The sequence below is a fragment of the Gossypium arboreum genome, chromosome 13 (genome assembly GCF_025698485.1).
Source record: "Gossypium arboreum isolate Shixiya-1 chromosome 13, ASM2569848v2, whole genome shotgun sequence".
Lineage (NCBI taxonomy): Eukaryota > Viridiplantae > Streptophyta > Magnoliopsida > Malvales > Malvaceae > Gossypium > Gossypium arboreum.
This window is the reverse complement of record NC_069082.1, coordinates 1,493,446-1,614,634: the sequence shown is the minus strand read 5'-3', so window position 1 is coordinate 1,614,634 and position 121,189 is coordinate 1,493,446. Positions and strand designations below refer to the sequence as shown.

The 121,189-nt window shown below is 30.7% G+C and overlaps 13 protein-coding genes, 1 long non-coding RNA gene, 1 other non-coding gene and 1 pseudogene across 18 annotated transcripts; 12 read left to right on the top strand and 4 right to left on the bottom strand.

Annotated features, from left to right (window-relative positions):
- Nucleotides 1–6,389: 6,389 nt before the first annotated feature.
- On the bottom strand, nucleotides 6,390–9,141 carry LOC108463039 (putative serine/threonine-protein kinase-like protein CCR3). The gene has a single exon (XM_017762978.2). It carries the CDS (start codon nucleotides 8,937–8,939, stop codon nucleotides 6,525–6,527), a length of 2,415 nt encoding a protein of 804 aa, XP_017618467.1. The 5' UTR covers nucleotides 8,940–9,141; the 3' UTR covers nucleotides 6,390–6,524.
- A 7,056-nt stretch (nucleotides 9,142–16,197) lies between these two features.
- LOC108461749 (uncharacterized) lies at nucleotides 16,198–19,380 on the bottom strand. The gene is made up of 6 exons (XM_017761679.2): nucleotides 18,853–19,380; nucleotides 18,047–18,175; nucleotides 17,851–17,971; nucleotides 17,666–17,747; nucleotides 16,788–16,941; nucleotides 16,198–16,680 (listed from the first exon to the last, which is right to left on the bottom strand). Exons 1-6 carry the CDS (start codon nucleotides 19,138–19,140, stop codon nucleotides 16,546–16,548), a joined length of 909 nt encoding a protein of 302 aa, XP_017617168.1. The 5' UTR covers nucleotides 19,141–19,380; the 3' UTR covers nucleotides 16,198–16,545.
- A 5,294-nt stretch (nucleotides 19,381–24,674) lies between these two features.
- On the top strand, nucleotides 24,675–29,241 carry LOC108461235 (PHD finger protein ALFIN-LIKE 2). Its single transcript, XM_017760995.2, has 5 exons — nucleotides 24,675–25,012; nucleotides 25,111–25,143; nucleotides 25,766–25,988; nucleotides 28,437–28,557; nucleotides 28,686–29,241. Exons 1-5 carry the CDS (start codon nucleotides 24,925–24,927, stop codon nucleotides 28,929–28,931), a joined length of 711 nt encoding a protein of 236 aa, XP_017616484.1. The 5' UTR covers nucleotides 24,675–24,924; the 3' UTR covers nucleotides 28,932–29,241.
- Nucleotides 29,242–32,745: 3,504 nt separating this feature from the next.
- On the top strand, nucleotides 32,746–35,735 carry LOC108464512 (zinc finger CCCH domain-containing protein 29). Of its 4 annotated transcripts, none has more exons than XM_053024161.1 (3): nucleotides 32,901–33,143; nucleotides 33,439–33,502; nucleotides 33,581–35,735. In XM_053024161.1, exons 2-3 carry the CDS (start codon nucleotides 33,451–33,453, stop codon nucleotides 35,473–35,475), a joined length of 1,947 nt encoding a protein of 648 aa, XP_052880121.1. In that variant the 5' UTR covers nucleotides 32,901–33,143; nucleotides 33,439–33,450; the 3' UTR covers nucleotides 35,476–35,735. The 4 variants fall into 4 exon arrangements, with proteins under 4 accessions (XP_017620344.1, XP_052880121.1, XP_052880122.1 ...); XM_053024162.1 differs by having other exon boundaries at nucleotides 32,902–33,143; nucleotides 33,602–35,735; XM_017764856.2 differs by having other exon boundaries at nucleotides 32,902–33,143; nucleotides 33,599–35,735.
- A 6,719-nt stretch (nucleotides 35,736–42,454) lies between these two features.
- On the top strand, nucleotides 42,455–44,284 carry LOC108461807 (uncharacterized). The gene is made up of 2 exons (XM_017761747.2): nucleotides 42,455–43,355; nucleotides 43,789–44,284. Exons 1-2 carry the CDS (start codon nucleotides 42,528–42,530, stop codon nucleotides 44,098–44,100), a joined length of 1,140 nt encoding a protein of 379 aa, XP_017617236.2. The 5' UTR covers nucleotides 42,455–42,527; the 3' UTR covers nucleotides 44,101–44,284.
- Nucleotides 44,285–48,627: 4,343 nt separating this feature from the next.
- LOC108463130 (xylan O-acetyltransferase 1-like) lies at nucleotides 48,628–50,833 on the top strand. Its single transcript, XM_017763078.2, has 5 exons — nucleotides 48,628–49,341; nucleotides 49,424–49,595; nucleotides 49,687–49,886; nucleotides 49,976–50,134; nucleotides 50,216–50,833. The coding sequence occupies exons 1-5, from the start codon at nucleotides 48,827–48,829 to the stop codon at nucleotides 50,562–50,564; spliced, it is 1,395 nt and encodes a 464-aa protein (XP_017618567.1). The 5' UTR covers nucleotides 48,628–48,826; the 3' UTR covers nucleotides 50,565–50,833.
- Nucleotides 50,834–52,048: 1,215 nt separating this feature from the next.
- TRNAA-AGC (transfer RNA alanine (anticodon AGC)) lies at nucleotides 52,049–52,121 on the top strand. Its single transcript has one exon. It is a non-coding gene; the product is annotated as a tRNA-Ala (tRNA).
- Nucleotides 52,122–58,531: 6,410 nt separating this feature from the next.
- Nucleotides 58,532–70,623, top strand: LOC108463836 (clathrin heavy chain 1). Its single transcript, XM_017763779.2, has 30 exons — nucleotides 58,532–58,872; nucleotides 59,093–59,297; nucleotides 60,194–60,282; nucleotides 60,430–60,508; nucleotides 60,649–60,776; nucleotides 61,265–61,363; nucleotides 61,463–61,571; nucleotides 61,981–62,060; nucleotides 62,151–62,378; nucleotides 62,470–62,535; nucleotides 63,065–63,181; nucleotides 63,270–63,467; nucleotides 63,595–63,711; nucleotides 63,794–63,853; nucleotides 64,143–64,229; nucleotides 64,325–64,408; nucleotides 64,508–64,642; nucleotides 64,738–64,800; nucleotides 64,887–64,991; nucleotides 65,063–65,175; nucleotides 65,276–65,528; nucleotides 65,622–65,758; nucleotides 65,841–66,119; nucleotides 66,199–67,201; nucleotides 67,338–67,823; nucleotides 67,916–68,086; nucleotides 68,161–68,346; nucleotides 69,231–69,353; nucleotides 69,471–69,581; nucleotides 70,118–70,623. Exons 1-30 carry the CDS (start codon nucleotides 58,828–58,830, stop codon nucleotides 70,265–70,267), a joined length of 5,106 nt encoding a protein of 1,701 aa, XP_017619268.1. The 5' UTR covers nucleotides 58,532–58,827; the 3' UTR covers nucleotides 70,268–70,623.
- A 980-nt stretch (nucleotides 70,624–71,603) lies between these two features.
- On the top strand, nucleotides 71,604–74,936 carry LOC108461572 (GDP-Man:Man(3)GlcNAc(2)-PP-Dol alpha-1,2-mannosyltransferase). The gene is made up of 7 exons (XM_017761446.2): nucleotides 71,604–72,072; nucleotides 72,159–72,445; nucleotides 73,445–73,631; nucleotides 73,727–73,795; nucleotides 73,909–74,102; nucleotides 74,259–74,368; nucleotides 74,464–74,936. Exons 1-7 carry the CDS (start codon nucleotides 71,773–71,775, stop codon nucleotides 74,703–74,705), a joined length of 1,389 nt encoding a protein of 462 aa, XP_017616935.1. The 5' UTR covers nucleotides 71,604–71,772; the 3' UTR covers nucleotides 74,706–74,936.
- Nucleotides 74,937–75,064: 128 nt separating this feature from the next.
- On the top strand, nucleotides 75,065–75,983 carry LOC108462410 (benzyl alcohol O-benzoyltransferase-like). Its single transcript, XM_017762359.1, has 2 exons — nucleotides 75,065–75,076; nucleotides 75,498–75,983. The coding sequence occupies exons 1-2, from the start codon at nucleotides 75,065–75,067 to the stop codon at nucleotides 75,981–75,983; spliced, it is 498 nt and encodes a 165-aa protein (XP_017617848.1).
- A 10,336-nt stretch (nucleotides 75,984–86,319) lies between these two features.
- LOC108465711 (benzyl alcohol O-benzoyltransferase-like) lies at nucleotides 86,320–88,194 on the top strand. Its single transcript, XM_017766097.2, has 2 exons — nucleotides 86,320–86,817; nucleotides 87,208–88,194. The coding sequence occupies exons 1-2, from the start codon at nucleotides 86,368–86,370 to the stop codon at nucleotides 88,120–88,122; spliced, it is 1,365 nt and encodes a 454-aa protein (XP_017621586.1). The 5' UTR covers nucleotides 86,320–86,367; the 3' UTR covers nucleotides 88,123–88,194.
- A 2,159-nt stretch (nucleotides 88,195–90,353) lies between these two features.
- On the top strand, nucleotides 90,354–90,858 carry LOC108463035 (uncharacterized). The gene is made up of 2 exons (XR_001867980.2): nucleotides 90,354–90,554; nucleotides 90,655–90,858. It is a non-coding gene; the product is annotated as an uncharacterized LOC108463035 (long non-coding RNA).
- Nucleotides 90,859–91,105: 247 nt separating this feature from the next.
- LOC108465710 (trihelix transcription factor ENAP2-like) lies at nucleotides 91,106–92,797 on the top strand (annotated as a pseudogene).
- Nucleotides 92,798–94,749: 1,952 nt separating this feature from the next.
- On the bottom strand, nucleotides 94,750–95,417 carry LOC108465713 (LOB domain-containing protein 21-like). The gene has a single exon (XM_017766099.2). It carries the CDS (start codon nucleotides 95,287–95,289, stop codon nucleotides 94,771–94,773), a length of 519 nt encoding a protein of 172 aa, XP_017621588.1. The 5' UTR covers nucleotides 95,290–95,417; the 3' UTR covers nucleotides 94,750–94,770.
- Nucleotides 95,418–104,244: 8,827 nt separating this feature from the next.
- On the bottom strand, nucleotides 104,245–105,490 carry LOC108461860 (uncharacterized protein At5g39865-like). Its single transcript, XM_017761828.2, has one exon. It carries the CDS (start codon nucleotides 105,208–105,210, stop codon nucleotides 104,482–104,484), a length of 729 nt encoding a protein of 242 aa, XP_017617317.1. The 5' UTR covers nucleotides 105,211–105,490; the 3' UTR covers nucleotides 104,245–104,481.
- A 7,854-nt stretch (nucleotides 105,491–113,344) lies between these two features.
- On the top strand, nucleotides 113,345–116,719 carry LOC108461525 (protein trichome birefringence-like 33). The gene is made up of 6 exons (XM_017761389.2): nucleotides 113,345–113,684; nucleotides 113,779–113,995; nucleotides 114,909–115,086; nucleotides 115,164–115,363; nucleotides 115,833–115,991; nucleotides 116,167–116,719. The coding sequence occupies exons 1-6, from the start codon at nucleotides 113,504–113,506 to the stop codon at nucleotides 116,504–116,506; spliced, it is 1,275 nt and encodes a 424-aa protein (XP_017616878.1). The 5' UTR covers nucleotides 113,345–113,503; the 3' UTR covers nucleotides 116,507–116,719.
- Nucleotides 116,720–121,189: the final 4,470 nt, after the last annotated feature.

Below are 121,189 nucleotides of genomic sequence, written 5' to 3'. Positions count from 1 at the left end.
ACCATGTGATTAAGGGATAATGTGAGCAACCACCACACCTCATGTTATTTTAAAAATATATCAATTATATATTTATAAAAAAACATATCTAAATATATAAAGCCTATAAATTTTATTCATTTGAAATTATCCATTCACTATTTTTATTAAAATAATATATTTCATAAATTTATAATATATATTTTATAAATTTATATATTATAATTTTTATAATACATACTTTTATAAAATTATACGTTTTATATATTTTTATATATATTTATATATTTATATATTTTATATATTTTTCAAAAATAATAATCTAAAAATTTGATATTTTAGAAAAGAAATTAAATATATATAAATTACAAAAACACATCTAGAATGAACTTGGACAAATAGTTTGTCCAGATTCATTCCAAATGTGAAATATATATTTTTAATTTATGTTTTTTCATTTGGCGTATTGAGAGGCTACTACTTAATACCACCAAATTGGTTAGCAGTGCCACATCATCACAAACTAATAGTGTTAGTGTTAATGTACCAACTTGGTTGACAGGAGACAAGTTTAGGGACTAACTAAGTCCAAATTGACAAGTTCAAGACCGAAATATATTTAACTCTTTTTGATATTAGATATAAATGTTAATCCTTCAAATATGTGAATAAATTTTCAAAAAGAAAAACCTTAAATTACTCATGTTTGATGGAGTTAAGGTTAAAAGTTGTGTTTTGACATGTGCTACCAATGGCAACCACAACAATGTTTTAGTTGGCAAATTTTAACTAAATCATTGTATTAGTTTATCTTATGTATTTAAGAAGGATTTGAAGTTAAAGAGGGCTATTTTGAATAAAAAATATATAATACATGTTTAAAATTAAAGATAAGGATAGCAAGGGAGTTCATCAACATTACTAACTCAATGATTAAGCGAGTAGATAGTGAGGACTACACTTAGATGTGTAAAGGTGAGGTTACAACTTGAGCGTGAAAATGTTGGACTTAAATTATTATTCTTGTATTGTGTTGACCTAGTGGGTTAGTTCTCTAAGCTAAGATTCACAAACTTAGGTTAAGCCCGAATTCTTTAAAAATCTTTGTGTGCAAAGTTTTCTTCTTGTTTCAGATACCATGGTCATAACGCTTAGATTCTGTGTCTAATAAGTTCAAATGGAAACAATGAAGGCCAAAGGATCAACTACTCAACCACCACTCTTATATGGATCAAACTATTCTTTTTGAAAAGCAAAAATGAGAGTATTCATTAAATCTATTAACGAGAAAACTCAAAAAGTTGTTCCAACAAAATGGGAGTATAACCCCGAAATGTTTGATAAAAAGTAATAATAGTATATCAAGAGTAACAAATTCTCAAGAATTGAGGATATTAATCAAATAGTAATCATAGAGATCAATTAAGTACATAAAAATAGGTATGAAAAGAGAATTATCATAAATGACTAAAATAGAACTTTTGTAAAAGTACAAGAACTAAAATTTAATTTGACCATAAAATAAATGGTGGAAAATTAATTAATCATTGTATATAATAATAATGTTGAAAATATATTGATATTTACAAAATAAAAATCAGGGTATAGAATAAATTGTAATTGCCAAGAAATTATAGGGACTTATAGTGTAGTTGTCATTAAGAGAAAATTTATTAAATTGTAATTATACCATGGAAAAATAATATCAACATAAATAATAATTGCATAATGACACATATGTATGTTATATGTCAAATAAATGAGTGAAATGACTATTTAACCTTTTATGTATTAAATATGACAAAAGAAATTTTAAAGGGTAATTTAGTCATTTTGTCATTAAAGGTTTTTTAAATTTTAAATTTGAAAAAAAAGACATTATTGATGGCATTAATATAAGACATTAAATTATATTTTAAAATATTAAATTGTAATAATTTATTTAATAATTAAATAAATGAATAAATGATGAAAAGTGTGGAAAATCTAGGGAAAAAGAAAATTCATTCTTTTGCTATATATAGAGAGAGAGAGGGGAAAATGGAGTAGAAGAGAGAGAGAGAGAAGAGTTTTTACTTGAATTTTTCATGAAAATTTAGTTAGTGTTTTTCTTCATGAATTGAATCAACAAGCTTGGAGACAAAAGAAAAGGCCAGAGAAATAAGGAACATGAGGAATTTGGCAGACATGTGAGTGACTCATTATTAGTCTATTGGGTTAATAAATGAAAAAAATTGAATAAAGTGTTGTTTGATAAATTAAAAAGTTATGTGCCTTAGAAATAAGTGTTGAAAGATTAAGTACTGAAAATTTAAATAGATTAGATAATGGTTGATAAATTGAGATATAATTCATTTTAAAAAATGTACTTTTGAGGTTGCAAAATGAAGTCCATGCTCACATACATGTGCCATATGGCACATTGGTAAAGAGCCAAATGACTACACTACCACATGGAAACTTACTTGAATGCATATCAGTATGCATTGCAGCCTATCAATGGGGTCACATGAGTGGAAGGGAACTGGGATGAAGACTATTATGCCTCCAATGGGGAGAGTTGTGCCTAGAAGGCCCAAGAAAAATAAGAGAAGGGCCAAGGATGAACCACAGAAGTTTAGACCTGGATAGCCGAGTATGAGAGGATTAGTTATGAACTATAGAAATCATGGACTGCTCGGGCATAACAAAAGGAAATGCCCTCGAAAGAAATTATCAACTACTCAGGTATTTTATAGTTTATTTATGCAATTTTAGTCATTCCTTTCCTTACTAGTACTGTTTAAGTTTAAAATTAATTGCAGTTCTTTGCAACAGACTACAACTCATTGTGCAGATACTCCAGCTACTTCAGAGACACCTCAAAACCCTTCTGCAATTGCTGACAAAGTGAAGGGAAAGAAGCCTACAACTGCAGCCAGACCTAACAGAGGAAGAAGACCAAGTAGATTTCAAGGCATTGGTCTCTACACCAATTTGAATACTGGAGAGTAAACATTCCCTGTAAGTGATGACATTTTATTACAATAATTTGTAAGCCACCAATCTTGCGGTCTGACATTTGTCTTCTTTTGTTATAGTCTGGGATCAGCACAAGGAGAGGCATTTATGAACTAAATAATTCATCTGATGCACAGTCCTCGAACAAGAAGAGAAAGGCAACTGGAGATGAGATTGGCACTCAAGAATCTGTTGCACCCAAGAAGTGAATATTGCATTATATCATGCATTATTTTGTTGGATCTTTTTCGTGTTACACTGTTTTGGGGAATATATTTTTTGGTATATAAGCATCTGGTATAGGCACTTCGGGCACCTTTTATAGGCACCTGGAATTTTTTGGGTCTTAGTTTTGGTATAGCTGACAAACTTGGTACAGACAGCTGGTTAATTGGGTATAGAACAAAAAAAAAAAGCATTAGGGCTTAATTGCAAAAAAAATTGAAATGTTAGGGATGAAATTTGCAATTAATTGTTATACATATCCTGCTGTTGTGTTCAAGTGTGAGTTTCTTATTACTTTTGCATTCCCTTCTAGACAATCATCATGGGTCCATCATCCACCTAGTCTTGAAGTTTCGTCTGAAAAGTAAAAAGATTTAGACAAAAATATAAATTCAAAAAATAGATTTAAACAAAAAAATATGGCCCATTTTCTAAACGGGTCAGGTCTTGGGTAAGATTTTTTGGTTTGACCTCACCCCAAATTTTGCTAAAAAAATTTTATTCCGCTATTTGTTGATGTTTTGTTGTGGTTTTACAGCTATTTTACTATTATATTGTTACTATTTTATTATTGATTGGATATTGTATAACTCTTTTTTATTGTTAATTTTGCTACTATTTGATTGATAAGTTACAACTATATTAGTGTAATTTAAGTATAATTAATGTATTTTTAATTTGTTAGGAATATTTAATTTAATTTTTTAATATATTTAATTTATTATATTTTTAAAATTTATATATATAATAATATCGAAATTTATTACAGGTCGGGCTGAGCTCAAGTTTAGCATTTTTTATTTGGATCAAGCTTGAACAAAATTTTAGACCCATTTTTTAAGTCGGACCTAAACCTACTCTTGATCTTTGCATGAAATGCAAATCAGATATAATAGCATCGACCTTACTAAGAAGTGATAGTGAGTATTTTCTTTATACGTGTTTGAATTGAGTTCAAATCTCGAAGTCATCATATTTGAAAGGACTAATATAAATATTATATTTGGATCTCATCTCATACTTAATCAATAATTTCGATTATTCTGTGCTCTGAAATTTTGTATTAAATATTGTAATTTGTGATTATAACAAAATTTTAATAATTTTTATATCGAATTTGTTATATTAAAAAATTGATGTAATAGTAGAGATGGATACAACGGTAACACAATTCAAATCTATACCAAACGGGTGAGTCAAGACCAATAAATTAAAATTTTATTTTTGAAGTTCTTAAATAGTCTAAATATTTTATATTCCTCAAAATATATAACTTATGAAATTAAATAAATAATTGATTACAAGAGTGATGAATCAAATTCTTGACACCAACAAGAAGGCCCATGAAGAAATATTATTATACTAATTATTTCCTATTTTATTATTTAAAATCATTAAATATAAATAAATTTAGAAAAGTAAAAATTTAATAGGAGTCCCTACACTTTTATGTGAAGTTTATTTTAATCCCTTTACTAAAAATTATTCTAATTAGTCTCTATACATTAAAAATTTATTCAAATCATGACATGATTAACAAGTTATTTTAGGTATGCTATATCTTATTTAAATTATCAATAACTTACTAATGATCTGACGCAACTCATAAAAAATCCAACCATCCTAAAAAAGCATATATTTTTAACTCTCGTATGGCTGAAAAATACGTTAAATCTATTCTTTTTAACCAAACGATAATTCAAAAATATATGAATTTTTTAAAATAATCAAGTTTTTTATAGGTCAAATCAAATCATGTGTAAATTTGTTAGGTATAAAAAATAATCCAAAGTAAATTTTAATAGAATAACAAGGTTCTTGATAGACTTTTGACAACAAAGAATCACAAGATTGAAATTTAATTTTAGAGTTTATTAGAATGGTAATAATCAAAAACAAAACTTGCCACAATCAAAATCAAGCAGTTGAAAAACATTTCAACACATTGAAAACCAAAAAAATCCTTATTCACACATTTCCTATAATAAAAAACCTTCCATTGACTAAACATGGATGAGTTGTTTTTATCAATCAATAGAGTTCTCTTTTAATAATCTTATTATAAGTTCTGATCATATCTGTTCTTTTTTATACAATGTATAAAATTATTTATAACCTATCTTCAATCCATAAATAGGAGATAATATGTTTCAACGCAATCAAATCGGCATCTTCCTATATTAACAATAATGTCCATGCTAATCGAGTTAAAGACTCAATCAGTGGGGTGTTCAAATTTCGGTTAAAACCAAATTAACTGACTGAACAGATCTAATTTGGTTAATTGGTCGATTAAGCAATCTAATTTTATTAGAGGTCAATTAATGATTTTTTGAAAGTTCGGTTATCGTTAATTCGATTTGAAATCGGGTAATTAACTGAACTTAATAATTAATAATACAAATCATATGTAGTTTTAATTTAGATAATTTAGTCAAGTGAACATTATCATTTTTAAAATATGTTTATACTTGTTTTAACTAAAAAAAAAAACATATAAATTTCTGTTCGGTTAAATTTTTTGAAAAAAATTTAATTCAACTAATTTATTTAATACTAATTTAATTCGGTTAACCGTTTGAATACCTTATCGATCAGCATCAATAAGCAGAGTTGAAAACATAGTTTCATACATTATTTCCACCACACATTTTTGTTGATTTTGAGAACACTTTCCACATAAAATATGGGGAAAAGGAAGAGGTAGGTCACCGGCATAATTCAATAATTTTTCATAATTGTATTGACCAAACTCCAGTTAAACCATATCCTTTTTTCCTTTCTAAATTCAAAGTCAATTTCCTTTAAAATTAAAACTTCCCTGATATTTTAAAGAACATGTGTCCAATGCATGGACCCAGTTTTCATTGTGTTTGTTGGACCATTTTAGTTAATGGGTTTTGACAAAATTTAAACAACTTCAAAACCTCATGCAAGTCAAGAAGGGGTTACTTTTTAGTCCCTCAACTTAATTCACTTAACAAATTTAGATTAAATCCGAATTCAATGACCAAAATAGACTTAATTGTGAAATTCAAAGACCAAAGTGAACTTAATTATCGAGTTCAAATACTAAAAGTTATATTAACCCATTCAAGAATTTCAAATCGGAGTCTTAATCTTTTTAGCTTTTTAGTGTGAAATGGACCCAAATGATCAAAGTTGAATCCAAAACAATAACAAGATTAAACCATCTAATCTCTTATCCTTTGCTTTCAATGTTCACAAAATCCCTAAAAAAATGAAAAATCTTTACACTACAAAATGATGTGTATCTAGATAAATCATTGATGGAAAAACAAAAAAAGGAGGAAAAAATTTCAATCTGAAACAAATGAAAATGCACCACTAGAGATACTGCCATGGCTACCATCACAGACATTGAATGCCCTTTCCAAATTAGAAACAATGTCACCAATTATAGGTCTTTCTTTACCTTCAGAATTCACACAATGCATTGCAGTATATGCCATTAGTTCCACTGCTTCAGTTTCATTAAGCTCTGGTGGTCCAACCCTTTGGTCCAAAACCTTAACCAATTCACCTGCCATAATTGCAGGCACTGCATAATCCACTAAGCTTATTGGGGTACCACCATTGTCATCATTCTTGAATATAGCTCTCTTTCCTGTAAGTAGTTCTAGCATTACAACTCCAAGTCCATAAACATCGCTCTTTGTTGTTAATACATTTAAGCCATAGTACTCGGGGTCTATGTAACCGACTGTTCCGACGGCCTTCGTCGGCTTGTAATTGTGGTCAGATTCTGGATCCATGAGTGAAAGTCCGAAATCTGAAACTCTTGCTGTCCAATTCATATCAAGTAAGATGTTGGATGACTTTATATCTCTATGGATTATAGGTGGAACTGCATAGTTGTGAAGATATTCGATCCCTCGAGCTGCATCCAAAGCGATTTTGATCCTCATTTTCCAAGAATTGATCAAACTACTAGTTTTCACAACATTGTTCTTATCATGTAAATGATCATGAACAGCACCATTCTTCATGTATTCATAAACCAAAAGCCTTTCATCTTTTTCATCACAATACCCAACAAGCCTAACCAAATGTTTATGATGAAGCCTTGATAAAAATGCCAATTCTGATTCAAATGCAGTCTCTTTCTCTTGGAATTTCTTGGTTTTTTGACCTGTTTCGCCTCGTTTAATGGCTACCTCGCGACCATCCCATAACTTACCTTTGTAAACGATACCGAAACTCCCAGCACCGATCTTGTTTTCGGGTGAGAAATCATTTGTGGCAGCAGCAAGTTCAGATAAGGTGAATTCTTCAGCTCTATCAGCATGTTTGGATGATGTTCCACTTCTTTGACGTTTCATTGCTCTTGAGCTATGGCGTCTAATAGTAAATGACCTGGATAAAGAACTGTTGTTTGATCCTGGACCACCATTAGAACCAACTCTTGTGATTCTTGGTTGAACAGAGTTATGTACTTTCTTTCTACCACAACAAACACCAGTCCATAAACAGTAAATAATACTACAAATCCCCATAAAACCTCCTACTGATCCAACTATGACAAAAGCCAATAACCCTCTCCTCAACGTAGAGGACTGCGTCGTAACCACTGGAAGTGGAGGTGACGCCGGTAATGGCGGTGATGGAGTGGTGAAATTGAAACAGGGTGAAGGTTTACAAATGTTACCATTGCCAAAACAAAGCCTGCTTGATTGAGGATATAATCCACACTCATTACAAGAAGATTGAAGACAAGGCCCTGGTAAAATCTCAGCTCCAAAAGGCAACTCCATTAGAGAAGAATTTGAAGCTGACCCATTGCTTAAAGGCCATCCAGGACCCCAACAAACAATGGAGAAATCCCTAGTGGTTAATCCACAAGTAAAATTTAAACCTGCAACAACGGATTCCATCTCGATACCTTCAATGGCGGATTCATTCATGGAACCCCAACACACAACTGTACCATTTGATCTCCTTATTGCACAACTAAAACCATCACCAAGAGCTAACCCAGAAACAAAAGTTAAACCTTTGTTTAAAGGAACATTTAATTGGCCATTTGAGTTATCTCCTTTACAAAGCAAATCACCAACTGAGTTCACTCCACAAACATGGGAAAACCCAGCTTCGATATTTGAAATTGACATGTTCCCAAATTGTTCTTCAATGGTTTTGCCTATTGAGTTACTTCCCCAACAAGAAACCCTGTTGTTTTCACTCAAAACGATCCCACATGAAAACCCAAACCCGGATGTGATTTTACCCATGGTGTAATTAGCATTGGGTAACTCATCCTTGTTATTTCCATTATTTCCGATGGGTCTCCAGCAAGATACAGATGACGTCGCATTCGTCGACGTTGCGCAAATCTTTCCGTCGCCGATTGCGAGGGATTTTAGCAAAAAGGTATCGTTGTAGTACAAGCGTTTAACTGGAAATGTTGGGTCGTTTGTTTCCCAGCACAGGAGGCTGTTACCATTGGAACGGACGGCGCAAATGATCGTTCGGCCACCAGCGACGGTGGAGTAAGAGATGTTAGGGAGGACGGAAACCGCAAACGAGGAAGCGTTGCCGGCGCGGTAACAGACAATGCGCTGAGATGGTTGGGCTGCTACGATGGCGCATACGGTGGCGGTGGCGTAAGCGACGGCGAACGTTGAACCAGAACCCAGAGCATGGGTTAACGGCGGGAAGGAGATAACGGTGAAGAAACTAACGGCGAAAAGGAAAGGGGAGAATGGTTTCGTCATTTAAAACAATCAAGCTTGACGGCGGAAGAAATGGCGTTTCCGTCCGTCATCAGCTTCATTTGTAAAATAGTTTAAGAGCGTCTTAAGAAGAAAGGGAAAAGAAGGCCGTGTTTGGTATCAGAGAAAATTGAATTAAATGAAATGTAACCGCCATTTTTATTTTTTCTGTTGAGGATTTTATTAATTTTCCTTTTATTCCATATTAACTTATAATTAAAGATTTCTTTCTCTTTTTGTTTTTCTCGCTAAATTATTAATTTACGATTTTAATCACCCAACTTTAAAAATTTACAAAATGATTATTAAATTATTCGAAAATGTTTATTTAATCATTAAACTATTCGAAAGGTTTTATTTAAGTCACTAGATTGTTAAGTAACGATTAAATGATCAATGCGATGGATCAATACCCATTGATGAGTTAAAAGAACTTACATTAAATTAAAGTTGATCAACGATCAGTGGCAAATATCAAAGAAGAAAGTTGAAGTAGCGATTTTAATATCGCAATGACTTAGATGAAAATATATTAGTAATTTAATGATCATTTTGTAATTTTTAAAGTCAAGTGATTAAAATATAAATTTACTAATAATTTTTTTATTTTTAAGAAGATCTTTTTATTTTCTTTAGATCCACTTGAATTGGAAGATTTTATGAAAATATAAGATATTGAAAACCCAAATTGTATTTTTAGATTTGGTTTCTAAATCTTTTTAAAATCCCAGATATTATTAACAAAATATATATATAACTAAGGGCTCCCTTGAATTAGCGTTTACTTTCAGTTATCTAACCTCATCACCATCGTTGTTTTTACATTAATCATAAGTAAATGTATCGACCATCCAAAAGAGTCTAAGTTTGCCTAAAACAATAAAATCATAATTTTTTTATCTAAAAAATTATATACTTGTTTGTTTTAAAATTATATACTTTTTAAAATTAGTTACGTGATAGTCATTAATATTATTATATTTTTGTCACTCGACGGTTTAATTTCCATTTAAAAAGTAGTGTTGCACCTTAATTCAAAGGTTAATGGTTAATTTGATCCCTAAGCTATGGTTAAAAATTCATTTTGATATTTTAAAATTTTTCTTAACAATAATTATAAAATTTTCAAACTTTTTTTAAATTTAATATAAAAAGATCTTACGGAAAGGAAAATCCAAGAATTTTGCAACTAATTTTTCATATCTAATCTTATAAAAATCACAGTTTTTGAACTTTTACAAAAAAATTATTTAATTATTTTTAATAATAAACACCTTTATATTCTAAATACATGGTTTCCACGAACATATGCATGTAATAAAATTTCTAGTATTTTATAATGCTTTTGTTGATATAATGTCTAGAATTACCTATAACCCTTCTCAACCCATAAATTGGAGGATAATACGTTTCAGCATACTCGAACCCATAATCTTTCTGTTTTGGCAACAATACTCATGTCAATTGAATTAAAACTCAATCGATAACTCCTCTTAATTTTTAAATCAAAAGAAAATACGTATTTAAGTACACCCGAACCGATACCTCCATTATTGTTACAATTGATATTTAAATACTCAATTAAACTAATTCTTATCCATTCTTTTTATATAAAATTAAATAAATAAAATACTAATTTTGGATCGAACAAGTTTGGTGAGGTGGAAGATTAATATAAAGCAAACGCGCTACGCTGGCTTATTCGCCTTAGGTAAGCAACACTACTACAAAATGGGACATCGTTTACGCGCCTCCGCGGTGAATAACACATGCCTCATAATAACGTTAAAATATACCATAAGTCCTTGAATTTTTTAAATTTTTGAAATTTAGTCTTTTATTTTTCTACTTTCATAATCTGAATTTAATAGTATTAAACCGTTAAATTCTTAAAAATAAAAAATATAATAATTAAATTCTAATTTTTTAAAAATCTTATTATAATTAATAAACATATTCTTATTGAAAGTGTTGTCCACATGTTACCTAATTTAGACCAAATTGTGCTTTTTTTTTTTTTTGCCTTAGGCATACATTTTTTAAAAGATTATAAAATCCCTAAACTTAATTTAATGGCTAAATTTTGGGTAATTATTTTTCAATTTTAAACCCTAAACTTAAATTAGGAAATGGACATATGAACAAACACTTCCTCAATAGTATTGAATTTGTAAATCAAAAGGGAAATAGTTGTAAAACATGGGGAAGAAGAAGAAGAAGAAAAATGGCTTCAAAATGTTATTCACATAATAATTATTTAATCCACTTATGGACAAGATGTCATGATTTTCACCAAATAAAAAAGGTATGATGATTTGATGTGAAACATGGGTGTTTTGGGAGATTAAATGATTATCAACTTTCAAATTGTCCTCCACTTATGATAAAAAAGAAAAGAAAAAAAAAGTAAATTTAAATTTTATTTTTATTTTTAAAATTAAGTGTTTAACTGTTAATATTATTAAATTTATTTATATAATAATTTAAAATTAAAAATATTCATTCAAGAGTTATATAACCGATATGTAATAAATTTTAATTTAACAGTGTTAACAATTGAATCTAAATTTTAAAATTCAAAAATAGAAGGATTAAATTTTAATTTTATAAAAAGTATAAAAATTTATGTAATATTGTAACTAAATTTCAACCATTTGATAAATCATTAAGATTCTATTAGATATTTGATTTTAGTAATGAGAAGCATAAAATATTATTTGTTATTCTATATAATAATTTCTTACAATAACAATTCTATTTTAAATTATACATTAATTAACATTAAATATATATATATATTAAAGTACTTACTAGCAAATTTTAAATATATATTAATTTATTATGATAATTTTAGAGTTTGTTGTTTAAGTTTGTTATTGAAACGATTAATACTGAACGATACCATTATGGAAGAGGCCAATTCAAGTCATGATTTTAAGATAAATCATATTTGAATCGATGCCTTATATGACTAGTGTCGAAGCTAAGGGGGACAAGTAGAGGCACCAGCCCCCTTTAAATGGAAAAAATTTCATTTAGACCCTTTATAATTTATAAAATTTTAAATTAGTAATGATAAAATTGCACTTTAACCCTCTCAAAATAATAAAATTTAATCTATCCTTTAAAAATTATAAAGATGTAGTATATTAAAATGATGAAATTATATTTTTATTATCTTAAAAATATACAATTTAATTCTAACCCCCAAATAAAAATTTTCTAGCTCTGCCACTACTTATATCACTTTGCCTCTTTTTGTTTTTTTTCTATCTTTCCGTCTTGTAAACTTTTTATTTGTTTTATCGTGTTTGACTTTACTTTTTGATGCTTTTATAGAATTTCTTAATATCCCTTTGCTTGGGATTAGTGTCTTTTAAGAATGCAATTATGATTTGGTGTAAGGTTTTTACAATTGGATCAGTAGTCAAATCGATTAGATTATTAATTTATCGGTTCAATTTTATAAATTATTAAAAAATTTAAAAAATTTATTTTAACTGATTTAATAATTTCCCCTAAATCAAAAAATAATCGATCTGATCCGATTCAATTATCAAATCAGTAAAAGAAAATGTGTACATAATATAAGCACATCAAACATGATGAAAGAGGTCATTCCATATTGGCAGTTCATTCAATAGAAAAGGAAGAAATTGAGAGTTGAAGACCCATTTTCAACATGATGAGGTAAGTTGACTAAAAAGCATAATATTGTTATTGGTTTTGAGTGTAACAGAAGGTAGCCAAATGCAACAAAAGCAATTGATTATAAATAGGGCCCTATACCTCTTAAAGGTAATCATAGTTGTTTTTCACGAAGACACCGACATTGATTTTTAGGTAATGCATTCCAAATAAACACATCTATTGTTTATGTGTGATCCACTTTTATAATCCAAATTAAAAGTATCCCCGTCTGTCATTTGGTTGGAATTTGATCATTGTTTAGTAGAGAATGGGCAGGCAATGCTTTGAGTGTTGAATTCGATATGGATCTTTAAAAAGTGAGCTCAGTTTCGAGATGTTGGGAGACAATTACGTGTTTTTTTAAAGTGTGAATTTTATTATTGGATCTCTTTAATTAGATCGAGTTTCGATTTGATTTTTGATTTAATTGATTGTTGAGATCTAGATTAGGTTGCCTTGAGTGTCGAGTATGACACGAATGTTAACATGCTAGGTGAGCATAGCTCTAAGATGTTGAGAGACAACAATGTGTCTTTTAAAGAATTGAATTTTATTAATGGGTCTCTTAAGTCAGATTAATCTCCAATTTGATCATTGATTTAATTGATTGTTAAGATCTAGGTTAGGTTGTCTTGAATGTCGAATCTAACATGAATCTTAATGTGTTAGACAAGCTAAACTCTAAGATATTAGGAGACAATCCCGTGTCTTTTTAAAATGGAAATTTTATTATTGGATCTCTCAATTTGCATCAAGTTGTGATTTAATCCTTTATTTAATTGATTGTTGAGATTTAGGTTATACATATATATATATATATATATATATATATATATTTCTTTGACTTTATTATTTCATCCTTTATTATTGGGTAGCCTACCGGTTCAATAAATTGGTTTGTTTTGTTTAATTTGAATAATGGTTTCTTACTTTAAATTGGTCCATCACGTTAAATTATTTTTAAGGTATTTGTATATAAATTTAATTATAAAATATTAATATCAATCTAAAATTATATTGTTAGTATTTTATTATTTTTAATAATAAAACAAATTATTTGAATGGAATGAGCTTCAATCTTGACCTAAAACATATTTTAGAATCCAGCTATAACCCGTTCGAAAAATGCATCTAATTAGCAAGAAGTAGAAAGGGAATTCATACCATTTGGAAGCCGAAGGAAAAGTTTGTAACATTTATTTGGCTTACTTACCAGCTGTCATGTGTTATCATCTGATTGGAGTTTGATAACCATCTAGTGGAGCATTGGCTAATAATGTCTTGCGTATAGGATACGACGTATATTTTAATGTGCTAGTTGAGCTTAGCTCCAAGATGTTGGGAGAGAACCACGTCTCTTGAAAAGTAGATTATATTATTAAATTTCTGAAGTTAGATCGATCTCTGATTTAATCCGTAACTTATTAAATTAAAAAAAACGTACAAATAAATAATATAATTTAGTTGGTAAAAGTATCAAGGAAGCCATTGTATTAGGAGTCATACTACATTTTACCCCATCTACTAAAAAAATAGGCAAATTAGTCTCTGTTTAGTAGATTAGAGAGCAAATTGGTAATTTGTATTAAAATTTTCATCCATTTGTACTATTAAAAATTGATGCGGTTGACTAGAAAACTAGATAGTGACATGTGGCATGCCATGTGTATCTCATGCTGTGTACGAGGATCAATTTTTACTAGTATAAATAGATGAAATTTTTAACAAAAGGATCAATAAGCTGTTTGATCTAATATAAAGGACTAATTTATCTATTTTTTAATAAAGTGAACAAAATGTAATTTCACTCCTAATACAAGCACCTTCATGATGCTTTTACCTAATTAAGTTTTATTTAGAGATTGGAATAATGGGTTTCTGTCTTTTTTTTCTCAAAATGATTCCTCTTCCCCCCATGACCATGTGAGATGTTCCCAAATTAATCTCATTACAGCTTAACCACACTGTCCTGTTGGAAAAAAAGGAAGATTGAAACTCAGAAATGCGAACAGTTAACAAGAGGTACCAATCAAAAAAAAAAACAAGTGGTAGGATTTTGTCTTGACAGACCTCAACCCTTTTCTGAAAAGGAAATAAATGAGAAAATGTGAGTAGAAAGTCTGTGTGATAGCATAGGTTCCTGTGGGGCTGCTGGGCTACCTAATTGTATTCAATTTGCAAACAATTATTATCAGCTAAAAGTGTACAAAAACTGAACAGACAAACCATCTCTCATTCATGTGGCCATTGCTCAAATTGTCCTGCTGATTCCAGTTCCATGATACACAACATATGCAATGAGTTAAGTGACACCAAACTTAATACATTGAGTCATTAAGTCAAGTGATGCTATATAGATATAGATATAGATAAAATTGTGTAAGGATTCTTTTGTTAAAGTGAAGAGACGTTACAATCTAACTGTGAAAAGATGATGGAGAAGAAAATCGAAGCAAACCTTAAAAAATAAGTACGATAGCAAGTGGTGATGATAGAAGCAATAAACAGTCAAAGACAATGAAAGCTGTGACGGTTGTAACAGTAATAGAGAAAAAACTACAGAGAGAATTTTAAAATGCTATAAAAGATCAAAAGTCTCTAAATGAAACATTCAAACCTCTATTTATAGACCCAAAACGAAGTTATTAATGAATAATTATAGAGGAAGGAAAGTGGGAGTCAACATGCTAAAGCAGTGATATTGAGAGAAATTAGTGAACGTGTTTCTAAGAAAGTACAATTACGAAATTTATTATCTCTGGTAAACAATGTGTTACTTGTATGTTCAAATACAATTGTATTTTTTGTTTAGGGTAAACTACGATAGAGGTTACTCAATTATTTTTTTTTTGGTCATCTAATTATGAAAAGTTATAAAATGGTCATTCAATTATTAGTAAATTTCCTTTTTGGTCACCCAACTATTCAAATTTGTCTTTTTCTGTCACCTACTGGCTAACATAAAAATGAAAACATCTAAAAATCTAAGATAATTGGATAACCAAAAAAAACAAAATTAAATAGTGGATGACTATGTTGTAATTTTTCATAGTGGTGTGGCCAAAAAATGAAAAAAAAAAACCATAGCTAGGTGACTACTAATGTAGTTTACCATTTTCTTTAACTAGGAAACAGAACATTTGTATTTAAGAGAAAAGTTAAAGAAGTGTATTCCTTTAACAATGCCTTTATTCTGATCTTTTGAGCTTTCAAGCTTGGGAGATCCCAATTTTGGAGCAATCTAGGAATCCTGTCAACCTTCCAGGGTTAGCTCCAATGCGTTCTCAACATAATATTATTCGAAGGTTAGTTGTTCCCAACATAGTTTTGTTCCCAAGATTACTTCTCCAACTTTTTTAGTACGGAAAGCTGTTCCCAAGAGATAATCCTGCAGAGAATGATATTTTCTAGAACTACTATTGATAGAAGTGCTAGCAACCAAAAACAAGCATCTACAAACTGTAATAGGTAGGAAACAATAAGAGATCAAAATCTAACAATGCAATCAGTCACTAACAGCCTCACAACCATGGCATATTGTAGAAAGTAGTATAGAAATCAACATGGTAAATTATGTGTAAACAGCAAATAATCATTGATTGAGAACACATTTACAAAATTCCCAAAGATGCATAAACATCCAACAGAATCGCAAAGCTTATAAACAAAGTTACACTAAGAATCAAGAATTTTTTGGCAGATCTTCATCTAAATACAATAAAAGGTTTACCTAATCAAATAAGTGATATCATCACATTCATCCTTTTGCAGGTCTCTGATGGCATTCATAGACACCTCTAGAATTCAAATGTTATACACAAAGATCATGAATCCTATGATAAGATGCTGCCTTTGGAAGATAAGAGGCTTGCACGAAAAGTACCCAGAAGAACCTAAGGCATTGCCTACTATCTTTTTCCTACAGTGACCAACAAGAAGAGGGGATACCCTGTTTCTGAAACCATTCAGGCATGCGGAACCTATCATAAAGAACTGGTCTCACATCTTTTTCCTGAGAAAGGTGCTTGAGAAGTGGAAGGAGGACACCGAGAAGCTTTTCAACATAAACCAGATTTAGAAGTAGTAAGTAAACAAACATCAAAGACAAACTGATATCATATAAGGGTAACAGATTTAGCTTAATGCAAATCGTGATGGTACCTGTGTATCATGTGGCTGCCCAGCAGAAAACGGAATGCATGGAATCCCATTTACCGGTTGCAACAGGAAACTGAAAGGATTGTTGTCGACAATAACAGTTCGGCATAAATCCTTAAATATGCAGGTGAGGTCTTTCACATGCTCCCGGTACTCCCTGTTTACGTCAGAAGTAAAATTTACCAGATGAAACAACAAAGTCTTCGATCAAACTTGACATGTAATCACTTGCTTACGCATCAAACATTAAGGAAGCTCAAATTTGCTCTAAGGCATCTAAGCTTGGCAAAAAGCGTGTTGGCATCTAAGCTCAAATATGCTGCCTAAATACACCCTTTATATTTCAGATAGAAAATGTAACGACATAATAATGATTTCCTAAATTTTATCAAGCAAAACTGAAAAGATCAAGTCACTAACATCAGCTCCAAAAAATGAACTCATGAAATTCTATACAGAACTCAAAAGGAATTTCCATTTCCATTTTGGAGATCTAAATTGCCTATAAATTTTATTTCATCTTACAACAAGATAAAATGGAAAAAAAGGGAATTTATGCATTAAACTAAGAACCAGCTTTGGATTCAAGACAGTCTAAAATAAAGACAGATTTTGGCCCTTATTCATGGATTTCACAGGAAGACGAGTCCCCCCCCCCCTTTTCTCTAAGTAATCATGATTAAGATCCATTTAACATAGGATTAATAGAAGAGCAGGCAGATAATAGGCAGTGAAATAGAAAGAACCAGCTTCAGTATAATACAAAAGGCAAGAAATGTGTAACACAAAAGATGAAAAGGTTCCGTCATTTTCCATCTAGAAATCACAGAGAGAGTAGGCTGGAAGATTATAAATGGAGCATGGATAGGAAGCATACTTACGTGCTAACTGTAGAAGGCCTATAGAGTCGAAGACTAAACCGGTTTTCAGCATCAATTCTGTCAACAAGTGGTCTAGCATAGCCTGTGGGTAGCCATTAAAAGTCATGAGATAGTGGCGGGGAGAAACATAAGAAGAAAATTGGGTAATAAGTTGAAAACGAAACAATGTGTTGATATCAGCAAACCTTCAAGGCCAGCGGTAAATAGTACAAGTTCAGCAAATTCACTTAGTTGATTTAGGAAATCTTGCAACCCTGGGCGCTCAAACACCGTAACATAATTGATCTTAGGCTTTCCTTCACATTCCTTCAAAGATCAAAGCATCCAAATGACAACAACCATCATTTAAAATAGAGAATCAAATAATTATTCATATCAAACCTTGTCCGAAGATACACATTCCAGCTCAAACCACTTTAATCCAGCATCCATTGCTTGATTATGAAGGGAAGGAGGCAGACTAGATGTCTCGTATGCACATACTAGAGTTTCATCCAAGTCAAGAACTACCTGCAGGAGCATGAACCAGACCTAGTTAGAACATCGACAATAACAATACACCACACAAACAACAATAATATCCATGATACGCTTCATTTATTTTTAATTTTCACTTTCACCTGTTTGAAATCCTTACTTCTTAACAGAACTTAACCATTAATAAAATTGTAGACCTACATGTAACATATTTTTATATTAACTATCCGTGCATTTGATTCAATTCCCAAATTAGTTGATCTACCATATAATCAGACTCTTTATTTTCTAAAGTATCTAAGTTCGACATTTATGTAAACATATTCAAATGAGCATATATATATTAAATGCATAGCTGTATCTGGCACTCACCTCGAGTTCGGATAATATAGTTGAAACTTACAAGTTATCAACCCAATTGAATTGGCTCAAGTTAATTCCAGTGTTCATTTCAGTTCCATTAATTTCTGCATCTCTCAAAGTAATACTAATAACCCAAAATTTTAAATTGCTTAAATTCCCTATTTATTATTCATGTTTAAATTAAACTAAGTAGAACTATAAGTCCAAGTCTATGACAATGTTTTCATTTCCTTAAGAAAATACGTAACAACTTCAAAGAAATTAAGTTCAACAAAGCTAACTATTTATCGAACATAATTGAAAACCCCTATTTTGGGGAAATTTTGAAAAATAAAATAAAATCATACCGTGAGTTTTTCGATGCGGTCTTCATCAGGTGAGTCCAAAACGGCAGCGATCTCGACCGTAGCGGGAGACTCGGTTCGAGTAGAGTCAACAACAGGCAAGGGCTTAAAACGGTGCGTTGAAGTCGAAGTGATCGACGACGACGAAGAAGAAGAAAGCAAAGGATATTGACCGACGGCTCTGATGATTTGAGCAAAGATCTGATAGAAAAAAGCCAACCAGTTCAAAAGCGCTCTCCATACTTGTAACGACCGAGGTGAGTACACCTCGGCCTGAGTCAATTGAGCCATCGGAACTCGTACGGTTTACGCTAAAACAGATATAAAACCTTTCTTCTTCGTATTTGGTTAAAAGATTTTATGATCAGAGTGGTGATGATTCGAGGAAGTCTAAGAGAGGGAAATGAAAAATGAAAGTGACGTTGATTCACGCGCCAACATGAAGCGAGTGAGTGTCTAATTTGGGAGTGTTCCAAGGTTTTCTTTCTTTGGCTTTATCACTTTGAACCTTTGGATTGTAGTTTAGGTTCAATTTAGCAATTAAATTTTGGGTAATAAATTGTCGTTTTTTTAATGTAATTTGTGATTTATTTATTATATCAGTCCCTATACTTTTATAAAATTTGATGTTTAGTCCATGCACTTTAAAACTTACTTTTTCAATATAAAAAATCCTAATTCAATCATTATTATTTTCGATAGTCTCAACTAAAATTTATTAACTTAACATGTTTAGCTTTCGTCAATCATGTGACATGTCATGTGAGAACAACATAATCAGCACGTCAATTTAAAAAAATTTTAATGATTGGACTAAATTTTTTAAATCAAAATAGTTGGAGGACTTAATTTTTAAGTATAAATATTAGATCTCAATTTTTTATCAAAGTACAAGGACTAACAACATATTTTAACTTTATATTTAGAAAGTTAAAATTTATTTATTATTTTGTATTTAAAATTTTAATTCAATGGTCGAGGCTATTAATTTATTAGATAAACAACATAAATGAACACTAATTAATGATAGTTAACGAATGAGTGAACAAAATGTAGAACCTCATAACGTGGGTGACCCTATTATAACATTTAATAGTTAATGTGGAAAAAACAAAAACTTAACCATAGCTTGGCAATCATTTATATAATGTATTTCGTAATTTTTTTCTAATAACACGTATCGTATCATGTTTTTCAACTTGACATATTCTTAAAATTTTGCCAACTTAATATATCACATGTTAATGGAAAAATTTTAAGCACTTTCCATGTTAATAAATATGTCCAAGTTGACAAAATTTAACGGTGATCGAAATTCAAATTTTACCAACGATTTATTTTTACCTAAGATTATGTTTCATTTGTAACACAAAGTGAACAAATTTTTGATATAATGACTTATTTGACCCTTCAATTTTATAAAAAAAATTATTTTGGCCCTCTATTTAATTCTTCGCATCTTTTATCCCTTAAACTTGAATTGTTTGTTAATTCACACTAAAATGAATGGAAAAGTTAATGTATTTTAACTTTGCTAATATGGTATACACGTGAATTGTCACATTTATGCCATGTCAACAATTAATTAATTTCTGTAAAAGTTAAAATTTTTAAATTTTTATAAAGTTGAAGGGGCAAATAAATCATTATGCATAATTTTTTTGGTATAATTAAAAATTATTGGTGTTCTCGTCCGTTTTACAAATCTAAGATTTCTCATATTCAAGTTGAGTGATATTCAAATAAATCCCTACCAACAATAATAACTCTAGAATTCGAACTTCAGTCAATTAGATTAAATATACCTTCCAATTTAGAGGGGATAAGATGAAAAGGTGATACAAGCTTACGATTAGGTTATACAATAATTTAAAATTAATATAAAGATAATAACAACTTTATTTGAAATATTTCAAATCCTAAAATTATGTTGTCATACCCTCGTAAAATCGATGATTGATAGAGAAGCAATCTTGGAAATCTTAAGATTACGTTATTATGCCCCTGCAAGATTGATAGTCGATAAAGCAGTAATTTTGGATTGATGATGACAAAAAAAAAAAAGAAAAAAAACACATGATTAATTGGTGGGGAAAAAATGAAGTTTTCAACTGAGGACATTGAAATGACTCTTGTTGTGAGTTATGACAGTTATATCCTTATATAATCACACGTATACTTAATATTTTATTCGAGTTAAGAGTAATATTCAGATAAACTTGTTTCGACTTTGGTCTAAATATTTGTCAAAGAAGTCTATTACCAATTTTTTTCAACCAATTATTATTTTTGTACTTTTATTATTAAATCATTTAATTACCTTTACTTTTAATAAAACTTTTATATTAATTACGTGGGTGTATTCAATTAAAGGGAAATGAAGTGAGAGTGGATTGCACGCGCTAGGAGAGAAAGTGGTGGTGTAAAAGACATCGGAGAAGAACATAGCTGAAAGTGAATCGGTCGGAAATTTCAAATGGATTTGGATGGAATCAGCCAATCAGAAGAGACAAGCTTTGGTTCTTTATCACACTGTTGCTTCTAATTATTACTGTCAGAGTAGGAATCTACTGTCTCTCTCCCTATTCAGCTTCTCATGATCTCATTTCCCGCGTCATTTAGCAATCTCAACTTCAAAAAAAGAAAATTACAAAATAGTCATCAACTATTTAAAAATTTTCGTTTAAGTAATTAAACTGTTAAAATTGATATTGTATGGCATTCCTCATTCGTACCGCTTGCACCATTTGAATGTTCTTTTTTCTTTCTCTTCTACAATTTATTTTTTTCTTAAAATAACTTTGAACTTCAAGAATCTACGAACCAAAAGCTAAACAATTTTCTTCTTCGATCTTTAACATTGACAATAAGATTGACTTGGACCTAAGTTATATTCTTATATTCGTCAGTGGGTACTGATCCATTGTGTCGATTGTTGAATCATCGTTTGAAGCTTACAAGTTGAACTTTTTTAATAAAAACTTAGTATCCTAGTGTATTCAATAAAAAACTTTTAAATAATTCAGTGGCTTCAATGAAAATTTTTGAATATTTCAATGATCATTTTGTAACTTTTTAAAATCGAATTACCAAAACGTAAACTTACTAATAGTTTTGCGACATTGGGTGCGGTTACCATTAAGTATGTAATCATGCATGCTAATTATAAGTTTAGTCACTTATAGAGTTACATACAGTTTAAATTATGTTTTGGTCACCAAACTTTAAAATATTACAATATGGTTGCTAACATTATCAATTTGTTTCATTTTAATTACTATAATATTAATTGCAATTAACGATGTAACAAGTTGATCTCAAAATTTTTATTTTGATCCCAAAATTTATAATTTAAATTTGCCCCGGTGAAATTTTAATTAATTCCTCTACAAAGTATATAGTTTGTAAGTTAATATAATGAATTTTAACATCTCCTAAATTGTAAATTAATTTTGGCCCATCCAAAAACAAAGATTTTATGGTGTCATTGCCATAAGCAAGCAATTCTCCTCTTGAACACCTGTAACCAATAAATTAAATTTGTAGTATTGATTCAGTCGAGTATTGCTATGGAGAGAAGCATTAAATCAATTGACTCATGAATTGATACAGCTCGATTGAACTAAGTTAAAAGAAATTAATTAAACTGATTTTTTTTATTTTTTTTAGTAATTTATTTAATAATCTGATCAGTTGGCTTACTAATTTAATTTTAAATTTTTTTTTAAAGAAAAAGACAAAATATTAATGAAACTTGTCTACTTTATTTTTGTTGGTCAAATTTGAACCACTAATTTGCAATACGATTCTTTTTGGAATTTAATGTGAATCAAGTCATTAGAAACGTGTGATTTGGTTAAGCTACAGACAAATGTGAAGAGGCTTTGAATTTGTAATCATTGGCTAACAAAAACAAAAAGGTCAAATTATGTCACAAGTACCTGCACTTTAGAATTTAGATCATATACTTTAATTTTTAGAAATTTAATCCTTTTACTTATTAGATTTTAAAATTTAAATCTAATCGTTAACACTTTTATTTTTATTAAATTTATTGATGTAACATTTTGAAATAAAAATTCACTTGATAGTTGTGTAATTAAAAAATTGTAATTAGCCTAAATTTAATATAAAAATTTAACAGTTAGATTTTTAGAACTAAAATCTGAAAAGTAAAAGGACTAAATTATTGGGAACTAAAGTATAAAGACTAAATTCTAAATTTTCAAAAGTACAATGACTTGTGGGAAATTTGACCAAAACAAAATTGTGTCTGAATTTCTTTGTCCACAAAGGCATGGGCAGGCAATTTCACATGTCCATCTGAAAAAGAACTGAAAACTTACACATGCATCCACAGATCCTTAGCTGCTGTATTTTTTTTTTTTCCACATGTTGAAATAAAGTTTAGTTCGGAATAAGGATGGTGAAATTTAAATTGTCCAATAGATTTTGAATTAATCCGTCTTAAATGAAGTGAATATTTTTAAAGAAAATGTGGGATTTGGTCCATTTTTTTTAACAATAAGTTTAGTTCGTATGAAGCAGTTGTGGTAATTTCTTGCTTCACTCCGCCCTACTTCACTTTACAAAATTATTATTTTATCTTTGTAAATATTTAACTATTAAAAGGATCAAAATGTAGTAACATATTACACAAAAATTCATATATTTTATGTTTAAATTTTTTTGAAGAATTATGTTTAAATGTTTAATTGACTTTAAAAATTTGAAAATATTAAAGGTAAGTAGCAAAAATTAAATTGGGATGGAACTGGGTAGGGTAGGGATGGATGCATGCAACATTCAAGGAGGTGATAATGCTTTTCAAGATTATACACATATAATGAGCGAGGCGGGTGATGGAACAATGATGGGTTTAGCAAAATTTGCTCTTGTCCCACTCCATTACCATCATAGCTTGGAATAGATCAACATTTACACAAATGTTACGGGACAAATTTGTTAAATTAAAACTAAATTAAAAAAATATGTAAATTTTGAGGGCTAAATTTGTTATTATATCAACCAAAATCATGTACTTGATTGAAAACATTAATGTTTTGATTATTTGTCCTTAGTTGCTCACTTTCAAAATTAATAATGATTAAATTTCTCTAATTTCGAAATTGGTTGCTTGTCTTATTTTATTTTACTTTAAAAACATTATTTTATTTTTTATTTAATAAAGTATTCTCATTAGCATTAAATAAAAATTAGTTTAAAAATTCAAAATATTTTTACTTTAATATTAAAATTAATGGCTTTCATGACTAAAAATCATAGGTTGGTATGGCAACTTATTTAACTGTAAAAGAGAAATAGTACAAGGGCTTGTTTAAACAAAGTGTAGTAGTTAAGGGTTTTTTGTAGTATATTAACCAAAAAAAAATCTCTCTAGAAAATAATTGGGTAAACTACATTAGTAGTCACCCAACTATTTATAAATTTATTTTTTGGTCATCAACTAACTAACGTACAAATGAAAATACTAAAAAATCTAAGATAGTCGGGTGACCAAAAAAGATAAAATTGAACAGTTGAGTGACTATTTTGTAACTTTTCATAGTTGGGTGACTCAAAAAGAAATTCACTAATAGTCGAGTGATCATTTTTTGTAACTTTTCATAGTTGGATAACCAAAAAAGAAATTTAATAACAGTTGAGTGACTAATACTGCAGTTTACCCAAAATATTTTTCCATAGGCCCTATTATATTTTCTTTTGGGCCTAAACCAAACCAGGCCCAATTAATTACCATTAAAAAATCCGCTAAGCCTAAAAAAACCAAATCCGACAAATCTCATTTCCCTTTTTCAACTTTTTTCTCTCATCTCGTGTCTTTTTTGAGTTCCGTACACTCAGCTTCAAAATTACTCTTTTATTTTTCATGTAATAAAAAATAAATAAATAAAAAAGAAAAAGAAAATCCGTTTCTGGGAATAACCGACCGATCCGTTTCCAAAAATAAGACACTCTTCTCTTTTTCATTTTTTTTCTTTTTATTTACGCACATAAAAAAATATTATAAATTATAATACAATCTTTATTTTGGGGAAAAAGAAAAAAAAAAGTATGGCTTCTTCTAGTCCTCGCACTGTGGAAGAGATCTTCAAAGACTATAGCGCTCGACGCTCCGGTCTTGTTCGTGCTCTCACTTACGGTGATTTTCTCTTTCTGTAAACCCTAACTTCACTCATCCATTTTTTTAAAAAAAATTATTAATTTTTTTTGTTATGCTTTCGTTTGGTTTTGATTCAGATGTAGATGATTTCTACTCGCAATGCGATCCAGGTAAGCTTCTTCTTCTTTTTTTTTTTTCGTTTTTTGTTTGTTTTTATTTGAGGAGTATAGAGATGAGAATTCTGGTTTGTCTGTGGGAGTGAACTGAGGTTGATAGAATCGATCTGATTCAATTTTGAATCGCGGAGTTCCTTTTGCCTTTGCATGCTATTTTCCTCGATTGTTTCAAGTTTCTGACCTCTGTCGGTCATTGGATTTCAATCTTTATCGTGAGTTTCTTCTTAGGTAAAATTTAAAATTGAGTTTTTTTTTTTTTAAAGTGTAGGAAGTTGATTGGAAATTATAGAGGAAATTTTTATCGAAGTTACTTTTATCTTCTTGATTTAGGTCATTTTTATGCCAGTTGTTTGATTTAGATGCGGAATTGTTTTCTTTTTGTCTTTTTGACTGTTAGAATTTTGGTTTGAGTCTTGATAAGGGATCGAAAATTTATTCATATGCAGTAAGCAATACATATTTGGTTTCTGTTTCATTTTCCCCTACCTTTTTTCTTTTAGATGCTAAATTTGGTTGAGCAATGTCCAAGTTGTGTTTCATTGTAGGTTGTAGTATTTGTGGTTTTGAACGTGGATATAATTTTGTTCTTGAAGTATTTTGATTTGTTGCTGCTTAGATAAGGAGAATTTGTGTCTGTATGGACACCCAAATGAGGCTTGGGAGGTAGCTTTACCAGCAGAGGAAGTTCCACCTGAGCTCCCTGAGCCAGCCTTGGGTATCAATTTTGCTAGAGATGGGATGAACCGGAAAGACTGGCTTTCACTGGTTGCTGTGCATAGTGATTGTTGGTTGCTTTCCGTGTCTTTCTACTTTGGAGCTCGGCTTAATCGCAATGAAAGGTACATTGTTCTGGCATATACCTTTTCCCTACTAGAATTGAAATATTTCATTTGCACTGATATTGTGTTTATGATCTGAGTTTTCTTCTGTTGCTAGTTGATACTAAACAATTATTTATCTTAGTCATAGTGGTATATGAATGCCTATGATTTGACATAACATGAAGCTGTGTTGGGCTGGAATTGGGAAAAATAAGCATCAGAATTCTGGTGATGTTGGAATACTTTTATCTATATTGGCCACTCTTAGAAGTAATGTCCCTTATTGAGTAGAATTTATTCTATCAAGGTCATAGTTTTATTATATTTTCTTCTGGTTTTGTCTTGAGCTAGATCAATGAATGTGAGACTGCTAGAATGATGAGGCATATGTTACATATGCTTTTTTTTCTCCTCTTACCTGCTTTGCGGACATTTTATATTTTAGTTTTTAAATTGCTGGCAGTTGTTTCCATGCTGTTTGTGTGATATTTTGAGTGTGTGAAACCGTGATACTCTATAGTCACATGAAGCCATGAATAGTCTTTAGGTGGTTTATTTTCACTGAACTTTAGCTTGTTGAAGATTCAGGGTGGTTACATTGTGCTGTTAGGATTGAGGGAGTGTGCAATGTTGATTTGAAATTGAAGCGAGAGTGAAACAATCTAGAAGGAATTTCATTGGGTGGGGATCAGTGAGTGGATGGCCAAGTGCTTGGAGCTGAGAGGTTTATGGCCATTTAAGGAACTTTACCGCAAGCATTTAATTGTCAGTACCAATAGAACTCCTAATTGCACTTTGAGTGCACTACAAAGTGATATTTATATCAGACTAGGAATCCTTTTTTCACATTGTGGGTTTTGGCTTCCGATGCATTGCATGCAATCTAGGTGGATTCTCTGTCTAGCCACCAAGATACTAACCTAGATTTTACCAATGCAGTGCTAAAGACTTTATCTCTTTTATCTAGCGTTATCCACTCTGTTTATGGATAGTTAGATGGGAATCTAGAGGTTTAATACCTTCTGTCCTCTATCTTAGTAAACCTTTAGGTGGAGACCGACATCTCCTTATTTAATGCTTTTATTCTCAATCTTGGGAGGCTACTTTGAAGGTCCTTCCAAAATAATCTGAGAATGATCCCCTGTTTAAATAATTGCCATAACTCTTAATTTTAATTGAATTAAGATGCTTTGCACCTAATATTGATGTCATTTGAACATTCATTTAACCTTTCTTGGAGTTTGTGGCAGGATAGGCTTTCTAAGCTTATACTTGGGTAAGATGTGAGTATGTTTTTCTGCCTTTCTTGATTTGTTCCCGAGCTAGTTTTGTCAATTAAGTTCCTGATTGTAGGCATTACTCTTGTTCTTGGATACCTAATATAGTGCTCCAATGATAAAAGAAAAAAAAGAGATTCTTTTTTTTTTTTTTGTTCATAAGAGAAATCGTTTCCTTAACTGCAACCTGAACTCATCAAAGGCCTCTTTTAGCATTCTTTCTCCTTCTCTGCCCTCTTTTTTTTGTCTCAATTTAGAATCCAAGACAGCAGCTTAATGAAAGTCACTAGCTTACAAACTAAAGGTTGTTATGTTGCCCCCAAAATTGTATTGCCAATCCCCCTCCCAACCTTTCCCTCATAAATTTTCATTAATATCTCAAATCAGCTCATCCTAGTTTGTATTAGGTCAAGTTTGTTGTTTATTTGGGTAAAATTGTATTTTGCTGTTTCATCAATATAACATTATGTCTGGCAAAATAGGATGTTGATCAAAGAGACTTGTAAGAACTCTTTCTATCATAGATGCTTTATATATTGTACAAAATGATAATAATATATATATATACATATGCGCCAAAGTAGATAGAGGTCAGGTTGAGCCAGCACTTTGGATCTTTGAAGCTAGCTATGTACTTGAGAATTTCCAGATTCACCATTTAGGCCTTTAATTGGTAACTCCTTTGTTCTACTTGTGCTAAACAACCTTGACATGCATGCATATTTTAACAAGCATGCATGTTTTTACCTAGAAAGTTACCTTCTCGGGCATGTGTTTCTGGTTGTGGACTAGAAGTTGGTGTGCCCTTTTTTTTTTCTTTTGGTATGACCAAGGTGTTCTTCATGTCCGTTTTACGGTCCATGAAGACTAATCCTTTTAGGGTTCATGGATGCTCCTCCCGGCAATGGCGTCTCCTGGGTTTAAACATGAGTTTTTTCCTTTGGAGTGCAATAGCCTTACTACTACACCCAACCCTTGTAGGTGAAGTTGATGTGCCTTTGCATTGATATTTTATTCAGTTTTCCTTTTAGAAAAGGTGTCATGTAGTCAAGATCCCAAATCAAAAGGGACCCAGCCTAGCTATCAGGTTGTTGGTTCCTGTGATGCCAACCTTCTGCTCTCTCTCTCTATATATTTATGTATTCAGGAAGTTCTTTGTGACAGAGAGTTTGTGCCTTTTACTCAACAGGAAGCGCTTATTTAGCATGATAAACGATCTTCCAACTGTCTTTGAAGTTGTAACTGGAAGGAAGCCCATAAAAGACAAGCCCACAGTAGAAAGTGGAAGCAAATCACGAAACAGCACGAAGGTAAATTTGCTATGTCCCCTCCATTCACAAGAATAATGAATGCAATTGAAACTGTTAAATGTGAGCTTCATAACATCATTGCTCTTTCACTTGTTTTTGTATTTATAATTTTACCTTCTGCCTCTCAGAGATCAATCGATGGACAGCCAAGAAGCAATCCTAAGTTAGTTGATGAAAATTATGAGGATGAAGAAGAGCAGGGCGACACCTTTTGCGGGATTTGTGGTGGAGGATATAATTCTGATGAGTTTTGGATCGGTTGTGACAACTGTGAACGGTGGTACCATGGAAAGTGCGTGAAGATAACACCAGCCAAAGCCGAATTGATTAAGTTCTACAAGTGTCCATTATGCACGAAAAAGGCGAGACAGTAGCCAGCCGATGGAGGGAAGGACGACTAACCTGATCGGTTTTTATTCACAGATGATGTTTTAAAGCAGCAGCTACAATGAATGCAAATTCTTTCTTTTTTTTTTTTTTTACTGAAAAAATCCTTCCTTAAATTGCAAAACCAAACTACTTTGGTACTTTAGGTTCATTAATGAGATGCAGTGGCATAAAATGCATAGGATTGGTGTAGATTAAAACTGTCCTTTTTAAACTTTTTAACTTACATTATCGTGTCGAGAAGCAGGGAATGCAGTCTTCCAGTTTCCGAATGTTCGGAATCTGGTTTGATACTTAGTTGCTCTTCAGTCCTAATGGCTGTTCAGGTGGCCGATGGATTTAGTTTTTATGTGCTTATTATTAATTCACATCATGTTCATTTCCCTAACTTAAAATAGAGTTGTTCAATTGAACTACTTGCTATGATCAAAAGGTTCCTCTGATATTTAGACCAAAATATTTAAATAGCATTTTTTTAATGTTGTCTAAAGTGTTTTTTTTTTAAATTGCAAGCGGAACCCACCGTTTTTAATGTTCAAATATTTTTTCATTTTTAAATAACAGAATTAAAAATTTCACTTCTTTTATAATTTTTTTAATAAAGAAAGGCTGTTTTTGGTTTTGGTAAATATATGAGGTTTAGGGTCCGATATTTGTATGCAAACCCTTTTCTTATTCTTTAATGTAGACTTTATTTTAGGCCTGTATATTTATCATTTTTTTTTGAAGTACAATTATTGCCAAACGCATGTCTCAAAACTGGGTATGCCAACTACAGAAAGATAACCCAAAAAAATACCCTACCAAAAAGATTGCTTCATTTATTTATCATGGCAAAGTTAGTGAACCATGCTCCTATTTTTAGATATTTTTCATGTATATAAATATGAGTATTTACACCAACTTCAGTGTATCACTTTTCGGTTCAGTTCTATCACTTTGTTGTTTTTTCTTTACTTATATTAATTGTGATATTATTCTTGTTTATTATAAAATTCAAGTGAGTCATTAAATTTAAGATGTGTGTGCGAGTTCTACTTATTTGATGCTTGAATAGAGGTATGCATGGGCCGGGTTGGGTCAACTAAAAATTTAGGCCTGTTGTTAGGCCCGGGCTGAAAAATGAGCCTAAAATTTTTCCCAAGCCCTAACCGAATAAAAATGTTAAAACCTGCACCCAATTCGCCCACCCATATTAATTTTTATATTATTTTAAAATATATATAAACTATCAAAATACTAAAAACATCAAAATAAATATTTCCCAACATATTGAAAATAAATTTTAAAAATATGTATACTTAAATAACACTAAAATAGATGCAACTTAACAAGCAAATGCTTCTAAAATAATAACAAAATTAACAAATGTGTTTAAAATAATAAAATAAATTAACAATAAAATAAATTTTATACAATATCCAAATAATAACAACAAAATAGTAGCAACATAATAGTAAAATAGTAGCAAAACAGGAGAAAACAATAAGGAAATAATATTAAAAAATAATTTTTTTGTCATGTAGTGAATTCAGGCTGGGCAGGGCTCGGGCCAAAAATGCCTTACCCGAGGCTCGGCCCGTTTTTTCAACAGGCCTAATTTTTTTTCCCAAGCCCATTTTTCGGGCCTATATTTTTGCCCAAACCCTCCCAAATTTCTGGCGGGCCTTCGAGCCACTTCTATGCTTGAATATGCTCTTTACTATAAAGATGTGCTAGGTTGTTGGGGTCAATGAGATAAGATTATCAAATAATTGTATTTTTTGACGAGGAATGGAGAATGTTACTATTCTTTGCAAAATTTTGAAAGTCTTTTATGATGTTACTTGTGTTCTTTCTGGTTCTAATTATCTAAAGACTGATCTTTATTTTAGAGGGGTTTGGAAGGTTCACATGGTCTTGCTTCATGTAGTTAAATGACCTCATTTTTTTTAACTCTAATAGTTAAGCAAATGCAAAAGAAATTTAATAAATATTATGCTAAGTATTTTTTGATATTGTCATGTGCTACAATTTTACACCCTCTTTACAAGTTAAATTATGTGAAATATTGCTTTACTACAATTTATGATACTCATGCTTCGGACTTTTTGCAAACCATTCTTAATAATTTTAAACTCTTATTTGATGAGTATGTTAAGAACTCCAAATTCACATCTTCCTCTTTGGCCAAGAGTTCCAATATTTCTGATAATGATCCTATAAATTCTAGTTTGTATCAATTCAATGTTAATAGGGCTGATTTGGGAGGAGATTATAGTGAGAGTGATGATTACAAACAATATTTAATTGAATCCAGTACTAAGAGTGAAAATTATAGTTGAACATTTACTTGGAAGAACCATAGCTTGAGTTGAATGGCCAAACAAATGTATTGGATTATTAGAGCAAAAGTTCAATTCAATATCATAAGCTATTATTATTGGCTCATGACCTTTTGACAATTTTGATATCGATTGTAGCTTTCAAGTTAACTTTTAGCATTGAGAAGAAAGTTATCACACCTTTGAGGAATTCACTTAAATAAAAAACAGTTCAAGCCATTATTTGCTTTGATGACTAGATGTGCAAACTAAAGGATTTTCAACAAGTAATTATTATTCTCGTTTTATTGTTATAATTTTATAACATTTTATCAATTCAATTATCTAACTATTGATTCTCATTTAACTTACAATTTATAACTTGTTATAAATTCAAATATGTTAATTGGTTGATATATAGATATTTTGGTTGGTTGAGTACATTTTAAAAGTTGTTTTTTTGTAGTGTTTTGGGTGCTGTTTCATGTTGTTCCACTTTCGCTTTTAATATTGTTTAGATATTGTAAAATATTTATTCTATTGTTAATTTTGTTACTATTTTAATTGCAACTATTTTAGTACAATTTTTAAAATATATTTTTAATTTGTTTTGTTTACTTATATGTAGACTTTTCATCTATACTTAAACACTATGACAACTATATGAAATTTTATTAACCATAGTCTCTTTATATCTATATTTTCAAATTCATTATCAATAATATATGTGTTTACAAGAATTACTCTAATTTTGCTCATATTTTGTAAAGATTTGTTATATAATCCAAATCTTGACCTTGTTAATGGGGATTTCCAATCCTCAGTATTTGAATCTTATATTGTTTTAGTTTGGATAAATATACTAGTAATCACCTAATTATTGATAAGTTTATTTTTGTCACTCATGACTTAACTATGAAAAGTTACAAAATATCACCTAACTATTCAATTTTGTCTTTTTTGGTTATCAATGAAATAATGATGTCAACTTTTAAAATTGACATAATAGCAACTTTAATCCTCAATGTTTACACATTGTGTAATTTGGTCCTTTTGTAGTTTACTTTTCTTTGTGACCCTTTCACTTAAAAAGCTAAATAAATAAATAAAATTTTCAGCTAAAATTGATTGAAAATATATAAAAAATAAAACACCTAAAATCCAAGATAATAATTTTCATAAAATATTGCAAAAGAGAGAGAGACCAAATTACACAATGTATAATGTTGAAGATTAATTTTTTAAAATAAAAACTAAATTGATATAATTATAAATTTCAAGCGTTAAAGTTGCTATTAAGCTAATTCTAAAAACTACCACTATTAACAACTAGTGACCGGAAAAAAATAAAATTAAATAGTTAAATGGCTAAAAAGATATTTATTAATAGTTAGATCACTATTAGTTGAATTTACCCTTTTAATTTTAATAATGTATTTTATACATATTGTTTTCATGAATGATAGATTTAGAGAGAGAGAGAAGGAAATGATCGTTGAAACAGTAGAAAGTGGAAGGCTGAGTCAGTGCAGGGGCATATCTTGTCTGTCTGTCACCCACCTAAATGGAAGTGAAACGCGTAAAAGGGTGGCTTACAACTTGGAATCTCTCATTTCTTTGTGTCATCCTCAATTTCATTTCATTTTTTATTTGTAAATAAGCTAAAAAGTAATACAAAGGGGACCCCTTTAGCCCTTTCCCTTTGAAAATTTGAGCTTTTCTTTTGGTCTTGGAGTTTGACCATAACAGAAAGAGAAGGGAAGATAACTCACACTTTCCTCTCTTCTTCCTCAAAAATCAACACCAACCCATTCTTTAAAAGCCTCTCTACTTTGCTCTTCTTTTCTCCCTCAAAGCTTTTCTTCATATCCAATCCATCTCAAAGACTGCTTTTAGGTAAAAAAAAAAAGACTTCGACTTTGGCTTTGATTCTGATTTTATGAATGTTTTGATATAATCCTTTTTATGAATTCATAAGTTTTAGCTTGTTGGGTTTTTTTTTTTTAGTCAAAAGTAGTGAATTTTAGAGTAAATGGAATTGTATGAATGAATTTTTATGGTATTTGGAATTTTTAGTTGGGGTTGTTTTGCTTTCAGTCCTTTGGTCTAAGCACAACTATAGAGTGTTTTGTTCTTGACTTTTGCTTATGGAATGAGACACTGAACTCTTGTTGTTGTAATAACTATGCAGGTTTGTTGGGGAATGTGCTGTGGTTCAAAATCTGAACTTGTTCCTTCAAATTTCACCATGGAAGGTGAGCTACAAGAGCATAAAATTGGTGCTATATGTAAATGTTCACTTTTGCTTGAATTGGCTGCTTCTAATGATCTAGTGGCCTTTAAAAATGAAGTAGAAGAGAAAGGTTTGGATCTTGGCGAAGCAAGTTTGTGGTATGGTAGAAGAATTTGGTCTAGAAAGATGGGATTTGAAGAAAGGACGCCTTTGATAATTGCTTCCATGTTCGGTAGCGTGGATGTTTTGAAATACATCATTGGAAGCGGCAAGATCGATGTGAATGACGCTTGTGGTACCGATGGAGCTACTGCTTTGCATTGTGCTGTTGCTGGTGGTTCGGATTCTTCGGTTGAGATTGTCAAGTTGTTGCTTGATGCATCTGCTGATGCTAATCGTGTTGATGCTAATGGGAGCAAGCCAATCGATCTGGTTGTGCCGGCTTTAAAATCCTTGAGTAGTTCCAAAAGAAAGGTGATCGAGTTGTTGCTGAAAGGTGTTAGTGGCTGTGTTCTTAACGAGAAGGATGAATCTGAAAAGACGGTGTTGCCTCAGTTGTTCAAAGAAGGGTCTGAGAAAAAAGAGTATCCTATTGATGTATCATTGCCTGATATCAACAATGGTATCTATGGAACTGATGATTTCAGGATGTATACCTTTAAGGTGAAGCCTTGCTCAAGGGCATACTCCCATGATTGGACCGAGTGTCCTTTTGTTCATCCCGGTGAGAATGCGAGGAGGAGGGACCCAAGGAAGTACCCTTATAGCTGTGTGCCATGTCTGGAGTTTCGGAAGGGTGCATGTCCTAAGGGTGATGCTTGTGATTATGCACATGGTATTTTCGAATCTTGGTTGCATCCTTCTCAGTATCGAACAAGGCTTTGCAAAGATGAAATCGCCTGCGCACGTAAAGTCTGTTTCTTTGCTCATAAACTCGAAGAATTGCGTCCCGTGAATGCTTCCACCGGATCAGCTATGCCTTCACCGAGGTCTGCTGTTATCAATGCAGCGGATATGGCTAATTTGAGCCCTCTAGCACTTGGTTCATCTGCCTTGCCATTGCCTACCACTTCAACGCCGCCCATGTCTCCTTTGGCTGTTGCTTCCTCTCCAAAGTCTGGTGGCTTGTGGCACAAGCAAGTTAACCTCACCCCACCTACGTTGCAGCTACCGGGTAGCCGCTTGAAGACAGCTTTTACTGCCAGAGATTTTGATTTGGAAATGCAACTACTTGCGCTCGAGAATCATGCTAGCCAATTGCAGCAGCAACAATTGATGGATGAGATATCTAGTCTCTCCTCTCCATCTTGTTGGACTAAGGAATACAGTAGGCTTGAAGATTTAAAGCCTACCAAACTCGATGATGCTTTTGGATCTCTCGATCCATCTCTGCAATCTCCGTTGAAGGGACTGTCAATAGAATCCGTAACACAAACTCAATCACAATCTCGCCAAAACATGAACCAATTCCGTGCAAGCTACCCACCGAACCTTTCATCATCTCCGGTGAGGAAGCCCTCAGCCTTTGGTTTTGACTCATCTGCTGCTGTAGCTGCAGCAGTATTGAATTCCAGGTCTTCGGGATTTGCAAAACGGAGTCAGAGTTTTATAGACCGTGGAGCAATGACCGGTCGTGCTGGGCTTACTACATCTGCTAACTCAAAAACTATGATGTCTTCAAATATTTCTGATTGGAGCTCCCCTGATGGGAAACTGGATTGGGGTATTCAAGGAGATGAGCTGAACAAGCTTAGAAAGTCTGTTTCTTTCGGGTTTCGAAACAACAATCCCACCGCTACAGCAACAACGAACATGATGCCAACTGATGCTGATGAGCCAGATGTATCTTGGGTTCATTCCCTTGTGAAGGATACTGCACCTACGGAAGCTCGATTGCATCAACAACAACGATACAGTCTCAGTAAAGGTGTTCGAGAAACACTTCCACCATGGATGGAGCAAATGTACATAGAGCAGGAGCAGATGGTGGCATAAGAAAAAGATCCCTTTGCTCATTGCCTTATTCTAACTTATATTATTTCATATTGTATCAATCAAGAAGTAAACCTATATGAGCAGGAAGAATTAAGTGACTGCTCATATTAGAGAATTAGGAGAAAGATGGGATAAGCAACATGGAAATTTATTGATTATTTCATATTTTCTTTAAATAGGAGGGATAATTCTCTATGTTTTTAACGAGGAATGTGTTCTTATGTATATTTAATACGATTGAAGAAGTTTATTTAACTTAATTTATTTCTTATCTTTGGTAAATTGAAGGACGGAAACGAAATGGTTCAAGAAAGATAATTAGTCTGCAAATAATATAAAACAAATTTACTAAGCATTCATTGTAACGACTGTTACAACGAAAACAGACAGCGTAAGAGAAATAATAATAATAATAATAAATGACACAACTAATCTTTGTTTACGTAATTCAGGCACAACAATCTTACACTATAAGAGTACACTTCTTTCCCTATGGACTAAAACTCACAATTCCTTCCCAAGCATGTGCAGCCCCGGTAAAGAACTAATTATCCCACACCACACAATATCCACTCAACAGTATTCGACCAAGTGTTACAAACTCCTTAGTCAACTAAGCAAACACTCAAAAGTAGAAAGAAATAAACAAGTTGATTGAACACAAGATGCACACACTGTCGGTAGAAAATCAACTCTCAAAACTTGATTTCCTAAGGGAGAATGTCACCTATTTACAGGCTCAGAGAGCAGCAAAATATTCTCCTCTAAAACAACTGATAAGTTCTTGAAAAACTCTCTTTTAAAGAGATAAGAAGATTTTCATGCTTATCAAACTATCTCAAGGAAGTCGATTGGAGACTGAAATTTTTAGTCAAACCCATACTACTATTTTGTCAAATATGTCATATTTAAATAGACCAAATTTAGTTTAACCAAAACCTGTATAAGGCCCAAGCAAAGAAAGAAGTTCATTATAGTTATATGGAATGAGTAGCAACAACTTCCCTACAAATCTCCCCTTAGCATTTTGAACAAAATGACTAAAGCACCCCCAGCACAAGTGCATAGAACACCATATACAAAAGAATGTAGCATGATATAGATAAATGTGGGAACAAAAATGATAATTGCAAGAAAATTGAGTAGTGCTACGAGCAATGCTAATTGCTGCAAGCACTAGGGAAAAACAAAAATGAACACAAAGATATGTTTACATAATTCGGTTTCCTTATATTTGCGGGGCTTTGCCCATAGTGATAATTCATTATCTTAGCACCTTGTACAATAGGTGATTACAAGAACTAACACTTACCATATTAGTAACTTCACTTTCACTTTTGCACCTAAGATTTAGATTATTCTCCTTGAAAGTTTTTCTCTGAAAACTTAGTTTGTAAACTAAGTGACTTGCTAAGATAAAGATCAATTGCAGTCAATCTTTCCATCAACATAGCAAGGTAATTAGCATGGATAATATCTTCAATATGATCAATATAAGCTTTCAAATCTTCAAGATATGTTAACAAGGTACGTGATCCAATCCAATCTTGGTTCCCATAACAGTGTTTGGATATCATTGATAAGCTTATACACGTCAAAAGCATAAACATAGATCATAACTTAACGATTTTGTTATCAAAATTTGCCAACACCATATACGGCAAGTTAAGAGATTAGGTGTCTGACACTGCTCTTGGGCAACTCCTCATAAACTACCTCAACACTGCTTTAATTAAATTTCGTTTGGTTGGAGAAAAAGAGAATAAAATGGATCGATAAAAAGAAAAACTTTGATCATTCTTTTGGCATGAAAGAAATAAATTAAAAGAAAATTAAAAGGGTAATTATTTAATTTATTGGCCGTGAAAATTTTTAACTCTACAAGTAGGGTTGAGATGTCCTATTTATTTTAAATTTTTAAATATTTAGGCACATGACAAATTCTGTATTTAATTTAGCCCAATTAAATATGACGAAAATATTCACTCCACTTAAACTAATAACTTTTCTTTTGTAGTTAAATTATGATTTATCCATGATGTAGATGAAAAATTATGTAAAAAAAATAAAAGTTGAAGGTTTAAAATTATATTATTAAGTTTAAATCTCATTATATATATTTTATTAATTATATATATAAATATTAAGATTTAATTTGGTATCTAAGTTTGACACTTTTTTAGTATGGTACTTTTTTTGTCCACAACGACATCTATATTTGGTAAAAATTATGGTACTTAGGAGTAACAGTTTTAATTTTTAGTGTTGGGATAAATCACAAAATTGTAAATGAATTTTGGCTTAATACATAATTTTATACATAAAATATCGATTTGAGCTAAATCTCACAAATTATTAATATATCATCATTTTATGTTTATATATTGCATACAAAAATAATTATATTTATTTAATATACAAATAAATCGATGTATTTATTTCTTCAAATGTGTATGATTGAATCAAAATTAAAGTTTGATCTATACATTTAAATCACAATTGAAGTTTCATGTGTATAATTGCACTAAATTAAAGTTTACATACCAAATTGCACATTTAATTACAGTTCATGTATAACTTGAGATTTTTCCTTTTAGTGTTTAATTCGATTTTAGAGTTGATTTGATGAAAATTCTGATTTTACTAGTAATTTTAGCAATTAAATTTCTTCAAATCAATATTAAAACTTGAAAAAATCACAACCATTAGACTCCATTTAACAAATTAAATATAAAATTAAACAAATTTACCATTATTACTAAATTTATTATAATAACAAAACCGTGAAAATTCAAATATAACACTATTAACAATTAACTTCCGTCAAAACAACTCTAAAACCCGAATCAAACTCTAAAAAATTAATATTGTTACCTTTGATACCAAAGTGTATTAATTTTGATAAAATACATGTACCACATTGGACAAAAAAAAAGAGTCAAAATCAAGTGTTAGATAACTTGTTTTGTAAAAAAACATTGCTTTCTAATAATTTCTCATTTGAGTTGAAACTCGGTTAATAAGTGACACCAATGCAACCAAACATTTAATAAATAATATAAGAAATTTTATCACACTATGCTGTGGATAAATAATATAAGAAATTTTATCACACTATGCGTGGAAACTATGTACTTAAAATACATATGTTAATTTAAAAATAACGTATGAAATATATACGATATTAAAATAAAAAATATATTAAATTATGAGAAAAATAAAATTTAAACACATAAATATATTATATTAAGAATACTAAATGTATTACAAGTGTTTATCATGATGTTGACATCAATTTTAAATTAATATCGAATTGACTTGTGACACAAACTCAATCAACAATATTATTAATATAAACAAAACTCCCATATATAAGGAAACAAACATTGTTTTCCCCATTTTTCTCCTCACTTGTGTTTCCCATATTTTCTTACCATCCAAACATCATATTAAGAAAGACATTGTCCCATGATTCTCTCTTCCTCACAGTCAAAGTTAAAAGACATAAATAAATAAATTCATCATGGCTTTGGTTTCCAGTAATAATAAAAAAAAAATTAACACATGTTTTAACCACATTTCTTAAATAGAAAATATTATTATTTTTAAAACAAAATTTTAATCTCTATCCACTTAAAGACATTTTCTCTCTATACAATACATTATACATCACTAATAAAATTATTAAATATTATATTTAATACAAAATCTTAATATTAATATAAAACATAAAAATTTGTTGAGATTCCAAGTGTTTGGTAATCACATTAGCTTCGATTAAATTTATAATTAAGTTGGATTGGATTGCTAAACGGGAGGTAAAATTCTCTCATTATTATTTTTTTCATCCACAAAATTCGAATTAAGACCTTATTTAAAAAACATCGAGTTACTTACACATCACCTAAACATAAGTTGATAAAACTTTTTAACTAATCTTGAAAGATAACATTAACCATATTACTATTTATTAGAAACCAGGTAAGATTAACTAGAAGAAATTGACTAATAGAAAATAATGAAAGAACAATTTGTAATCTGAAAACAATTTCTGATTTGATTCATGAAAACTTGCTTAATCACATGCTCTTTTGAAAAGCCTTTTGTAGACCTTCCTTAACTGCTCCTAACAACTTTAACAACCCTTAGCTCTATCAACAGCTTATTAACAGACTAACCACCTAGCTAACTGATCCTTTACACTATTAATCTAATATATGATAAAATTATATCTAAAAAAAAGTTAAAATATGCTTTAAGTTTTTATACATTTTTTTTTATATTTGTGAGAGAATGTCTCTTATTTTGACCACCGTTTATTTTGAATTTCTTTTTCCAATCAAACTCTATTTTTAATTCTCTATTTAAACTCTGATTAACCTAGAGTTGTTGTAATTATATATGCTACAAATTTTAGCTTATAAATAGGCCTTAGTTACTCTAAGTTTTACACAACAAAAATTATTTAGATGGAGAGAAATTTGTTATTTGTTTTAAAGGGTTTTTCTTTTAATTCTCTCAATCTCTTTTACTCTACTTTATTATAGCGAAGTCTTTTTTTGCCTGTAGTTTTTTATCGTCTCTTAAGGATTTTTTTCACGTAAAATTTTTCGTGTTCAATCTTTTCGATTCTTATTTTATTCAGTTTGTTCGTTGCTTAACCGGGTTTATCCCCAACAATGTTTGAAATTCAATCTCTTTATTTTTTACTTTTACTTAATTTAGTCTATTTACTTTTTAAAATCTAAAATACAATTCTAATTGTTAATACCATTAAATTTTTACCAAGTATATAATTTATTTTTATTTTAAAATATCACACCAACACATTTAATAAAATTTTTTGATGACATTAAATTTTAAATTTGAAAATTAAAGATATCAAATTCTAAAATTAAAAAAATTCAAATTTTGAATACAAAAGATACATAAACTTACAGTATATTTTAACCATAAAAAATACAATTAACAAATAAATTTAATAAATTAAATTAAAAAATCTAGTTTGAGACACTTTATTAACAAAATACATTCCAAAATACCTAATACAACCAATAACCATTTGATGGCCACAATTTCCCTAAGAACAAGGCAGCAGGCTGCCACTCCCTGCAAAAAGCTAGGAATAATTTATTGGATTCCCAATATCACCATGCTGCTTGCTTATTGTCTTCTCTTCCCCATTTTATCCTCTTAACCATATATTATTAATGCACTAAAAGCCTGAAAAAGTGATGATTAAAAAATATTTAAAATTTGAATTGTGGGTTAATTATTTTTAGATGTCTGGTTATACTGACATTATATAGAATTGATTGCAGGCTCACCCATGTGCAACATCTGTGACATCAAACCAATTTTAACATTTGTTAAGCATGTTCCAAATTTTGTTATTTTTAATATTTATGTTTTTGAATTTCAAAATTAAATTATATTAATTTATTATTTTCACGTAAGATAAAAAACATGTTATTTTAGTTAATAGATTTAATTAATTATTACGGTTTGGGTCATGAGTAAAATTTAAACTTCGAAAGGAATAGAAATTGATAACATATTTTTGACTAAACTGATTTAACTATTACAGATAAACTTGATATTAAAATCAAAGCTAAAGTAATTTTCCATTTCCTCAATTCATGCTTGTATAACCTAAAGTAGTCTTGCACCAATCTTTGACAACAAAAAAATGTATACACATTTAATATATACTTTTTTACAAAACAAGTTAAGGTTATTGTTTCTTCTTAATGTAGACTTAAATTTTCCTTTATTTAAGCATATGGACAATGTTAAAAAACCATTATATATTGAAAGAGTTAAATTGATTCGATTGATTCGTTCAGTTCGATTAAATAAAATATTAAAAATCTATAAAAATAAAAATATAGATAAAATTAGTTCAGCTGATTTTTAAATTTAATTTTGTTTTCAAATAAATTTTTAATATAACCAATCTAATTTGATTATGCAAATATTGTAGAAAATATTATACGCAAATTATAAAAATCTTCAATCTTCAAAGATCTATATACCTAAATAAAAGTTATCTCCTAAAAAATATCCTGCTGGAATGATGGCACGTGTGAAAAGAAAAGCAATTATACGATGTAGAGGAATAAGTCACGGGTATAGATTTTCTTTAAAATAATTTTAATAAAAATTTTGATTAAATTAATTTAATATGTCAAAAAAATTTTAATTGATTAAATAGATCGCTTTTTTTAATTTAAGAAAATAACCGTTTTTTGAAGAGAGAGTATGAGAGCGCGTTCAATTGGGCATATTTTCTACATAGTTGATAAGAAAGCACGACCAGTTAAACAAGCTTTCTTTAAAATTAATTGTTTTGATATTTTATTTTTTTAATTATTATATTTAAGAAAAGATAGTGTAAAATTTATAAAAATAAATAAATTCGATAAAAGTATCATGAATGTTATTATATTAGGAGGTGGATTGTATTTTATCTCTTCTACTCAAGAAGTGGATAAATTAGTTCTTCTACATTAGATAAAAGAGCAAATTGGACTCTGTTAAAAATTTCACCCGTTTTTTACTATTAAAACTAGTATTTATAATTCAATATGAGGTACATGTGACACGCTATGTGTAACTGTTTGGTTACTCCATCAATCACACTAGTTTTTAACAATAGAAATGGATGAAATTTTTAATAGAAACGACCAAGTTGCTCTTTGATATAATGTATAAAGATTAATTTGTCCATTTTTTGAGTGAAATAGACAAAATGCAATCTGACTCCTAATGCAGAAACTTTCATGGTGATTTTATGTAATCTTATTCATTAACCGTACATAGAATTATACGGTATTAATGTATCAAATATAATTTTTTTTAAAGAATCAAATATAAATCTTTGAAATAATTAAATTAAAAATCAAAGATTTGATTTTAATTAGTCCACACGTAAGAAAAAATAATACATACACACGTGTGACACACCCACTTTACTATATATTTTCAACAACCTTTATATTTCTGATATATACATATTATAGTATACAGCTAAGGGTCCATTTTATCTTTCCATGTCCATGGCATTTTCAACTCACAAGCAACATCAACACCTGCCAAACTTGTACGGCGCCACCGCAGCCCCACCGCCAACCCCTTCCGCCCAACCCAACCATCACACTGTCACGTCATCCGCCGCCGCAGATGCACTCTCCAATCTCCTCCACCGCCTCCCTCCTACTCTTTCCCTCCCTAAACGCCGCTCCTCCACATCCGCCACCTCTCGTGCTCTTCCTACCCTCTCTTTCTCTGACCCTAACTTTAATCATCTACTTGTCTCCTCCGGTTCAGAACTCGGCTTCCTCCAACTCACAAACCATGACATACCATCCCAACTCGCTAACTCAGCCGAGACTGAGTCTCTGTCTCTCTTTGAACTCACCAGAGACCAAAAAGAATCGTGTTTCCCTAAAAACTGGCCTTTAGGCTTTGATGCTGATGACGATGACGAGGAAGAAGAAGATGGGGATGGAAAGGGTGAGTCCTTTTGCTTGGATACTGAGTGTTCAACTGAGACAACAGCCGATTTATCATTGACTTCTCTAAGAGAGTTCACACGGGCTTTAGAGAAACTGGGTTTGAAGATCATTGATAAGTTGGCAGATGCAATGGGGTTTGATAACTCGATAGGAGAGGATCCGACCCGGTTTCGTTCATTGATGTGGATATCAGAGGGTTTACATGGGGACCATGATAAACCATCGGGCGGGTTTTACCCGTATGTGATCGGGTTGCAATACCAAATCAGGTGTCAAAAATATTCCTTGTTGAAGGATTCGGGTTCGGTTTCGGTTTCGCCCCAAGTGGACTCAATCATGGTCACTCTTGGTGACATTGCTCAAGTAACTTTTATTTCACCCTTAATTCATTTATTAGTATTAATTTTTAATTAATATTTGCCTAACTTTTATATCTTCCTTTTTGGCAATTTACAACTATCATTATCAACTCATAAATTTAATTTCTTTTCCAATCTCAATTTCTAAATTAATTTTTCAGATTAGGCTAAATTATTAGAAAATTTCTTGATAAATAATATGGTTGAAACCCGTACTAATCGAGTGTTTGATAAAAAAAAATTAGTAACTAATCTATACATGTCAAAATAAAATAGTGATTTATGTTTAGAGCTTCCTTATGTATGAATTAAATGTTAGGATCAATTTGGATTAGAGCGGTTGAATCGAGAATCGATCGCAGGATTAAATTAATGATAGTTTTTCTTTATGAATTTTGTAAGCTGGTAAATCTAAAATTCAGTATATGTATTGACAGGTATGGAGCAACGGGAAACTTAGCAAAGTGCGAGGAAGACCAATGGCATGTTTAGGCGACGGAAACAAGTCTCGTTTCGTATCAATGTCACTATTAGTGACGCTTCCATGTAATAGTAGAGTTACACCTTTGCTTCCAAAGGTCGTCGGTGAAGAGGGAACTGGCGACGACGATGATGAAAGTCAAGTTTGTGGAAGTAAGGAAGAGCAAGAAAAGAGATTGTTTAATTCATTTTCCTTCGAAGACTATGCATGGAGAGTTTATAATGAATGTTACCTCTTTAATGATCCACTTGATAGATATCGCATTTAATGATTTTTTTTTCTCAATTTTAGTACTGTTGTTATAACAATTTGAAAATTGTGGATTCGAGTGTGTTTAAAAAGTAATATTTTTCAATTTGATCAGTTGGGATTTAAAGAGATGTATGAGTAATTTAAGAAATATATATATATTTCTTTTATATTTATAAATAATTGAATTTTTGTCAATGAAATAGTAGTGTAATTTTGTTTTGTATTTTATCATTATATGGTATAAGTTGTTATTATTAGGGTTGTTTTAACATTTAACTAAGTTAGTATTAATCGAATTTTTTAAACTTTTAACTGTTAATCGAACTGTTTTATGCTTAGGAAACACTAAGGGTGGTGACACTACCCTTTTTGGGACTAGGATTTGTCATCCCTATTATGTAGATGGGCTTATTGGGTACACTTATATGTATTATTTGGATTTAACCAATTTATACAATTTAATTAACCCAATAACCAATTTTTCAATTTCCCACAATTAAATTATTTTTGTAATCCAATTCTAATTTTATTAAAATCATGATGACGTTAGCGTACTAGAATTTATGAGGAAATATTTCTAATTTCCCGGTTCAATAAAACTATGATTTTTCATTTCAAATTTCAATTATTTAATTTCAATCAATTAAATAATAGTTTGAAGAAATTGATTTAATCTCTAATTCATTGTTTGTACTTATTGAGAAAATGCATTCAATGATGAAAGTGATACATGTGATTTATTTTTCTTAACCATCATTTTCATTCATGTCATAATATTAGTTCTACATGCAATCTATTTTAGGTTTTGTTAAGCTAGTAGAGAGACCGACTGGACATATATAATTTGTGCTCAAATAATTTGTTATTAAGTTTCGACTCTTCGTCTATTACTTACAACATTGTTTAACCATGGGCTCATTCCATTAAAGTACCGTGATTGAACTTTTCCTCATTATATATCATTACGAAAACAATTAAATAGAAGCTTGCCTAATGATTTTGTCATAAGTGTGTTACCCTCATGTCATATCCTTAATCTCTTTGAGGTTAAATCAGTTCACCAATATGATCCTATTTTATCTCATGGTAACCGTTATATCTTTCATCATGAAAAAGTTAATTACTAACAAATAGTAATTAAATCATTCATTTTAGGCAAATGACCCGTGGCCACATGGGTTTTCTATCTATCATATAATGCTAAAGAGAGAATATCATTTACCCTTAATCGAGCAACGAATTCCACTATTGTAAATAAATTTATGTCATGTAGAAGTTGTATACTGATCTGTCATCAATGAATTTTTGTTATTTTAGCATTATGATATGATCACATCCTATAACTTAGTATAAGTTAAACATTAAGTAATCATTGAGTTAATATTTGCTTACATTTTATTTTGCGTACAAAAATCGTTTAGGACAAATACAAATAATATTAATGTCTGAAATTTTATTAAATCAATCTATTAAAAAAATTAAAAGATTATATTTAGGGCACTAGATTCAAACAGGTTCAACTAAGAGGCCAAAGTGAGTTAAGAAGGAATGTGTTATCCAAAGTGTAAAGGGATTATTAGAGTGAAGGATCTAATTCTCTAGAATAATGTTTGTATTCTAATGAATTTATGGTTTTTCTGGATCAAAGCAGGTTCACTACGGGTGGCTTGGATCGAGCGTTATAGGTTGAAAGCATGAAGTATCTTGCAAGCACAACCACTTTATGGATAAAAATGTTGAGGCTTAAGCCTTTAATTTTCGGCCAGGCAAGGCCTAAGATAAGCCTAGATAGAGGAGAGCAAAAGACCCTTAGCATAAGCTGATCTAGGGAAGCCTTACTATACCAAGACATTCTTTCATTGTTTGGTTGATTAAACCAGACTAGCTTTCAGTGAAAACCAAATTGATCCTGGTTGTATTCTATGCATGGAGAGTAGGAAACTTGGGACCATCTCTTTGGTAGTTGTCCTTTGTCGAGGCAATTGCGGGAGCTTATTGTACAAGCATGTAGGCTACAACTAGTCCATATCTCCTTGCAAGAAAATTTTGAATGTAAATCCTTGTTTATGATCAATCCTTATAATTGCATCCAATGCTTTCATTTACACGATTTGGCACTTAAATTTTAAAGGGTCTTTTTCCCATATATTAGATAGATTTTTAGACTCGAACAGATTCCTCATCCCTTAAATAGGTTTATTCATCATCTAATTTATCGATAATGTATACATAATTAATACAATCAAATATTAACCCATATAAAATTCATCCAAATTATTTAATGTTTACAACGACGTTGAGTAAGAAAATATATTGTTGAATCAATTATAGAAAGTACATATACCTAAATTGATGTAGATGGACCCTAGAGATAAGAATATTGAAAACAAAGTGCAAAAGCAAAAAAAGAATCTTTAATTGTAAGGTATTGTATTCTATAGCTTCCTTGGCTTGGAATAAAAGTGATGGCCCACTCTTCAAAACTACCATCCCCATAAAAGAGTGAAGTGAAGTACTCAAACCCAAATATAAATTATATTAAATTAAATTGTTAACACTTTTATACTTTAAAATATTTAATTTATTCGATTACATCTTAGTTCGAGTGTGCTTTGAAGCTTATTATCTTCTTATTTAAGAATCGAGAAAAATTATAAAAATTTTAAACATTATATCAAAAATAAAAAGATTAAACATCTTGAAACTACACTAAATATGGTCAATAAAATAATGTGGTTGTCACCCAATGTGATATTTACCTAAAGGTGTTATTTTATCAAATTATTATCCTATAAAACATCTTTCCACGGTTGTGGACAAATAAATATCACACAACTTTTATATCATTTATTTATACAAGATTTGTTGGGAAAAAGAATATATGTATATATATATATATATAAATAATATTAAATATACAATAATTTTTGGTTTGGGAAGATTTATGAACATTGCACCAACTAAAAACATTGACATTTGGAAGGATGATTAGGTGAAATATTTTACCATAATTATACTTTAAAGAAAGGAAAATTATAGTTATACCCTTTGAAATGAGAAAGTTACTGGATTTTGCTCCTTTAATTATTTTTTTAAAGGGTGAATAGGAGAACTCAAAATCAAGTATTTATCATAAGAATAAGAGTTAATATACTATTTGGTACCTGAGTTTAGTTTTAGTATTCAATTTGATGTTTGAATTTGGCGTTAATGTTCAATTTGGTTCCCAAATCAAACAGTCCAATGAATATTTGACACGTGTATTCTAATTAAAAAAAACACATTTACTTAATTAAGACCAAAGAAAAATCTCAAGTATCAAATTGCACATTCGGGTATCAAGTTGGGATAAAAAGAAACTCAAGTATCAAATTCAATATTGAAGCTAAACTTAGGTACTAAATAGTATATTAACCCTGAGAGTAACAAAGAGTTAAAGGTAATAAAATAATATAAAAATAGAGGTAATATACTATTTGGTACCTAATTTTGGTTTCAGTGTTTAATTTGGTACCTAAGTTTTTTTCGTCCAATTTGATAGCTGAGTTTGACTTCAATATTTACTTTGGTACCTGAGTTTTTTCAATTTGATATTTGAGTTTCTTTTTGTTCCAATTAAGTATCTATGTTTTTTTATTAGAGCACACTTATCAAACATTCATCGAGTAACATGATGTCACTTAGTTTGAATATCAAATTAAACATTGAAACCAAACTAAAGTACCAAATTGAGATAAAAAAATTTTAAGTATTAAATTGAACATTAAAACTAAACTTACGTACCAAATAATAGATTAACCCTTAAAAATAGTACTATATCATCTTTTTTATTTGATATAAGCTTTCTTCATGAAAAGGATTGAATGATTATTATTTTTTTCGCTTGACCTTCTGCAACATTTGCAAACTAATCCAACCCCACTTCGGAAACAGATTCTGAAATGCATCAGGGCCCTTCATTTAATCTAACCCCACATAAGAATCACACTCAAAACCATCTGATTAGAATACATCATTTTTCTTCCATCCTCTCTAGGTTGGCTGTTGACCATTTTGAGTTCCAAATTCCAAGGGGGTGAGAACCTGAAGTTTTTGGAGGATAGACAACAGGTTTCCATGTCTGATGAAGCTTCCATATCAGTATGTAATGGAGAAATTTGGGTCTACCTGAAAATAGTTTTCAACACCACACCTACCAATATTCAAAGTCTGTATCTTATAGTTTGGATTAAGACCAACCAAGACAAGCTTTGAAATCACTCTTTGAGCTTTCTTTCTGAGGGGGAGATTGTTTTGATTGAAAAAGAAATGTAAAAGAAAATATATATATATGAAAACTTGAGAAAGACAACTCTCCCTCCACCAGAATATTTGCTAACCAGTTTTCATTTTGAAGAAAAACACCTTGTCACCACCAACCCTTATTTAAACAAAATACGCAGTGAAACTACCTGTCAGGTCCTTTTATTATAGGGAATGATTCAAATTAGTCCTTTTATTATAGGGAATGATTCAAATTAGTCATTAGTAAGTAGATCAATTTAGGTACTGCACCAGTAAATGGACTAGTTTGAAGCAATACTTATAATAGAAGGACCTTCCATGAATTTGACCCGAAATAAACCTAATTATATGGTCTCCTAACAAGTGTATTTCTTCATATTTTTTCCCCTCTCTATATATTCTTCTCATGCAACCACGTCGTGTTGTAAAGTAAGACTCTTTGGAGTGAAAGAAGAGCGATGAAGCAACGCAAAACCAACAACAATCTTCCCATATTTGTTGTGGTTTTCACAGTGTTTTTGTTTGGGGTTTTCATGTACGATGAGGACGTCAAGTCCATAGCCGAGTTCCCATTTTCAACCCCTAAAGCTACCCAAATCCAAGACCAACAATCCAAACAAGCCAACAACCCAGAAAATGTGGTTCTGCCATTGAACTCGAAAGAAACAACAAAGGAACCAGATGATGATCATCATCATCATGACTTGGAGGAATCCATTGTTGTGAAAGATGATGAGCAGCAACAAAAGATTGAAATACCAGTGGTTGAAGAAGACGATGATGACGTTGAATTACCTCCAGAAGATTGTGACCTCTTCACTGGACAATGGGTTTTCGACAATGAAACATATCCTTTATATAAAGAAGATGAATGTGAGTTTCTTACAGCACAAGTTACTTGCATGAGGAATGGAAGAAAAGATTCTATGTATCAGAATTGGAGATGGCAACCTAGAGATTGTAATTTACCCAAGTAAGACCATTTCTTTATACACTTTTTTTGAAGATACTGATAGATTCTGACAGTTTTTGTTTTGTGATTTGTCTGTTACTAGGTTTAAACCAAGATTATTCCTTGAGAAGTTGAGGAACAAAAGGCTTATGTTTGTTGGAGATTCATTAAACAGGAACCAATGGGAATCCATGATTTGTCTGGTTCAATCTGTTGTCCCTGCTGGAAATAAGAGCTTGAACAAATCTGGGTCTTTATCTGTGTTCAGAATTGAGGTAAAAAAAATTTCCATATGAACAAAGCTTGCAAAACACTTGGTTCCATAGTTCATGATTTTCAGACAATTTTTATTTTTTGTCTTTGAAGGACTATAATGCAACAGTGGAGTTTTATTGGGCTCCTTTTTTGGTTCAATCAAATTCAGATGACCCAAAACGACACAGCATCTTGGATCGTATAATTATGCCTGAATCAATCAAGGAACATGGCAAGAATTGGAAAGATGTGGACTACTTGATCTTCAATACATACATTTGGTGGATGAACACTTTCACTATGAAAGTCTTGTAAGTGGTTGAAAAAACATTAACATCAATGTTTGATTCTTTCTTTTCTTTTTCCTTTTTAATGGATCTGATGTGGGTGTGCGTACCAGACGAGGATCGTTCGACCGAGGCGACACCGAATACGATGAGATCGAACGTCCAGTAGCGTATAAGAGAGTATTGGAAACTTGGTCTAAATGGGTTGAAGAAAATGTGAATCCGAATCAAACCACCGTCTTCTTCAACAGCATGTCTCCTCTTCATATCAAGTAATAGATCACTGGTTTTCCTTCTATCCTTCGTTTAACTTTGAACCCGAAGTTTAATTTAATTGGTTCATATATTTGTAGGAGCTTGGATTGGAACAATCCAAATGGGATCAAATGTGCCTTAGAGACTACCCCAATTCTCAACCAGTCAATGTACCTAGATGTGGGCACAGACCGTCGACTACTTGTCATTGCCAACAACATTACTCAAAATATGAATGTTAAGGTTCATTTTGTTAACATTACAAGCCTGTCGGAATACAGAAAAGATGCACATACTTCTGTCTATACAATTCGTCAAGGTAAAATGTTGACACCAGAACAACAATCTGACCCGGAAAATTTTGCAGATTGTATCCATTGGTGTCTTCCCGGACTACCCGACATATGGAATGAATTCCTTTACACACGTATCATTGCTAACTCGTGACTTATAGACATAACTCATGTTATCCATTAAGTGTTTTTTTTTTCTTTGACTCCATTATTACTTCAGTCATATGGATCATCAAAAAGTTTTGATTTTGTGCCATTGTTGATTTAATGGTGATTGGAGTAGGGAGTCTAAGAATGTTAAATTTTATCACTCATTGAGCAAACTTAGCCCAAGCACACAAAATTGTATAATTAAAGCATATGTTGGAAACTTTGCAAGAGGAAATAAAGGTTAATATACAAGCACTTTTTCTTCTTTAATAATGTCATGTTTGGTTACTTTATGTGTAATTTCTTTCTCTTTTCTTTCCTCCATTTACTTAATTAACCTAATACACAAAAATGTATTATAATCTTGTTTTTGGAACATTTAACTGCAGGCATTTAAATGTAAGAAGTTTGAGAGAAAATCAAACTGTCACAAATATAAGGACTAATTCAGTCGAGTTTAAATAAAACTCGATTGAAGGTTGAAGTTAATTGTTTAACCAATACTTCACTCGTAGAGAAAGGGGAAGAGATGAACGAGGAAAAACGAGCTAATTATACAATGCATTCAATTATGTTCATATAATTAATGATTGTCTGATTTATAGTATAATTCATTTTATTACATTATACATAGTTCAATTCAACCGGATCAATGATTATATAATTAATGTTATAAAGCATTCACTTACGTTCATAATTAGGTAAATACAAATGCGTGTAACGTCATTACACTTGTATAGAAAGAATTTAGTTGGATCGTTAAATGTACAACTAATTATAATTCATGTGATCAAGTTCATAAAATTAATTGTAGAAGTGGCAACCAGGCGAGTTTAGGTGGGTTCAAGTCAGATTATTTCGGGTTTGGATCTTTTCAGGTTCAGTTTTTTTTTAGTTCAATCTCGGAGCTGGTACACTGATTCAAAACAAGACAAAAATTAATTTGACTGCGAGTCGGTAGGAATTGGTTGAACTGAATTTTATATTTTTTAAATAACTATTTTTTATGAAATTTTATTAATTCATAATAATTGTTAAATCGAAAATATGTTGCTTAGTCAATTCAACTATTGGTTCAATTCCAAAAACATTGAAATACTATGAGAAAATATAAGTTTAAGATATGGATCATCAATTAAGTAAGTAGCAAGTATCAAATAAAAATGAGTTGACATATTTAGGGTGAGTTTGGATAGACAGTGTGTCTACTTGTGGTAAGTGTAAAAACAGCTGTGGTGGTGAGATTAAATACTATAACAATATTATAACGTGAGACAAAAAGTAAGTTAACATGATGAAAGTGAAGCGGAAATTCTCTACAATTTTATTTTTATAAGGAAAAGACAAATTATTGTAGAGAAGAAATATTATACTAATTTATTTGGCATTGGACTTCTTTCTTGTAGAATCTGATGTCAATGAAAATAAAGACTGTTAATCGTAAAATACAATTTGAATATACTTATTTCTTATTTAAGAAAAACAAAAGGGGATGTAGCTCAGATGGTAGAGCGCTCGCTTAGCATGCGAGAGGTACGGGGATCGATACCCCGCATCTCCATTTTCTTTGCTTTTTCCCTTCTCAAATTCAAAGCTGCTCGTTCGTTTGGGCAACTACAGCAATGCGACATGCTGATGGTTTTAATCTTATCGGTCTTTGTATTTGTGAGGTCCTTTTCTACTAGTAAAATTGAAAGGCTTAATTCAAAAAATAATCCTTAATTTTTTCCGTATTCTTAAAATGATACTTTTTTTTTTCAAATGTGGCACTCAAATTTAACTTTCGTCACCCATTTTACCTCAAAAGTTAACATCGTTGAGAAAAAGAATTTTTTTTGAACAATTTCCTTATAGATTTTGATTATATTTGTTCTTTTTGACACAATGCTTAGAATTATCCATAGCTCCTTTTCAACCCTTAAATGGAAAGATAATACGTTTCAACGCACTCAAACCCACGTCCTTCTGCATTAGCAACAGTATCCATGTCAATCATGCTAAAATTCAATCAGCATACATGACAACATTTTAACTTCACTAACGGAATTAAAAATAAATAAACTTCACCATTAGTGTATCAAATAATATTCCCAAAAATATTGATGGTATTAAACCATAATGATATTTTTTCAAACAATAAAGATTAATTCTATTAAAATCAGAACTTATTTAATTATTTTAGTAAAAGAAAATTAAATTAATCTATTCAACAACAAATGAATAAATTTAAACTAATTCTTATATAAAAAGCCGTTTCAAATACAATAGTTGTTGGAATCATATCCGTCGATCGGATCGATTTAACTAAGAATCAATCAATATAATAATTTAAATAAAAGAGTTATACATTTAGTTAAAATTAAATTGATAATAAAATTAAAAATTAATGATTTAACTGATTTCATCACCGGTTTTACTTTTAAAATCATGTGGTAAAGCAAAGGTTGTTAAGCATGAGTGCCCACTTGACAGTTGACAGCTTTGATATCACGACAACGGGACATATTTCTAAAACAAATCTGCCAACCCAACCGCTGTTCTTTCTTGTCTGCTTCGATTTCCAGGAAAGACGACATCAACTACTGAACAACCACCAAAAGCAAAAGGCTCCCTTGAATATGTAAATAGTAATTTTTCAAATAATAAATATTAGATTATAATATATTAATTACTTGGGTGAAAAAGTTTATGAAATAAATTTATAAAAATTGATGTATAAAGTTGAAGTTGAGATATTAAAAATCATGGTATGTTGAATTTAGATTTATTAAAATATAAAGACATAAATATTTTCAAAATAATATTTGTTACTTTACAAAATGAACGGGTTTTTAATAATTTTACAATTGAATCGAAACTCATATACCATTGAATTTCAAAAGTTGCTTTTCGACCCTAAAAATAATGTCAAACGCTTGACTTTTAAGGTTGAAAGTGTTGTCAAAAAGTGCTCTTGCACCCAAACGTAAAAGTTGAAACTTAGGTGTTGGTGCGTAGGGATAAAAATAAATTTATGAGAAATTGATGAAAGTTTTAAGGCGTGTATCAATGCCATTTTTTTTTAAGATTCTATTCGTTCCCATTTATATTTTGGTATGCAAAAGAGTTATTGAAAAATAAATTTTGAAGATACAATGAAGGTCAATTACTGTTGATGTTTTACACTGACGGAAATGATCCACTGAGCATTGAGTGGAGCACAACAATAATATCAATTTCTATTAAAAATTTCTACAGTAATTCTTTCTTAAGACAATCTAGATCAAATCTACAAATCAACTAATTTTTTTGCCTCTCACAGGACCAAAACCCCAGCCGATTTTTGGTCCACCTAATCTGTAAAAAATGGTAATATTTGGTCAACCTAATGTCGGCCCAAATGAAAATAACTTTGGGCTAATTTTACAGACCAGAACTTCACGGGCCGGAGATTCCTTTTGGTTTTTGTCCAAATAAAAATTTGTATTTTTTTCCTTGGAATTGAAGCAAGTTTTGTAATTCGTCCAAAAGAAAAGTAGATTCGCGTAGCGCATTTGAACCCAAGAAGACAAAAGTTTGGTAGAGCGGTCCAAGGCAGGGTGGGTCCGCCCAACTTTAAATGGTAATATTTGGATTCTTCACCATTCAACCTCTGAATTTTCATTTATTATGTTTTGTCATCTTCCCATATAATTTATATTTTGGGTAAATTATGTCATTAATTACTAAATTATGAGTAAATTTTATTTTAATTATGAAACGAAAAAATATAATTTAATTATTTATTATTTAATAATTTTTATTTAAGTCACTAAACTATTCAAAACTTTTATTTAAGTCATTGATATGTCGTAACTTATAAATAGTCTAACAACTTAAATGAAAACTTTCGAATAATTCAAGAACTATTTCATAATTTTTATATTAAGTAATCAAAACGTAATTTTATTAATAGTTTGGTGAGGTGTAGTTTACCCTTTTAATAAATGGTTCGTTTAATTTGATGATAAATAATATATTACATTATGTCATACTCACTTTGTAGGTGAAATTTAAGGCTTAAATCACAAAATGGTACTTAAATCATACTAAGAAGGTACCTAATTTTTTTTTTATCACAAGTGATATATAAACTTACCTAAAGTGGTATCTAAACTACACTTAATTACTCAAATTACCTTAGCCGTTTAAAAAAAAATACTCTTAACCAATCATTCGATGAGATGTGGCACTTATAAATTGAAAAAATAATTAAACTAAATTATAAAAAAGAAAATATAATTAAATTTAAAATTTTCAATTTTTTAAGCTCTCTCCTTCCATCATTCTTTCTTTTCTTTTAATGCATTCTTTTAATTGTTAGATAACTTTTCTTTGCAATCTTTTTACTGTTTTTTTTTCCTACTAAGCTTTTTCTAGAATCAGAATTTCATGCTTTATTTGACTTTTTTATTATTATTATATAAGTTCACCCAACATCAATTATTTTATACCAAGAATAGAAAAGAATATAAAAATTATTTTTAAGAAAAATAATGTATAAGTTTTGAATCGGGATGAGAAAAGAATCGAAATAGAGGTTAAAAGCGAAAAAGAAACTCATTGAAATTTGGATTTAGTTGCGAAAATTGGATTTTGATGAGTTTTAAGTGAAGAACAAAATAAATTAATATGTTTATAAAAAATTTAATAAAATAATATTTAATTTTTCAAACTTTTAGTTAAAAATTACTAAGCGTCATGAAATAATTAGTTAAGAGTTTTTTAACAGTTGAGAAAATTTGGATAACATAATATAAGTTAAGTATCACTTAGGTAACAAAGTATAATTTAGGCATCACTTATAACAAAAAAAGTTTAAGTATCGATTAGGAAAAATGATACAGTTTAATGACCATTTTATGGTTTAAGCCATTTAATAATTGTTAAATTTTATAACACTTCGGGTTTAAATCTTGTAATGTGCAAGTATTTTTTTATATGAAAATACAAAAATAACCTCAAAATAATATCATCTGCTTTGTAAAAATAAGAGGCTTTTGGTAAATTTATGTCTGAATTGAGGCTTAATTGATAAACGACACCAACTCAATTAAAATCTTAAATATAATAAAAGATAATAATATAAATAGATTGATTGATTTTTTTCAATATTTAGTAAAAGTTAAACATTTTTAATTCACTTAAAAAAATTGAGATTTACAATTTAAATTATAAAATATAAAATAAAAATCAAATAAAATAAATGTAAAATTCTGAGTCAATAGCTTTATAGTCACTGAGAAAAGTATAATATTTGAAAATTCAAAGTGGTGCATTTTGTTTTCTTTCTATTTTTGGAATTATTAAGAAGCTAGGATGCAGGGGCTGTTTAACAAATCACACATTGATAATTCCATGTAGTCACATTGTCAATGATGCCAAAAAACATTAGCAAAAATAAATAAAGTAATTGTCATTTTCAATACATATTAATGTGAATGTAGTCGAGATATTTTTCTATTATAGGGATCTGATTGAATTAGTTCATTTATTATTAAATAAATTGATTTAGTTATTGTATTTTAAAATGAATCAAATAAGATCAGTTTGTAATAGAGTTAATATTTACTGTTTAAAAAATATTATTTATTATTTATCAAAGTTAAGATCTTTAAAGTGTGTATGATTTTGTAAATGGATTTTTTAATTGAAATGCAATTGAGAAAAAAAGTAAATTTTAAGATATTTTTATAGATTAAATGTTAATTTTATTACAATTTGAATTTATTTGATTTTTTTAATAGTATAAGGACTAAATTGATCTATTTAATAATAAATAAACTAATTTGATTTAATCTCTATAATACAGGAGCACTTAGATATTTTAACCTATATTTTGAAGTTATTTTCAATGCAAAGACCATAAAAATGCATCTAATTATGAGAAAATATAATAATTTAAGTTTACAAACTCAATTTAAGTAAATAAATAAATAATATATTTATTATAACTAAAATTAAATTATTTTAAAGCATAAATAAATTGAAAATCGAAATATATTTATTCAAAACCAAAACAAATCTATCAATGTCACACATTATGAGACTTAAATCTTATAATAAATAAGAAAATAAGTCACCATGTAATATTTACATAGGGCAGCGTTTGGGGGTTAGCAGGATCTCGATCTTCTTACAATAAAAAATTTTACTTTTGATTTTTTAAGTTTTCCAATATTTTAATTTAGTAAATAGTAAAATTACACTTTAACCCTTAAAATGATAAAAATTTGATTTAGTTCTTTAAAAATAATAAAGATATAAACTATTAAAATTTTGAAATTACATCCTTGCTCTCGTAAAAATTTACAACTTAAATTTGGCTTCTTAAAAATTCCGGTTTCGCTCTTATATTTACACATGATGAAACTCGATACAATATAAAAAATGCAAAAACTTCAATCTCAACATTACAACTAATTTACTCTTGAAACCATGGTAGTCCATTCTGTTTTGGTACTGCCCATACCTCTTCAGAATGCTCCATTCGATAGTAAACCAGAACAACAAACTTTAAGTTCCAGTCAATATCAACCGTACCAAGATGTACCGATTGATTTTGCTTGTACCAACCGAAATATGGTGTACCAATGGATACCAAAATTTGAATTTAAATTAAATTTTAAAATTTATTATTTATTTTGGATTTTTGAATTATGAATCGTTTTATACATGATATGGGATGACCCTATTTTTAATTTATAGAATAGTTTTTTGATTGTTTATTTTGTTAGGAAACTTATTAAAGAATATTTTATATTTAAGTTTATTAGTATCATAATTTAATATTTGTAAATATTTTTATATACATATATTAAATATTTTTCAAAAATAACGACAAAACGAAATAGATCAATTAAAAGACCTTACTTTCAACGATACGGTACTAACTACTTTATTTAAATCTACTTAACATAAATTTATCACCATTTAATACTCCTTAAGTGTTATTTAGATCAAAACAAGGTTTTAATTTTTTTAATATTTAATACCAGTTTAATACAATCATCACTCTTTATAACATTTTATTTATTTATTAAAATTTTAAATGTTGTAAATACACAATTGCTATACATTTATAATAATGTCTCAGATATATATAACAACATTTGAGATTTGAATTTAAATTATTTTAAAAATTAAATTAAAAATATAATAATATTAATTAATGAGATTTAGATTTCATCTTTAATAAAATTTACAAATACAATTTCATTTAATAAAATAAAATAAATATAATTTTACATAGAATTTAAACATTTTATGAGAATAATATTTTAACTAAAATTTTTATTTTTATTTCTTAGTTAAAATATTTTTATTTTTATTTCTCTTAAGAGTGGAACTAATTTTATTAAAATTTAAGGCAAAAGTTTATTATAAAAATTAATGTAATAAAGAGTGTTGTTATCGATAAAAAGTTGTTATAAAAATAAAAATAAAAAAACAAAAATAAGGTTTTATAATAAAGATAATTGCTATTATGAAAGGTTGTTATAGAGAGTCCTAATTCTGCAATAATATATTATTTTTATAATATGATCCCATAAATAAAAAGGTTAATTATGTCATAGGTTCTTGTACTATTTACAAATTTAAAATTTAGTTCATTTACCTTTATTTATACGAATTAGTCCTTCTACTTTTTAGATTTTTATATTCAAGTTTAATTGTTAACATCGTTAATTTTTTCATTTAATTTGTTAGTGTGACATTTTAAAACTAAAAAAATACTTGATATCAATGTAACTAAAGAAATGACATTATAATAAATATAAATTTAACAAAATAATTTTAACTGTGCTAATAGTTGAACTTAAATTTTGAAATCTAAAAAGTAGAGGACTAAATTCTTATAAATTAAAGTATAGGGACTTATGGGATATTTTAACCATAAAAAAAAAAAAACTCCCGTTATTTTAATACATATGCTGTAGGACTAATGGAATTTACTCATTGTTCCTTCTTCGCTTTTGTGTCATCATCAGTGGCTTAGATTGGATCGGTCTCTGCTTCTTTTTCCTTTTTCAGTTCTTCCGCAAGATTCCATCTTCATTTCATTTATCCTCTCAATAGATTTTCAATTGTTTCTTTTTAATCCCTGCTTCAGATCTCTTGGCAGAGTTTTTCCATTTTTTTTGGCGACTCGTTCTCGGTGTTTCCTTTGACTCGCAAATTGAAAGATTTGATCTCGGGCGTAGATCTGCTCCCGATTCGCCAATCCTCGTTCGTTGATCTGAGCCACCATGGCGGCTGCGAATGCTCCTATTGCCATGAAGGAGGTCTTAACTGTAAGTCTTGTCATTTTACTATTGTTTCGATTCGATTGGTTTTTATAGAAAGTTCAGCTGAATTATGGTTTGTAATTTGTTATTGAGCTTAATCTAATACTTCATAATCCTCATTGGATCTAATATCTGTTAGCATCTGCTTATGTTTGGTTTAAAGTTTGTCTATATGCTTTGAAATGGTTAAAATTTTGAGTGATATGAATGTTGTGATGTTTTGCAGTTGCCAAGCATTGGCATTAATCCGCAGTTCATTACATTCACGAATGTAACTATGGAATCTGATAAGTATATTTGCGTGAGAGAAACTGCACCGCAAAATAGTGTTGTGATAATCGACATGAGCATGCCGATGCAGCCGTTGAGACGGCCTATTACAGCGGACTCTGCTCTTATGAATCCAAATTCTAGAATCCTGGCTCTGAAAGGTCAGTTATCATTACTGCCAGAAGATATTTGTTTTTTATTAGATCACTTGAATTGCTTCATAATTGATTGTGATTATGTAGCATTTTTGTTATTGATTAGAGGATTGTATATTAAATATGTCTGTTTTATATGACTGTAGAGTTCATAGTGGATTAATGGTATTAAACTGGTTTTCTTATGTTGTTAGATTAGGCTCTGGCTGTTCAAGAACCTAGTTGGGTATGAGAGTATCTTTTATGGAACACTTGTGCAGTACAATCTTGTTTGAATTGACACTTAGGCTTCTTTTGATTGTTAGTTTGCTACTAGCTTTATGCTTTCTAAATTGAACAAAGAATGTGATACCATACTTGTTAATGAAGAATCCTGCTTATGGCATCATAGTGCGTTTGAATTACAGCGTTTATAGTGATTAACACTTTTCTGCTCCACTGTTTTATCAGCATGCTGATCGGTTCAGTATCTGCCCATCTGCTTGTTTACTTTGCCTGGTACAATTTTCAGTAGTGTTGAGTGGTTTTTAGTTTCTTCATATAGAGAGTTGGCAATAATAGATGAAAAAATAACTTAATCACAACATAAAATATGGCACTACATTGAACAATAACACGAATATGACTCAAATTCAAAATTCATAGTAATATAAAATACCTTAAACAAGATTACGACACAGATATAAAAATTTCTGGGTCTATATGTATAGAAAATTTTGCTTCAATTTGGGTCTGCAAAGAAATGAAATATATGCTTCAAGTAGAGGTCATGAAGTACATATATTCCTGTAACTTGCTTCAATTTAATGGAGAAGGAATTCAATATCTCTAGTATTATGTTTCCTTTGATTTTGTATTTATCTATGCAGCATACTTATTATCTTTGACATTGCTTTTTGTAGCTCAACTGCCGGGAACAACTCAAGATCACTTGCAAATATTTAACATAGAGATGAAAGCAAAAATGAAGTCACATCAGATGCCTGAACAGGTCAAATTCATTTGTTATCTCAAGTTTTCTTTGTAATGGTTCTATTACATTCTGCCATTAGCTTTTTGGCTCTCCACCTTCATTGTTTTTCCTTGATGGTAAACTTGATTGCATGAGCTTATCAAACCATCCTGGGTTCTTGTCCAGGTTGTATTTTGGAAATGGGTTTCCCCAAAAATGCTTGGCCTAGTCACGCAAACTTCTGTGTATCATTGGTCAATTGAAGGTAAGGTGTTATTTTCTTATCTGGTATCACAGGCAGCTCTGCTTTGTTAGTCTCAAAAAATTTCTGTCTTGAATGTGTGTGTGTGTTTATTGTATAATTTCTTTGTTGTTATGCGTCTCATTGCATCTTACTCCTGGCAGGCGACTCCGTACCAGTTAAAATGTTTGAGAGAACAGCAAATTTAGTGAACAATCAGATAATAAACTATAAATGTGACCCTTCTGAGAAGTGGTTGGTTTTGATTGGAATTGCCCCTGGTGCACCTGAGGTATGTGGTTGCCTTATTAATGCTTTCTAAAGGTGATACTTTTTCTCTGTGAAGAAGAGGATGTTGCTTCATTTGAATTCAGTTTTAAGAACAGAAAACTGCCACATATAAAGTAATTTTGTTGCGTGTCCCAAAAAACAACTTTTGAATTTTGAAGTAACATATTCATAATGCATCTAAGCTAACTGGGCCTAAGAAGTTATTCAAGCTGTGGTTTTTGTGTGGCCCACACTTCAAACTGCTAAGGTGAACTCTGTGAATTAATTTAGCAACTCATTATATGTGATTATCTCCAGGCTGTCATTTTGGATATGCATTCTGTAATCCCTCTTTATTTTTCTTTGCCTTTTCCTTTTTCCTCATTCTGTCTACTATTATCAGAATAGTTCTTTGCATAATCATTGTTACTTATGAAATTCTCTCTAATAGAAAATCATGTTTGCTGTCACTATACAGTTTCAATTTTGACTGTGTCTTGTCTCTGTCAGAGGCCGCAATTGGTTAAGGGGAACATGCAACTTTTCTCTGTTGATCAGCAACGTAGTCAAGCTCTTGAAGCACATGCTGCTTCATTTGCACAATTTAAGGTCAGGGGTTTCTTATACTTGCTCTCTTTCACTAGATGTTATATTCCCTGATGAAGAGCAACTTATCGTACATGCTTGTAATTTGTTTATTTTGAGCAGGTTCCAGGAAATGAGAATCCTTCTATTCTAATTTCCTTTGCCACGAAGACTTTTAATGCTGGTCAGATTACATCAAAATTGCATGTAATTGAGCTTGGTGCGCAGCCAGGTCTGCTTTCTCTGCTGTCCTTTATACTTTTGCTATCTCCTTGTTATATATTGGGGGGACATGGAAGTCTTTTGAATGAACACATAACTGAAGAATTAAAATTAAAGAAAGAAAGAAACAAACAGTGTTGCCTCTTCAATGATGGAATGAACAAAAGTACAATCAGAAGTTCTTTTGTGTTCGGTGGGGACACTACTTTGGAATGTTTGTGGGATTTTAGTTCATAATCCTAAAATTTCATCCATTGCAAGCTCTAACTCCTGATCAAGACTATTTTAAGTTTGAACTTTTGATGGGGGTCATGTTTAATAACTGTTCTTTTAATCAATATAGTAGCTATAGTATTGGGTTGTGTGTCTTTCAGTCTTTTATCTTTCATCTTCTTACAGAACAGATTCTGTATTGGCAGGTAAGCCATCGTTTTCAAAGAAACAGGCAGATCTGTTCTTTCCACCAGATTTTCAAGATGATTTTCCAGTTGCAATGCAGGTAGTATAAAATTTTCTTTATATTGTTTAGTTTTCTTGTGAAGCGTATACTGTTTTGCTGATAATAAGAGAAGCTTCTATTGATTGGCAGATATCCCACAAATATAGTTTGATCTATGTTATCACCAAGCTAGGACTGCTTTTTGTTTATGATCTAGAGACTGCAAGTGCTGTATACAGAAATCGAATCAGTCCAGATCCAATATTTTTAACCTCTGAAGCTACATCAGCGGGAGGGTTTTATGCCATCAACAGGCGAGGGCAGGTGTTGCTGGCTACTGTAAATGAAGCAACAATAGTGCCATTTGTTAGCGGTCAAGTATGTTTTATGTCTTCTACTTTTTTGTTTTCTCGTACCACTATGGTCAGACATGCTGGCTTAAATATATTATTGGTTCTTTCTGTTTCAGTTGAACAATTTGGAGCTTGCTGTCAATCTAGCTAAAAGAGGAAACCTTCCTGGTGCAGAGAACCTGGTAAGTCAATTGATTTCTAATTTTCTGTTCAGTGGTATCTTTGCATTGGGATGATCATTGAGAGGTATGAGACTCATATTATCTACTTTAGATTTTAGTTTTAGACGATAATATCCAAAGGAAAAATCTAAATATAATAAACAAAGTGAAGGGGAGGGATACTTTTGTGCTAACTTTCTCCATGGATTGTGGGAGTTTTTTCAATCATGCTGTAATACTGAGGCTGAAAACATTCTGTCTTCCTGTTTCTTCCTTTACTTTAGCATATTTACTTTGATGTGATCTGGTCAGATTGCATTATAGAAAATGAGATTGAATCATTTATGTCTTCAATCAAAGTAAATGAATACTTTATGTCTTCAATCAAAGTAAATGAATACTTTTGTGGTAGCTTTTAGTGCTGTTGCTAACAGTAATATCTAATATAAGTTAATCAATTGGATCTGTTATGCTATTTAGCTCCTTATTCTTGTTGACTTTGTTCTTTCTGTATACTAGAACGTTGACTCTGTGATTTTGGATATCTCAGGTTGTTCAACGTTTTCAAGAATTGTTTGCTCAAACGAAGTATAAAGAAGCTGCTGAGCTTGCTGCAGAGTCTCCACAAGGGATCCTTCGTACACCTGATACAGTTGCCAAGTTTCAGGTCTTATTTTTGCTTTCTTAATCATGCAGATGTCTTTGTTTTTTTGGTTGATTTTATCTGAGGCAAGTCCTTTACCTGAATGCTGCAGAGTGTTCCTGTGCAAGCTGGGCAGACTCCACCGCTGTTGCAGTACTTTGGTACGCTTTTAACTAGAGGGAAGCTCAATGCATTCGAGTCATTGGAATTATCTCGGCTTGTGGTAAACCAAAACAAGAAAAATCTTCTGGAAAATTGGTTGGCTGAAGATAAGTTGGAATGTAGTGAGGAACTTGGAGACCTTGTGAAGGTTTGATTTGTACCCACTGGAACTAGCACCTTATTCAATTTTATCTAATTTCTACTTGAAAAGCAGTGCACTGATTTGGCTGTTTTTTTTTTGTCTGTTTCTAATTGTCACTTGGATTTCGGGGTAGACTGTGGATAATGATCTTGCTCTAAAAATATATATTAAAGCTAGGGCAACTCCAAAAGTTGTTGCAGCTTTTGCAGAACGGAGGGAGTTTGATAAAATCTTGATTTACTCGAAGCAGGTGATTTCCACATTCTTTTTCCCTTTTGTATTGGCATTTTCTGGTTTGATTGATACCTGATCTCTCTAATCTGTTTGCTCAGGTTGGGTACACTCCTGATTACTTATTCCTTCTGCAAACAATTCTTCGTACAGATCCACAGGTTTGTTTCTATTTTCTGTAGTGTTTAGTGTTTGAAGTATTGAAGTTTTTTAATTTGAGCCACCCAAACAATAGATAAATATGTTCAAACATATTATGTGTTTTCATTAAAAGCTTTTAAGTTAGTTTTATGAATATTTTTATTAAATTAGGAGTTTTTCTTAATATATGTTTTGCTGATCAATAGGTGTTAGTATTATGGACTTTTTGGTGAGATTGGATGTGTAATTTCCATGGGGAAACTAGGTTTTTAGAGGGAGATGAATTATCAATTGTTGTTTTACTTGCAGGGAGCCGTAAATTTTGCATTGATGATGTCTCAAATGGAGGGAGGTTGCCCAGTTGATTACAACACCATTACTGATCTTTTTCTTCAGGTTTACAGCTGATGAATTGTTTTTCAAAATAACCTACTTTTTCTATACGAAATTCATGAGATTGATTTCTTTGGATATCTGCCTTTTGATTTCAGAGGAACTTGATACGGGAGGCTACGGCATTTCTATTAGACGTTTTGAAGCCTAATCTGCCTGAGCATGCTTTTCTACAAACTAAGGTTATTTCCTTGTTGTGCCGATTATGCTAATCTAGTTTTGGTTGTATTTTTCTTTCTTTTGAAAAGAGCATATGCTTAGTTCCATTCTTTTCTATTCAGGTCTTGGAAATCAATCTAGTTACTTTTCCAAATGTTGCTGATGCCATTTTAGCAAATGGCATGTTCAGTCACTATGACCGTCCTCGCATTGCACAACTCTGTGAGAAAGCTGGTCTCTATGTCCGAGCTCTGCAGGTAATTATTATTAAGATTAGTACATTTTTCATTGGTGTGATTTTCTACACTGAATTAATAGTATCTCTTGATTAAATGTAAAATGTTTTCTGCAGCATTACACTGAGTTACCAGATATTAAACGTGTCATTGTGAATACACATGCTATTGAGCCACAGGTATGTGTTGTCTACTATATTTATCTCTTGGTAAAATGGTGACTATGATGCCCCGACATTTTTTAAAATAATGTTTCTATTTTCAGTCACTTGTTGAGTTTTTTGGTACTCTTTCACGAGAATGGGCTTTGGAGTGCATGAAAGATCTTTTGCTGGTTAATCTAAGGGGCAACCTCCAAATAATTGTTCAGGTAAAGTATGTATAATGGTATGCTAATAATGTTTAGTTAATCACCCAAGGCTAAGTTTTGTGTCTGTGCAGGTTGCCAAGGAGTATTGTGAGCAGCTGGGTGTTGATGCTTGCATAAAGCTTTTTGAGCAGTTTAAATCTTATGAAGGATTGTACTTCTTTCTGGGCTCTTATTTGAGCTCAAGGTAAACTATATAGCAAACAAGAAATTTCCTTTGTTTGCTCATAGCAGAGCTATTCCTAATACAGTACTTACTATGATGTTTCCTTCCAATTATTGGACAGTGAGGACCCTGATATACACTTTAAGTACATCGAGGCAGCTGCTAAAACTGGACAAATAAAGGAGGTTGAGCGTGTGACCAGGGAATCCAACTTTTACGATGCTGAGAAGACAAAGAACTTCCTGATGGAAGCCAAGCTTCCTGATGCTAGGCCGTTGATTAATGTTTGTGATCGGTTTGGGTTTGTTCCTGATCTCACTCACTATCTCTACACAAATAACATGTTACGTTACATTGAAGGTTATGTTCAGAAGGTATGTAGTATTGCCTTCCAGATATGTTCATTGACATGCTGCTTGAAGTTAATTTAAACTCAAGTAATTGTGTTTGTTTACTTCTTTTGATAGGTGAACCCAGGGAATGCTCCTTTAGTGGTGGGGCAGTTGCTAGATGATGAATGCCCTGAAGATTTTATCAAGGGCCTCATTCTCTCAGTCCGTTCTTTGCTTCCAGTCGAGCCCCTTGTGGAGGAATGTGAGAAGAGGTGAATTTTTTACTGCATCCTCTGTCCTTGTTTCCTCCTTGATTACTATGTGATTCTCATTTTTCTGCTTTGCGGTTTCCAGAAATCGTCTTCGTTTACTTACACAGTTCTTGGAGCATCTTGTAAGTGAGGGAAGCCAAGATACACATGTCCACAATGCTTTGGGTAAAATCATCATTGACAGCAATAACAATCCAGAGCATTTCCTCACAACCAACCCTTACTATGACTCCCGGGTTGTTGGCAAGTACTGTGAGAAGCGTGATCCCACCCTAGCAGTTGTGGCTTACCGAAGAGGACAATGTGATGATGAACTTATCAATGTCACAAATAAAAACTCATTGTTCAAATTGCAAGCCAGGTATGCAACTATTTAGTTTATTTATGATAATTAATTGGATCTTAGTTTTTAAGTTGCTTATCGGCTCATCTGATCACAGGTATGTTGTTGAGAGGATGGATGGTGATCTTTGGGAGAAGGTGCTAAATCCTGAAAATGAATACAGAAGACAGCTAATTGATCAGGTTGTGTCGACAGCTTTGCCAGAAAGCAAGAGTCCAGAACAAGTCTCTGCCGCTGTTAAAGCTTTCATGACTGCTGACCTGCCCCATGAACTGATTGAGCTTCTTGAGAAGATTGTTCTCCAAAACTCTGCATTCAGTGGGAACTTCAATCTGCAAAATCTTCTTATTCTGACAGCTATTAAGGCAGATCCATCTAGAGTTATGGATTATATCAATAGGCTAGATAATTTTGATGGACCTGCAGTTGGAGAAGTGGCCGTCGAAGCTCAACTGTATGAAGAAGCATTTGCAATTTTCAAAAAGTTCAACCTTAATGTTCAGGCTGTCAATGTTTTATTGGATAACATAAGAAGCATCGATCGGGCTGTGGAATTTGCATTCCGAGTTGAAGAAGATGCTGTTTGGAGTCAGGTGGCAAAGGCACAACTGAGGGAGGGGCTAGTAAGCGATGCAATTGAATCGTTTATTCGTGCAGATGATGCTACTCAGTTCCTTGATGTAATCCGAGCATCTGAGGATGCTGATGTGTACCCTGATTTGGTGAGGTACCTTCTGATGGTTAGACAGAAGGTCAAGGAGCCCAAGGTGGATGGTGAACTCATTTATGCATATGCAAAGACTGATAGACTGGGTGAAATTGAAGAATTCATTCTCATGCCAAATGTTGCTAATCTTCAAAATGTTGGTGATCGTTTGTTTGATGAAGCCTTGTATGAAGCTGCTAAAATAATATTTGCATTTATATCAAACTGGGCCAAGTTGGCTGTTACACTGGTGAGGCTTAAACAATTCCAGGGTGCCGTTGATGCAGCCCGAAAAGCAAATAGTGCCAAGACATGGAAGGAGGTTTGCTTTGCTTGTGTTGATGCAGAGGAATTCCGATTGGCACAGATATGTGGTCTTAACATTATTATACAGGTGAGTCTATTTTCATGTTGAATTACAACTTTGGAAAACAGCAAAGTTGATATGTATGCGCACACGGTTAGTGTTGGTGTGCTGGAGACTGTTTATCAATGATGATTTTGACCTTTGTGTTTTGTTGACTTTGTAGGTGGATGACTTGGAAGAAGTTAGTGAATACTATCAAAATAGGGGATGTTTCAATGAGTTGATCTCTCTCATGGAGAGTGGTTTAGGATTGGAACGTGCACACATGGGGATCTTTACTGAGTTGGGAGTTCTTTATGCCAGATATCGTTATGAGAAGCTTATGGAGCACATTAAATTGTTCTCTACTCGTCTCAATATCCCCAAGCTGATAAGAGCCTGTGATGAGCAGCAGCATTGGAAGGAACTTACGTACTTGTATATCCAGTATGATGAGTTTGATAATGCTGCTACTACTGTGATGAACCACTCTCCTGAAGCATGGGATCACATGCAATTCAAAGATATTATAGTCAAAGTTGCAAGTGTTGAGCTTTATTACAAGGCTGTCCACTTCTACTTGCAAGAACATCCTGATCTCATCAATGATATGCTTAACGTGCTTGCACTTCGAGTGGATCACACCCGTGTCGTTGACATTACGAGAAAGGTTCAATTTTAGCAGAAAATTGATATGAATACAACTTACTTTAGTATTATTTTAATTTATTTTATGATGATAATTTCCTTCCTGAATTTCAGGCTGGTCATCTGCGTCTTGTGAAGCCATACATGGTTGCTGTTCAGAGCAACAACGTGTCAGCAGTAAATGAGGCATTGAATGAGATTTATGTGGAGGAAGAAGATTATGATAGATTGAGAGAATCTATTGACTTGCACGATAACTTTGATCAGATTGGCCTTGCACAAAAGGTGAAGTATTGTTCTTAACATTTTTGTTTGCTGTTAATTTGCTTTCTGATATTGACTCCGAATTGCTCGATTAGATTGAGAAACATGAGCTGCTTGAAATGAGGCGTGTTGCTGCATACATTTACAAAAAGGCAGGTAGATGGAAGCAGTCAATTGCCTTGTCAAAGAAGGACAACCATTACAGAGATGCAATGGAAACAGCTTCACAGTCTGGTGAACGTGAACTTGCCGAGGAGTTACTTGTTTACTTCATTGAGCAGGTACTCAACTCATTCTAGATATGCATAAAATATATGCTGACCGATAAATGATTTGGTATTGAGATGGTTGTCTCCTTGGAGGGTATAATTTATTACACCACCTTGGTCAACCAGTGCTTCTAATTATGTTAGTTTGGCTTCTCCTTTTCCTTTTGGGTGCAAGTATAAAATAAATGAACAAGCCTAAGTACAAAACCATAGTTGTTGATAACAACACGATAGGATATGGGAAGTGAAGGTGGTGTTTGGTTTCAGAAAGAACAAGCATTTTCTAGTTTCATTTTCTTAAAAGTAAAATACAAAATAGAAAACATCTTTGGTGCATATTTAGAGAAATATTTTGTAGAAAATGCAAGAAAACATACCCAATTTTGAAAATTAAGGGAAAAAATGGAATTTTTTAAGTTTTCAGAAAAAGAAAAGGAAGAGAATAGAGAAAATATGGAAACACGGATTAAATATGAACTCACTTTATAATAACATGGTTTTTTCCCTTGTTTAAGTGTACATGCTCTCATTGGATTAAATATTTTATGGTCATCAAATGGGTGGACCCATGAGGAATAGACTCACTTTTACACATTTACATTTCAAGAAAGAACACTACCAAACACATTCCCATATTTTCATTTTGAAATATAGTTTTTCATGTTCGTTAACCAAACACATTTTTAATAAGTTAGAAAATTGGAAATGAAAACTTAGAAAACAAGAACAGAAAACGAAAAAAAATATAAAATGTTTCTTAAAGCCAATCAAGCAAAAGCTTTTAATGCAAAGCATGTTTTGCATTATGGTACTTTTCTTTCTTCTGGATTTGTCACAGTAATGCTGGTTAAAATTTTTAGCTGAATATAATTTCACTGTTGATGTTCTATGTACAGGGCAAGAAAGAATGCTTTGCATCATGCCTCTTTGTCTGTTATGACCTAGTTCGACCAGATGTTGCTCTTGAGCTAGCCTGGATAAACAATATGATTGACTTTGCATTCCCGTATCTATTACAGGTAATTTCTTTGCTGTTTTTTTCTTCAGAATGATCACTTGATTGTGGTTTTATTAGTTAAGAGTTTTCGTAATTTGGAGAAATAATGTCAGAACCTTACTTGACTATGTTTTTCCAGTTTATCCGTGAATACACTGGCAAAGTTGATGAACTTATCAAGGACAAGATTGAGGCTCAAAAGGAAGTAAAGGCTAAAGAGCAGGAAGAGAAGGACGTGATCGCACAACAGGTATTGAAACTTCCAAAGTCAAAATAGAGATTCCCTTTTCTAGAAAATTAATCTTTATTCTAGGGGTGTTATCGAGCCGAGCTGAGCCTGAATATTGCCAAGCTCGAGCTTGAGCTCGACTCAAAATTTGGAGCTCGAAATTTTGCTCAAGCTCGATCGAACATCTATTTTTAAGCTCGAGCTTGGCTCAAGATATAATTGAGCTACTTGAGTTTGAGCTCGATTAAGCTTGTTTACCAATTTTTGTACTCAAGCTGGAGCTCGACCCAATAATTAAGCTTAGGGCTAATAATATATTTTATAAGGGCAATAATGTAATTTGATAATATAAAAATATGAAAAGCTCGATAAGGCTCGCGAGCTATTCGAGTCAAGTATTACTAAGCCCGAATTCGGCTCGATAATTACCGAATCAAGTTTGAATTTTTTTCGAGTCGAACTCGAGTAGCTTGTGAACACCAATGTCTCATTTACATCCCTACTTTATTTCATGGTTTAAACGATCTTCTAACCAATTCGAATGCCTTCTATTACAGAACATGTATGCACAGTTGCTACCTCTTGCCTTGCCCGCACCGCCAATGCCAGGCATGGGAGGTTTTGCTCCACCACCACCACCACCCATGGGAGGAATGGGAATGCCTCCAATGCCAGCTTTCGGCATGCCACCAATGGGCAGCTATTAAGTCATAACAGGTCTGTTCAATTGAAACATTTTAGGTTACGGATCAATGGGGCTCTATATAGCTGCAATTTCGAGGCTTTCATTCTTTTTCCCCTCTTTCTTTTTCATTTGTCTGATGAGTGAAGATCAAAATTTGGAATAATGCCATTTTTGTGTTTCAAGTGTGTGATATATGGCCTTGTAATATTCTTTTATTTAGAAGAGGTATTTTTTGAGGTGGTGATAGAGAGCAAACCGAGGATTTCATGAATTTGTAATTTGTAGTATTATTTCCTGTCGGTCATTGGAACGACCGAGCATGTACCAAAAAAACTTACACACCAATCATATTTTTGGATTTTAATGTTCTTATTTAAACTTTGTTTCCCCTTAAATTCACTGCCAAACCATCTTAGAATTAGGATTTATGTATAATTAAATCAAAATTTGACATGGATGTATTCATATTAAAATACTTTACTGAATTGATTTAAGGTTTATTTGGGTTGTGTAGGCATATTAATGGTGAAGTGAAAATTCAGCATCTGAATTTTGGATATGTATATATTTTTAGAGAATTGGATCTCCTGTCTTGGGGGTGTTATTTCGAGATATTTCATTTATGAGCATCTTCAAAGCAAGATTGATTCAATGATCCTTGAATGCTGTTGACGAGGGAAAAAAAATGAACCTTATAGGATGTTACCAATGAGAAATAATTATTGGGAATAGATACCAGTGAGCCAAGAACAGCCATGAATACGACCCTCGGGTAGGCTAAAGTGTAAAACTTGTTCATATAATTATCGGTCAAAAACTAATGATTTTTTTTTTTTAAATGGAAGAGTGATTTAAGTTGAAATTGTTAAATTGTGACTTCATTTGTATTGGTTAATTAAATCACTTTTATTCTCCTCCGGTGATGCTTTTTAATTAATTTGGTGTTGATGTTATTGGTTATGTCACCAAAATTATCTTTATTTAATTTATATATTTCTTCTTCTATTATAAAAAAATTACTTTTATAACAATTTTTATTAGAAATTTAATTACAAACTGAACAAATAACAATTTGTTTAAACAATAATATAATAAAGTAAGTTTCACACAAAAATAAGATAAGTACTCTCAATCTGGTATAAATTATAAAAATATGTGTTTTAGTAATTAATTTTTTAATTAAAAATATTTTATAATTTTTTTTATTTTGGAATGATTTGAGAAATAATATATGTTTTAAGGGTTAGAAAAAAATCTTTATGAAGTTTTGATGAATTAAAATATGTAATTGATTTAATTTTCAATGAAAGAAAATTTCATTTTCTAAATAGATTTTCCTTTATTTCTAATGTTCTCTTTCTCTCCTCTCCTTTAACCAAAACGGCGCCGTTCCAGTTCTATTTAATAGTTCATTTTTTTCCTTTTTCTGAAAATTTCTAGTTTTCATCGTCCCCTCCATCGGACGACTCTAAAATCCTTCTCCCCAATTTCCGATTAAAAAAAAAGAAGGAAAATAGATTTCAGATCATGTTAAATTGGATTCTTTGTTGGTCTCTAATCACTCTTCCACTTGCCACAATCCTTTTATTAGCTTCCCAAATCCTCTACCACCGTAGAAACAAGAAAAGAGCCGTCGGATTCTTTCATCCCTACACCAACGATGGCGGCGGCGGTGAGAGAGTCCTTTGGTGTGCCGTCAAAGCCATCCAAGAACAAAACCCAGATCTGGATTCCGTTATCTTCTCCGGCGACGACGATGCATCCTCTCAATCCTTAATGTCACGCGCCACTGATCGTTTTGGTGTTCACCTCCTTTACCCCCCAAAAGTAACTCCATTTTTAATTACATACCCCCCAAAACAAAAACCCATATTTTCTTTAGGTTTAATCTGGGTTTTTCTTATTGTTTTCAGGTTGTGCATTTGAATAGAAGAAAATGGATTGAAGAAACAACGTACCCACACTTCACAATGATTGGTCAAAGCTTGGGATCAGTTTATTTATCTTGGGAAGCTTTAAACAAGTTTACACCTTTGTATTATTTTGATACAAGTGGATACGCTTTTACATACCCAATTGCACGTTTATTTGGATGCAAAGTTATTTGTTATACTCATTATCCTACTATCAGTCTAGACATGGTTTCTAGAGTTCGTCAACGAAGCTCAATGTACAATAATGATGCTGTAATTGCTAAAAGGTCTGCTTTTGCTTAATCTCTCTTTTTTTTATCCTTGTTAAATGATAGGAATTTGCTTGTTTTTGGATTGTTGGATAGAATTGTTATACTGGTATTAATAGTTGCATTGCTAGTTTATGTGAGTTCTCTTATTTCAAGCTAGCTTCCTTTTTGTTCTCGAAAGGGGTAAATCAGTATTTGGACCTTGGTAACTTTTTTCACATTATAGCTTCAACATTTTTTTTGTCCAAGTTAGTTCTTGAACCTAGCAATTACTCCCATATGAGCTTGGACTAAGCAACTTTTCTCACCTTGGAGTTGAACATTTCTTTTGTCCAAGTTAGTACCTAAGCTTGGCAATTGCTTTCAAATTGAGGCCTGAACTTGACAATTGTTCCCACATTAGAATCTAAATTTTAGGATTTTCAAGGAATAGCTTGGAAAAAAAAAGTTCAAGCTTTAATGTAAGAACAATTGCCAAGTTCAGGACCTAACTTGGACTTAAAAAAAAGTTCAGGCCCCAATGTAGAAACAATTGCCAAGTTCAAAAAAAAAAAAAAAGAAAGTTGAGACTCCAATGTGAGAAAAGTTACCAAGTTTAGGCCAAAAAGTAATTTAAGCCTTCTCAAAATGATTCCATGTCGATTGGCTTTTAACAGTTTATCTTTTGCACGAGAGGTGTAGTTCTATTTGTTGAATTAATGGTTTTTGGAAGTGAATCAGTGATTGTTAAGATTACATTCTTAAACTTCACCTGTCATGTTCGCATTGTTTTATATCAGATTTGCTTTTAGCAAGGGTTCCAGGTCGAAAACTTTTAATTTTTTATTAAACCTTTGTTTGATCAATTTTCCTGGTCAACAGTTAGTGCTGCCTTTGTTTCCGAAATTAGTAGAAAATTGAATTGCATATATGGCGGTTCGATAGTATAGCAGCCTATAATGTCTTAAGTTGGGTGTCAGCAATATATCTGGCTTCTGATCTTGTTATCTGGATCCTGACATTATCCTTCCATGGCAGCATGTGGCTATCCCGGTGCAAAATTATCTATTATACAGTTTTTAGCATGATGTATGGAATGGTGGGATCTTGTGCACATCTTGTAATGGTCAACTCTTCATGGACTCAGTCTCACGTTGAGAAGCTTTGGGGAATTCCTAAGCGCATTAAGCGAGTTTATCCACCTTGTGATACTTCAGGACTTCAGGTTCTGTTTCTCGTTATTCATCACCAATTGTAGTGCATTTTATATTTTTTAGTGTCATTCATCTGTGATTTCTTACCAGTTTACATCTGAAACAGGCACTTCCTTTGGAAAGGTCAGTGGAAACTCCAAAAGTCATATCTGTTGCACAATTTCGTCCTGAGAAGGTGCACATACTTACATAAACCTTCAAGCTAAATTTTTAATGGTTCCGGTGTTTCGGTTTTGCAACCTTGATTAGTTCTAGAAACTCTTTACAGTTTGATTTTTTTTGACTTAGGCACATAGTCTTCAACTTGAGGCCTTTTCTATTGCCATAAAAAAACTAGATGAACACTCTCGAAGACCTAAGTTGCAGTTTGTAGGTAGTTGTCGAAATAAATCAGACGAGGAAAGACTCCAGAATTTGAAAGACAAAGCAGTGCAATTGAACATTCAAGACGATGTGGAATTCCATAAAAACGTGATGTATAGGTAAGAACAATTATGTATAAGTTTAGTTGGATCCTCTCGCTAAATGAAAATCATCCAAAAATTGATGATCGGCAGATAATCAAGTTTGTCTGCATTTGCGAAACTGCAATATATATGTTTTAACTCTTTGTTTCATCGGTTTCATACACTATGCAGGGACTTGGTAAGTCTTTTGGGTGATGCTGTTGCCGGAATCCACTCAATGATAGACGAGCACTTTGGCATTAGTGTTGTAGAGTACATGGCTGCAGGAGCCATACCTATAGGTGAGCTAGCATGGCAAGTGATATTCTAGTGTCTGATACGGGCTACTTTTCTTTTCCATTTTAAAATGACGATAATTTTGCTACATCCCCTTCAGCTCATAATTCTGCTGGCCCGAAAATGGACATTGTTTTAGATGAAGATGGACAAGAAACAGGATTTCTTGCTCAAAATGTAGAAGAATATGCAGATGCAGTCCTGAAAATTGCGAAGATGCCCGAGTCTGAAAGACTCAAGATAGCTACAGCAGCAAGGAGAAGAGCTAGCAGATTTTCAGAGCAAAGATTTTACGATGATCTCAAAGCCGCAATCCGACCGATTATATGCTGTTCTTCCTAGTTATAGGATTGCATTAGAAGATCACACTGACATAGAAAACAATAGTTATACTTGTTCTTGTTTATTGGGGTTCTTCACCCTTTCAATCCAGTCATTAGAAAAAGCTTAGTTTAGATTTGTCAACAAAAATAGATATACTCTTAATTTTGATTTGAAAACATACTTGAAGGAATTGAGGATCATGTTTGGTTCATTGGTGTTTTAATTTATCATTTTATAACTTTTTTTAAATGGAGTAATTAAAAGGTAAATTTATTCATAATTTAATAATGTTGACTGTAATTTACTTTATATTTACAAATATTGTTTATAATATAAAATATTGTTTAATATTAAAAACAACGGGCTAATGTTAGAAAATGGTTTCAAAGGCACAACATCAATATTATTATCGTACTAATATTGCAAACAATATTTAAATTTCTCTTAATTAAACGAAAAATTAATATTTAAATATCATTATTAGTTTTTCATATAAATTAAAGTTTCTATGCTAAGTTTGATAGGAATTAATTTTTCCACACATTTATACGTTAATTAGCAATAAGCCAATAAGTTAATTTTATTTTGTAATTTTATTCATTCACATGAATTATTTTCAAATATATATATATTTATTTTAGAGAAGTCTTAAATTTTTTACTAAGGTTTTACTCATTCTTTTAGTTTTTAAATTTAAATTAATTATTCTTTATTTTATAAAAAAAATATGTTGTTTTTCTTTTTAATATTTAAGTATACGGTTTATGGCGTTGTCCAACCATTGCTATAAATCTCGATCCTGACGAACAGGTACGCCTGTTGTGCATTGCTAACGTACGTTCCAAATTCAATCCTCCATTGCCATCAGGATATTACGGGAACGTTTTGGTCTCTGCAACAGCGATTACAACAGTTAAAAACCTCTGCCATAATCCTGTTGGGTATGCAGTGGAACTAATAAAGAAAGCAAAAGCAAACGTGACAGAGGAATATATAAAATCCACGGCAGATTTATTTGCGATTCGAGGTAAATCACTCTATGTCCCGGCTGTTATTGGGTCGTATTTGGTTTCGGATTTAATGCACTTGGGATTTGAAAATGTTGACTTCGGATGGGGTAAGGCAGTGTTTGGAGGACCAGCCAATGCCACTCGATTGACAAGCTTTTTCATACCAACCAAGAACAAGGAAGGACAGGTTGGCACTTTGGTGCCAATTTGTTTGCCAGCATCAGCCATGGAAAGGTTTTCCAATGAATTGGACAACATGTTGAAACACCACCATATTGAGGGTTAATTTCATCGTAATAAGGATGAGTTGTGAGAACAAGTAAAAATCCGAATAAATCGAAAATTGATTTTAATCCTAATGTTAAATTCTATTTGAGTTTGTTTTTTTTTTTATTTAGATAATATTTAAATAAATTTTGCTGAATTTATTTAGACTTTTAAAAACTCGTAATTATTCAATCATATCTGAAGTTTATATCTTTTAGAGTTTAAATTTTTTGATTTAGCAATATACTAATATTTAAAAGAAAAAGTTTATATTAGGATGATCTAAAACTTTAGACCAATCAAATTTCGTCATATCATCAAAATTTAAAGATATAAAATTATTATTATCGTCCATCCATATTTAACCAACTCTCGGACTCTAGTTTTTTCTATAAAAGACATAAATAATTAAAATTAAAATCAAATAACATAAAAATTTAAAACTTACATAATTTTTACTTTTAAAAATGTATAATATGAAATAGAAAACAATTTAAAATGAAAAAAACTACCATTTAGGAACTAAATTTGGAGCTTTGAATGGGAGGGCCTAAAATTGTAAATTTTGGCTTAAAAATGTATATTATGAAATTGAAAACAATTTAAGTGGTTAAAACTTGATTTATTGGTTAGATTTGTTAATGTGTGGAGTTATTTGTGCAAGTCGAAATTTCAGCCTGAAATTTGGAAGGGTATAGACAAAAATATTAAACTCAAAAAATGGGTTCGGACAAAAAAATAAGGGTCGAGCTCTGGCTTGACACAAGCCTAGCCTAACCTGACCTCTTTTTTAAAGTTATTAATGTTTTATATTATGTTATTTTTATATATTATTTAATTAATAACATATAAAAATTAAATTTATAATAATATAATGTAAACATTAAAAATGTTAAGATAATTATATATAAAATTTTAATAATTAAAAATACTAAATTAAAAAATAATATAAATATAAATTTTATTTTTAAAAATAAAATGGAAGGGCCTAGAATAGGCTTAAGTTAACCATTTAAAAATATAGGTGAACTTGGATAAAATTTTAAACCCATATTTCAAACTGAGCTTAAAAAGTATAAAATGTATTAATATCACGCCTATACTCGACCCAATTCATAATTTCCCTTCTTTGGATGCGAAGTTATTTGTTATACTCATTATCCTACTATCAGTCTAGACATGATTTCTCGTGTTCATCAACGAAGCTCAATGTACAATAATGATGCTATAATTGTTAAATGACAGGAATTTTCTTGTTTTTGGATTGTTGGATTGAATTGTTATACTGGTATTAATACTTGCATTGCTAGTTTATGTGAATTCTCTTATTTCAAACTAGCTTTCTTTTTGTTCTCGGAAGGGGTAAATGACTATTTGGACTTTGGTAACTTTTTTCACATTATAGTTTTAATATATTTTTGTCCAAGTTAGGTATTGAATCTGGCAATTGCTCCCATATGGATCTGGATTAAGTAACTGTTCTCATCTTGGAGTTGAATACTTCTTTTGTTTAAGTTAGTCCCTGAACTTGGTAATTGCTCCTACATTGAAGCTTGAATTTAACAATTTTTCCTACATTAAAACCTAAACTTTAGGATTTTTTGAAAAAAAAAAAATCTAGACGCCAATGTGAAAATAATTGTTGAGTTCAAAAAAAAATAAAAATTTGAGGCTCCAATGTGAAAAAAGTAATAACCAAAATAAAGTATAAGAGCCAAACTGATAAAAAAACAGTAGATATACCAAAAGTTTAACGTTTAAAAAATTATGGATTAGATGTAAGTTTGGTCTATGAATTGATTAATTGCATTAGTTAATTAAAGGGTTAGGCATGTTTAAATTGAATTAATGAATAATTAATTTTCAACAAAGATTATCTTTTGAAGGCATAGAATAAATTTAACTTTCTAATGATTACATTTTTTGTTAATTTTTTCTATTTTGTTTTTTTGTTAAATTTGATCATTAATTTTAAAAAGAGTCAAATTACTTTTTATGAAAATGTTAACTAAAATATTATTTTTTAAACGATGTTTGTATGGCAATCCAGGTTGTAGTCCACATGTATTTCATGTTAACATGGCACTATTTATCTTATATGTCTCATTAACAAATAATTTTAAAATTTTAAAAATAAATAAATTATAAAAAAATTCATAAAAATTAATAACAAAAAGCTTGAAGTACACATGGATTGCATGCGGACTACCATGTTTTAAAATGTAAAGTTTTAGTCAGTATTTTTGTTAAAAATAGCAATTGGACTTTATTTTAAAGGTTGATGGTCAAATTCGACTCTTTTTAAAATGTTGGGATCGAATTTAACTCAAAAAAGAAAGAAGGACCAAATTGATAAAAAAAATTCAAATATTGAGAATTAAATTTATCATTATGCCTTTTTTTATAAAAGTCAATTCTTACCTAAATTTATGCTATATTTATTTGTAGATATTAAATGAAATAAATTCAACTTTTTTTATAATTAAAATCAATAACTTTAGCACAACATTGCGAATGAAACTCGACTTTAGCACAGTATTCCACCAGAAATTGATGGACAATCTGAAAGAGTTATTCAAATTCTGGAAAACATGTTAAGAAGTTGTGTTATTGATTTTCGAGGCAATTGGGAAGAGTTTTTATCACTTACACAACAATAGTTTCAAAGCAAGCATAAAGATAACACCATATGAAGCACTTTATGGGCGAAAATGTTGCACACCCCCTATATTGGACGGAATTGAAAGAAAGAAAAATAATGGATCCTGAATTGGTGTAGGAAGCCGAAGATAAAATGCGTCTAATTCAAGAAAGATTAAAAACGACCTTAAATCGACAACAGTCATATGCCGACCTAAAGTGAAAAGATATTGAATTCAATGTCAGAGAATAAGTCTTCTTAAAAGTCTCGCATTGGAAAAAAGTTCTAAGATTTGGTAGAAAAGGAAAATTGAGTCTTCGTTTCATTGGTTCTTACCGAGTACAAAAGTGGATCGGCCTTGTGGCTTACCAACTTGAACTATCTCTTGAGTTAGATTGAATCCACAATGTGTTCTCTGTGTCAATGTTACGACGCTATTGTTCTGGTCCTTCCCATATCGTTCCCGTTGAAGAGATGGAGCTCTGACCAAACTTATCTTTTGAAGAGGAACCAATTAGAATAATAGATAGAGATGTTAAAACTCTAAGAAATAAACAAATTCGTCTAGTTAAGGTTTTATGGCAAAACCATAGAACCAAAGAAGCAACGTGGGAACTTGAGGAGTTGATTCGTCAACAATATCCTCACTTGTTCGGATAAGTTAAGTTAAAATTCAAGGACAAATTTTTTAAAGGAGGGAGATTTGTCACATCCAAAAATAGGGTTAGAAGAAGTAGAGATAAAATTTAGATTTTATTTTTTTTAAACATAGGGTAAGAGAATTAGAATGCCTTAAAAATTATTTGTGTTAAAAAAGTAACAAGAATGAGCCTGTTGGTTTAGTTGTAAGGCCTTAACTTCTCTTTAGGTATCAGGTTTGAAACCCTTTGTGCACCTTTCAGTCAAAATATTTTATTTTCTTATTTTTACCCCATAAAAGTGTTGAATTTTCAAACTAGCCCAACCCAAAAACTGTTTTTTAAATTTAATCATTAATTTAAAACAATCCTAATTCTACATGAATTCCTAAAACCCTTTTTTCATTAGGAAAAAAGAGTTTTATAAATAATCAATCTTTTCAAACCCTATAATTTTTCATCTAGAAAATTTTTCAAGAAAAACTCTTAAATTTCTTTCTTTTCTCCTCCATTGTCGAATCAATTTTCAACTAAAGATTTTAAGATTTTCAAAATCTTCCCTCTCCTCCCAGTGGATTACTAAACTCCTCATCCAAAAATTAAGGTTTTTGTGTCTTCAATCAGGTGTGGGATCTAAACTTTAGTCATTATATATGATTAATTAAAGTTTTACAAAAGTAAGTAATCTGTACATACGAACCCCCCGTATGCGAACCTTATGTATACGAACCCCCGGTATGCAAGCCCTATGTATGCGAAACCTTATAGGAAAACCCCCTGTATGCGAACACCTATAGGCGAGCCCCATGTATGTGAATCCCTATAGGTGACCTCCCATATATGCGAACACATATGCAAAACCTTATAAGATTTAGCATGCGATCTCATAATATATTTATGCGAACCCTAGGAGGGATATACATGCAAACCATATCTGTTATGCCATGCGAACTCTATCTGTATAACATGCAAACCCTACATGCACTAATATGCGAACCTTATATGTTATTTATGCAAACTCTACATGCAGGAATATGCGAACCCTATTTGTTTATTTTGTGAACTCTATATGCAAACCTTGATTTGTGTGAACTCTATACATGTGAACCCTAGATGTGTGAACTCGAAATGTGCGAACTGTAGATGCACGAACCTTACTTCTGAACTTGTATGTATGTGTTAGCCAAACTAGGCATGTTAATGAAGCTACTATATATATGTGAAATTGTTTAAGTTCACATAAATTAATTGTTTATGTGAAATTGATGTGAATGAATGTATGAATACATGTCATTAAATGATAAAGAATGAAATGTTGAATGTAACATCAAATGATGAAAAAAGAATAATATGCTAAGTATATGTGCATGATTACATAAATCGGGTATGGTGGACGGAGGAGTTCCGTAGGAGAAAGTGGCAAATTAAGTCGACACCCAAAGACAATACTGCACGAAGTAGGCGACAATGTCATCGAAACCGGGTAAAACGGGATGATAGTTTAAAATGCCATCAAAATCGGGCGACTGGAATGGTAAGTTATTGTAGTAAAAGTCATCGTCATCAGAAAACAAATCCATAAAATAAAATTAACTTATTGGCTTATTGCTAATTAAAGTATAAATGTGTGTGGATTAAGAATACTTACATTGATAAAATGAAGTTAGGGTCAATAGTATAGGGATTGATAGTCATTAAAACTTTGCTGCCAAGCAAAGCATTCATAAAATGAATATAACAGTCCTAAGTAGATGAGGTTATCTATATATATATACCTATATAAAACGTGTTCCACTATTATTATTATTATTATTATTATTATTATTATTATTATTGCATTATAAGAAAAATGATTAAATTTTATTTTTAACCTCTCTGTTATGTCTAAATTTTAGTTTTAATTTTTATACTCTAATTTTAACATAATCCAATTCTTATATTTTATAATGTTATTAATTAATCGAAATAGTTAATATTCTCATTAAATTTTGACTAAGATTTTTTTAATAAGAAACTTTATTTTGGCATTATTAGTGGAAATAAGTTTTTATTTATTTAATAAATCATTTGATACTCGAGTTTGACACTTTTTTAATGTTAATTGTTTAGCATTTAATTTGAGTTTTAAGTCGATTTGATGAAAGTTAATTAATTACTAATACTATTAGATTTGAATTTCATGATTTTGTTAATTGAATAAATAGTGTTGAATGTGAATTTGTTTAATTTTACATTTAATTTATCAAATTCAATCCGATGGATGTAATTTAAGTTAGGTTTTAGTATTGATTTGACGAAAGTTAGTTTCTAATATCATTAGCTAAAATGATTTTTCATCAAATCAACTATAAAGCCTGAATTAAACACTAAAAAAATTAACACCGTTATCTTTTGTCACATACATGTACTATATTAGACAAAAAACACATATACTACATTAGAAAAAGTTGTCAAATTTAAGTACAAAATTATGTATTAAGCCTTTTTTTTTTTTTTTAAGAATCCACGTCAAATACCGAAATTGTTAAAGGTGTTGGTTATTTGGACTACCTAATGATAGAACTTTTTTTTTTCTTTTTCAATCATTATAAGATAATGGTAAAATTGCAATTTTAATATTTCTACTATGCTTACATGAAATTTAGTCGTTATATTTTAATTTGACATAATTTGATCCTCTACTTTTACAATGGCTTTAGTTTAGTTAGAATAATTAACATCTTTAACTATTCGATTAAAATGATGATGGGAACTTCCCTTCAAACGCATTTCTATTATTTTAAAGGTTGATGGTCAAATTCGACTCTTTTTAAAATGTTGGGATCGAATTTAACTCAAAAAAGAAAGAAGGACCAAATTGATAAAAAATTCAAATATTGAGAATTAAATTTATCATTATGCCTTTTTTTATAAAAGTCAATTCTTACCTAAATTTATGCTTTATTTATTTGTAGATATTAAAAGAAATAAATTCAACTTTTTTTTATAATTAAAATAAATAACTTTAGCATAACATTGGGAATGAAACTCGACTTTAGCACAGTATTCCACCAGAAATTGATGGACAATCTGAAAGAGTTATTCAAATTCTGGAAATCATGTTAAGAAGTTGTGTTATTGATTTTCGAGGCAGTTGAGAAGAATTTTTATCACTTACTGATTTTGCTTACAACAATAGTTTCCAAGCAAGCATAAAGATGACACCATACAAAGAACTTTATGGGCGAAAATGTTGCACACCCCTATATTGGACGGAATTGAAAGAAAGAAAAATAATGGATCCTGAATTGGTGTAGGAAGCCGAAGATAAAATACATCTAATTCAAGAAAGATTAAAAACGACCTCAAATCTACATAAGTCAGATGCCGACCTAAAGTGAAAATATATTGAATTCAATGTCGAAGAATAAGTCTTCTTAAAAGTCTCGCATTGGAAAAAAAAGTTTTAAGGTTCGGTAGAAAAGGAAAATTGAGTCCTCGTTTCATCGGTCCTTACCGAGTACAAAAGCAGATCGGCCCTATGGCTTACCAACTTGAACTACCTCTTGAGTTAGATCGAATCTACAATGTGTTCTATGTGTCAATGTTACGACACTATTGTTCTGGTCCTTCCCATATCGTTCCTGTTGAAGAGATCGAGCTCCAACCGGACTTATCTTTTGAAGAGGAACGAATTAGAATAATAGATAGAGATGTTAAGACCCTAAGAAATAAACAAATTCCTTTAGTTAAGGTTTTATGGCAAAACCATAGAACCAAAGAAGCAACGTGGGAACTTGAGGAGTTGATTCATCAACAATATCCTCACTTTTTCGGATAAGGTAAGTTAAAACTCAAGGACAATTTTTTAAAGGAGGGAGATTTGTCACATTCCAAAAATAGGGTTAGAAAAAGTAGAGATAAAATTTAGATTTTATTTTTTTAAACATAGGGTAAGAGAATTAGAATGCCTTAAAAATTATGTGTTAAGAAAGTAACAAGAATGAGCTTGTTGTTTCAGTTGTAAGGCCTTAACTTCTCTTTAGGTCTCAGGTTTGAAACCCTTTGTGCACCTTTCAGTCAAAATATTTTATTTTCTTATTTTTACCCCATAAAAGTGTTGAACTTTCAAACTAGCCCAACCCAAAAACTGTTTTTTAAATTTAATCATTAATTTAAAACAATCCTAATTCTACATGAATTCTTAAAACCTATTTTCATTAGGGAAAAAGAGTTTTATAAATAATCAATCTTTTCAAACCCTAGAATTTTTCATCTAGAAAATTTTTCAAGAAAAACTCTTAAAGTTCTTTCTTTTCTCCTCCATTGTTGAATCAATTTTCAACTAAAGATTTCAAGATTTTCAAAATCATCCCTCTCTCCCAGTAGATTACTGAACTCCTCATCCAAAAATTAAGGTTTTTGTGTCTTCAATCAGGTGTGGGATCTAAACTTTAGTCATTATGTATGATTAATTAAAGTTTTACAAAAGTAAGTAATCTGTACATACGAACCCCCTGTATGCGAGCCCCATGTATGCGAATCCTTATAGGCGAACCCCCTGTATGTGAACACCTATAGGCGAGCCTCATGTATGTGAATCCCTATAGGTGACCTCCTATATATGCGAACACATATACAAAACCTTATAAGATTTAGCATGAGATCTCATAATTTATTTATGAGAACCCTAGAAGGGATATACATGCGAACCATATTTGTTATGCCATGCGAACTCTATCTGTATAACTTGCGAATCCTACATGCACTAATATGCGAACCCTACATGCACTAATATGCGAACCCTATATGTTATTTATGCAAACTCTACTTGTAGGAATATGCAAACCCTATTTGTTTATTTTGCGAACTCTATATGCAAACCCTAATTTGTGTAAACTCTATATATGTGAACCCTAGATGTGCGAACTCAAAATGTGCGAACCCTAGATGCACTTGTATGTGTTAGCCAAACTAGGCATGTTAATGAAGCTATTATATATATGTGTGTGAAATTGATGTGAATGAATGTATGAATACATGTCATTAAGTGATAAAGAATGAAATGTTGAATGTAACATCGAATGATGAAAAAAAAGAATAATATGCTAAGTAGAGGTGTGCATGGTGGCCCGACCCGAAGGCCCGCTCGAAATGTGGGAGGGTTTGGGCAAAAATATAGGCTTGAAAAATGGGCTTGGGCAAAAAAATAAGGCCCGTTTCAAAAACGAGCCAGGTCTTAGGTAAGGCATTTTTAGCCCGAGCCTGGCCTGGCCTGGCCCGGCCCGAACTCACTACATGACAAAAAATCTATTTTTTAATATTTTTTCTTATTTTTTTCTCCCTATTTTGCTACTATTTTACTATTATGTTGCTACTATTTTGTTGTTATTTGTTTGAATATTGTATAAAACTTATTTTATTGTTAATTTTTTTATTACTTTAAAGACATTTGTTAATTTTGTTATTATTTTAGAAGCATTTGCTTGTTAAGTTGCATCTATTTTAGTGTTATTTAAGTATACATATTTTTTAAAATTTATTTTCAATTTGTTGAGAAATATTTATTTTAATGTTTTTAGTATTTTTGATAGTTTATATATATTTTAAAATTATATAAAATTAATATGGGCGGGCCAGGTCGGGCCCGAATTTTAACATTTTTATTCTGTCGGGTTTGGGCAAAATTTTAGGCCCATTTTTTGGGCCAGGCCCGGGCCTAGCAAGCCTAAATTTTTAGTTGTGCCCGACCCGACCCATGCACACCTCTAATACTAAGTAAATGTGCATAATTACATAAATCAGGTACGGTGGACGGAGGAGTTCCGTAGGAGAAAGTAGCAAATTAAGTCCACACCAAAAGACAATACTGCACGAAGTAGGCGTATTGATAGTCATTAAAACTTTGCGGCCAAGCAAAGCATCCAGAAAATGAACATAACAGTCCTAATTAGATGAGGTTATCTATAGATGAGGTTATCTATATATATACCTATATATAAACGTGTTCCACTATTATTATTATTATTATTGTTGTTGTTGTTGTTGTTGTTGTTATTATTATTGCATTATAAGAAAAATGGTTAAATTTTATTTTAACCTCTCTGTTATGTCTAAATTTTAGTTTTAATTTTTAACATAATCCGATTCTTATATTTTATAATGTTATTAATTAATCGAAATAGTTAATATTATCATTTAATTTTTGATAGAGATTTTTTAATAAAATATTGCTCTAACAAAAACTTTATTTTGGCATTATTAGTGGAAATAAGTTTTTATTTATTTAATAAATCATGTAATACTCGAGTTTGACACTTTTTTAATGTTAATTGTTTAGCATTTAATTCGAGTTTTAAGTCGATTTGATGAAAGTTAATTACTAATACTATTAGGTTTGAATTTCATGATTTTGTTAATTGAATAAATAGCGTTGATTGCGAATTTGTTTAATTTTGCGTTTAATTTATGAAATTCAATCCGATCGATGTAATTTAAGTTAGGTTTTAGTATTGATTTGATGAAATTAGTTAGTTTCTAATATCATTAGCTAATATGATTTTCATCAAATCAACTATAAAACCCAAATTAAACACTAAAAGATTAACATCATTATTTTAGGTACCAAAATGCATATCTTTTGTCAAATACATGTACTATATTAAACAAAAAACACATATATTATGTTAGAAAAAGTTGTCAAATTTAATTACAAAATAATGTATTAAGCCTTTTTTTTTTTTTAAGAATCCACGTCAATTACCGAAATTGTTAAAGGTGTTGATTATTTGGACTAACTAATGATAGAACTTTTTTTTTCTTTTTTCAATCATTATAAGATAATGCTAAAATTGCAATTTTAATATTTCTACTATGCTTACATTGAAATTTAGTCGTTATATTTTAATTTGACATAATTTGATCCTCTACTTTTACAATGGCTTTAGTTTAGTCAGAATAATTAATATCTTTAACTATCCAATTAAAATGATGATGGGAACTTCCCTTAAAACACATTTCTATCATTAAACCTGAAACTTGTTAGTTTGCTCTTAATTCCTCCTATATAAATAATTTGAAAACACTTGATTAAGCACCATAAGCTAGGTATTCCATTCTTTTCTATTATCTCACATTTTCGTGTCATGGCAACACCTTCGAGCATCCCTCTTGCATTCACCGTTCGACGATGCAAACTCGAACTTGTCGCTCCGGCCAAGCCTACACCACATGAACAAAAACTATTATCAGACATTGATGATCAAAAGAGTCTTCAGGTCCAATTTCCAGCGGTCCAATTTTATCGGTACGAACCCTCCATGGAAGGGAAGGATATTGCTAAGGTTATTAAGGAGGCACTTGCACAAACCCTAGTCTTTTATTATCCATTTGCTGGTAGACTAAAGGAAGGTGCTAATGGTAATCTTATAGTAGATTGCAATGGTGAAGGTGTGATGTTTATAAAGGCTGATGCTGATGTTACACTTGAACAATTTGGTGAACCACTTCAACCACCATTTCCTTGCTTTGAAGAACTGTTATTTGATGTACCTGGCTCTCAAGCAATGTTAAATTGCCCATTGCTGTTGATTCAGGTTATAAATTTCCTATCAATGATGGTTCTTTTTTTCTCTCTTTATTTGTTTTTTAATCAATTTTTTAAAAATATTTGTTACATAATTTTCTTCGCTTGTGTTATAGAAATACCTTAATCTAATTTATATAAAAGTATTCACTGCCGATTTTAAGTAGGACTCACACTTGGTATGCATGTTATATCCAAGCCTACACTAAGGCTTCCTTTAAATCATCGGTGAGATTAAAAAAAAAAACTTTCTTCTACTGAAATTTTCTTGAACGACACCTATAGACACTACAAATTTAATTGGAGCCAAGAATTAGGCTATGGTGGTTTCAGTTCCACCTTTTTTACTTTCACGATACATATTTTGTTGCATAATTGATATTAGTTTTTTGGTTAATAGGTAACACAGCTGAAATGTGGTGGTTTCATCTTTGCCCTTCGCTTCAATCATGTCATGTGTGACGCCTTCGGCTTTCAACAATTCATGTCCACAATTGGTGAAATGGCGCGAGGTGCAGTCACTCCTTCCATCCCACCTGTTTGGGAAAGACATCTCTTAAATGCTCGAGACCCACCACGAGTCACATTCACCCACCATGAGTATGACCAAGTGGAAGCTACCGTCATCATGGACAACATGGTTGAATGTTCCTTTTTCTTTGGCCCCGTTGAAGTTTCACTTCTTCGTAGTCTCCTCCCTCTCCACCTTCGCCATTGCACCAAGTTCGAACTCATAATAGCTTGTTTATGGCGTTGTCGAACCATTGCTATAAATCTCGATCCTTACGAAAAGGTACGCATGTTGTGCATTGCTAACGTACGTTCCAAATTCAATCCTCCATTGCCATCAGGATATTACGGGAACGTTTTGGTCTCCGCAACAGCAATTACAACAGTTAAAAACCTCTGCCATAATCCTGTTGGGTATGCAGTGGAACTAATAAAGAAAGCAAAAGCAAATGTGACAGAGGAATATATAAAATCCACGGCAGATTTATTTGCGATTCGAGGTAAATCACTCAATGTCCCGGCTGCTATCGGGTCGTATGGGATATCGGATTTAACGCACATGGGATTCGAAAATGTTGATTACGGATGGGGAAAGGCAGTGTTTGCAGGACCGGCTAATGCCATTGGATTGGTAAGCTTTTTCATACCAACCAAGAACAAGGAAGGACAAGTTGGCACTTTGGTGCCAATTTGTTTGCCAGCATTAGCCATGGAAAGGTTTTCCAATGAATTGGACAACATGTTGAAACACCACCATATTGAGGGTAAAAAGAGTAAATCAATTTTAATTTCATCTGCCATGTAAAAGAAGTAATAACTTCTTTGTAATACCGGAGACCAAGTAAAATACTTAAGTAACGTTAAATACCAAGTAAAATACCTAAGTAATGTAAAATACTTAAGGAATAACTTATATTAGAATCATTTTAAAAGTATTGTTTTAAGTACCAATAAAATAGTGTCACGTCATTAAATTTTAAAAATAATAAAGTATTATTATATACTCATTTATATTCAACCTACTCTTCAACTCTAATTTAAAAAAAAACATAAGTAAATAAAATAAAAATCAAATAATATAAAAACTTTAAAATTTACATAAATTTTATTACTGAAGATTCAATGCTATATAATTTTTACTTTTAAAAATGCATAATATGAAATAGAAAATAATTTAAGATGAAAAAAGAAAAATCCACTCTCTAGAAACTAATTTTTCATACACAAAATTTAAAAAAAATAACTAAAATGATATTGTAAAAGAAGAAAAGATTTTTTTATAGTTTATAAAATTAATCTTTTTAAGTAATTTAATTAAAGTTAAATTCAGTTGGAGAAGATAGTAGATATAAATGAATGTATAATAATACTTTGTTATATTTAAAATTTAATGACGTGACACTATTTTATTGGTGTCTAATAACTATTGTTTTTAAAATCTTAAAATATAAAGAAAGTACAATCATAATTATTATTAAAAATCCTGTCACACGTGTATGCATGTGAAAACTATAGATTTAGAACATAGATGCGTATTTAAAAATAATATACAATAAATAATGAAACATATGATTTGAAATTAATTAACTATAATAATACATAAAATATGTATGATATTAAAATAAAAAATAGATTAATTTGTAAGTAAAATGAAATTTAAACATACATAAATATATCATATTAACAATACTAAATGCACTTAAATTGTTTATCATGATTTTGTCATCAATCGTGTGTTGGTGTCGAGTTGACTTGTGACACCAACTCAATTAACAATATTATTAATACTAGAAATCCTATCACACCTGTATGCATGTGGAAATTACGGATTTAGAACACAAATGCTTGTTTAAAAATAATATAAAATAAATAATGAAACTTATGGTTTGAAATTAATCATAATAACACATAAAATATATACGATATTAAAATAAAAATTAAATCAAATGATGTGGGTTCAAATTCGCTATATGCATATTTTTATTTATTTTTGTTAAAATAAAAAGACTAAAATACCTTCAAATGATATAACTTATTTTAATTACGAAAAGACATTTTTGTAATTTCCCTAATTGAATTGGTGTCTAGTTGACTCATGATACCAACTCAATCGAAGCTTAAATAATAGTAAGTATATATATACACATACAACTGATTGAGATAATAAATTATGCATATTAAAATTAAAATGTATAAACATATCAAAATAAAGCTTTGATTGAGTGTCAAATATAATATTTTACTAATTCAATTGGTGTTGGTTCCAAATTCATTATTTGCGCTTTTATTGGTTTTTCTTAAAATAAAAGATTAAAATACTAAATAAAATTTCTCTTTCACATACTAAACATTAAATCAATTTCCAACTGATTAAATTTCTAAGAAAATCATATTATGTAGTTTATAACATATAAAAATTAAATCTACAGTAGTATAATGTAAACATTAAAATTATTAAGATAACCATATATAAAATTTTAATTAATAAAAAATTAAATTAAAAATAGAATGGGAAGGCCTAAAATGGGCTTAAGTTAACCGTTTAAAAAAATGGATAAGCTTGGGTAAAATTTTAGGCACATATTTTAGGTTGGGCTTACAAAATATAAAGTGTATTAATATCATATTTAGGACGAACCTGACCTATAAATACCTCCAATTAAGTATATAATAGATTCAAAAAATGACTAAATTCATAAATGACTAGGCTAATTTAATTTAAAAGAGAAATAAGTACAAATTTTAATTTGTTTTATCAAACAATCTCAATTTTATTACTTAAAGTAAGGTTGTACGAGGAACCGAACAGTATATCAATATAAAGTAAGATAAAAAAAATTGATTGATTTGTGAATCGGTATGAACTGGTTAAATCAAATTAAAAAATTAGTTGAATAGATGGTTGAATTGAAAATTGTAAAATTTTTTTATTTTTATAATTTATTTAATTTAAACCAAATGGGCCGAAAATCGGTGACCTAACCAGTTCTAAAAACACATTTTATTTTGGGCTGAAATCTGGTTAGATTCCATTAACCCAATATAATCTCAGAGCCCAATTCCCCAACACTTACCAAACCGCACTATTGAGGCTTCTAGGGTTTAGCTATTCGATATATATGATCTCAAATGAGAGTGTTCTTCCTTCAATTCTCGCCGCGTGCTCTCTAGAAGATACCCGATCCTGAGACTGCAAAAGGAAACGAATTTCGAACCCTTTTCACCATGAGAGCTAAGGTAAAAAGAATCTACACATCTCTCTGTTCTTTTCATTGATTCTTTCTCATTGAAAAACTGATGGTTATATTTATTTATTTTTCTCTTTTGGTAATTACAGTGGAAGAAGAAGCGTATGAGGCGTTTGAAGAGGAAGAGAAGAAAGATGAGACAAAGATCTAAGTAGCCTAATGTTGCTTGATGGGTACTTTCTTTTTTGTTAAAGGATTTGAGATTTATCTTTATAATTTTTATGGTTTAGTTTTGTATTTTTGTTGAACCCTATTTTCATCTACATGAACAATGTTTTCTTTTTAGAACTAAATGCTTATCTTTTTTGATGTTAGCTTTGTGATGGGTGTCTTTGTTAAGTGCTGCAAATATAGTTTATTTTCTCTTTGTTTCACAATGCTTATGGTGTTTTTGGGTATGGTTCAGAAAAGGTCATATTCTTTTGATAGGAAAAGCCTAGAATCAATTGAGCACCTATATTTATTTATGCCTAAAGAGGGATTGATGAAGAAAAGGTCGATTAGTGGATTTGATTTTGGGGTCTTCCCCATTTGATTGGGATGAATTCAAATGACCTCGAGAAACAACCAAATCAGTTTCTTGCCCCCAATGGAATGTAATTAGTTTTGTAAAATGATGAAAATGTTTTGAGGGACTTTGCATCTATTCTTTGCCTTAGCCTTTTGCTTGGTTGGATGATTAATGATTTGCATCCATTCAATCAATTAATTGAGTTGAATGTTGTAGGGGTCATTGCTGTATGCATACTTGTGCCCTTTCGTTAATGATAACCGTAAGTTCATCGATTTGATTGTTAATTGCACTAGCGTGGGGAATGGAAACATTAAAGAAAATAATAAAAATGCGCATACAGGAGGAATCGGAATAAAAAGTTGTCCAAATTCATTTGAACTTGAACAACTATATGTTCATATTCATTCTGAACTAGTGAAAAAACTAAAAGAAAATTTTAATTTTACTAATAAATACTAATAATTGTTAAGCTAGTTTTCATCTTTACTTCATATTGAATGATTAAGCTTTATTTAAGCATTGAATAATATATATGTTATTATGTAAAATTTCAAATAAATGCATTTAAAATTAAATTATAAAAATTTGTTCTTGCTAAAAAAAAGAAAATTTTGTTCGAAATTACAAATTCTAAGAAATTCACTTGAAGAGCAGAGGAATGCCATAGGATAATAACATGGACGTACGATTGAGATAATAGACAACACCCCATTCCATCACGTCCCAACTCTAACCCCAACAAGGGAGAGTTAACGTCACCGCCGATCACCTAAAGAAAATGCACGGCCGATCCTCTGCTGTGCTTCTCCTCAATTCATTCCTCTTCCTCTTTTATCTTCATCCACCCTCCATCTCACCCCCCAAAAACCTTAACTGCTTCTTACCATAAACTCTCTCAACACCCACTCCTCTGTTGGTGGCGGCCGGGAGCCACGGCTACGTTTATCAAGGCATGGGGTGACTGTTTTTCAAGACTTAACAGAGGTAAACTCCGTCGAAATGACTTGCAAGAAGTTGCTGACACAGTTAACTCCTGTCAAAACGGCGTTAAGCCTAAGAAAACCGATGTCTAGTGCAAGAACCGGATCGACACCTTGAAGAAAAAATACGAGGTGGAAAGAACTAAACCGCCACCTTTGAGATGGCTGGTTTTTAATCGCATGGATTCTCTCATCGGTGGTGATAAAAAGCTTACCGGCTTTACTTTCATGCTCAAATCCAAATCGAAATCGGGGGTAAAGTCGACGGAGAGTCATCGGCGGTTGGAGGATGTTGGATTATCCAATGAAGCTAGTTTTAGTGAATTAGCGAGATCGATTTTGAAATTCAGAGAGATCTATGAGAGAATCAAGAGCTGGAAGCAACATCAAATGATGGAACTCGAGAAACAGAGAATTGAGTTCACTAAAGATGTGGAGTTTCAAAGAATGAAGATGCTTGTGGGTGCTCAGTTGGAAATGGAGAAATCAAAGCGGGAAAAGCATTTCAATTGCTCAGCTCTTATAAATTTGCTTCATTTACTATACCCATGTTTAAATTTTACTTCCTTTGACTAAAAATTGAATTTTGATGATCAATGAAATAGGATCAGTGCTTTTGATGGTTTATAGATGGTTTGACTAGGTAAAAATACGATGGTGGTTTGGTAATTTTTTTCGCTAAAAAAATTATTCATTTCTACTTTTGAAAATTAATTAATTTCGTACGTTACTTGTTGCATGTCACTACTTGATTATTTTATTAGTCACTCTAATTTTTAACCGTATACGTAGATGAATTTTTAACATAAATGATTAATTTACTCTTTAAAATAAAATAAATCTGACTCGTATTATAAGTTCTCCTTTGCATGCATTAAATACAGGGAAGAAACAGAAATCTGAGAATAGAAGCTGAGTCTGATAATCCATGTGACTATAATATCTTCTTTTGTTTCAACTAACTATGATGTATCCATCTAATGATCCAACCACAAAGATGAAGTGAAATTGCTGGTTTAATGGGGATAACATGCATCTTATTGTACATAAATTAGTTGTTTCTCTAGTTGTAGTAATGAAATCTTGTTTATCTACCACTCTAGTTTTTTTCAGGGGAGGGGTATGTGTTATAAATGATGGTTTAATGTCAAAAGCAAATAAAGTTTTAATACTTATCACGTGTAATTATATGTATCGATTTTCATGCAATTGTTATATATGAGTTTTAATTCAATTTATTATGTGTAATTATGTGCTTTAGATTGAATTGTATTAATTCTTAGTTCGTTTGTACTATTTTTAATTGTTCTTCCTTTTTGTCTCGAGCATTCGTTTTTCATGAGTACATTTTAAAAGACTATTCCTATAGCACCAAAAAATGTAGGAGTCAAAACAATCACCATTTCTCATTCAATTTCATTTGAACTTTTACATACGATTCATTTTTTGATCTACTCTGTAATATTGGATAAATCCAATTCGAAAATCCTTAAACCATACTCAAATCCAAATCACAATTCTCTCGCAAATTAACATTTCAAGAATATATGGTCATAATTCTCTATATCAAGAAGACATCGTTCATCAATAGTAGTAACTCTCCTTTGCCACTATTTATTCACCAACTTTTTAGGATGCTTTTTCACATAGTTTTGGCTTAAATAACATCAACGGCTTCTTAACACAACATTTCTTCACCATAGTTTCATGAAGCAACCATGAGCTCCTCGTACTGATGTGCCAGGCTTGTCTTGCTAATAAAGCTTCGTTCATTCGGTGAGCTTGTCTAAAACCTAGCCCTCCCATGTCCTTGGGTAAGCAAATATCACTCTATTTATCCAAGTACATCTTCCTCTTTCTTAAATTTGATCCCCACTAGAAATCTCCTACTATTCCATCTATCTTACCGCAAATGTTGGCCAAAGCTTTAAAGTAGGCCATGGGTTACACATATGAGCTAGAGTCTTTGAGTTAATTAGTGTTTGCCCACCCTTGACCTCAAGGGATTGTGCTTCCAACTTGCTAACTTGTTTTCCAACTTATCAATCATTGTTTTGGAAAACTTAGAATCCCAAATACTTTCCTGGCTTATCATAATTAAGCTTGATATAATAATTTATCGTATTATAAAGTATTTTTTATTTATTTATATAATGTTTAAAAAATTTGGGTTTTTTTTATACAATACAATATCAAACTCATTCACATACCCACACACTACCGCACAGGTGAACTTGTGGATCAAATTCTAGTTTCAATCCTAAACTCTAAAATTTTATTTGCATGTACAAGAAAATAATACATATTATTCTACATATGAAAATAATATTGAAAAATATTAGTAAATTCAAAACGATATCTCGAAACACACTAATAATGATATCTATCAGTATTAAAATTAAAAAATATATTTTTTTTAAGATAGGATGGGATATCATATGACTTGAGAGTAATAATTCATAGGCCAAAGCTTGTGAACAAGAGCATGTGATGCTTGTTTGATTTGGCAGGAGAGTTATCCGAAATGAAGCCACCACTCTGCCCTACATTTTGGAGATTTTGGCTTACACTTTCAATTTCACTTTGTCCTTTCAAATATGCCCACTCTTTTAAATATACCATTTACACCAAACCCTTTCTGATTTCCGATATTAATTCAAGATTTGATATTGAGGACATAGAATAACAGATTCAAGGAAGACAGAAAATATTTATATATATGGAATTTGGCTAAAATCATACATATTTGCTTCTTGATTCAATTCATATGAAATATTCTGGTTAAAACTGCCGAAAGATACTCCGCAATCAACCGGGAAATCATCGAAAGGTCCGGTGATAACCCGATGATGATCATCGGAACTGAAGATAACGGAAGGAGTTGCGACATACCGAGCCAAACATGCTCTAGCAAGGGCTAAATCGTGTTGCAGTTGGATCATCTTCCTTTGCAACAAAGCTATGGCACCAATGCAACCATGGACAGGGTCTCTAAGCCTTGCCTCAGCCTCAAACGCCAAGGAGTTCACCGTGTCTTCGCGCTGTTCTTCAGGCACTTCAACCAAGATCTTGCTTACATTGCTAGCACCAAAAACCTTGTGGACTTTGGCGAATTTCTTCGCCTCGTCGGATCGGAAATAGGGTGCGAAGATACAGTTGGGACTGCACCTCCTTTTCAAGAGCTTGCAAGCTGCACAAGAAGAAGTGGAACGTGGTTCGTGACCCCTCATTGCTTCAAATTAGACTCACCCAAACTATACTTTTTTCAAGGCTTTAACTTCAATGTCTTTTCTTCCTTGTCAAATTTGCATTTAAATAGGCTCTAACGTTTTAAACAGTAAGGTATAGATATTAGTATTTTTCTTAGGTTTTAATAGCAGGAAACAGTGTATGGTCTATTATTTAGATACTTCGTGCTAACAACACGAATGCCCCAAGTTAAAAACAAACATGAATCAATTTCCTTTTTCTAAAATAAATATTTGATGCTGAATCCCATTTTTCTTTTATTTTTCATATCCGTTTTTAATAATTTATATTCAAGATTCTTAACTATTCTTTTCAACAATGTTATATAGTGAATGCCACATTTAGGGTAAGCTTGGTGGGCGGTGGGGTGCGGTGTGGTCGGGTACAGTGCATTTAGCTTACTTTTTGTCTCACGTTACAGTATTTATTCTCATCGCCACCGTTGTTTTTACACTAATCGCAGATCAACACACCACGCGCCCATTCAAACCCACCTTAATATATCATAAAGGATTTATCTTTGATTTCCTTTTTCAAATCTCAAACTCAATTACCATTTTTATTATAGGATAAATACAGATATAAATAATTAAAATTTTTAATATTTCATTAAATTTGTTAATAAGTTATATGAATTTCCAAGTTAAAATATGCTTTTTAAGTTGTACACTATTCATGCTTTTAAAACATTTATTTTTATTTCCAAAGGATTAAGCTTTTTATCTTTCTAATTTTAAAATTTAAGTCGATTGTTAATACCATTAAAAATTTTATATTAAATTTTCTATTGAGACATTTTGAACTATAAAAAAATACACTTAGTATCAATTGAACAAACAAAATGATGTTACCTAAATTTAATAAAAGAAAATGAGGGATGGTAAGCATCTACCATATCATTTCAATCCCGATGTATGGATTCACCTTAGTCCGGATAACATGTGACATCTTGGTCATCTTGCTCTTGGTGATAACTTTCTGAGAGTATAACAATTAAGTTTTATAAAGTGTTGGAGTTGAAAATGTTTAAATACTAAACGATTTAGTAATAAAATATATCTTAAATATTGTTATATCAAAAGTTTGGAATATCAAAACTAACATTTCACATCATGGGTAGTATAGAGAACCACTAAAGATAACATTTTGTTTGAGCTAGGATGATGTTTGAGCAAAATGTTGTCAATGAGGTAGTTAGGTTCTCTTTTTCCTCTATTGTGTCTGAATTGATGTTAGAGGATGGTATTTATAGAATGAGGCAAACTTGGCTTGGGTCCCAACCATCAAGCACCCTACCTCGTAAGTGTAAGGGGTAGAACGGTGGATGTCGGCTAGAAACACTACAGAAGTCTATATGAGGAGATTATGAAAGAAGACTAGGTGAAGTGTCACTACGCCTAAGAAGGTGATAGATTGATAGATGTTGACAGAAACTCTTCTCATATATTTTTTAAGGATTGTGTAGGCCCACTTATTGTGAAAAGATATTTTAGTAAGGCCGAGTTAAGCTATTAGCAAAGCTAGGAGACTGAGCGTCGTCGAGTTTTACCTTCAAACATAGACATCAAGTAATTCAACATGAGGTAATATCATCAATCTTAGAATGACATAAAGAAACATTAATTAAATATTTGAAAAGATAATAAAAGAAATTATATTTGTTTTGTTTATATATTATGGAAGTGGGGCTAGAAATAATTGTAGATGGGGCACCATTATAAATATTTATGGGAGTGGTTTGGTTGAGATATGATAGTTCATAAGATAAAGATGAGACTTTCATGTGATTGAAAGAAAAAACTTTCACAATAAAAGTTAAGTTTGGGGATTGATGGGGCATTTTCTTATCCCCTCCATGAAATTTTGTAATAGTACATTAAAAATAATTATTTAGTATACGGATAGTGAAAAGTTTTATTTTATAAATGATATTTTTAAAATTTTTAAATATAATTTAAAGATAAGACGATTGAGTCTTAATTTGATTGGTATGGATATTATTGTTAATGTAAAAGGGCATGGGTTTAAATGCACTGAAGCGTATTACGCTTCTATTTTTAGATTGGGGAGAGACTATGGATAGTTTTAAACATTACGTAAAAAAATAGGTATGATCAAAATTTATAACGAAATTATTCAAAATATATATATATATATATATATATATATCAAAAACTTCAACTCATAGTAATATTTGAAAGTTCTTTGTGTAAGATGATTGGGTGTTTTATAAATCAATGGTGAAAGGAAAGGACTTAAATCCAATGATATAAGGTTACCTTTTCGACTTTTCCCAACAAAATGTTTTTCTTGCCTTAATTTAGTATTTTATTTTTAATATTTACAATTACATTACTCAACTATACTATTTTTAACTCTAGTTGGTCTAACTGATTGAGTATAAACTCAATTAGTATGAGTATTATTGTCAATGCAAGAAGATGTGCATTTGAGTGCGTTGAAGCGCATTATCCTCCTATTTATGAGTTGAGAGAGATATGAATAGTTCTAAATGTTGTTTTAGAAAAAGAAAGGAAATTGTTCCAAAAAGAAACCATTTGGTCTAAGAACATATTTATTTTATTTTTAATAAATAATTTATATTCTTTAATTTTTTGATGACAGTAATTAAAGTACCGAATCTTAAAAGGTTTAGGTTTGAAACTCATCCTATGTAAAAATATGTGTGAGTATTATCCAAATTTCTTTTAATTTAAATCCCTAAAATTATCTTAATATACTCTTTCTGAAGTAATGTTTAGAACTATTCATAGCTCTTCCCTAACTCATAAATAAGAGGATAATATACTTCAAAGCACTCAAATTTACGTCTTCACGTAATAGTAATAATGACCATACCAATTGAACAAACACTCAATCGACAATTAGATAAAAAACTTTTAGATTATAATGTATAGGGGTTTTGTTTTTCTTTTAATTGGGAAAAAGGGGGGAAAAAAGTTAGAAGAATATCACTTCAAATGAAGCAAAAGGATTTGACAAATAAAATTTTGTGTGGTAAGGAAATATTGAAGAATGGTGATAATGGCTTGGAGCAGCCCACTTGGTTTAATGCCTGTCGTGTCGTTTTCTCGAAACCCACTTTTTAACAGAAAACCAACATTATATGGATTACACAACATCCTTCGGATTCATATCTGACGGACAGTGATTGGCACGTGAATAAGGCTTGCGTTTCAACAGAGAAAAAAAAAAGTAAAGGGGAAATTATGGGCCGGCCCAACAACTCTGATTGATTAGATTATTAGATATGATAGAAAGCTCCATTTTGAGTTGAATTTTCTTCTTTTCTTTTTGGATTAAATTATTTTTTAGTTTGAATTTGACAATTACTCTCGTATTGGACCTGAACTCTTTTTATATAAGTTAGTTTATGAATTTTTTTTGAAAATCTTAAAATTCAAGCTATTGTAGGAATAATTATCAAGTTCAGGGATTAATTTAGATAAAAAAAAGTTCAAGCCCCAATATGAGAATAGTTGTGCAGCTCAAGCCCCACTGTATGAACAATTATCAAGTTTGAGGTCTAACTTAAATTTAAAAAAATTTAAACCTCAATAGAAAAATAATCATCAAGTTCAGGCTCCAAATGATAATTTAAACAATATAAAAATTGTAAATTAACATTGGTAGTGCAACTAGTAGATAAAAATAGGCATAATGATAAATTTAACCCTCAACATTTATATCTTTTGTCAATTTGGCTCTTATTCTTTTTTTGACTAAATTTGGCTTTACCCTTTCAAAAAGTGTCAATTTACTTTTTTTTAATAGAAATATTGACTAAAACCATAATCATTTAACAATGTTATCATGGTAACATGTCTGGCAGTCCACAAGTACTTCATATTAATATGACATTATTTGTCTTATATGCTACATCGACAAATAATTTCAAAATTATAAACATATTAAAAAAATGAAGTAAACGTGGGTAGTCATACAAGTTGTTACGTTTAAAAATTTTAACTTTGTATTTCCATTAAAATAGTAATTCAACTCTTTTGAAATGTTAATGATCAAATTTAACAACTTTTAAAAGCTTGAGGTTAAATTTAGCTAAAAATAGAATAAGGACCAAATTAAAAAAATGTAAACTTTAAGAACTAAATTTATCTTTATACCTAAAGATTAGTTTTTGTGAAATACATTTAGTGAAACATGTTTTTAACATTTATACTATTAATAAAACTCTTGACTAAGTTGGTGTCATGAGTTAATTGGGTGCCAACTCGGTTACGAAATTATTACTATAAATTTTTATTAAATTGATGGCTTTTTTGTGTTTTCATACTTTTATATAATTTTTAAATAAAAGAACTAAAAAATTAAAATACATAAGAACTAGACCTATTCATGGGTCGGGCCACCTGACCCGATCCGAAGGTTCGCCCGAAAAGTGAGAAGATTTGGGTAAAAATATAAACATGAAAAATGGGCTTGGGCAAAAAAATGCCTATTTATAAAATGGGCCGGAGGCCCAAATCGAATATGAAAAAAAAAGTTCTTTTTATTGTTTTGTTGCTATTTTCTTATTGTTTTTCATTAGCTACCATTTTACTCTTATGTTACAATTATTTTATTGTTATTGTTTGGATATTGTATAACTCTTGTTTTATTGTTAATTTTGTTACTGTTTTAGAGGCATTTGTTTGTTAAGTTGCGCTTATCTTGTTGGTATATTCTTCTACTCGTCGATGGGTATTGATTCACCATATCGGTCGTCGAATCATTACTTGGATTTCGTTGGTGAAACTTTAAAAAAAAAAACTTAACAACCAGTGACTTAAATAAAAACTTTTAAATAATTTAACAACTTAAATTAAAACATTCAAATAGTTCAATGACCAAATTGAAACTTTTTAGTTAAGTGACCGAAACAAAAATTTACTCATAATTTAATAACTAATGGTATAATTTATCCATATCATTATGAGTAATTTTTTATTTATAAATATATAAAACACAAAATACCCTTAATAATATAATTTATTTTGTAAAAAATTTACAAAATAAATTTTTGATGATTTACAATGAATTGAAAGTTGTGGCTTCAATGCTCCTTAGAGCAATATTTTTATTTGCCATTGACATTGTATTTTTATGATTATATGTTTGCATTAAAATGCAATTTTATGATGTAGAAATAAAATATTAAACATAAATTTCAAAGATATTTAGGGTGGGTTTGGATGGACGATTGGGTGTGTTGCGGTGCGTTTAGTTTACTTTTTGTCTCACGCTATAGTATCGTTGCAGTATTTAATCTCACCATCACCGTTGATTTTACACTAACCGCAGGTAAACGCACTGTTCATCTAAATCTACTCTTAATTTATAAATTAAGAACTAATACTAATGTCATGTCCCCTTATAGAAAAGAAAATGTTACTATAAAACAAAGGATTGTTACATTTAAATTGAGAATTTTATTCTTAACTTATTTGTTATACTTTACATGATAATAACAATAGAAATGATCGTAAATCAATAAGAACACGTAGATTTTATGTGAAAAATCCTCATCGGGAAAAACTACGGACAGAAAAGGAAAAATTCACTAATGTTGAAAAATAACAATACAAGAGGATTTCTGTTATATATGTTTTAAGGATTAAACAACTCTTTTTTTATAACCAATGTCTAATAGAATAAGTATAGTCGTTTACGGATTCAAGACATGTCCTAAAGATTGATTTAGATTAAACAAGTAAACATTTTATAAATATATATAAAATTTAACCCTTTTTTATAACCAATGTCTAATAGAATAAGTATAGTCGTATACGGATTCAATACATGTCCTAAAGATTGATTTAGATTAAACAAGTAAACATTTTATAAATATATATAAAATTTAATATATTAATTTAATCATAATTATAAAAATTAATCTTTAAAATTTATAAATAATCTTAATTTTATCTTAATTTTATTAAAAATTAAAGAAATATATAAAAATAAATAAATATTTTTAAAAAATATAATAATAAATTTAATATTTATAATATTATTAAATAAAATAAAATCACCTCATCCCTCTCTCTCTCCTTCCCCTCCATCAACGACAGCCCCCGTACCCCCTCCCGCTCTCTGCTGCAGAGCCATCAAAAAGCTTGGCGCTTAATCACATAGACCAAAAAATCTTTTATTATATTAAGATGGTGAGAAATCAAAATTTCAAGTTTACCAATTACTATTAATGAAGCCAACCACAACCCTGCGGATAGGGACGGTGATGGAGATGAGGAGGGCGGGGGTCCGGGGACGGTCGAGGGGAGGGGAGAGGAGGAGGGAGAAGGACGGGGTGGGGAATTTTTATTATTATTTAATATTAATATACAATTTAAATTTATTATTATATTTAAAATAATTATGTATTTTTATATATTTTTTGAATCTTTAAAATTAGGATCAAATTAAAATCATTTGTAAAATTTGAGAGTTAATTTTTTAAGATTAAGACAAATTTAGAGGCACAATATGAACTTTAAAGCTAAATTTCAGAATTAATTGATTTGGCCTATACATTTACATATTAGGTTAGTAACTTTTTTGTATTTTGATTTATATGTATTGCTAAGGAATTATTTTCCTCTGATAAGATGCTGATATCGCCGAGGGAAAAAGAAAAGAGTTTGATGTCGAGACTGAGAGCGCAGAGTAACAAAATACAAATTATCTTCCTCTCAACTCCTTACGCAGAAGACCTCTCGAGAATCATTGATGAATTTAATCTTATAAAAGAGAGGAGGGTACAATTTAATAGGATTAAGGCCAAATTTTTTTAATTTAATTTTGAAATTATAATGATATTTATAAAAATTTTAGTATAATATTAATTTTTTTTATATTGAAAAGAAACATTTAATTTTATATAGCGTAATTTTTTTACTTTTCTACAATTAAATCATTAATACTTTTTAAAAATATTAAATTAATTCGTTCAGAGTTAAAAGTTTTACCCTCTTCAAAATAAAATCTTGAATCCGTCCCAGGTTCATAATACTTTTATCTAAAATAATCTATGATAATTTTGTAAATTTGCCAATTATTCCCTCCCTTGGGGAGCTTGCCTGCTGACAGCTTTTTCTTTTTTCCTTTTTCATTGAAAGCTGGAAGAAAGTGCTTGATATTGTTTCCACATTTTTAAAGTTTAGGCTGGAATCTTATTTTACTAATTTTTTTCATATAATCAGAATCATTCATATCATATCAAAATATGCCAAACATCAATAATATAAAGAGAAAATAAATAAATGAAAAAATCTAGATATTATAATTTATTACTTGATTATAGTATTAAACTTTTCATCATTAACAAGAGATTCTATCATTATTTATTAAGGTGTTGTTTTCTTAGTATGAGTTTGGATAAGTGGTATGTTTACTTACGGTTAATGTAAAAATAATAGCGATGATAACATTATATATTGTAACAATATTATAATATGAGATAAAAATAAGTTAAACATACTGCACCGTACTACACCATTTGTCTAAAGAGGTACTTAGTCTTTATTTTATGAGACCAATTATTTTTAAGTTAGGTTATATTTATATGATTTTTATGTATAAATAATTTAGTGTGTTAAATTTAAGAAAATTTGTATATATTTTACTTGTAATTAATGTTAACGTGTACATTAGCAAAAGCCAGCCTAAAACCCACTGTATCACGAAGTTACAAGTCAATTAAGGAGTCTCCAAACTATGGATTATTGAGATTCCAATGGGAAACCACGTGAGATAGAATAATTAGTCACTCTTTTATAACATATGGCAACCTGGAAAATACTGGAAATTATATTATTCTTATGTTATTGCCTGGCTATTGGGTGAAAGCTCTTATACTAAGAATTTATTGCATTGTAGAAGTATGTCTCGTATTTTCGATTAAATAGTGTGTGATGTCGCATTGAGGAAAAGTTCTTCATCTTGACGTGCACTTCAAGTTTCTTCTTAAACTTTGATTAACTTAGGGATACTTTAGTCATATATGCTACGAATTTCAGCTTATAAATAGACCTTAGTTACTTTAGGTTCTACAATAACAGAAATATTTAGATTGAAAGAATTCTATTTTTTTTTGAAGGGTCTTTATTTCGGGGTTTCGAGTTAATTTTCTCCATCTTTTGTACTCTCTTTTTATTATAGTGAAATTTCCTTTTGTTCGTGATTTTTTATCCTCTTTTGAGGGGTTTTCCACATAAAATTTATGTGTTCAATCTTGTCAATTTTACGTTATTTATTTGTTTGTTGCATACATGGGTTATTTCCCTAAAACATTTGTCTCAATATTTAATAAAAAAACAAGTAAATTAGTCCCTATACATTAGATTAAAGAACCAACTAGCCCTTCTGTTAAAAATTCTATCTATTTTCACTGTTAAAAACTAGTCCATGTACATCAATATAAAGTACACGTGGCACATCACATGTTATTTTGTTAACCACACCAATTTTAATAAAAATTGATGAAATTTTTAACAGAACAAACCAATTTGCTCTAAAATACAATCGGACTCCTACTACAATTTTCTGCATACACCTTAAAATAATAATAAGGGTTAATATCACAACTAGCCCTTAAACTTTGATCTAATATGCAATAAGGTTATACCTCTACAAATATAATGTCTAATTTAATACATGTACTAAACTACCACGTATCCATGTGTCCCAAAACCTTAACACCATTTAATTCAGATGCTGACTTTGGAAACCACAAATAAATGGATGCCATGTGATTTCATATGATAGGTTCTAGACTTTACCGAGTCATTATATTATTTGATTTTTTTCTATTTCAAACATTAAACAAAATTACAAAAAATAACTTAAAATTTAATCAACCCATGAATATTATATAAAACCCAAAATCAATAATATGAGGATTATTGCTAAGTCATTGATACATGATGAAATAGTGCATGTATTAAATTGAGTTTGTTTTTTTAAGGTACCACATTACACATTAGGTGAAAGTTTAGGGACCAACCGTGACATTAACCCTAATAATAATATACTACTTTTGAGAAAAATATACATGCATTTTTTCCACAGTCAAATGCGCTAACGAAAATTAGTAGAAGAAAATAAATTACGTTTCTCTCTTTTTGTTTTTATTAATCTAATATATAGTTTTAAAGCTACGAAAAAGGATAGCTAATTCGCCGGTGACCGGAGGGATTACAAGACGGGCACCTAACCAGACCATTGGTGTTGCAATCGGCACAACTTCGGAACCCAGTTTTTTCAGAGTAGATCTTATGGCTACCATTGCATTGTGGACAAAGAATAAATCTCAACCCTTCACATAAATTACACACACTTGACCCAACCACCGACGGTAACCCACCGATCATCTTCTTCAGTTCACCACATTCATGTAATCGTTTCACTTCCTCTGCTCCGCCGATATACGTTTCGCCGATGAAAACCAAGGGAAGGGTGAAACTTTTGTTACGCCCAATGATCCCTTGTAACTCGTCTAAGAAACTAGAATCCAATGACACATCTCGTTCGTCGATGGGAACATTGAGTCCTCTAAGGATTGATCGAACGGTCTTGCAATCTTCAAAGGTTTTTCGAACGACACGGAGGCTGGTGAGGTAAACAACGACGCGTTGGTCAGCGTTGGGGAGAGTAAGTGGACGGCGGTTGGAGGAGGACCAGGCGCGTAAGACGGTGGTGGAGAGCTTGACACGGTGGAAAATGGAGGATCTTTTAGGGGATTGAGGATAGAGGACTTGTTGTTCTTCTTCTTCTTTGAGGATAGCATCAATGTCTTTGAATGAAGAGAAAGAGAAATGGGAAGGTGACTTTGTGGGGTTTGTTGTTGCTGCCCTGCTTGGTGATCTTAGCCATTGGGGAATCATTTGGAGAGGGATTTTGATTTTGGGAGGTGTTTTTTTGTAAGGTTTGTAGATATATAGGGGTTTTTAAGATAATGAAGGGAGCCCTAGATCTAGATGAGAGTATGTATGGAGAATGGGGATTTGAATTAAAGATATTCAGATTCAGAGCTATTGGGGGGTGTAATAATGGTGATGGAAGAGAGAGAGAGAGAGAGATATGGGGCATTTTGACATTTCAGGGCATCATTTAGGGGGTGGATTATGAAAGAAGAAATGAAGATCTGCCAGCTGTGTCTATACATATATATATATATATATATATTTGATCTAGCAAAGAACACTTAGAAATGGGATTTTCTTTGAAAGGAAAATGGGGACTTGGATGAATATTTACTCCTACTACCATTTGTAACTGTTACTAAAAATGACACTTTAAAAAAATTCGTGAAGACATAATAGTTGGGATGTTCATTATTTCACTTATGATTTAGATTTTAGTCGCGTTTTTATTAAGACTTTATTTTTTTATAATTCACAAAAAATACACTTCAAAAGATTAACCAATAAATTTAGAATTGTGACATAATGATAGCTCACTTTATCTTTTAATTATATAGTTGAAAGTTCAATTTTATTAATAAAATTGAGTATACTTTATGCTCAAGTGTTTACATCATTAGAAATCTATCATAATAAAAGAATTAGTAACTCATATCGATAATGCTTACATCTATTTATTTAAATCCTTCAAACTTTTAAATCGAAAGAAAATATGCACATAAGAACATTTAAACCCTTATTTATTCAATAATTATAAAATCAATGATTTCAATTGAATTAAAGATTAATCGAGATTAATTTTTTTATTGGTTGAACTTACTTTTCGTTTGATAGCATCCCTACTTTATTTTACAAAAAAATTAGTATATGAGCAAAAATAAAGTGAATATTTGATTGATTTGGTTTCTATGTATTAACAATTAAATATTAAAACTAAATCAAATCTTGATAAAATTGAATTAATCAAATTGAATATTTTTGTTATTTGGTTCGGTTTATTTAATTTTGATTCTTTTGATTTTTTAGAATTTTTTATTTACAAAATAAATTTATGTAAGTAACAAATAAGTAAAATAACGAAGAAATTGAAAAGATTGAACAGATAAATTTTACGTGGAAAAATTCCTCCGCAGAGGATAAAAAACTACAGACAAAAAGAAATTTTACTAATAAGAGAAAAGTACAAGACGGAGAGAGTAAAAAACACTCGAAACCTCGAAAGAAAAAACCCTTCAAATTGGAACACAAAATTCTCTCTTAATTGTGTTATTTTCTTATTTAGGTCTAATTCACACACAAATCCTAGTGCCCATTTACCCTAGGTACACTTTAGATGCTAATTAATGCAATAAATTATTAAATGCTTAAGGTCTAATTAGGAAATAATCTCAAAATTACCGTCCAGGGAATCAGCTACATATTTTCATATATCGTCGCGTCATTGGGACGGAAATTTTCTTCTCGTCGTGACGACGGTTGCTCATTGCGACGTCACTCCTTATTTTGACCTGAAATATGAAGCATACTCCAAAATCTCTTTTTTTTTTTTTTACCCTTTTCACTCATAAATTTGAGACTACAAATGTTAAAGGAAATGAACTTGTACAAGACAAAATTTTATAACAAGGACAATATAGTAAAATTTACTTTTAGGTAATATTACATTTTATCAACCAAAAACATGAATATTACATTCCATTCAAGTGAACCACACAAAGAAAATCTTATATTTCACTTGTAATCTAATATTCCCGTAATCCTATTATGAAACTTAATCAAAGGCTCGACAAACCAAACACACTTTAAGATTTATGTCTGATATAGTTAAAATCTTTTACAGTCATCATCATTAGAGGCAAAGAGGAAAAATAGTAAAGTGATTTGAATCGAGCAGAAAAAATAAAATCAATCAACTCTTTTTGGAATACAAGTTAAAAAATAATGGTTATCCAAACCAAGTTAAAATTTTTTATTTGATTTGATTTATATTTTATTTTATTTACGTAAAAATAAACCTATTTTAAAAAAAACACTATATAAGAAGTATTAATTAATTTTTATTTACTTGAAAAGTTAATTGTAGATATTTATAAAGAACACATTGAAACTTTACTAAATACCCAGAAACAATAAATAAAGTATATTTTTTCCTCAAAATAAACCTAAAAATTTAAAATTCAAAAATAATATGGAAGACTAAGAATTGAATTATACTAAACCAAATTATCATAAATAGTGCAAAAAATACGATTAAACCGAACTAAATTCACCTCTAATCACTATCCCACTATTAGCTCTTCAGAGTCAATGAGATACCTACGTTATAGCATTTGAGTAAAGCGAGGAGAAAAAATAATGAAAATGCTGAGAATATTACAAAGAGAGAAAACTAGCAATCAACAAGTGTTGGGTACAACGGTTGCACTTTTAAATAAAGAATGTGAGTTTAAATTTTGAAATGAAATTATTAAAAAGAATAGTCACGAATCTTAAATATGAAGAAACATAAAAGAAAAAAGTAAAAAAAATTCAAGAAAGAGGAAAATTAAGGTTAAGAAAAAATGGGTGATGATGGATTTCTCTTGGTTAGACGTATTGGGAGAATGGTTTTTTGTTTTGGACCATAAGCCCACGTTCTCCATTAATTCATGGAAACCATATGTGTGTATATATAGAAACCATATGTGTGTATATATAGTACTATCGTCCATGTAAAACGAATTTAAGTATTCATATTTTTTTATGAGATACTTTTATCTTATATTTTTCTTATTCTTTCGGTTTATAAGTATAATATATATCCAAGTAATTATAAAATAAAATTAAGCTAATATAAATTATAAAATTAACTCACACATGATAAATTTCGAATTAAAAAATCTAACTATTTAATTTTTGCCAACAATGTCAACATTTTGTTGGCTCATATTACATAACTCATTATCTTAAGTGCAATACAATTGATGAATTAAATATCTAAACACATACTAGTACCCAAAACTTGAAATTAATTTGAGACTGATTACCATTAAGTGTTAGGTATAATGGTAAGGTTTATTGGACTCTAAAAAGAAAGTAGGTTCGAGCCTTGAAAATCATATTATCGAGATGGAGACAATAAAACAAACATGAAAAGTATGAAAAATAATGGATTGGGTTAGGTGTAGAATGGTGAATGTGTCTCATAATGATCCCCTATTAAGCAAGTCTGCTTCCAATTGCCAGGCTATCAACAATACTCATCCAAGCAATCACCGCATGCTTGAAATTGAGCCCAAATCAACCTATGCCTAGGTACCGTATCACCTCTTGGTCTTAGTTCTTGCCAAATAGTTGCCGCAGCATATTTATATCCAGAGAAAAGGCCATACTAGCGTCCCATTAGTATATTCATGGTGACCTGTAGAGTTTTCCCCTCAAATGCAAAAGCTTTTTCCAATATTCCAACTTCTACTGCTTTTGATAGGGACTTGTCATATACTTTTATCTTTGAGAACATAGCATTTTGTCTATGCAATCCAAATGGATCCAATTCAACTGAGGATGGCCCAAAGATTCCTAAAAATACTAGCCAAGCTCAAGGATATAATTGTTGAAAAGATAATTGTATTTCAAAAGAATCCCACATCATTTAGTTAAGTCTGTCAAAGTGCAAATTTATTGATTCCTCTCTTGTGTGTGAGAGTAAGGTGAAGCTTGATCCATTTTGCTTGCGAGTTCACTCACTATGATCAATTAGAGTGGAAGGATGGCAAAATTTAAACCACTTTATTTGAATAGAGTGGATTTTTTTTGTTTGAAAAGTAGGGTGGGGTGGATTTTTTTCTTTTGGATAGTGAGTATGAAGTGGTAATAGATATTGTTTGTCCCATCCCGACCTACTTCACTATATAAAATTATCTTTTTATCATTGTATATATAAACTATTAAAAATTTTAAAAATGTAAGTAATATAATATAGAAAAAAATCACTTATTTTATGTTTCAATATTTTCTTGAAGAATTATGTTTAAATATTTATTGACTTTAAAATGATTTAAAAATTAAATTGAAGCGAAGCGGGAGGGGGTGAGATGGATATATCCAACATACATGGAGGTGGTAGTAGTTTTCAATATTATATGTCCACAATAGAGCGTGACGAATGGTGAAGCAAATTGTGCCAATCATGGAGCAGAAGTGAATTTAACAATATCTACCCCTGCCCCGCTCCATTGTCATTTCGGGCTCTATCATCTATAGTCATTCTTCTTTTAGTTGAGTATCGTTTTATTCCTTAAATCTTTCAACATTCACTTCCTTTGTTTTCTAAAATTAGGCCATACATGATTTGTACAAGTACCTTGCATTGCCAAGCTTTCTAAACAACACCAAAACAACCATCATTCTTTCTTTAGGTGAGTATTATTTCGTACTTCATGTTCCCTATTCACTTCTGAAACAGAAATACTTGTTGAATCCTAGAAATTATCTTTAAGGACAGTGTTATACAGGCCTCTTGGAGCACCTTTAGCTAAACCTACAATCCCATTGAAAGATTGCAGTATCTTCTTCACTACTAGCTTAGAAAGGATAAAAAGCTAGCACTAGTAATTTTTCAGGCTAAAGATTACTACTTGGATCAACTATAGCCTACCTATGTATGAGAGGAGCTTTGTTGCCCAACAAGTGATCTTGAAAATCCTTCACTAAAAGTCTCATTGTGATCAATGATATACCAAGCTACTGCACTAAAAAGGTTCCAAGTTGAAAAGCTTCTTGAATGGATTGCATCTTTGCCTACCAATCTCACTGGCTTAAATAATTTATTTATGTTATTAAGCTTAAGGCTTGAGCATCTCAATAAAAAAACCTAAAAACTTCTAAAGCAATGAAATGTTGTAACAAGAATACTCCTAAAAGCAAGCAAGTAAGGGATCTTTGAAGATTTTGATATTTTCTTTGGATTCTCCATTTGCCATCTTCTATGGTTGTTAATTCTCAATGGAAAAAAAATTGATATTTGAAGGCATTTATTATGATACTCACTATTATCAATGCGCTATCTGATTACCCAATCAGATCTCGACTCATATTTTACGTGGTTCGTACTTTGGGTTCGCATACAAGGTGCTCGCACCCTTCTATGAGACTGCATAATGTGAGTTCTAGAAAACACGTGTTAACTTTAGAATAGGATACGTGTCGACATGCATGGGAACCTGCCTACAATATCACATCCATGAACAGCAACTATATAATATAAGTACACAATTTAACCCATATGAAGGACACACTCTAAAATACTCAACATCATTCAACTTTTAAAACAAGGTGTTTTGGAATGTTTAGCAATGAAAAAATATATATTTATTTGGATTGGCAGGTAATCCATCATGAGATACTTAAATGACAATGATTCGACTAATATCTCGATCGATTATCAATTCAATTGATTTGATCGATTATCAATTCAATTCTAAAAATCACAACAATAGATAAAAAAAAATTCTATGGAGAATATATAGAGAAATCCTCTGGATCTTCACTAAACCAAAAAAAACTGAAGTAACCCTTATATATACAGCTCATTGTTATAAATATTAGGTAAGAAATAAAATATAGATGGAAACAGTTTAGTTGATCCATCACTATTGGGTTGGTAAATCATACCAGTTGTATATCACTTAGCAGCTACTTTCTTGCTGAGGTTTAGAGTAAGACAACATATAAAGGCCAACAAAATTGAAGGTGAAATGCCACCAAATTCTCACCTAATTCTCTTAAAAGGAAAGAAATTAAAAAAATAGCAGATTAGACTCTTTACATTATTTAAAGAATAAATTGATTATTTCTGTTAAAATTCTTATCTATTTGTACAATTAAAAACTGGTTCTTGTATGTAAACATGATGTACACGTCATCTATTTATACAATTAAAAATTAATTTTTGTATGTAAACATGATGTACACGTGACACATCATATGTCATCATATTCATCAAACCATTTTCTTTTCACTTTGCCAAGTCATTGTAATAATTGGCATATAAAAGTTGGGTTTTTTTTTTTAAGTATAATCGAAGTTTTTTTCATAGCTATTTTACGATCTACAAAAATTAATTCTTTTAAAAATGTGTAATAGCTTTCAACAATATTATCTCCAAAATTTTAATTTATTATTCTCTTTTAAAAATGTAATATCTATTCTACTAAACATTAATTTTTTTGAAGTTTGGGACACTCGCTTCACTCCCTTAGCTTAAAAGCCAAGGGAAAATTATAACCCCTTCATTACGATCAGTCACTGCCCTCTACTTTTGGTTACCAGATATATTAGGTTCACATTATTTATTTGCAAAATAAATATTTTTTAAAGGCGTTTATCGGTATGATGGTTAATTCAATTAGTTAATTCTGCGTGTTTTGAGTTAAGTTTGGGTTTAAACTTTTTAACTTTGAGTTAATTCGTTTTATTATTTAAAATAATAAAATATAAAAAAATTTATGTTTATATATTTTTATAATTAAATTTAAATAAAATTATTTTTATTTTTTAAATAGTCAAACTTTAGATTGATATTAATTTGTTTAAATTTAAATTTCATTAAATATATTGGGATATTAACTTGTTCGAATTTAAAAATTCATTAAATATATAAAATAATTTGAGTAAAAATATTTGAACTTTTAAAAATAACTTATTTTACTATTATTGATAAATATGTTTTAAAAAAATCATTTTATGTTAAATCTATATATTAATTTTGACATAAAAATCCATAATAATTTTACAAATCGTACTAGATCTAATAATTTTTTGGGATAAATCGCAAAATTATATATGAATTTTGAATTAATCTGTAATTGTATATATGAATTTTAATTTGGTGCAATTATACATGTCAAACTTTAATTGTGGTTTAAATGTATACTTGAAATTTAGTTTTGATTAAATCATACGTATTTTAAAAAATAAAAAAATATAGCAATTTATTTTTATATTGGATTCATATAATTATTTATGTATGCAATATAAAAATAAAATGATATTATATCAATAATTGTGTTAATAATTTACAAAATTGAATCAAATCAAGATTTCATGTATAAAATTACACAAAATCAAAATTTATGTATACAATTACACATTAAACTATAATTATTTTGATATTTACCTATTTTTTCCTTATATTTTACATCAAAGCATAACACTCAACCTAATAACATTTATTCATTTGAGTGAAAGTTAAGTCAAACCATGAATTTGATAGATATTGGTCAACATTCTTTTGTGTTGCACACTAGCCCTGAGCAATCAAAATAAAAAAAAATATTTTGGTTAAATATTAAATTTATATATCAACTTTGGTTTAACTTATAATTTTGGTACATAAACTTTGATTTTGTATAATTGTATACATGAAATATGAATTGTGGTTCATATATATACATGAAATTTTGATTTTGATTTGATTGTACACATTTAAATAAATGAATACATATATTTATTTTCATATTTGATTAATATAATTGTTTGTGTATGCAATATATCAATGTAATATGATGTTAAGTCAATAACGTTGTTAGCGACTTGTAAAAATTTAATCAAAATAAAATTTCGTGTATAAAATTGTATAAAATCAAAGTTCATGTATGATATTGCACATTACATCAAAATTTATGTATAGTTTTAATATATGAGAAAGGATTGTATGAAATAAGGACGTCACGCCATCCTATATCTCTTTACAATTATTTAATGACCTTTTAGTAATTTTTCCCGTGTCATTGATACATAATTTTGGTAATTTTTTTCAACCTAAACCCTGAACTTTGAACCCTGGACCCAAACTCAAAACCCAAAATCCTTAATCCTAAACACCAAATCTCGAACCTAAACCTTATACAAAAGGCTTTTTGATTCAAGGTTTCAAGATTTAGAATTTAAGATTCAAGATTTAGGGTTCGGATTAAAAAACACCAAAATTTTATATCAATTATATGAAAAAAATTACTAAAATATCATTACATTATGTATCAATGACGCAATGCCCCCTTTTATACAATCCTTTCTCTTAATATATTCATACTATCATACTTTTTTTTTCAGTTTTTATTTTATAATTTCATATCTCATTAAATTAATTTTTCCAAACTTCGATTGCTACCCTTTGTATAGTTTCCTATATTTAGTTCATGAATCCGATCTTCAAAATAATTAAAAATCCCATTCAAAAAAAAAGAAAAGAAAATTATTATTTATTTAAAAGAAAATGAAGTCTCCACTATCTTCTTCTTCTTCTTCCATGGGTGTTCTTAGAAAACCTCGTTTGTCACCTTATCTCTTCACATTGTTTACTTTCATTGTTTTCATTACTATTTTATATGGAGAAGACTTTATATGCATTTTTGGACAGCTAGAACCGATTCCCGGCCGAGCTATCTCTAGACCAGGTGAGTTAACTCAGTCTACTAAACTCAAGCACTCTTTTATTTTATATTGCGCTTTGGGGGTTTGACTTAGTCTTGGGGGTGGATTTGGGGTTAGTGAAGAAAAGGGAGAAGTTGGCATTCGCCATAGGGAAGAGTGAAGAGAAATGTGATGTATTCAAAGGGAGGTGGGTAAGGGACGAGTTGACCCGTCCGCTGTATGAAGAATCGGAGTGTCCGTACATACAACCACAGTTGACGTGTCAAGAACATGGAAGACCTGATACTGAGTATCAGAAATGGAGATGGCAACCTCATGGCTGTGATCTTCCTAGGTAAAAATGAAACACAAACTTCAATTTTCTCTTCTTTTTTCGATTTTTAGAATTAGATAGTCGAATCAGTTAAACTATCAATTCATCGATCCGATTAACCAGCCATTAAAAATTTTTAATTAGTTCAATTAATTCTTATTGATTCCTAATTTAATCATTTGATCCGATCTGATTTAAACATCATTAGTGAAAATGTGAACTTTTTTTTTTTACCTTATTCCCTCCCCAACCATTATAGTAAAAATACATATAAATGTATTCAAATTCACTTCTTCCTAATTATGAAATAGCAATGGTATTAACTGAGTTAAAACTCTTAACAACGGTGCCAGCTGCGCTAAGGCTCAATCAATGATTATTGTCATTTTTTTTATTTAAATCTTTCATATCTATTTTACGGTCTATATTTAGGGTTCGTAGCTGATCCTCTAAAAATGGTATTTTCAAGATTTGAATTTACCCTCCTTGAGAGTGTAATGTGTCTTCCCACTACATCCAACATTTATTGGTGTCAATTTTATTTTTATCTTAAAATAGAATTTTTTTAAATTATCTTGTGGTTGAGGTCAAGAATTATATATAGGAGAATTTAGAATAGAATAAATTAAAATAATATTATAACTTTTTAGACTGAAAAAAGGTTAAGAATTGTTAAGGAATTTGGAACTTATTTCAATCGAAGATTTTTTTGAGATAATGTTTAAAACTACTCACAGTACTTCCCAACACATAAATAAGAAGACAATGTGCTTTAGTGCACTTGAACCCACGTCCTTTTGTATTGACAACATTATACATACCAATCGAGCTAATACTCAATCTACTTTTGTTTGAAGTAAGAATTTACCATCAACTTAATACATCATTTATGTTAGTAGATTTAAATATTTTCTCTTATGTAATAATTAAACAGTTTCAATGCGACATTGATGTTGGAGACCTTAAGAGGAAAGAGAATGATGTTTGTTGGAGACTCATTGAACCGAGGTCAATATGTTTCAATGATTTGCCTTCTTCACAGGCTCATCCCTGAGCATGCTAAGTCCATGAAATCATACAATAATGATGCACTCACAGTGTTCCGAGCCAAGGTATGTTAATCAACATCACTCAAATTTGTCTAAATTTCCATTGAGTTTTCAATTTTGTAATTAATTCTCTGGTGTAGGATTACAATGCCAGCATTGAATTCTACTGGGCTCCGTTTCTTCTCGAATCGAACTCGGATAATGCCGTCATCCACCGGGTATCGGATCGGATCGTGAGGAGAGGCTCGATAAATAAGCATGGCAAGCATTGGAAGGGTGTTGATATTTTGGTTTTCAACACCTATTTATGGTGGATGACTGGCTTGGACATAAAAATCTTGTATTGCCTCTTTTCTGCATTGGATTTTCAGCATTCTTTTTTGTTTTTTTATATAATATTCACACAACTTTGGCATATGGTGAAGTTAGAAATTTTTTTAGGAGGGGTAAAAATTAAATTATATATTTTTATGAGAGTTAAAATGTAATTTCGCTATCATATTGGCTCATAATTTTATGGTTTTTAGAATGACTAAATCAAAATTCTACCACTTTGGAAAGGAATAAACTATAATTTGATCATATATTAACTTAAGATTTTGTAAAATTTGAGAGACTAAAGCAACAATTTTCCATTTTATTGGGGCTAAGGCCCCTACCTCCTTTCCTTCGCCCTTGCTTTGGCAAAAGCAAATCACTATCACGTACGCGCACACCACGATGTGGGCTGTGAAGTGAAAACCCACATATTCACCATTTTTTTGTTGGTTTAGTCAATCACGGGTATAATTTATCTATGTTTTCAACAGGAAAGGGTCTTTTGAGGATGAGGAGAAAGAAATAATTAAAGTGTCGGCTGAGGATGCCTATCGTATGGCAATGAGAAGCATGCTGAGATGGGTGAGGAAAAACATGGATCGCAAGAAGACAAGAGTGTTTTTCACTAGCATGTCTCCTACTCATGGAAAGTGAGTACAAATTTTATAAGAATCATATTTTTAATCTGAACCTTCCTAATTATAAGATAAATTTTAAACATAAACGAGTAACTCAATTCTTGAATAAAATTACATAAATTACATAAATTACAAGTTGATGAGATTAGAGTTATTTAAGCAATTTGTTTTCTACACATTTTTGCAGGGGCATTGAATGGGGAGGTGAACCAGGTGAGAATTGTTATAATCAAACAACTATAATTGAAGATCCAAACTATTGGGATTCGAATAGTAGGAAAAGCATAATGAAGGTGATTGCAGAAGAGTTCAGTAAATCCAAGTTTCCCATCACATTTCTCAACATCACTCAACTCTCAAGTTATCGAAAAGACGCACACACATCGATTTATAAGAAGCAATGGAGTCCATTAACAGCGGAGCAGCTAGCCAACCCAATTAGCTATGCTGATTGCGTCCATTGGTGTTTGCCAGGCCTTCAAGACACCTGGAATGAACTTCTCTTTTCCAAGTTGTTCTATCCTTGAAAATATATATTTTTTTCTATCATGAAATTTTATACATCAAATCTTCTTTGTAATTGATTTTGTCATGCCCATGCGTATAAGATTTTAACTTTTTTTCTTTCTCATTACAAGTTTTTGGTGCTTTGGGTGGTATCACTAAGTGATTGAATTAAATTTTTGTTTCTAAGTTGAACTATCATAATGAAGTATTAGTTCTTAGTTGATTATACCAAATTTATAGATGAATACATTTTTGCAAGTTATCAAGTTTCGAGTTAACATTTACTATTTAAAAGAAAATATCATTTACGGTTTAACAAAGTGAATATTTTGAAAGCTTTTGATGGTTCTGCAAATTAAATCTTTTGTTCAAATGAGAAAAAAATCAAATATTAGATCTATAATAATTTGGTCTTATTTGATTTATTTAATAGTATAGACACTAAATAGAGAGATTAATTTGCTTGAATCCGAAAAACTTGAAGGTACTTTCACCCAAATGTTTTTGCTTTATAGTATAAATTGATCACTATCTAAATTGATTGCAAAATTATTTAGTTTTATTTTAAAACTTGTATACAAATTTCTCTTATTTTTACTTTTATCAAATTTAAATTCTTTCTTTTTATTTTTACATAGACCATTACACGTTGTAGGCACGACAACCGCCTAGATGTACAACCTAATTAAACTGAATAAAAGTTTTAAATATCTCAATTTCGTGAGATCGACTTTACTTCTTATATTGTTATTTATTTATTGACAGGAATATTATTTTAATAGATTCATCACCTATCAAAGGGAAATTCAAAGAATTAATATGTGCAAATAAAAAACTAATCATGCTATATATTAAAACAAAAATCAAACATATATACAAGAAATTAATCAAATAAATAAATAAATAAAACATGCATAACATGGCCAAATTCACCATTAATTGTCCAAAATTTCTTTTTATTTATAGAATTAATAAAAATATCGATTAGTTGATGCAAAGTATTTATAACTTTTGGAACTATGGCACTCTTTTGCATATGATTTCTAATAAAATGGTGTCTAATTTTTATGTGCTTGGTTTAAAAGAGTATTGGATTAAATTTTTGGTCAAACATATAACACTTGTATTGTCACATTTTATGGGAATGTGATCCATGGCAATTCCATAATTCTCTAATTGTTGCTTCATTTATAGGATTTGTCCACTAATTTGAAATTTTTTAAAGACAATGTTGACTATCTTTTCAATTAGGAAATATAGAGTCACTTCCTCTTAAGGTTTTTTTACCCAAAACATTGAATAACCTCTCACAAATTTGAGAAAAACAATTAAGAATGAATAAGTACCTCTAGAATATAAATATACGATGATAAAGCTCTCACAATTACAAAACAACACTTAATGAATAAGAATTGAACCCACAAGTGTTTACAAGAGAAAATAAGAATAACAAGGTGAAAGGATTAGATTTTTGTTCTACACTTATTTTTTTTGTCTTCATTTAAGTGTCCTTGAGCCATATTTATATCATTTCGTTGATTTTTGAGAGTTTCTAATTGTTGGGAACATTGATTTTACGTAGTTACAATAATATGTAGGTTTATGTCTTGAGACATAGAAGGGATATCTCGAGCAAATCAAGGTAAAAATATGAATGTTAGAGTAGGGTGTCTCAAGACAACACGAATGATGTCTCAGGATATCATGAACATATATGTAACACCCCTAACCTGTATCCATCGCCGGAGTAGGGTTACGAGGTATTACTAATCAATTCACAACATATAGCATACATTTATCAAATATAAAGCATTCATTCTCATTAATCATTCAACACAATCACATTGTCTCTTATAAGGGCCTACGGAGCCTTAAACATGCTTTAAAAGTGGTTCGGGACTAAACCGATAACATATGAAAATTTTTGAAACTTAGCAAAATTTTCTACCTTACAAGGGTCAACAGGCCATGTGCCTCACACGGCTCCAGACACGCCCATGTCTTAGGCCGTGTGGAAATAGGGCATACATACTGACTTGGTTCACACGGCCAACCACACGCCCATGTGTCTAGCCCGTGTGCCCTTCAAAATGGCCACACTGTAACAGCCTAATTTTCAGTGGTGTCGGAACAGTGATTCGAGATCACTAAATTCGACAAATGAGTAGGAAATATTATTAATTTAGTGAGTATAAGTTAAATGTGAATTTAGGAAAAATTTTGAAATAGTGAATAGTGTACTAAAAATAAATACTAAAATAATTAGAATCGAAAACGAGGTATCGAGACCTCGAGAATTTTAAATCGAGCCATAAATATTTTTATAAATATTTATGGAGTGTTAATAAGTTAGTATTAAAGTTTCGTCAAGAAATTTTAAAGTTCTGATAGTTAATTGAACAAAAAGGACTAAATTGTATCAAATGCAAAATTGTGAGAAATGATTAAATAGCTTAAATGATAAAAGAAATAGGGTTTAAAAGGCAAATAGACCCAAGGTCTATTTGGGCTGGACGGCAAGATCATGAAATCAGCAAGAAAATAAATTAAGGGCAAAATTAGAAAATTGCAAAATTTACTTAATAAAGCTAGGACTAAAGTGGAATTATCTAGATTTCTCTTTATTTTTTCTGCGTTCTCATCAGAAAAAAATGCCATGGAAGAGTTCCGTTAAGCTGTTTTTTCATATTTTTACTTCAAGTAAGTTCAATTCTTGATTATTTCTTGAAATTTTTGTGTTTTTATGACTTTTACAACTAGGTCCACTTGTTGAATTCATTAGTTTTTGATTCTATGAAAGAAATTGAAAGTTACTATGAATATGTGCTGGAATTATATGATGATATGGCATGGAATTAGAGCTTCAAATTGTTTATATGCTGATTTTTTTTGAAAGAATTGAATAGAAAGTGAATGTTTGGGACCTAATTGTAAAAGAGTTTGAAGTTAGAGTTTTATGTGGAAATTATGAATTTCAATAGTTATGAAATAACTTATAATGTCTAGGAAAAGTATTAATTGAGAAAATTATCTTAATTGAGGGGTTAATTGAGCAAGGACTGAATTGTATGAATTGTGAAATTTGGGGCAAAATGGAAATCAACATTTTGCACTAAAACTGTTTTGGACAGCAGCAGTAGTCTAACTTTGAAAAATCACCAAAAATTGTAGAAATGGAATTAGAGGATGAATAAAATATGAAATTAAAGCTTATTGAGTCTAGTTTCTTATAGAAGAAATGATGTAAGCAATGAAATTGTAAATCATGAGATATGATGAATTTTGTGAGACAAGGTCAGAATGATTTCGGGTTCCCCTGTTCTGACTTTGTAAAATCATAAAAAATTGGGTAAAAATAATTATGGGATTAAATTTATATGTTTAGAATCCTGAATGAGTCTATTTTCAATAGAAACAAGCGAAGACATCATTTGAATCCTGTACAAGAAGATAATTAATTTTTAGTGAAGAAGGGTCGGAACTGTCAAGCAGCAGAACAGGGGAGACTTCAATGAATAAACTGTATTAATTTGCCCAACCAAAAATTATGAAATTTTTATGGTAAGAAGACATATGAGTCTAGTTTCTGGAAAAATTTATGGATCTTAATTTGGAGTTCTGTAGCTCAAGATAAAAATAATTTAGTGACTATGATACAGATGGGCAGCTTGAATATTCACATAAGTAGATAGTGAAAATTATGGATAATGTTACCTACAAGTGTGTTGTTTATACTAAGGATGTGGATGGAGAGGAGGAGGAGGAAAAATATACATATATACATATATATGAATGACTCGTGTATAAATTGATCACATGCCCGATTATAATCGATAAGTGTTGAATTAGAAATGATATAATGATTTATTTGGAATATTTATTATGAAATTATGATTATCATTGTAACACCCCTAGCCCGAGTCCGATGGCCGGACCCCCTGGCCGGTCTCGAGGTTTCTCCAGAGAGAATACCCCCCACTCTTTTTTTTTTCTAAAACTCAAGCATAATGATTTTTTTTTCAAGAAAATTTAACTTTTATAGGGGTATGGAACGGCGCCGTTTTGGGCTTTGCATTTAAGTACTGAAACGGCGTCGTTTCATCGTGGATCAGGTCGACCCGACCCTACCCGCCAGGATCCGCGTGTTTTTGTAGCGAAAGGGCAAATTGCGCTTTTGGCCCTTCCATATTTTTATTGTTCTTCAATCAGGTTTATTTTGATTTTTAATTCGACTTGGCAATTCGTTACACTTTACAATTGAGTCCCTCCTACTGCGCAGCATTTTAATACTGGGAATATTGCTCTATTGGTCCCTCTAAGTCATGCGCGCGTTATAATTTGATCCTGTTGCCTATTTTATTTCTAATTTTACCCCAACAATTCTGTTTTGGTCTCAATTTCGCCATTTTTTTTGTTTCGTTCTTAAAATATTATTTGTAATATTAATTTTGCTATTATTGTTATATTATTGTTATTTATTACTATCACTATTATTATTACGTACATTTTATTTATGCCATTCTTAATATTATCATTATTATGTGTATTATTATCATTATAAATATTAGTGTATATTTTTATTATACATGTATATATATTCTTTATATATGGTATTTTGTATATTATTATTTTTACTATCATCTTTATTATTTTTAATATATTATTATTTATTACCTCGTTTTCCTTAGCTTAGTATTATATCA

Coding starts and splice junctions, on each gene's coding strand:
- LOC108461807 (XM_017761747.2), top strand. CDS start 42,528: ATGTCCATGGCATTTTCAACTCACAAGCAACATCAACACCTGCCAAAC. Junction 43,356..43,788: donor CTCTTGGTGACATTGCTCAA/GTAACTTTTATT, acceptor ATGTATTGACAG/GTATGGAGCAACGGGAAACT.
- LOC108461860 (XM_017761828.2), bottom strand. CDS start 105,210: ATGATTCCCCAATGGCTAAGATCACCAAGCAGGGCAGCAACAACAAAC.
- LOC108461572 (XM_017761446.2), top strand. CDS start 71,773: ATGTTAAATTGGATTCTTTGTTGGTCTCTAATCACTCTTCCACTTGCC. Junction 72,073..72,158: donor ACCTCCTTTACCCCCCAAAA/GTAACTCCATTT, acceptor TATTGTTTTCAG/GTTGTGCATTTGAATAGAAG. Junction 73,632..73,726: donor GTGATACTTCAGGACTTCAG/GTTCTGTTTCTC, acceptor CATCTGAAACAG/GCACTTCCTTTGGAAAGGTC.
- LOC108464512 (XM_017764855.2), top strand. CDS start 33,451: ATGTGCTGTGGTTCAAAATCTGAACTTGTTCCTTCAAATTTCACCATG.
- LOC108463130 (XM_017763078.2), top strand. CDS start 48,827: ATGAAGCAACGCAAAACCAACAACAATCTTCCCATATTTGTTGTGGTT. Junction 49,342..49,423: donor AGAGATTGTAATTTACCCAA/GTAAGACCATTT, acceptor GTCTGTTACTAG/GTTTAAACCAAGATTATTCC. Junction 49,887..49,975: donor ACTTTCACTATGAAAGTCTT/GTAAGTGGTTGA, acceptor TGTGCGTACCAG/ACGAGGATCGTTCGACCGAG.
- LOC108465713 (XM_017766099.2), bottom strand. CDS start 95,289: ATGAGGGGTCACGAACCACGTTCCACTTCTTCTTGTGCAGCTTGCAAG.
- LOC108461749 (XM_017761679.2), bottom strand. CDS start 19,140: ATGGCTCAATTGACTCAGGCCGAGGTGTACTCACCTCGGTCGTTACAA. Junction 18,176..18,852: donor ACCGCATCGAAAAACTCACG/GTATGATTTTAT, acceptor ATGCTCCTGCAG/GTAGTTCTTGACTTGGATGA. Junction 16,681..16,787: donor GGCAGCCACATGATACACAG/GTACCATCACGA, acceptor TATGTTGAAAAG/CTTCTCGGTGTCCTCCTTCC.
- LOC108461525 (XM_017761389.2), top strand. CDS start 113,504: ATGAAGTCTCCACTATCTTCTTCTTCTTCTTCCATGGGTGTTCTTAGA. Junction 115,087..115,163: donor TCACAGTGTTCCGAGCCAAG/GTATGTTAATCA, acceptor TCTCTGGTGTAG/GATTACAATGCCAGCATTGA. Junction 115,992..116,166: donor ATGTCTCCTACTCATGGAAA/GTGAGTACAAAT, acceptor ACATTTTTGCAG/GGGCATTGAATGGGGAGGTG.
- LOC108461235 (XM_017760995.2), top strand. CDS start 24,925: ATGGCTTCTTCTAGTCCTCGCACTGTGGAAGAGATCTTCAAAGACTAT. Junction 25,144..25,765: donor CTACTCGCAATGCGATCCAG/GTAAGCTTCTTC, acceptor GTTGCTGCTTAG/ATAAGGAGAATTTGTGTCTG. Junction 28,558..28,685: donor AATCACGAAACAGCACGAAG/GTAAATTTGCTA, acceptor TCTGCCTCTCAG/AGATCAATCGATGGACAGCC.
- LOC108465711 (XM_017766097.2), top strand. CDS start 86,368: ATGGCAACACCTTCGAGCATCCCTCTTGCATTCACCGTTCGACGATGC. Junction 86,818..87,207: donor GCCCATTGCTGTTGATTCAG/GTTATAAATTTC, acceptor TTTGGTTAATAG/GTAACACAGCTGAAATGTGG.
- LOC108463836 (XM_017763779.2), top strand. CDS start 58,828: ATGGCGGCTGCGAATGCTCCTATTGCCATGAAGGAGGTCTTAACT. Junction 60,509..60,648: donor GTATCATTGGTCAATTGAAG/GTAAGGTGTTAT, acceptor TACTCCTGGCAG/GCGACTCCGTACCAGTTAAA. Junction 63,468..63,594: donor AACTTGGAGACCTTGTGAAG/GTTTGATTTGTA, acceptor ATTTCGGGGTAG/ACTGTGGATAATGATCTTGC.
- LOC108463039 (XM_017762978.2), bottom strand. CDS start 8,939: ATGACGAAACCATTCTCCCCTTTCCTTTTCGCCGTTAGTTTCTTCACC.